Raw genomic sequence first — 139902 nt, forward strand, 5'->3', positions numbered from 1 at the left:
ATTGTATCACTGCTTATAATTTATAACTTTTGTCTATAAATTATTTAAGATATCCAATTTTTTTTAATAAGAGAAGATATCTTAAGTTAGTCACCATTAAATTTAAATTACATATTAAAATTTTATTTATCTTAAGTTTCACTCTACGATTATATATACTTTTGAGAAATAATTAGAGATAAGAGAAATATACTTCTTATATATTACCTTTTTTTTTATTCAATGTGAAGTTTAATTTTAAAAGATAATTATAAAGAATAATATTAAGATAAAAAATTATTATTCTATCTATAACATTTTAATAAATATAAATAGATAAATGTTATTAAAGATGTTAAATATAGTAAAAAAAAATATTAAAAGTAATGCATAATTGACCGCTGTTACTAATATTTGAAACAGCGATGTAAAAATTATACGTTAACCTATATAGGAATTTTATAAGAACAGTGAGTGGGTGTGTGTATAATTGCAAAATATTAAAAGGAAACTATTCCGAGGGCATTCGTAATATAAATAACTGGTTGCTATAGTGGCTGAAATGTACAGAATACCTCAAGGAGAATAAAAAAGGACAATATATATAATAATATTATAAAGTTTTTTTTTTTTTTTGCATTTCCATACTAAAATGAAAAAAAAAATGTATAATACATGCAGTTTAGTATTAGATCCGACTTGTTGGTAAAACTTTTTAACATATTGAAATTAAACTATTAGTATAAATAATCAAAAGCCCACATCCTATCGATGTTAATTAGAAGGTTCCAATTAAGATAAAGAAAATCAATGAAACTCAGTAGTATAGAAATAATCAGGGACAAGGTATGCAATTATAACTTATCATATAGTGGCATTCAATATAAAGAAAAGACAGTAGAGTAATCGACAAACAAACATTCAAAAAGTTACTTGATTGGAAAGGGTACACTGTCACTAGGATACTGGTGGATATGGTCATTTTCCCGCATGAAACTTTGGAAACACTAGAAAAAGTAGAACTTCAATTTTATGGCAACTGAACCAACTAAAGTTATATAGTACTAGATTGTGCACTTGTGCCTAATAATAAAACTACTTGAAGGTCTCATATATAATTTAGTAGGAAGGCCAATAGTTGTCTAGATCCATGCAATGTTCCATGCCCATAAACCTATTGCCATGAGAATTGATGTTGCTCATTTCTGATCCATAACCAGCTGCTACATTCTCAGCACCAAGAGAAGTGGATGTGATCATGCTTGAATTGACATCAAGTGGTTGAGCCATTGTATGAACAGGAGGAGGCGAAAGTGGCAAAATGGGTTGTGTTGTGGCTATGGCTCCTCCAAGATTCAAATTGAGACCTGAAATGGTGAATCCTCCTCCCGCTGCTGATGCTGCTGCTGCTGATAAAGTAGGGTAGCTTAAGTGGGGTTGCATTGGTACGTTGACACTACTTGTTGCTCCACCTCCTCTCAAAACCCTAGCAAGTTCAGCTAACTCTACAGTGGTGCTCATGTGATTATGATTGCGTCCATAAAGGAAATGAGCAGCAGGATCTCCAAGTTGCATCATTTGTGGTGCCATAAAATTATTTGGTCCTATTTCCAAGCTGTAAGGATTCACTGATCTTGCATGGTTGGAAGAAGGGTACTTCTTTGCACCACCACTCTTCTTGAATACCCTGCAAACCACCCATTCATCCTGCTGCATGTATCAAAGTTATGGATGTCATGTTAGTTCATTTTATTTTTATATAAAATGTTGAGTAAGAACTTACTACTCAACTCAAATGGCTACCCAAAATGCTGTTTAATTTATTGAATTTTGGGCACATATTTGATTATAACAAAAAAAAATAAAAATTAACATACACTCACTTTCTTTTTCATCTCAGTTTTATTTTCTATCTCAATTTTATATCATTTATCGGATCTATTATTATTTTTCTCTTTATTTTTTGTTCTTGGTCTCTCTTAACTTTTGACTCATACACCTCAAATTAATTTGGGGTACAAGCTTTACCATTATTATTAACATAAGATGAGGATATATTGTTCTAGGTCCCATTCCCATTTTCTTTCGTCTTTCTTATGAAAAAGTAACACCTCAGCACGAAAAACTATCAATTAGGAGAAAATAATTAAATAATATTATTTCTTAAAGACCTGTTATTTATTTATTTATTTTTAATTTGAGGAACAAGAAGGTAAGAAAAATGAAGTGATTCCAAATCTTCAATCCATTGTCCTAATTAGGCTAGTGTGGAAGAAGCAAAATATGTTAATTATATATGTACCCTGTTAGTTCTATAGGTGGATTTGGAGTGAATCCGATATTCATGCATGACCCAGTTGCTTTTCTCTCCTCTTGGAGCTCTCCCTTTGTAGAAAACTAATGTCTTCTTCATTCCAATTAACTCCGAATTTGCACTGTTCAGAATCTCCTTGTCTTTTCCTGTGGTTTTCCAATACCCCGTGTTCGTTGCTCGATTCGTTCTCACACCCGTCGGGTATTTACGATCTCTCAGACTGAAGAAGTACCATTCTTTTTCTCCCATCTTCGCCTTCCCTATTTCATGAATAAGCCAAAACATATATTGCTGTATTTGGTTAGAAACTGGAGGATATATATATCATATATACATATTCAAATAATAATATAAATATATAGCACATAAATCTTATCCATGTCACAAGAAAGACGAACGTCTACCTTAATATATGGAACAATTAGATAGATTAGTTAGCTTGTTATATATATGTATGAATATAATGGATCCGGAATAAGTGCATCAATCACTTGCCCGTAAAATGGTACCAGTATCGGATGCGTGTATTAGCAACAAACCCTAGATGTGTTTTGAAAATAGCATGAAAAGATACTAAATGAGAAACTGAAAACAATATGAAAAAAACATATAATTACGCGCTTTGTAATATGAGCATGTAACGCATGCATGAAACGAATCTGAAATAAACAGAAGATAATTAATTGGATAAAAAATGTTGATAAGAAAAGAAAGAAAGTAGTACCTGGTAGCTCCCATGGCTCACATTTGTTGAGATCTACATCGGTTATTGCTTTACCTGTAAACCCAGAATCCGATATCTTATTTAGGAGATAGCAGGTGACAAGTTCTTCATCGGTGGGATGAAATCGAAATCCTGGTGGTAGGGTTTCATCATTTCCACGTCCTTCCATTTCTATATCGGTTCCCTCCTTCATAATTGCTCCCTTTTCCTTCTGTACCACACAAAAATTGGTGTCATGATGCACATCTTAGGAAAAAGCTACACAACTTACTGAAGAAAGTTCAGTTTAGCTTTTCGTTTTCTGAATCCACTACTCAAGAAAAGGTAGCATACACTTTGGAAAAAAATCAAGTATTACAAAGACTTTGTTCTTCAAATAGAGGAATTAATAAAAAATACTTGGAAATTAGGAACTGTGAGATGAATAAGTTAAGCAGTTGCTTACTTGCATGGAGAGACAAACTAAACTCTTCTTCGATTAGGTTTTGGTGCTTTATATAAGTTATGTCGTTCACTTAGAAACGAAACAATAACTTGAGGGATACTGCAAAGTATGATATAGGAGATCAACAAGGGGAGAGAGCTTTGTAATGACGACTATAATCAGCATGCATGGAGGGTAGGGAATTAAAGAACAAAGACAAGGAAGAAAAACGGGAAAGAGTGTGTTTATGAAGCTTCCACCAAATGGGGGTCTTCACCTTCAAGTTGCATAGACCAGGAGCTGTAAAATACCAAGAAGGATCGCTATATCGACTTCATTTAGATTTAGAATGGAAATCTTGACCTCATCATTATATATATGTCTTATGGTAAATGAATAATTTTCTTTACTAGCTTCTTTTACAAATTAAGATATATATCTTCATAATGAGCAATACCTAATAGATATAAAGAAAGATAATAAATGTGTCAAGTTATTGAATGATGATGATTTACTCTTCCAAAATCATAATATAATCCTTATTCTATTTAGTTGTTAGTATTTTTTAGAGTAAAATTTTATTTATTTATAAATTTATAATAATATTATAATTATTACATTTTCAATTATATCTTTCTTTTTTGAATATTTTACGTACTTATCATAAATAATAAATAAATAAAATTATCTTATAAAGTATAAAAATATTAATGATTTTTTTAGTATAGATAATATTTTTTTAAAATATTGAAATTTAATAAAATAAAATAAAAATAATAAAGTAAAAGATATAAAAAATCATAAAAATGTTCGTGTTTTTAGATACTTAAATACTCTTTGCATAAATTTTTAAATATTAAATGGGAGCTTAATTGGTTAAATAAGATGACTGAGTTGGTGTGAACTTCTTTAATATTGATTTAGATTCTCACATATAAAATAAAATATATTTTTAAAACATTTTCTCTTATTAATCAAAATTTATTAAAAAAAGAGATTTACTGAATATTATTATTTTTTTTGGCAGACACATTTAAGACAGAAGCCACATTGATTTCAGTGCCAAACCAACAAAAAAGGAAAAGGCAGAGTGCATGGGAGTCAATGATCCACACGTGATGTAGTGGTCCCTTCTTTCAACGGATGATTCATACAGCAGCCAACGGGGATGAGCCACGTGGCACAATGCAGTGAGGACAATCGAAAAGTCAAAATGCACGAGGAATAGGATTAATTTCATATACAAACACAACATGAATTTATGAAGATAGGGTTCCCTAGGTCGCCAACCTCTGCATATTAAAAATTAATATTATTTCATGGAACACCGTTTCTCTTCCCCCTCACCAATTTCCATAAATCAATCCCTATCGTCCTTCAATTCTCCTTTCGTTTTCCACTTTTCTTTTGCTATATCCATCTTCCTCCATTCTCATTATCATTAACTACATTTAAATGATCAATAGTTCAATTTTATGCACACACAGAACAGTACATTTATATGCAATTGACAAAAACCCAATTCAATTAATGATCAGAAGCATAAAGTTCAATTAAGCAAGGTGATCAACCAAAGAAGCTATTGATCGAACAACACGTGTGTGAGTGTGATAGGATGTCAATTGACACACCACACGTACATTTAATTTTATCAACCTAGTTATTTAATATATGATATGACCATAGAGACTATATATACAAAATATATATAGGAGTATATCACATATACATTGGTGTTAAGTTTGCTTGTGCTAAAAGCATGGCAAGCTACACATATAATCTCGCCAGGATACTGGGAATTTTTTTTTTTTGGCTTTATATAGTATGTTGTTCTCGACTCTCCTCAAATTGTGAAACACTTATGCTATTATTGTATAATAATATATAATATATCACTTTATTTTTATAGTTAGGTATTTATTAGCAAACACTAGGTTACAAAATAAAGCAAGATATGATTTCTTGCATATATATCAGTTGATTAAGGTCTCCCCGTCCTGTGCTGCATAATTTATGGTTTAAAATTGTGTTTGTCTTCTCTTTGTGTGGAATTTTGGTGATTGAAGAAGGAATGAGGAATTATGTAGAGCAATTGATCTCGAGGGTAACGCCATGCATGCATGCTGTTGGCATTTGTCCTTATTTAACCGTGAAATGTGCTCCAACTTAACCTATACTCATTACAAAGCAAGAAAATAAGGAATACCCAAATTGCACCATATCCTTATAAATTATAATTTAGCATCTGTGTGTTATTTTGGGTTAGCATGTCACGGTATTCGATTCTTTACTTTAGAAATCAAAACCAATATTCTCTAAGATCAATGATGTGTCAGTTCTGAATGTGTGTTTAATAAGGAAAAACCCCATAGATTGTAATTATAAGAGATGCAGTTAAAAATGCGACAAAACTTGATCCATACGACTTAATTGGTTCACATGCATTCATATTAGTTTGAGTTTTATTATTTGAACAATGAATTTTGAAAATCGTGCTGTATTAATTTGATATTGTATGTGTTTATCGTATATATTTTATTAAATTGGTGTTGGTTCTCCGTTCTCCTTAAAACGAAAACTCATCATATGTAAACATGACTAGATGTTAAACAGATACGTGCCTTGACCGTTTTATCGTTCTTAATGATTTTTATTTCCCCGGTTTCTTTCTGGATCTCCTTAAGGTAGATGTGATTAATTTGACAAATTAGAGGAAGTTAACCAATCGGAAATCGTAGTGTATGATCTGAGATAGACTTGTACGTAAAATATATAAATGTCATACAATACAATGACTACCTTGGTCTTGGTAGGTTTTTTACTGTGGAATACTGATCAAAGAGCCAAGTAAATTCTCCATGTTGCTTTTGAAAGTGACATTATATATTTATATTCACGGTAAGTTGAATCTTCTTTGCTTGTATTGTCTCCATCAGCAGGTAAATAGTGGCAACGGCTTTCTAAAATTTTATAAATAAATTATTAAAATATCTCCAATTATTTCTCATATTATATATATATATAATTAACCACTTGCTCTTTGATTGAAAATAGGATTCTACACTGTATATACGTATGCTGTGTATTATTCTTATTCTGATTAGCTAAGAAATTTATATTAATTGTATTACTCCGTAAATTTCATTAGATTCGTTTTTCTATCTTTTTTAATTGACAAATCTCATTAATGTAAATGTTCTTTGTGACATCACGCATGAAACAAGACTCTGGTTTCAATTCGATCGTGGGAATCATCAAATGATGATCTAGCGAATTCCTTGAGAAATTATTTTATTTTTAGATGGCCGTTCTTAGAACCCAGATGAATATAAATGATGATCTAAAGAAATCTAGTGGCAGTTGCAGTCCAAATTGAAAAAAAAAAAAAAAAAAAAATTGCCTAGCCATGCTAATCCTAGAATCAAATTATATGATGTACATTTGTATATCTGAATCCAGATTTTGGAAAGCAATCCACGTATCTAAAAGGGTGGTCCAAGAGGCCTCTTCTTGCCCATGAGATTGGTTTAGAGCAAATAATTCTCTTCCAATGATGTCGATCTTGAACCAACTATTAATTTGAGTCCACCAAGTTATTATTCCAGTGATGTCGTTCTTGAGCTGATTACTTAGGTAATGTGCTCGGGTTAAGGTAAAGTTACTAAAACTCAATATTTATGTCTAACAATAAAAAAATATTTAATGTTATTAGTTTTTATAAAACTAAAAAGGTCACATGATGGTAAAAAAAAAAAAAATCCAATGTATAACTCTTTTATTTAAAATACAGAAGGTTTCTTTCAAATTTTATTTTAGGCCAATTTTAACAAGATGGATCAATGACTTGAATAAGACACAACCTTAAGAAGTATGTGGAATAATATTTTGTCATTATAAAGTTAGTAGCTAATTGGTTATTAGACCAATTCTGATTAGTGGCCTCAATTAGAAGCCATCTCAATTGACATAAAGGGTATACAAATCCTTCAATCTTAAGTACAAAGTGCAAGAAAAATATAAGATTGATAAACTGAATCGAAAACCAACTTAAAAAAATACATATATAATGTAAAGAATTAAAGAAATAATGAATCAATATTCATAAAGGTCGGTATTTAAAACTATAACGTAAAACAAACATGCTCTACTAAAGGATTTTTGTACTTATATGTTTGATAGATATAAAGAGAGATATCATTTAGGACAAAGTTTAAATACAATAACTGTAATTTTATTGGTGTTTTTCTCCATTAAATTTAAAGGTTTATCACAATGATACTCATTAACAAACACTCTTCATTTAACATATATCACAGAAGTAAAATTTAAACTTATAATTTCATTAAACAGTAGGCTTATAACTAATCTTGTCTTCAAATGAGAAACTTGCATTGCTTGTTTCATACGTAATTTAATTTGTCGGAAGGAATGTGATTTATTTGTAGTCTTTTAATTGTTGATAATTTTTCAAAGGTAGGTAGTTATGATATTGGAAAGATTCACGGCTTTAGCGTTGAATTATGAAGCAATAACTGTGATTCAGGGCTTTACAAATGTTCCCATATCCATCTATCACAACCAACTGTTAACTTACTTATCATTCACTTCAAATAAATTAATTTAACTGTCTCCATCATTTTTACCTGTTCTCAAAACATCATTTAATCTTTTCATTGAAGCTGCAAATTGAACAAATAATTGCAATTCGTGGGTCACAGTGTGTAGTTGGTTTCTATGTGCGGGTGACGTGTGGATTTAACTAAGTAATGACTTGTAATTTTTTGTATGGGGGAATTCTAGAGTGGTAAAATCAGACAATTAGTTATGTTTTTATTTGCAGTAAATTGTTTGTCTTAATATCTAGTCAAGCCTGTTCAAAGCAAGTTTATATGCTACTACATCCAGTGGCGGATCTCGGCCCAAACTTTTCTAAATTTTTTTTTTTGTTTTTATATATATATATTCATATATATATATATATATATATATATATATCTATATATATATATATATTAATATTATATTTATATATTATTATATCATTAATTATAATAAAACTAAAAAATTAAATTAAAAAAAGAGAAATTCTATTATTTTTTTAACTGATAAAAAAATTAATTTATAATTTTATATATATAAATAATCTGGCACCCCTAAAATATTTTTTCATGACTACATCCTTTCTGGAAGTTCATATTTGTGTTATGGGTTAGTACCATCAAAACTCTTGCTTATTATGTCATTCATGTCGGGAATTAACCAATATAATTTTCACCGATATGAACACAAAATAGGTACTATGTGAAGGAGTAAAAGAATTACACTAGAATATTTGTGTGAAAAACTTTTTTGATGCAAATAAGGAAAAATTACAAGATCTAATCTAAACAAAGATTTTTATTATAAAATTAGGATTATAAATAATTTCTCTTTCTTAAAAGAATCACTCAAAAAATATCATTTTTTTCATATGGTTATATATCTCAATTTTTATATAAGTATGGCGAAAACAACTTTCTTTTTTTGCAAAGAGAAATACAATATCTTTTTTTTTTTTCTTTCTCTAAAGTATTCTAAAATGAATTGGAAGGAATTTATGACCCATGGTTTATAAGAGATGAAATGACTTTTCTTTTCCGACTATTCGTTAAGTGCATCACCAATTAAGGAAGGAAATCAAACAATTCAATCCATAAATTAGAAATTAACAAATCTGTGACGAATGTATGCTTTTAAATTTGTATACATGGACATTCGACTAACGGGGTTATTTTCGACCAAAATGATTTCAACTTATGACATCTGCAAAGAAATTTTAGAATTCCAGAAGTTGCAGCACGAAGAGATCCATGCCCTTTTTCTGCTCCTAAAATGTCGCCTTCTTGATTTCTAACGAGACAAGACAAAATTTAGTTAGCAACATCTTACCACGTTCCATCCTTATGATTGAACAAATCGAACAAACATTGCTCTGAGCCTCTCATAATATTTAAAATCTCAAACTAAATAATTTTACTATAAACTTAGCCTGCATCTTCCTCGACAAATTCCATCATGTCATTGGTTCTAGTTTGATGTAAAGTCAGCCCTTCTAGGATCCAAAAAATATCTTGTGAAAAGGGCTTTGAATCATCACCAGATACAAATTCCTGAACCACATTGTTAACCTCAATCAAGCTACATCCCGGGATTTTCTTTATTCTCTTGTTTCTTACGAGTTTCCTAACATTCGATACACCCTCCCACTTGCCAAGTTCAGCATACATGTTAGCTAGCAAAACATAATTCCCAGATTCTTCCGGCTCAAGCTTTAAAAGCTGTTCCATTGCAACCACAGCAATCTCAAGATTGCGATGAATCCTGCAAGAGCTCAATAAAGAGTTCCATATCCTCGAATCCGGTTGCACCGGCATCTTAGATATTGTGTCAAGAGCCTGATCAAGCCGTCCAGAGCGTCCTAGAAGATCAACAAGGCAACCATAGTGCTCAATCTCTGGCTCTAAACGATAATCCACCCTCATAACATCAAAATATCTCAACCCCTCATCCCACAACCCTGCATGAGCACAAGCTGATAAAACACCAACAAACGTTACCCCATTAGGAGCTATTCCTGCTTTCTGCATATCTTCAAAAACTCGAATTGCCGCATACCCTTTTCCATGACTAGCCAGCCCCCCAATCATGGTACTCCAAGAAATCACATCCTTCTCATCCATCTTATCAAACAAGTTCCGAGCCTCTTCAATGCAACCACACTTAGCATACATTTCAACTAGAGCATTACACACACTAGTCTTCTTCAAAAACCCACTTTTCTCCGAGTACTTGTGAATCCACTTCCCAACCTCAAGAGCCCCAAGCTGTGCACATGCTGGTAGAACAGATATAACACTAATCTCATCAGGCTCAATACCCACCACTTGCATCTCACGGAAAATCTCCAAAGCATCAGCATAACATCCTACTCTAGCATACCCATTAATCATAGTCGTCCAAGACACGATTGTCCTACAAGGCATTTCATCAAACACTTCCCTCGCACTCTTCATCTGCCCCAGTCTCGCGTGCCCCGATATTAAACTATTCCAAGAAACCGAATCTCGCTCAGTCATTTCCTCAAACACTTGGTACGCACTACTCAAATCACCACACTTTGTATACATATCAATCAGCGCGTTATCCGTAATTGGATGCGACTTGGTGCCAAATTTGCACACGTGCGCGTGAACCTGCTGCCCGAGACAAAGGCAAAGAAGACCCGCACAAGATTTTATGACAAAGGGGAACGTGAATTTGTCTGGCAATGCTGATTTCGTAGGACATGTCAGCATTTGGTTGAACAGCGTAATTGCCAGAGAATGGTTGTGATTATGGGTGTAGGTTCTGATAATTGCATTGTAAGAGAACACGTTGGGGTTTTCTAGTTGTTGGAACAGCAAGGTGGCGTAGCCAACGTGACCCAAGTTGTCACATAGATCCAACATTTTGGTGGCCAGAAAGTTGCTCTGTGACAGTGACAGCTTCACGATGTGGGCCTGAATCTTCTTCAGTTCCGTTATTTTCGTGCAATTTCTCAATGAGGTGACGAAACGGTTTTCCAATTCTCTTACTCCCATCAATGAATTGAGTAAGATTCTGAACAACTATAATATATATTGCTGTTGGCTTTAGTATGTCATTTTAGATCAAAGAGAACGACTAATTGATCCATATCACTTACAAAAATTAAATTAAAAATCAATATGTTATAATTTTTCAGAAGTAGATTACCTGGAGTACTGTAATCAGTTATTCAAGCATAATCTCTTTAAGGATGTTGTGGTGGATTGAGTACTTTTAGGATTGGTCTATAAGTAAAGATTTAAAATAATATAAACAGAGTCTTAGATTCGATTCGAATTCTATTGTAACTCCTACCAATCAAAAATGTGGTGGATTGAGTAGTAAGTTGTTCACAGATTCAAAAGATAAAAGAGGATCAGAAGACAAAATTCGTAAAACTGAACGTGCTATTAAAGTTGCAGAGATATGCTAGTGCATAAATTTTCTTGTCTGTGGTGTGCAGGATGCTTGATGAGGTTTTTGTGGAAGTCTCTTCCTCTTCACCTAATATTCTTGTTTAGGAAGAAAGATGAAGGCAAAATTTGAGGCAACTTCCGCTGAAAAAGAATTGAGGTAATAATTCACTAATTCATTTATATTTCTCTTACTTGTCCCTGTAAATTTTGGTAGTTAGTTGAAAACCTCCAATGTAGTCCATTTTAATTATCAATAGTGTGCTTTCGATCAGAAACTGGAGGATTTTTTTGTTTAATTCTGTGTCATTTTAGCCTTACACAATTGTAAATACTCCATCTAGATGGCTAAGGTTTTGGGGTTGTTATCGAAAATGTCAGCATCCTAACAATAAATGCAGGAAAGTAAATCAGTACTGATTAGATATCATTGTTTACTCTGCTTTTATGCTCAGTTTTTGTGATAAACATGGTGGCTCTGACCAGGGTTCTCAAAAATGCTTTTTTACCAAAAACCAGTTGAGGTAAACTGTAAAAGTATAGATGTTACTATGTAAAACACTATTTAAGAATAGCGCACATACATGTACATATAAATATTGGTTTCTGATGTATAAATTAAATTTAAGTACTAAATGAACCGAGTCCATAAGCTCATAACTTATATTTTATAAAATAGAAAAGCTAAATCTTATATAATTCACTACTGATTGAAGGAAGCTAGAAAGTTCAGCAACCCATACATTGATCAGATTGCTATTCCAGGTAAACCTTATGTTGATAAAAGTACAAGTTTTGAAGCCCTACTGAGTTGTTCATGATTATTTTTTGAATCAGCTACTACATATCATCTCCAGGTTTCAGGCTACATCCTTTTTTAAAATATTGTAAAAGATTATGGAAATCCTTATTGTATTTGTCATTATTAATTGCTGATGTAAACACTTCTATTGTTTTTTTTACATGTATTATTGTTGCACTATATCTACTTATTAGAAAATTGTAAATAGAAACTTCGGTTCGTATTCTGAATTTTGGGAAATTTACAGTTTCCCATTATTGCAATCAGTCTTGGTTGTTTTAAAAGAAAGAAATATAGTGAAAGCCAACTTGATATTGTTGCTACACCATAATTATGTATTTATTCATTTTAGTGGCAGTGTGAGTTTGTCTGCTAGTTATATGATCTTTTCATGACTGCTACACCATATTTATGTATTTATTCATTTTAATGGCAGTAAGGTGATCATAACATGATATAAACATAGTAATGATGTTGCTGAAGGCAGATTCGGTTAAAAGTGGTTCCTAAGTTCCTTTTCATTTATCATAGGGTGATATACTTGTAGAACTAGGATTTTATTTTCTTGGCTGCGTATTGACTGAATTTCATGTCAATTCCATGCTCTGACAAAACTCAAAATTAAAAGAACAAAAAAATGAATATTATGACAAAATTATTGTACAAAATAATTAATTTATTAGATTGGTGTTGCTTCTTCTTATATAAGGAGAAAACTTGTATGTGAACTTGACTAGATGTTATAAAGATACGTGCCTTGACCGTTTATCGTTCTTAATGATTTTTATTTCCCCGGTTTCGTTCTGGATCTCCTTAAGGTATGCAATTAATTTAACAAATATGAGGAACTTACCCAATTGGAAATCGTAGTGTATGATCTGAGATAGACTTTTACATAAATAAATAAATAAATGTCAAACAATACAATGACCTCGCCCTTGGTAGGTTTTTTTTACTGTGGAATACTGATCCAAGAGCCAAGTAATTGTCCATGCTACCAAATTTTAAAAGTGAGATTAATTAGTAATGCTATCAATTATATATTTATATTCACGGTCCGATTAATCGTTTTTGTTTGGATTGTCTCCATAATAAATAGTGAGATGACTTTTTTATTGACTAATGAAGCTAATAGACATTTTGTATTTTTATATTTTATTTAATAAAAATATTTAAAAAATTATTAATATTTTTTAAATAAATTGATATTACTTTTGATTATCAAATCTCAAAATTTTGAATTGTTAGTATCTTTATATATATTATAGATTATAGATTATAAATTCTTAGATAAAATTACATTTTTATCATCGTTTCACACAACTAAAGTCTATAGTTAAATAGTATATATGTGTGTATAAAAATATAAGGAACAGACGCACTCCAGTACATGGTTTTGTACTTATACAAGTGATAGTTATAAGGAGAGATTTCATTAAACAATAACCTTATAACTAATCTTGTCTTCAAATGAGAAACTTGCATTGCTTGTTTCATACGTAGTTTAATTTGTCGGAAGGATTGTGATTTATTTGTAGTCTTTTGCTTGATGATAATTTTTCAAAGGTAGGTAGTTATGATATTGGAAAGATTCACGGCTTTAGCAATGAATTATGAAGCAATAACTGTGTGTTTCAGGGATCTTACAAATGTTCCAATATCCATATGTCACAATTCACAACCAGCTGCTATTGCTTACTTATCATTCACTTCAAATAATTTAATTTAACTGTCTCCATCATGTTTACCTGTTCTCAAAACATCATCTAATCTTTTCATTGAAGCTTCAGATTAAGTTCAGAAAAATGATTGCAATTCGTGGGTAACAGTAATTGGTTTCCATTTGTCGGTGACGTGGGGATTTAACTATATAATGAATTATAATTAAATTCATGCTGTCACTTAGTATTTATCTTAAGAGTGAATTCAAGTTTCATTACGATGAATGATGTAAATATGATGTTAACTTTCTACAAAAAAATGTTCTTATTTACTATTAATTCTTTTAAGATATAAATATTACACCATCTTTTTTTTATTTATTAAAATGCAAACTGTTTAGCATTAGTAGATATAAATTTTTTTTTTTTTTGAAAGATAGTAAATATAAATATAGTACATCTAATATGTGTTATTGTATATTAAAAAAACTATTTTTAAAAAAAATATTATTTCATAAAACTTATTGTTAAATAAATATAATGAATATATTCAATTGAATATATTTTAAGGAAACTAATAGAACAAAAAAAATATACATATTATTTATATATCCAAATGAATATTCCAATTATATATACAATGATAAATATATAAAGTTTTATCCCTTTATATATGTCTTTATTTATTATTTTCATAAAATATAATTGAAAGTGGTTAAATTAAAAATAAAATAATATATATGCATATAATTGCAAAACATAAGTATACACAAATATTAAGTTAGTATTAAATTAATGTTATTAATATAGTATTTATACGAATATAAAAATGATTTGATATTTTTTCTTATATAGTATTAGTTATTACATTTATCAAATATAATATAATATAATATAATTATTGAATTTAATAAGCTTAATAATAATATATATGTATATTAAATGTGTAAATTTGTAATTGAATATTATGAAAAATAAAATCAATTATTGAAATTTTAAATTTTATATATTTTAATTAAAATATATTTAAGCGACTGTTTAAGAATATTTTTGTAGTGTTAAACAAATGGAGTAACATATATGGAGGTCATAAATCATGTTTTTCTACTTAAATAAATTAACTTACAAAATGTAACATAGATAAATTTAAATCAAAGAATAAAAAAAAATTATATTGTTTTTGCAATACACCCCGCTTAAAAAGGAATGTTAAGTAATGTTTTTAAGAAGAAAAAAAATGATATATAAGTCTAAATTAAACAATATATATATATATATAGTAAAACTTTTTGGTAAACTCTTGAAATATCGACATGTGTAGAACAATTGAACAAAAGTGTAAGACAAGGGATAGTGTTAGATATGAAAATTGTTTGATAAAAACCGTAATTGGTATCATAAAGTAGAGTATATTTGAAGCTTATTTAGCTAAAGCACATATTTTATAGTGTATTTGTCAAAATAGTGATGTGTGTATGTAAGCTTAAGTGAAGCACAAGTAGGCTACCCCCACTTTATCCGTTATATGTATCGTTTTTGTGTTTCAATACTTCTAGAATCTTGAAAGAGTGATTCATATCAATTTAACATCTCTGCTTCTGTCATGATTAATCAATGTTGACGAATGACAACAATATAATAATTAGAAGTAGATCCACAACATAACATTTTTTTTATATACATTATTAGTTAGTTTATTATAAAAAAATTTATAAGAGAGTCTTGCATAAAATGTTGCTATATTTGGATAAGAAATATAATGATGACCATTATACTCGTAAACAAATTAAGTCCAGCATGCAGCACTGGGAAGTAATATGAATCTGAACATGAGCTACCTAATTAATAAAATTTTCAACTCTGATGGAACAAATATGTAATAAGTAATTTTCGATGTATAATTCATATCATAATTAAAATATTATATTTAAAAATATTATTTTTTTTATTTCATGTTTACTTTATACCAGTATTTTATATTTTTCATGTTAATATGTTGATTTATTTCATAGGAGTATGTGCACTTATTTTGTAATATTTCATTCACAATTTAATATTTTATATTAATTGAAAATATGTTGATTTATCTCATATGAGTATGTTCACTTGTGCTGACTTATTTTTTTTATGAAAAAAAATTAAGCGTCAAAATTAACTACATTAATTAATTATACATTGAAAATTATTTATTACAAATTTTAGTTGTCCTAAAAATTATTAAAAAAATACAGATAGTTAACTAAATTAATTAATTAATATTGTATTTAAAAATAATCAGCTAGTTAATTAAAAAAACACAGATAGGGATGGTTGACAAAGTTATTTCATTTGTCAATAAAAAATAAAGTAAATATTGTATGTTTTTTTTGTTGTACATCTAAAAATGAAAAAAAAAATGTTTATGTTATGTATTTATGTAATAAAGAAATATTTTCTTTATGTATTGCGAAGTCACACCCCTTCTATCGATTGTGATATATCATAAATAAATTTTCATTATATTTCATTTAAAATAGATACATGCTTTCATTCATGGTATTTGTATATAAATAAATAAATGAGGTGTGAACTTAACCTATCAAAGTCTTTCGTAATTTGTGATTTTTGTTACCCTCTTTTAAACATGTTTTGTTTAAAAATTCATATAATAAACGGATTGCCTCATTTAGGACATATATATGTTTTTTTTAAGATGATTATCTTTAAAATTTTTAAATAATAAAAAATAATTTTTAAAATTAACTAGTCTTATCATAATGATAAGACTTAAACTTAAAAATTTTAAATTTAAAGACTAAATATAAATAAATTAATCTATCAAACATTAATAATTTTTAAACATTTTTATTAAATAAAATATAGAGATATGGAATATGTCAATTTATATAATATAAAATAATAAAGGTTGTGTTTGGACCGCTTCTATGGGATCTTTTATAATAATTAAACATTTTCTCATTGTGTTTTGTTTGGGCAGTTTTTATTTTATTTTTGGGCTTATTGTTGGCAGGCTCAAACAGGGATACGAACATTTTGGGCCTGGTTGAAGTGTAGGTCTGGTGTAGCGAGCCCACACATTGTTTCCCTCCTTCAATTCAAAGCCCTTCTTCCGTTTCAGTTTCACCTTCATTTCGTTGCTGCTAAAACCGCTACCTGCAGAGGCTCCACCACACTCATAGCGTTCGGATTCACTTTCAAAGAATTGAATACTGTTTTTCCGAAATCTCTCTGTTAGGTAACCTAACTACCTTCTTTTTTTTTTTTTTAACTTTTTTTTAATATGATTTAAATGTTTCTGTGATTGTAATCGACTGTTCTCCGTAGTCAATCGGTCACGGTTCTTATTCTTTGAAGTTTAATACGTAGTAAAGTTGGCGTTTGTTTTTCGAATCACGTGTGTGATAATTCGTTATCTGTAAATGATATGTTAATTGGTATGCACTCGTGGTGCTCGCCATAATTCCTACACCACAACTTGCCAGATTCAATTGTTGATTCCTCAAATTAGTGTCATTTTAGTTCTCAACATTTCGGAGAAAAAAATATATATGTTCTGTTATTTCGGTACTGAATTTAGTACTCTCTCCGATCTCCTTGTATACGAAACAAATAACTACAACTAATTCATCACAATAGAAATACTTAAGTTAACTAATAATGTCAAATTGAATATGAAGACAATGAAAATTGACAATATAACTTGTGTCATACTTTAATGTGTACAGGTTTCTCAGTTTAAAAGCTTGCATGAAACTAGTTTCATAGGGTCTATTTGTATACATGTTCAAACTCCGTTGAACGTCTATCCATCAATCTTCAATCTTGGTATTATTGTCTGATTCAGCATTTTACTGTTGATCTGCAAGATGCCGGATTAAAAATCAACGCATGATAAGTGATGGAACCTTGATATTTAGCCCTATATTTGTGCTGAGTGTTATAAGAAGAAATATACATGTTTCTCTATCGATCACGAGTATATCTTTGTTCTGAAGATTCTGGCTTTTACTATACTGCAGCTTGAATAAATAGACATGTCTGAGACTGAGGTAAATCCAACTATCAGCAAGTCAACTGGATTGCCTCGGAAGCGCTTCTATAGAGCACGAGCACACAGCAATCCACTGAGTGACTCTCACTTCCCTGTGCCAATATCACCCAGCCATGTTGACTATTCCCTCCATTACCCTCAGTTATTTCCCTCGTCTGGTCAAGCTGATAGTTCCAAAAAGATCCAGTTTGCTGATGTTGGTTGTGGTTTTGGAGGGCTGCTCATAAGTCTTTCCACTTTGTTCCCAGAAACATTGATGATTGGAATGGAACTTAGAGACAAAGTGACTGAGTACGTCAAGGAACGAATTTTATCTTTAAGGGTAGCAAATCCAGGTAAATACCAAAATGTTTCTGTGGTGCGAACTAACTCCATGAAATATATTCCCAATTACTTTGAGAAAGGACAGCTCTCAAAGATGTTTTTCTTGTTTCCTGATCCTCATTTTAAAGAGAAGAATCATCGCCGTAGGGTTATCAGTCCATTCTTGCTAGATGAGTATGCTTATGTTCTCGAGGTTGGTGGAATTATATACACGATTACCGATGTAGAAGAGCTTGGAGACTGGATGAAGTCTTGTCTGGAGAATCACCCTATGTTCGAAGCCCTGACTGAGAAAGAACTTGAAGCAGATCCAGTTGTGAAGCTTTTATGTTCTGCGACTGAAGAAGGCCAAAAGGTTGCTAGAAATGGGGGACAAACTTTCCAGGCTGTATTCAGACGCATTGCACCATCTGATCAAACATCCTAGTCTTCTGCTGCCTTATCTAGTGTGCAGCAAATCAAAAGGAAAAAAAAATGCTTGCTACATTCTAAGTTTTTGGATTTATCCGGCTTCTTTAATGGTATAGAGTTGGCTTCACAACGATCACATGGCCTTTGGCATCTTTTATTTACTATGTATGTGTTATTTTCATGTTTCAGTTTAACTGAGCCTATTTATTCTATCTAGGAAATTTGATATTAAAAGCTAAACCATCATGGACACATTTGCCACCAATACGAGTCATCCCTTTATGCGAAATGAAGGTCTTGTTAAATTCTCTAGTTCAAGCAATTAGATTTAATAATGCAAACTCACTAAACTGAAGGACCAAAAGGCAAACCTCAAACTAAATAATTTTACTATGAACTTAGCCCCGCAATTTCTTCGACAAATTCCATCATGTCATTGGTTCTAGTTTGGTGTAAAGTTAGCCCTTATAGGATCCAAAAAAAAATCTTGTGAAAAGGGCTTTGAATCGTCACCTGATGCAAATTCTTGAACTATATTGTTGACCTCAATCAAGCTAGATCCTGGGGTTTTCCTTATCTGATGCTTCGTATGAGTTTCCTAACATTCAATACACCCTCCCACTTGCCAAGTTCTGCATATATGTTAGCAAGCAAGACATAGTTCCCAAACTCTTCAGGCTCAAGTTCTAAAAGATGTTCCATTGCAACAACAGCAATCTCAAGATTGCGATGAATCCTGCAAGAGCTCAATAAAGAGTTCCATATCCTCGAATCTGTTTGCATCGGCATCTTCCATATTGTGTCAAGAGCCTGATCAAGCCGTCTGGAGCGGCGTAGAAGATCAACTAGACAACCATAGTGCTCAATCTCTGGCTCTAAACGATAATCCACCCTCATAATACCAAAATATCTCAACCCCTCATTCCACAACCCTGCATGAGCAGAGCACACGCTAATAAAACACCAATAAATGTTACCCCATTAGGAGCCATTCCCACTTTTCTGCATATCTTCAAAAACTCGAATTGCCGCATACCCTTTTCCATGATTAGTCAGTCCCCCAATCATGGTGCTCCAAGAAATCACATCCTTTTCAACCAACTCATTAAACAAGCGCCGAGCCTCTTCAATGCAACCACACTTGGCATACATATCAATCAGTGCATTACACACACCAGTCTTCTTCAAAAACCCACTTTTCTCCAAGTACTTGTGAATCCACTTCCCAACCTCAAGAGCCCCAAGCTGCGCACACGCGGGTAGAACAGATATAACACTGATCTCGTCAGGCTCAATACCCACCACTTGCATCTCACGGAAAATCTCCAAAGCATTAACATAACATCCTGCTCTAGCATACCCATTAATCATAGTCGTTCAAGACATAACTGACCTACAAGGCATTTCATCAAACTCTTCCCTCGCACTCTTCATCTGTCCTAATCTCGCGTGCCCCGATATTAAACTATTCCAAGAAACCGCATCTAGCTCAGTCATTTCCTCAAACACTTGGTACGCACCACTCATATCGCTACACTTTGTGTACATATCAATCAGAGCGTTATCCGTTATTGCATGCGACTTGGTGCCAAATTTGCACAAGTGCGCGTGAACTTGTTGCCCAAGACGAAGGCAAAGAAGACCCGCGCACGATTTTATCCCAAACGGGAACGTGAACATGTCTGGTAACGTTGATTTTGTTGCATATGTGAGCATTTGGTTGAAAATACCAATTGCTAGGGAATGTTTCTGATTATAGGTGTAAGTTCTGATGATTGCATTGTAAGAGAACACGTTGGGGTTTTGTAGTTGTTGGAACAGCAAGGTGGCGTAAACAACGTGACCCAAGTTGTCACAGAGATCCAACATTTTGGTAGCCACAAAGTTGCTCTGTGACAGTGACAGCTTCACGATGTAGGCGTGAATGTTCTTCAGTTCCGTTATTTTCACGCAGTTTCTCAAGGAGGTGACGAAACGGTTTTCTAATTCTCTTCCACCCATCCATGAATGAGGGTCGACTATTGAGTAAGATTCTGAACAAGTGTTCGAACCGTCGTTTGCTTGATCAAGGAAAGCAGGTACATGGGGTTGTGGAGAAACTAAGACTTGGGCGTGATTTGATTCTGAACAATGATCTTATAGATATGTACGCAAAATGTGGTACCGTGGATTTCGCTTGTAAGGTGTTTGATCGAATGCCTCAAAGAAATGTAGTGTCTTGGACGGCTCTAATGTGTGGGTATCTGCAAAATGGTGATGCCAAAACCTCTTTGGTTTTGTTTGTTAAAATGGGTCGTACAAATGTTACGCCGAACGAGTTCACGCTTTCCACAAGTCTAAAAGCATCTGGGGTTTTGGGGATCCCTAAGAACGGAATGCAGATTCACGGGGTTTGTGCAAAATCTTGTTTTGATTGGGTACCAGTTGTGGGTAATTCCATGATTGACATGTACTCCAAGTGTGGTATGGTTAGTGAGGCAGCAAAAGTGTTCAACACTTTGCCAGTGAGAAATGTTATAAGCTGGAATGCAATGATTGCTGTGTACACCCATGAAGGAAATGGTGAAATGGCTTTGAATCTATTTCGAGAAATGCAACAGAATCGGGACGTTCCTGATGGGTATACATATTCAAGCTCGTTAAAGGCTTGTAGTGGTGCTAGTGCGGTAGGAGAAGGAATGCAAATTCATGCTGCATTGATCAGACATGGATTTCCTTACTTGGCTCAACCAGCTGTTGCAGGTGCTTTGGTTGATCTGTATGTCAAATGCAGGCGCGTGGCTGAAGCTAGGAGGGTGTTCGATCGAATTGAAGAGAAAAGTGTGATGTCTTGGAGCACACTAATTCTTGGTTATGCACACGAAGATGATTTGGCAGAGGCCATGGATTTGTTTAGGGAGTTGAGAGAGAGCAGACAAAGAATGGATGGGTTTGTACTCTCGAGTCTCATAGGTGTCTTTGCTGATTTGGCCCTTGTGGAGCAAGGGAAGCAAATGCATGGTTATACCATCAAAGTCCCGTATGGTTTATTGGAAATGTCTGTGGCTAATTCAGTTTTGGATATGTACATGAAATGTGGACTAACAGATGAGGCAGATGCACTTTTCAGAGAGATGCCAGCAAGAAATGTGGTTTCATGGACTGTTATGATCACTGGTTATGGGAAACATGGTATGGGGAATAAGGCAGTTGAGCTTTTCAACGGAATGCAAGTGAATGGAATTGAGCCTGATAGTGTAACTTATTTGGCTGTGCTCTCAGCTTGCAGCCACTCTGGACTCGTAAAAAAAGGTCAAAAATACTTCTCTAGTTTATGTAGCAATAAGCTGATCAAACCGCAAGTTGAGCATTATGCTTGCATGGTTGATCTTCTTGGACGAGCTGGACGCTTAAAGGAAGCAAAGGATCTCATTGAGAAAATGCCCCTAAAGCCAAATGTGGGCATATGGCAGACATTGCTTAGTGTTTGTAGAATGCATGGAGATGTGGAATTGGGGAAGCAAGTGGGAGAGGTACTTTTGAGATTGGATGGTAATAATCCAGCCAACTATGTCTTGATGTCAAACATTTATGCTGACGCCGGGTATTGGAAAGAGAGTGAAAAAATGAGAGAAATTTCGAAGAGAAAGGGATTGAAGAAAGAGGCAGGACGTAGTTGGGTGGAGATAGCCAAGGAAATTCACATTTTCTACAATGGAGATGGCATGCATCCTCTAATAGGGGAAATTCTCCAAGTGTTGAAAGAAATGGAAAAGAGGGTGAAGGAAGAAATGGGCTACGTTCATAGTGTAAATTTTGCATTGCATGATGTTGAAGAGGAGTCAAAGGTTGAGAGTTTGAGGATTCATAGCGAGAAATTGGCTATTGGGTTGGTTTTGGTTAGAGGTGGGCTTAAAGCAGAAAGGGTGATTAGGATTTTCAAGAACTTGAGGGTTTGTGGGGATTGTCATACATTCATCAAGGGTTTGTCAAAGGTATTGAAGATTGTATTTGTGGTGAGAGATGCAAATAGGTTTCACAGATTTGAGAACGGATTGTGTTCGTGTGGAGATTACTGGTGAGCTGAACCCGAAAATTCTTCAACCTCACTTATGGCCATGCGTGTCTTACTGCCATAGAGTCATATTTTGATTTTTGAGTCAACGTATAGCACTAGCCTTATTGGCATAAATTATATCCAAACGAAGTTCTTGCACATTTTTTCCCTGCCCTAACAGTAAGCACGAGCATTTTATATAGGAAAAATTTATATATATATATATATAATTCTACACAATTTGAAATAAGGATTTAATTGATAAAATATAATCTCTATATATAAATTATAATATATGGAGAAAAAATGGAAAAATAAAATTCTACACTAGCGTTTGTAGTTGCTATATTTTTTAGTAAGAGTTTTTGGAAATTCTTATTAACTTTTTGTCTATTTAAATCTATCACTTTTATCTAAATTAAATGTTATAAATAATTAAAAATATTCAAAAATATAATATCAGTTTTATTAATATTCAAAAAATATCAATAATTAAAAAAATCTTATATCACAATATAAATTACTTATCTATATTAAAAATATAATTTATAAGACAAATATTCATTTTATGAATTTTAATTGTAATATAATTATTTGTTGAAAAATATTTATTTATATCTTAGTTATATATAAAATAAAATATCTTATGCATTGTCGATTTTAGAATATTAGTCAATTAAAATCACAATAAAATAAATATATAACTACATGATTTCTTTCTCTAGTACTACCTTCAATCTTTTATACAAGAAATGAGAACATTGTATAGTCCTAATCATAAGAAACACGGTACCACTTTAAAATGAGTTAATTGTTATTTCATTTTTATATTTTTAATGACTAAATTACACTTTTGAACATTCATCTTATTTTTTATTTTTTATATTTACTTTGATGTGTTATTTATTAAAATATTTATTTTTATTTTTTATTTTTTATTTTTAAATTAATTTAATCATTTTAAAATATTAATTATTTTTAATTTTATAATATAATCTTAAATCAATTTTTTATTAATTTAAAACATGAAACTTATAATATAATTCAAAATTATAAAATATCATTGATATTTGAATTCAAAAAGATTATAAATATAATAAAAATTATTTAAAAAATATATCTTATTAACAAACTTAAAAATAATATAATTTTTTTTATAATTTTTATAATATATTTGATTTGAATCTCAATTGTATTTAATACCCTTCATATATAAGTAAATTTTATGAGATAAATTTTAAATCTTAAATTGGTAAGAAAATAAAAAAATATATATTAAATTTAAAAGATAAAAGACTAAAAAATATTTTGAAAAATAAAGAACCACAGAATCTTAAATTAAAATAAAAGAGAAAAATATAATCCCTACCTCTTAATCGCTAAACCAAGGATGGTCTTAAGGAATTGGCAGCAAATTCAGATGAAAATTAAGCTTAAAAATATATTCATTGTTAAATACGATAGAAGCGGAAAAGACCTTAAAATAAGTTTATGCTGTTTTGTAAAAACTTTCTTCATTTTTATGTTCATTAGCCATGCCTTAGGATTTAGGGTTAACAAAATGGTCGATGAACAAGACGAAGGGAAGAATGAAGACTTTGAGTTAAAATATTATTCAGAAACCAACTCGCGCCAAATTGCCATCCAAGCGAGAAATATTCCACGAATTATTTGGACACAATTATTCCCCTTCTAGTTTCTCCCTCCCTGTCCTTGCTACATTTTACTTTTCATTTGTTATTTTACTTTTTACGTACTTCTTGTGCACCCCTAAACTGTGTTCTGGAGTTCTCCCACAGCCCATCCAAATGTAGAACAAAGGGTTTAAAGTTAAAACATAAGAGAGGTTAAATACTACTTTTGATAAATGAGCAAAAGGAAAACAAAGAATGATAAATTCAAAATATATTTTAAAAAAAGACTGAAACACTGCTATAAATAAAAAATATTAGATACATTAAAAGTTGTAGCCCTATGCAAGTGACAATCTTTAAGATGGGAGTCATTCCTGGCGATCTCAAGTTGGATTCTTAAAAAAGGGATGATCGAGGGCTTCGCGAGCTGTTAGACGTTTGGTCGGATCATATGATAACAAGCCACTTAACAAGTCAGTTAAGGAAGACCTTGAAGAGTCCACATTACATGTTACAATATCCTGCATTCATAATAATTATTGGTCATTACAAGTACAATAAAAATATATATCTAATTGATTGAAGATTCCAGCAATTACTGATAAGGCAGTAAGAAAAAAACAGAAAACCTTAAGATGACCAAGCTTCTTCACAGCATTAATGCTCTCCCTTGAAACAGCTCCTTCAGGCCATTTTAGTCGCGATCCACGCTTGAAATACTTTTCTGCGCCCTTGCTACATATTGAAGAATAAACGAAAAAAATAGATGTTACTACGTAAATTTAGTACACTCATTTACAATTAATCAGCTTTTGGCTTTTCCCAGTCATTGATTCATAACTTGGAAGACTGTCACTCTGGATGTATCTCAAACCAAATTGGATGAGGAAAAATTTAAAGAACGCATATAAATCACTACTTACTTAGCCCTGCGAATCATGTGCTCTGGAATAGGTCCCAAAACTCTCTCCATCATTGCCAGGTGTTCCAAGTTTTCATGAGTCTGAAACAATGCTTCACCCTGACAAAAGTTCCACATTAAGAACACTAATATTAGTTGTTCCAGATTCAAGCCACGCCTAATATATCTTGCTGGATAGAAGACGAACCGAGCAGAGTTCAATGAGAATACATCCAACACTCCACAAATCACATGGATATGACCACCCTAGACCTGCGATTATCATTTAAGAGGCTGGTGAGAGAATGCATCAACAGGTACAAACTATATGCTACAGACCCAACAGTAATTTCATTTAGATTTGGCTCAATCAAGTAAATAACCCACAGTCTCTCAAATGGCATCATTCCATCAACATGACTAGATTTGGCTCTTTTAATTATCTTATGACGCCTCACAACATTAGAAAAAAACCATAACGTGCAATCTCCTTAAATAGAAGGTATAAAATGATACAAGGGAGACAAAAGGGGTACCCAAAAATAGTGCAAGACAAGAAAATAAATAATAAACCATGCAACATGATGAAAACAGTACAGAGGACTCAGAACAGCCAATATAGTGAGCAGCGAAAGTCCCAGGAGAATACAAAGTTACGAGCTAGCATGTGGTCCTGGAAATTTTGACCAGAGATGTGCTGTAAGCTATTGATAATTTTTTAGCAGGTTGAAATACTTCTTTGTTCCCAAGCACCATATATTTTCCATGTTACACACTTGACAGAGCAATAGAAAACAAGTAAACATTCTCAGCAGCCAAAACCATACTTAGTTACCTAGAATAATCTCAGGGGCTCTGTAATGCCTTGTAGAAACAATGGAGCTATGATTCTGATTATCATATGCAGTACTACCAAAATCAATCAGCTTAATAGCACTAGACTTGGGCAAGCACCTGAATTGCGTTTCATCTGAGGAAACCCTCTGTACCAATCCAATCATTTTCCTTAAATATATTACAACTGAGTCTACAAGCATGATTATGTTTGCATCCAAAAATGCTAAATACCTTATAGCTAGGGAGCTTTACATATTCAGAAGAAACAAGAAGTATATTTTCTGGCTTCAGGTCAGTGTGGATTAGGCGAAGTTCATGCATATCTGAATATGATAAAGAACAAGAAACAAGTAAGCAGACACAGCCAAGATACACTACATCCCTGGACAAAGAAAGCAGACCAAGGGAAAAGCCATGGTTTGATTTGTAAGAAAGAGACTTGTGAATGAAACATGAGAAATAAACTGAAGGCCATAAATAATCCACAGACATGCTACAGATTCCAAAAGCTGTCGTGCAAATTCCCGAACAAGATCCACAGGGAATGGGCAGTATTTATTTCTCTTTAGAAAATCAAATAAGCTTGGTCCAAGCTTCTCAAAGACCTGATAACACCATTAAAATGCATTGAAAGGAATGTTTTTGCTTAGTTGTCAAATCCATGAATAAAGCCCACATGGACATATATAAAAAAAAAAAAAAAAAAAACAAACAAACAAACAAAACAAATCCACTATAGCTGAACTCAACAACTCATTCATTTGCAACATGAATGAGGATTAATTACCTATCCTTCCTAAAGAGCAAGAAACAGAACAAAGATACATGCACATAGCAATGGAGAAAAAAATAAACCAAAATTTATTCAAAATTCCAAGCATTTAATCCATTTTCATAACAATGCAGAATTAACCCCTCCCCTCGCCCCCTACCTCCAAAAAGTAATAAAGTGTCACCAACAGTCCAACACAATACCATTTTTCTCAAAATAAACCTCCTGAATACAGTAAGTAAATCAAGGAAAACATATAGTTGAAAGAAATACAATAAGTGTACTTACAATGCATATGTGATTTCGGTAATCAAACCAATTTCGGATCTGCACACATCTGCAAATAACAAGAGAATATGAAAAATTATCAGTCATCCATTGTTACAACAAGGGATAAACAAATTCCAGCATCCATTTTACCCCATAAGATTCATACCGTGAGCTTCCACTATCATTCTTCGCTAGATGTTGAAGCACGTCAACTTCAAGCATAGCTGCATCTCGATATTTCCGAATGCTTCTAACTACCTTGATGGCCACATATTCTCTGGTTTGGCGATCCCAACATTCCAAAACCCGACCAAATGTGCCTACAGCACTAGCAATATGCTGAATGACACAAGCACAGTCACAAAAAAATTAAAATCTTGTATTCAGAGGACACTTGACCGCTAACCTTCACCCATCTTGCTGAGGATTTTATCTGTTAACAAATGAGATGACATTATAATCACCGCTTAAAAAACAAAAATAAAATAAACAACCAACAAGACTTGCATGCATGACTCTCGATTGATGACAGATTTTAAGATTTTCCATTAGACAGCATGCAACATAAAAAAAAACTCTTAAACCTAAATTTAATTTAATTTTCGAAAAGCAACGAAACAAAACAAAAGAATAAAATTACATCTAGGAGTGAGATTTTCGCCGAGATTGAAGACATAATGGCCTTCGCGATCGTCGTCCCTTCTCGGAGGCGAAACGTGTTTTCTTTCGAATCCTTCGTCACCGGGCACCGGAAGAGCCCGTTGCGCCTGCAATAAACGGTGAAAAAGGGGAATAGAGCGACGTAAAGAAGAAACCCTAATATAACCCTAATAGAAATTTTGAAAGTGAAAGCGACCTCGGGTTGTGACGGAGGGGCTACGTCCCAGGCGAGACGAGGGCGTTTCCGTGTTCGTTCTCTTTCCATGCGATTTGTTTGAACAGCTACCATGGACGGATCAGTAACCGCGCATATCTGCGAGCAAACAATGTTAAATCTCTTTCATTCAAACTCTGAAGGACACGAGAGCACAAAAACCGAGGATTCTTGTTTGTTCAACTACGATTTTGCGAAACTATAAAGCATAAGGCGTTAGGGTTCACTATTTCCCTTAAAAACATTCAGGTCGTGTGTGATATCGCGTCGCACAGTTAAACGACACCGTTGGCTGCTGCTTTACCTTTTTTATTCACCATATATAAATTAGACTCGCAATATTTAAATATTGTTAAAATTTTAACATCAATCCCACTTATAAAATAATATAGACTTAAATATGTTTTTAGTCCCTCAAATTTAGAGTAAATTTATTTTTAGTCTCTTAAATTTAAAATTGTTGTTTTTAGTCCCTGTAATTTCAAAAAATCGTATTTTAGTTTTTATATTCAAGTTTTGTTAAAAAATTTATTAAATATTATTACATAAAATCTACTTATTAATGTTTCTATTAGTGAAAATATCACATTTAATCCGGTTGATATTGCATAACTGTCTTAATTAGTCACTTTCAAATATGTTATTAGTGACTTAAGAGACTAAAATAAGATTTTTTAAAATTATAGGGACTAAAAATAACAGTTTTAAATTTGAAGGAGCAAAAACAAATTTATTTTAAATTTGAGGAACTAAAAATATATTTAAACCAATAATATATATATATATACTATAATATTTAATTTTCTTCTTATAGGTGAATTCAACTTCAACTCAGTTTATTTAAAAAAAATGTTTAAGATTTTTTTTTACAAAATATGTTTAGGGTCTTTTTAAAGACAATAATTTTCAATTTTTCAATAAAAAATTAAAAAAAAAATTTACCTTTTGTATTTTAAATATCTTTATATAAAACAATATTATATTATAATATAAATATTTTATCATAAACATAAAATAAAATTACGGTATATATTTTATTTGATACAAATTTTAACTATACTATAATTTATTTATTTAAAAAAATTTATTTATCATAAAACTTAATTATATAAATATATATTTATTTTTGTACAATGCAAAAAAATTTAATTATACAAATATCAACATGACAATAATGCGTAGATTTTTTCATTAACATGATATAACGGATGATGTGTGTTAAACATAAGACATAAGAAATAGATGTTTACTGACATTTAAAAGTGAAAAAAAAAAAAGTAAAAGTGCCCAAAATCATAATATTTATATTAATTAATAAAGGAAATACATTTGATCTCTATTTTTTAATAGACCATTATAACCTTCAAACATAAAAAAAATCTTATATATCATTTCTAAATAATTACACACAATATTTTAATATTCTAGAGACACGAAATATCTTAACCCCTCTAGTATATATAAGAAGAATCAAACAGTATAATTTTTATTAATTATTATATTATTTAATAATTTTAATTATATATACAAAATTTTATATTAATCTAAAATTATTTGGTACATTATTATTATAAAATAAAATTGATGTAATATATTCATTTCAAAATATATTAAAATATAAATATTTTGATAATTTTTAAATTATTGTCTAATTTTAATAAAATAAAAAAAATTCTACATTTAATATAAAGTTATTAAATAATGTAATAGTTAATAAAAGTTATTTTGGTGTTATTTGAACACACGCACACACATATACATATAAAATTTTTAATGCATAAATTAAATTTGTAAATTTGAAAAAATGAAAATTATTTGGTATTTTATTTTCATTAATTCAAATCAAAGTATGAAATGATTTTGTAATTATTTGTCCATCTGAATTAATGAAATTAAGTATCAAATAATTTTTAAATTTTATAAAATTTGTTAACTTAATTTATGCACTAAAAACCATAGTTTTAAAAACCGGACCGGTCATCGAACCGGTTAAGGTATTGGGTCAGTGGGTCAAAGGTTGAACCGGTGGGTCACTGGTTGAACCGCATGACTCGATTTTTATTTATTTTTATTAAAAAATATTCATATTAAATATATTTATACTTATAAATTTTAATAAATTCATATCTTATTTTAAATTTAAATTCTTTTATCTTATTTAAAATTATTTTTATTTTTATTTTGTAAAAAAATATATAAAAAAATTACATGTTAAACGGTATATTAATACAAATTAAAAATATAAATAATATGTACATATATAATATGCTTGCAATTAATATCATAAAATAATATATGTAATATTTACATAGATATTGAATTATTAAATATATAATTTAAAATTAATAATATACTATAAAAGTTATTTAAGTTGTATATATTGCAAACAAATATATTAGAACAAGTAGTCATTGTTATATTTAATAAGACTCCTTACTTTTTCATTAAGAGATTCAATTTTCATTATTATTTTTTGTGATTTATGGTCCCTTAAAAAATTTAAAAAAAAAAAAAAAAAGTGGTTGAACCGGTTTGACCCACCGGTTCACCGGTTGAACCGGAAAATTGACCGGTTCAATCCGGTTTGAAACGGGTCGACTGCATAACCGATCCAACTTCAGATTCGGACCGGCTGGACCACCGGTTCCCGGTCCAACCGGTCCGACCGGCCGGGTCGGTCCGGGTTTTAAAACACTGCTAAAAACTTTAAATTCAACTGTTAGATTGTTAAAATTTATTATAAAATATTAGGTATTAAAGGCTTACTCTTGGAATAAACATATATATATATATATATATATATATATATATATATATATATATATATATATATATATATATTAGTAGAGTGATGAATAAACAAACAAAACATATATATTTAATAATAAGTTAAATTGCACATTATTTATTATTATTGAATAGAGTGTTGTTGGTGCAATTTGATTCAATTTTTATTATTAATATTGTAAATGTAATTGTACATGTATTTATTATTATTGAATAGAGCATTGTTTTTGTAATTTGATTCAATTTTTAGCCTAAAAAATCACTCTTTTTTTTTTTTGGTAAATGAAGGGGCTAAAGCCCAACTACAAAACTACTCAAAATAAAACAGCAGAAGTGTCTGCTTCTAAAAGACGAGAAATGAAATCAGGAGGAGAGTTAAACTGTATATAATCTTCCCTCCTTGACATTATGGACTTTGCTAAACAATTCGCTACAGAATTAGCTTCCCTAAATATATGTGAAAATGATATAGACTTAATTTGTCTTGAAGTTGATAAGATTTGTTGCACCAAACTGCTACAAGGATGCGAAGATGGACATCCACCGATAATTAGTTGTATCGCGCGCCAATGTGGAATCAATTTCCATAAATACTCTGACCTCCAAACCTGTAGATTGATAAAGACGCAAACCGTATAGGATAGCCCATAACTCAGATCGGATGACTGAGCACCTACCTAGCTGCCAAGAGAATCCAGCCACAAAATTACCACCTTCATCCTGAATAACTCCTCCGCAATAGGCAACCCCAGAGGTTGAGGCTGCTCCATCACAATTGATTTTGATCGAACAGGTTGGAGGATATGACCACTTTTGCTCGGATGTCAAATCTGAGGTTAAAATTCGAGAATGAGACCTTACTCTGCATGAAAATGAATAGACAGTGGAAAAGGATGATACTCTATTTTTTATAATCAATACTAGTTGGTCCACAGGTATATTGGCATTCTGGAACAGGAATTGATTCCTTCGGTGCCACAAGGAATCAAGTGCTATTGCAAAACAAGTTCTCCAGCCTTCCCAACCTTGATCAGATTTTAACAAATTGTATAATAACCAATTATGGAGGTCAGCAGAGAAGAAACAGGCATCAGCTTTCAAACCTAGCTACCGATTCCAAACTGAAATTGTAAAGGGGCAGTCTCTCAATATGTGTAATGTATTTTTTGTGCCTGTCACGCAAGTACTACAAGATAATGAGTTGCTTAAACCAAGCTTCACCCTAAGATCATTTGTGAGCAAGCTATTATGAGCTATCCTCCATAGTAGTATGCGAATACGTTATGGGCCTTTAAAACGCCAAATAACCTTAAACACATGTTGATGAGTTGGATTTTGCATGGATCCAATTACCTTATATGCAAACTTTAACGAGAATTGGTCGTCATTTGATAGATTCCAAATCACTCGATCCTTTCCAGCTTGAATTTGTGGTGGAGTTATCCTTAGAACAACCGCAAGTACCTCACTAGGGAGGCTACTTTGTAAATTATTCAGCTCCCATTCACCTTGCGTATTCACATAGTCTCCCACATTCTTTAATAACTCTCCCGTTGGAATGAAGGACCTTGCTGACTAGATTAGAGGTTCTAAACCTGACACCCATCTATCAAACCAGAAGTTCACATTAGATCCATCACCAACTATCCATCTAAATGAGGTTTCACTAGGTGCCAAGCTTCACAAATACCTCGCCAAAGATTAGACATCTTCTATTTTTTCTCCATTCGAGGGATAATGCCTTCTAGACATCCATATTTGGATAAAAAAACCTGAACCCAAAGTTTGTCCCTATCAACGATCAAACTCCAACAATTCTTCATCATGAAAGTCATATTCACATCATGCATCCTCCTAAGCCCGAGTCCACCTTGAGGTTTTGGTTGACAAATCGTTGACCATCCCACTGTATGAATCTTTCGCATTGTAGAATTATCACCCCATAAGAATTATCTGCATATTTTGTCAATCTCATCACAAATGCTACGAGGCAACCTAACCACCTGCATGGTGTACGATGGAAGAACAACAAGAACTGATTTGGTTAAAGTTAACCTACAAGCAAAAGAAAGGTTCTTCACTTTCCAGATACTAAGTCTCTGGTTGACCTTGTTAATGATTCCACGGTAAGTTTTTTGATCACTCTTGAATGGTGCAACGGGATACCTAAGTATTTACCCAGATTGTCGGCTCTTTGAAAACCAAATGATGAGCTAATTTCTTTTCTCACGTTTCCAGCCACATTTTTGGAGAAGAATATCTTTGTTTTATCTTGACTAATCTTTTGGCCCGAGCTATTGTAGAAAAGACTTAGGCAAGATTGTATTATTTCAACTTGATCCATGTTTGCCTCTACAAACAAAACTAAATCGTCTGCAAAGGCAAGGTGGGATAATGCAGGTCCTCCACGAGATAGTCAAATAGGCTTCCATAGTTTCTGAGCCACAGTGATTTCAATAAGATGAAAGAGCCTCTCCATACACAACACAAACAAATATGGGGATATAGAATCACCTTGCCTCACCCCACGAGAAGGAGAAAAGGACTTCAACACCTCTCCATTCCAAAGCATACTTAATTTAGATGAGGATATATAGTTCCATATAAGCTTAATGGTTTTCTGCGGTAACCCAACATCTTCCATAGTTTCCTTGATAAATAGCCAATTTAATCTATCATAAGCCTTTTCAAGGTCTATCTTGATTGCCATCCAACCAACCTTCCCAGTTTTAGACTTCATTGAATGGATGACCTCTTGAGCTATGATAATGTTATCCTTGTTGTTCCGATGGGGAACAAAGCTACATTGATTTGGATGGACCAGCTTGTCCATGAGTCCCCTAATTCGGTGCGCCAATATTTTTGTTATAATTTTGTAGGAGACATTACATAAACTAATAGGACGCATATGTTTAAGTTGGGTTACTTGTTCCATTTTGGGAATTAAGGTGATAAGTGTATCATTGATCTCATAAATCTTCTCTGGATGAGCGACGATATCTCGGATAAAATTGCATAACTCTGGTCCCACATGATTCGATTGAGATTGATAGAAAATGGCCTGAAGGCCATCTGGACCTGGCACTTTAAACTCATTCATACTTTTAACAATGGCTAATATCTCCTCATTGCTTATCTCCTTATCAATCTCCTCAATTTCCATACTCGAGAGAGCATGAAACATATTAGTAATACAAGAGGGGATATGACCCCAGGCTCATGGAAAAGATCTTCATAGAAACTAGTGATCATTGATTCCAACTCCTGCTGGTTGCTGATCCACTGTCCCTCCTCATTTAGTAGTCTTGTTATTCAATTTTTCTTGCGTCTAATCACCGTTGAGCCATGGAAAAATTGAGTATTACGATCCCCCATAGTCAACCACTTACATTGAGACTTTTGAAACCAAATAACCTCTTCACGCTGCAGGATTGTCTCAAACTCCTGCCATAATTAAGAATGTAGATGTTCTAAGAACCTATTAGGTCCATAAAACAAAGTTCGTGAAATACCGTGTAAGCGATGGAGAAGTCTTCTCTTTTGTTTAAAAACACTACCAAATACAGATTTGTTCCATTCTAAGAAAGTTGCCTGAACGTGTTTGATCCTCTCATTCCATCCCTCATTTGACGACCATGACTTCTTAACAACTTCTTGAAAATTATCATGTGTTAGCCATGCAGCCTCAAAACGAAATGGTCTCCTTGTACCACAAACGACGTTGGGGGGCGATAATTTCAGTAAAATAGGAACATGATCCGACTTCAAGGGGTTAAGGTGAGTGACCTCAGCTTTAGGAAAGTCCACCCGCCACTCAAAAGAAGCCAAGACTCTATCCAATCTTTCAAATAGTGAGCCTCTTCGCCAGGTATAAGGAGATCCTTGAAAGCCCATATCAAGAAGGTTGCACTAGTGAACAAAATCGCAAAAGGCATCATCTCCTCGATACCTTCTATTACCAAAATTGTTACTTCTTTCATAATCTCTCAACACATCATTAAAATCCCCCATGAGAGCCCATGGTCGGTCCAAACCATTAGCCAGCCTGCATAAATCCCTCCACAAACCAATACGGAATTGGGGATGTGGGCTTACGTACACGAATGTACAAAACCAATGAGAATCTCCCTTGATAACCTTGACATAAAGATACTGATTGGATTGGGCCACTATTTCTAAGCTCCATTTTAGGGAGTCCCAAAAACACCAAATCCTTTCTGCATGCCTGTGAGCGTCAACAATATGAAACTTATCTAACTTTATCCGACGAGCAACCTGCATAGCTCTTGTACCACTAACGTGAGTTTCAAATAAAAAAAAAATACCCACATCGTATTCCTTTATAACATCATTCATTAATAAGGAAAAACCTTTTGAACCAACACCCCTACAATTCCATGTCATCAAATTCATTGAGCACTATTTGTAGGAATGAGCGTCGACACCCTATAATTACTTTGCTGCATCACCGCAATCGTATCCTTAGAGGAGATCTCAGATTTATTAGGCCGGTAAACTCCATCTGTGAAATGTTTTCTTAACGCCATTGCAAAGGCAAGGGTTTCTTCATCAGGACCAAGCACTTGCGTGGTAACCTGTTGCCAATCCAATGAGGGGTGATTGTGTAAGAGTCTTGAAGAGACTCCTTTTAGCCCTTGTAAAACCTCCTGGGTATTCCTTTGTTGGTTTGTTACTGAGTTACGTTGGTTTTGGTTCAAAGACATCTGAATCAAAGATGAGGGTCCCACCTGTTTGTTTGTAGCATATGTCACCATTTTAGAAGCAATGGTCATCGGTTTCGTCGACGAACCCTTATTACTCCCGTGCAACATATGAGAAGAGGAGTTGCCTCTTTGTCTTTGGGGATTTTTGCCACCCATCTGGTTGCGAATTTTATCTTGATTACGTGTCTTCAAAGTAGGTCCACTAGAATACTTAACATCTGCTTGCCAATTTTCTGTTGAGTGTATGTTTTGAGATAAGTTCAATCCCAAGTTACTTATCTCAGTTTGATTTTGCATGATTTTTGCATTATTCTTAGGAGAGATATTTTTTCCCGATTTCCTTCCCCGTTTCACTATCATCCAAGGGCCATACATAGCCTCCGAATCTGGAGCTGATTCGGTTGTTACCACCTCACCTTTAGTAACTATCGCCGTGCCTTCCATCTTCGGATCCACGGCCACCGCGTCCTCGGTGGGAGTTGTTGTGTGATTCCTATATTTGCTACCTTTCATCTCGTGCATAGGTTCCATCCTCGTGTTAGCTTCTTCCATCGTTGCGGCAGGTGACTCCACTAGTTTCTCCACACATTGGCTCTGTTGGTGACCATATTTCCCACAAGAAAAACATATAGAATGGAGACCTTCATACTCCAAATTCAGAACATGTCCCATCACATCAATCTTTGACACAAGTTTCTTGTGCAGGTTGATTTCCACATAGATTCTTGCAAACCTACCTCTCGTATGGATGGACGTAAGTTCATCAATTTTAAGCATCGTCCCCAATTTAATTCCCACACCCTCCATAAGAATCGATCATGGTATAACTCAATAGGTAAACCAAGAATCCTGATCCACACCGCAATCTTTCTGACTTTGGTAGCCGTAGCAGTGAAAAACGGTCTCCATCGTTGAACAACAATATAGTGATATGCAATTCTCTAGGGGCCCTCATAAAGCGCATGTCGATAGTCTTCCTCCTCCTTAAACTGTACCAAGAAGTACTCATCAAGCATGTCAATAATTCTCATTGCTCCAAGCTTGGCCCAATCACGTTGAATCTTAGATTCTAATGCTTTAAAGGAGACACGTTTACCAGTACGTTAATGACTAACGCATTCCTCCATGGTGCACACCATTCTTCAAACTCCTCTTGGGAAACCTGTATCTTAGGGCATGGATAAAGATCACCTTCCATATCTTTCGTCCTATTATTATCTTCTAAAAACCTATCATCATAATCCTCCATCTCTTTCAGCAAATAATTATAATTAGAGAACATTTCTGCCACCCTCTGTAGTGAGCAAACTATCCGCATAAGATTTTCTTATATCGGATTGTAGAATCTCCACACCATCATCCTTAGTCATCTCCGTGTCACCCACCGTGTCGCCCAACACACCATCCATCTTTGTTTTAACTTTTTAGGTACTTCATTGACAAGAGCTATCGTCATTCTCAAGAACCCTAACAGGCCTAGTTTTCTCCATAGCCTAAAAATCACTTAAAACAAATGAAAAATTAAGTATAATTCGATTATGCTTGATTCAAATGTAATATGAATTTTAAAATAAATCAATTTTTTTTGTCTAATTTGATTCAAATTTTGTGTTTTAAAAATTTATTGATTAAAAATCAACTTAAAATATATAACATTATATCATTTTGTTTAAAACTCAAAAAAAAATGAAATTACAAACTTACAATGTATTTAGGACCATATCTTATTGCTTTTGTGAAATTATTTTTTTAATATAATTTAAGTAATCTCATACTAAATTGTATTAAGTTTCACATTATACATGTGAAAGAAAAAAAACATATTTACATACCAATATAAGTAACGGTTTGATTTGAATCAATTTATATTTTCAAATCGCAAATCAAATTGAAGCATGTGATTTACAGCATATTTGATTTGCCGTTTAAAATCCGTTTAATTTTTTTTTTTTTTTTTTTTTGCTAGGCAAAATTCGTTTAACTTAAAAGTAAGACCTTTCTTGTTTATCAAATTTTGCTTTAAAAAATAGGAAATCATGGTTACGTTTTTTTAAACATGTAACCAAACGTGTGCTTAGTAAAATAGAAAATGAAATCAAATCACGTATTTTTATTTTCTATCGGTTTTCAGTTTATTGTGACAACTTTTTATTTGAGTTATAATTTAATTTTGAACGCTCCTTTTATTAAGTAAAAAAAAATTATTAGTATTTAAAGTTTCATTCATAAATTAACATTATTAGTACCACGAAAAACACAGGCAGTGTCATGTTATTGTATTCGCCTTTTTAGTGGTATAATTAATCTCTTGTGTCCGTATTTTTATTGGTGTAACTCGTCTATTAGGCTAACGTCTATTGAGGTAATGTATTTTTATTGCACTAAAATTTATATTTATAATTAATTTTTTTTATTATTCGTTAAAGTGTATATAAATTTTAGTGTGATACTACAAAAATTAAAATTTTTATTTATACACATTTGTGAAAGAATTATTTTTTCTAATACAAGGAGAATGAGTGATTTTAGAAATTATTTAAACTAAGATGAAAATATACCATTATAAGTGTGTGGTATGAATTTAATTAGAAGTGAAGCTGTCTTAAAAAAAATGTTAACTGAAAATAAAGTATAGCTTTATATAAAGTATTGTAAAATAATATTGACCTATTTCTTTTAAATCTATATATAAGCAAAAGATATTCAATTTTTTTTAACTAAAGTAAATTTTAATCAAGACAATATGATTTAACGTTGTTAAATAAAAAATATCCCTAAAAAATTAAATGGGAACACAATCTATTATACGTGTACTTAATAATATTTAGTAAATATAGTGTATATTTTATGTGAAATTAAAAAAATTAAATATATTTAATTAACTATCTTAATTTATGTGAAATTGGTATATAAGTTTAGAAGGAGTACATGTTAATTTCAGTTTAATATATATTTTTTTTAAAAAAATACACATCTATTTGGATACATTTTGTATTTCTTAAAAAAAAACAATTAAATTTAAATATACTTATTATTTAGTAAAAAAAAAGACTCAAATGCTAGTCCATTTGCACTTTTATCCTCACATTAAAAAATCATATCGGTCTTGTACACCTTTTACTCCTTGTGTGTAAAATCTTATGTATTGGTCTCTCATTTCATGTGGAAGATTTGGCATAATAGATTTTGCTTTTAATCCTAAGATAGTGATGACACAATATGCATTTTTTTAAACTTCATATCGTGTTTCATTTCATGCTTTGTCTTGTTTGTAACACTGTTTTTTTATATATATAAAAAAATCATTTCATGTTAACTCAAATTCTTTAATATTAGAATATATATATATATATATATATATATATATATATATATTATAAGTTCAAGTTCGCCTAATAAAAAAAATTTGAGTAATATATTCAAGATTCTAAATTTAAACTCTAGTATTATCATTATAATTAAAGTGATTCAAAGAAAATTTAAAAATCAATTGACCGATAATCACATTACTCTTTAAAAAACTCATGAAACTTTTTTAATCTTAACCATTAAAATACAATCTAATTACCTATATTTTTATTTATTATTTCTCACATTAACCAAAACTTTCTCATTTTATATGGACCAGAATTAATGATTTTAAGTTAGGTAAAATATGTTTTTAATCCCTCTAAAATAATTGTAATTTGATTTTAATTAGTTCCTCTAATTTTTGTTGTCTTATTTTAGTTCTATAATTCAAAAATACATTACTTTTAATATTTAAAGTACTTCAGATATTACTTAAAAACAATTATAAAAATTATTAAACTACTTGAAAAATAAAAAATAAAATAAAATAATGCATTTCCAAACTAAAGAAACTGAAATAGGACAAAAAATATTTACAGGAATGAAAAATAAAAAATAAAATAAATTTATAGGACTTAAAATCAAAAGTCACTTATGTAACAGAGAATAAAATATATTTAAATCTTAGTTTTTAAAATTATATTATTTTAAATTAGTTAAATATCTTTATAACATTAATTAATATGAATATTAATTCAACATTATATACTTTTTAATAGTATTTATTTGGTTTTTATCACTTAAAAAATATATTTAATATAAAATAATAATCAAAACCATTTTTTAATTAAGATCACGGTGGTTTTATGATAGATTTGTGAATTCGTCCAGTAAATTGCTACACATTTGTGATGAAATGATTCCCTCGATAATTAAAATATTTATTTTTCCTCAAATTCGGACGATTTTGCAAGAGAGATCCCTCGCCATATTTCGTTGTCACTCTTTCATTAATGATATTTCAACAACAACAAAAAATTCCTCGGAGTCAATCGGTGAATGTAATTTTAAAGTTTACCCCATATTATTTGCTGTTAAAATGGTTAAGTAAGTGAATTTATAAACACATTTATTTTTATATTAATAAAGTATTATTTATTTTAAATTTAAATTTTATTATTTTATTTTAGTTATCACTTAAAAAGTTTTTTACTAATTGAGATATATATTGTGCGTGTTTATAAACTCAGTGAATCATTTTGTTTTAATCATGTTCAATTATATTATAATAATCATCCCATCAAATAAAGAATTATATTTTAACATTTCTTATAGTAGTATATTTAATAATAGCCTATAGAATTCAATCTTGTTTGAAATAAACTAATAATGGCCTATAGCAATATAGCCGTCAAATTCTATCATATTCATCTAATTGATAACTTAGTCGAAATCATTATTTTTTATATTACTTGTTGTATATAGGAGATTCATTCACATATATGTCTTTACATGATAAAATATTGTCCATTTTAAGTTTAAGTCCTCAATTCACTCATGATTCTGCTTTTAATTTAATTATCTTCTAAAATGTCACTTACTAATGAGAATTTGTGTATATAAATTAATATTTATTCTCTTGTTTGAATGATGCGTGACTTTAATTATATTTCAACAATTTTTCCCTCAAACAAAAAATATGGTTTTAACCACCTCCCTCCAATCCATAAGTATTCTATTTTTTTTAACAAAATAAAATATTATTTAAGAAAAGGATAAAAGGTACAAGAGATATTCAATCCGAACAACATATATAACAGTACAAAGAATTAAAAGAAAAACATTTATCCTTTTCCCCACACAAATTACTGCAGTCTAAAACAAGCAATATGTAAGTCATGAAACAACATCCCTTTTACTAATATCCCTATTTATAAACACAATAGATAGTTTCTACTATCATGGTTCCATACAAACCATTTTCTAACCACCTTTACCCTGAAAAGCATGTAGATGATAAGCAAACTTCTAGATTGACAACCAATTGATTAAATGAGGGTAGTCGTGCTACAAATACTTGTATCATTGCTCAACCATTATAGTGGAACACGTCTCTTGAGCTATATGTTAACATAAAGACTCTATGCATAGATCAACCATTAAGAGAACTTTTAATATAATGGATCTTATGTTTGAATTCACCGATCAATTTCATTATATTCGTTTAAACTGATTACCTAATAATCATCACAAATTTATATAGCTATATATTTCGCATTCCTGTAGTAAATGACCGACTCATGTTGGTGTTAATATCATAAATGCTATTTCGCATCCATGTTTTGATTGTATAGTATAGTGGAAGGTGGTTTAGTCATTTCTCAGGTCTCACACACATATGAACATGCCTTATATTAGCGAGGAAATGATTTCATTGCTAATTTCTCTCAAAACACACACAAATGAACATGTTTGACTTGTTGTAGTTGGCAAATTGAGATGGGAAAATTATTTAAAAAGAAAAAAGAGGAAGGCCCGTAAAACTTAGACCAACTTAGTTTATTCATTTATTTGTAGCCGTTCTCAATAAAAAATAGAATGAATTTATTTCTTTCTCGTCTTATGCAGTGTGTGTTTTTGACAGCTTGTCTTATGCAACGTTATGCTTTCTTTTAAAATACTGTACTTTGAAAATTAATGGATTAACCAAGTTTCTCGTCATTCAACTACTTCAGAATTCGATTTTGTCTCTATATTAATTTTTTCATTTTTAAGAGGATAAAAATAAGCAACAAAAAGACAAAAAATAGTCTCTTTAAGGAACTAATATTGGTGAATAAAAATAAGTGAGAGACTAAAAATGAGAAAAAATATTAATTTAAACAGTAATAACACTAATGAAGTACAAAAAAGGGAGAGAAAAAAATACACGAGGTCAATTACATGACATTTAGTAAATATCTATAAAAATAAATTATTCTTATCACTGTCATCGTTTTACAAATACTTTAGAAAAAAATATCATCATCACTATTACCCCTTTACAAAATACTTCAAATAAACTGTGTGCATTGCAAAAGGTTGTTTGTTTCACAATTTTGGAGTTGCATGAATGTAATGGGACATTTGTCCGTGCATGTTTACAAGAAATGCAAATAGTCTTACACGTACATCACATGGCACATGGTAGATCCTCTCTGTCCTCATTGATATCATCTTATAGCATTTAACATAGCATCTCATATACAGATAACAATCATATCGTATCTCATATCACAACAATAATTATTCTCTTCATAAAAACACTCCACATCGTCGTGATCCACCCCATACTCTTATGTTTCTGGCTAAATATTGATTAATGTCCACTACATTTTGATTTAGGGGGTGGATTAGGGGTGTATATATAGAAATGAAAAGTAGGTGATGTAGTAAAAAATGGAGAGACATATAGTGAGAAAATGAGGTGAAAGTGGGATGAAATATTTAAATTTTGTATGTTGCTGACGTTTTGTCCGATGGCTAGAGGGAGAGAGAGAGAGAGATGCGTGCAGAAGAGTCTACTGTAGATAGGACGCTGTTTGGTTGCTGCATTAATGATTATGAGAGGAAGGCATTAATAACGGTGACAGAAGGTGAATAAACCCTAATAGTGTACAAGATGTTTGACATAATGGCCAACTAATACTGGCGTAATAAGAAAGAAGGAATCTACGGAAGCATGCAGACAATTGTTGAAAATGGAATAAATGAAAAGAAAAAGCAGCACCCAAGTGGTCAAAACCCTGTAATGGTATCGTGAAACAGTGACTTCATTTCAGAGCGCGTTGGAGACGAGGACAGTTGGGCCATTAAATCACTCAGGCATAGGCAGATGAGCCTCATTTACTCCTTCGAAAGTGGCAGCTGAGTAATTTGAGTGAACCTTCTCACACTGTGGTATCTACTCTTTCAGTGTATATAAAGCACTTGTTCATTGCTCAAAAAACGCACTCAGTTCAGTTACACATTCCTTTTCTTCTTCCTCACAATGAAAGTAGTTTGGAATGGCGTTGTGGTTGTGTTTGGCTTGTGCATTGTACTTGGCACTGTAGTGGGGGAGGTTGAAAAGGTTGAGGATGAGAAGCATTTGATTCATCCACCACATTTGTTGGGGCCAGGGATTAAGCATGGTGGGCTTGGCTTCGGTGGTGGTGGAGGTTTAGGAGGAGGAGGAGGCCTAGGTGGTGGCTTTGGTGGAGGTGCAGGTTTAGGAGGTGGAGGTGGACTAGGTGGTGGTGGAGGTCTAGGAGGCGGTGGTGGATTTGGTGGAGGAACTGGTGGTGGCATTGGAGGTGGTGTGGGTGGAGGCATTGGTCATGGAGGAGGTTTGGGTCATGGAATAGGTGGTGGCATTGGTGGTGGAGCCGGTGGTGGTCTAGGAGGTGGAGGTGGACTTGGTGGTGGTGCCGGTGGTGGTCTAGGAGGTGGAGGTGGACTTGGTGGTGGTGCCGGTGGTGGGCTTGGTCATGGTGTTGGGGGTGGTCTAGGGGGTGGAGGTGGACTAGGTCATGGTGTTGGTGGTGGCATTGGCGGTGGAGCTGGCGGCGGTGGTGGTGTTGGAGGTGGAGGTGGGTTAGGTCATGGTGTTGGTGGTGGTGTTGGAGGTGGAGGTGGGCTAGGTCATGGTGTTGGTGGCGGCATTGGCGGTGGAGCTGGTGGTGGTGTTGGAGGTGGAGGTGGACTAGGTCATGGAATTGGCGGTGGCATTGGTGGGGGTGCAGGTGGTGGTGGTGGGCTTGGCCATGGTGTTGGTGGCGGCATTGGTGGGGGAGCGGGTGGTGGTGGTGGACTTGGCCATGGTGTTGGTGGTGGTGCAGGAGGAGGAGGTGGATTTGGCGGCGGTGGTGGTGTAGGTGGTGGTGGAGGGTTTGGAGCTGGCGGTGGAGTAGGAGGAGGAGGAGGAGTTGGCGGAGGTGGAGGTGGAGGTGGTGGTGGTGGATTTGGTGGTGGTGGTGGTTTTGGAGCTAGTGGTGGATTTGGCGTTGGGGGTGGTGCCGGGTTTGGTGGTGGAGTTGGTGGTGGCAACTAATTAGTAGAATGTATGAGTATGAGTGCACCATAGCCACGAGTCATTCAAATTGTTTTACTTTCCATCTGTTTCTTTTCAAAAAAATTGTTAATTAATGCTTATAAGATAGTGTTTGCCACTCTTGTATCAGGTGCTATGCTATATATATATATAGGTCTTCGATCTTGTGAGTACTATTACTACTTATGCATGCTAATTAATCAAAGCATAATTTGTAACACGTAATGTTTATGCATTCTCACTACTGATTTTTCCTTATTATTTTTATTGCGCTACTGTAAGTTTGGATTAGTAACTTCCAAATGTGAGATGATCACAAATTAAACACCTTAATCAGCATTGACCCCGCTCATTAAATCATAATTTTCACCATGATCGATCTATTTCAACTGAAGCATCTAGCATGACTCGTGACCAGCATTAATTATATTTAGGATTATATGTATACTCATTTTATTACAATTGACTGCTCATGCTGCCTGATGCATTTATCAATCATCAACGAAAAAATGAAGGAAAAAAAACCCTTTATGTTTAGATATAGTAAACCAACCACATTGAATAATTTTAATCTTTTAATACATTTTCTCACTAATCTTTCTAATTGTTTTCTTTCTAAAATAAATAGAGCTTAACAATGATGATATTGATAAATGCGGATTTACATAATTAAAATTACGGTTTATCTCAAACATACCTACCAGGGGAAAATCAATATGTAAATATATATGTATGAAGGTAATTAAAATATGAGCTTGAATGATGAGGATGTATGTCTGTCTATGAGTTACTTGACATTAGACTAGCTGTTAGATAGTAGTAGTATTACAGTAGGAATAGTTTGATTTCCTACGTTTGTAATTTGCTTTGTATAATTTTTCTTCCGCTTCCAAAGAATTGATACTATTTACGTCCTCAATTAACCACTGAAATCAATTAGTTGTTTCAATTTCACCTTTCAAGGAGATATACCAAAAAAAAACTATTTACTTGTGTGTGTGTTTTTTTTATAAAAAAAAGTGGACATGTACGTGTTCTTTATCATAAAATATATATAATCCTTTTATTAAAGGATTATATATACATTTAGTTACCAATTTTTTGCTTTTAATTTCTGATTTTTTCAATTTTTATTTTTAATCTTTATTTTTTTCAGTAAAATTTTGGACCCTGACATTTAAGTTTTTTGTTCATGATTTAAAAAAAAAATTAAAAAAAAAATTTCAGAGTCTTGAAATAAAATTAAGTTGATAAAATTTATGAACTAAGAGTATATTTAATCATTTATCAAAAGAAAGTGTATTTAATTTTATTTTTGAGAAATTTTAAACAGACATTTAACTTGAGAAAACTGTTCAGAGACAAATCCAGAATACTGTACAAAAGGAGTCCGATTTTTAATAAAATATTTAAATAAAAACTAAATTGCAATTATTAAATATATCATATTATTTATCTAATTTATAAATATCATTCTTTTAAATCATAAAATCATTAACAATATAAGATATTAATATATTGTTTTTAACTAAATTTCAAATAATTATATTTTTTTGTATAGGGGAGCCAGAGCCATGCCTGCCCCCATTGAATGAAAAGTTTACTATACGAAAATCACGGAGCCTACCTGTTGTTATTTTATTGGAGAATGATTTTTATTTTCTCTCTCCTTTTATTGCTTCTGCAATTTCTTTTCCTACTGTATATACGACTATTCTTGACTTAAAATAGGTTAAAAACCTATTTTGGTCTCTTATAATAATTATTTATTTTAATTTAGTCTCATTTTTATTTTTTGTCTCAATTTGGTTCCTAATAAATTAATTGGTTGCAATGTAGGACTTCTGTTTAAATTATTTAAACGGAGTTAACTGTTGGCCACGTGGCATGTATGTGGATGCCACGTAGATACATAAGTGGATGTCACAATTTTTTTAAAATTCCTTGAACCAGAACGGCCCGTTCTGAAACCAACCAGAACGGGCCGTTCTGGGTTCACTCTTGGTGTGTTAATTTTGCATCCGGAACGGCCCGTTCCAGGTGCAAAATTAACACACTAAAAGTGCAACCAGAACAGGCCGTTCTGGTTTCAGAACGGGCCATTCTGGTTCCAGACTGTTAAACACAAATTGTTAATGATTATAGTTCACGGTTGTGAATCGTGGAAGGAAAAAGACTCAAAGTACAAAGCATTTCAAACACTGAATTTGATAATATTGTCAATGGAAATTGATAACTTCAATTGCTAAACAGTTGGGCTATACAGTATATCATTAAGGACAATGCAGTGTATCACTAAAGACAATGATAACAGATTTTATTTCATTGTTAGTCAAACTGGAGTAAACCATTTATTACCAAATTGACACTATACAGTACAGGATGAAATGACATGGTATTTTTTCTTGAAGTCATTAACGATGTACCCCAACACAACAACTTGTTCTTGAAGAGGTAGAACCTGAAGTAAAGGAAGAGGATACACAGGACTAACATTTCACCATACAACCACATGCAGGGACGAATCTAAATTAATCATAGTGGGGGCACTTGTCCTCACTAAAATTTTTTTCATTCTTTTTTTTTTATATATAAAATATTAATAATTTTATAAAATATATATTATTAATTATATTTTAATTATCTTGTTATATCTAATATAATAAATACATTAATATTTTTTATATATTTTATTTTATTATTTAATTGTTTTTTATTTTTTGGTAAAATTATCTTCATTTTTAATGAAGAAAAAATTTATTTACTTCAAGATTAAGTCCTGATAGATTTAGTTACTTAATAATTAATGTTCTATATCAAATTTTTAAAAATTTAATTGTTAAATTAAAAAACTTTTCATATATTGATCAAATTTATAAATTTTTTTAAAAAATTAAAAATCATATGATACTTCGTTAAATTAATTCAAAATAACATATAAAATATTTTTGTTTTAAATGAGTGTAAAAATTTAGAGGACACTAAAAGAAAACAAATTAATAATTTCATTATGTTTATCCTATTAATTTTTATCATTTTATTCCTCTAATTTTAAATAAGTTGCAAAAAATTATTAAGTGACACTTAAATATTTCTTCAGACAGAAAGAGAAAAAGGAAAAGTTATCACTCTATTTATAAGACAATTGTATTTTATAAAAATAAGTAATTTTAAAATTTTTATCATAAAAAAATATTTTTCAAAATTATTATAGTTCTGGAACGGGCTGTTCTACATCCAGAACGGCCCGTTCTGAAACCAGAACGGGTCGTTCTGGTTGTACTCATGGGTCTGTTAATTTTGCATTTGGAACGGCCCGTTTCAGATGCAAAATTAACATACCAAGTATGCACCCAGAACGGCCCGTTCTGGTTTCAGAACGGGCCGTTTTAGTTCCAGGTGTTTTCAAAAAATTTGGCATCCATGTGACATCCACGTGGCATCCACCCGTGCATCTACGTGGCATCCACGTGATCAACAGTTAACTCCGTTTAAATAATTTAGACGAAAGTCTCACATTGCAACCAATTATTTTACTAGGGACCAAATTAAGACAAAAAATAAAAGTGGAATTAAATTGAAACAAACAATTCTTATAAGGGACTAAAATAGATTTTTAGCGGTTAAAGATACTATATATTATAGTGTACACTCATGAATTAGGCTCAATGTATTTTTTTTTGTACTATTTAATTTTAATTACTTTTAAATATTAAAATATAATTTGACAAGTCATGGAATAACTGGGTAAATTAAAAAAATAAATGAGAGGAGAAAAAGTACGACTTAGGGAGTGTGGGTGTTGTGGATGCTCGAGACACTAGTTTGAATTATTTAAGTCCCAATAAAGGACACTTGTTGCTGTCAGTGTGGTAATTTGTTGGTTGCTCTTCTTAATATGTGAAGTCATTTCAAAGATGCTGCTCCTCTTCTTAACTTCTCAAGTACCGCTACTAATAGCTTTATGATTTTCCAGTAAGGTCTCACTCTGTTAATCAGACTACTTTCGTTCTTAATTTATCATATTAAATAAATAATTAAATTAGTTAATAACAATAATTTTATTTTAATTATATAGTATATTTTTTAAAAAACTACCTTATATCTTATAACTAATTAAAATATACTTTTCACTATTCTAATAGTGTAATCTCTAATCTCTTTGTATTTAATCTTTTTCTTATTAATGCAATATTATTTGTCAAGATTTTGTAGGTGCTTTTTATTCAAACTAGTAAAATTTCAATTCAAGTATTATTTGTCGTGGATTTTCGTTTATGGGCTCTTTATATTAAAACTAGCATAATTTTCAGTTTAGGTATGTAAAATTAAGTATTTTGAGAACAGAGATAAGAATAATACAAAATTACTAACAGTTGTTTATTACTAGATATTCATCAATAATTACTAAATAACAATTCTCATGTATGTAGACGTTCAAATAAATTGAGTGAATGATATATAAATTGATAACATAAATTATCATTCAATTCACATAATTGCCGGATTATAATGTATAATGATTTTAAGAAAATAACGAACTACGAACTACATAATTTAAACGAAACTAAGCTAATCCTAAAGAAAGAAAGAAAATATGGCCAAGAAGTCATACCCAGCAACAATCCTGCGCGTGGAAGCCATAGCGTAAGGAGTAAGTGTTTGTAAGAGTTATCAAGTATGATTTTCTGACCTCTTTTACAACGAGGTTACTTCTTGTATTTATAGAGTTAATTGGGAGCAGTTACCTCTTTTACAACGAGGTTACTTCTTGTATTTATAGAGTTAATTAGGAGCAGTTAATTGTATGCAAGTTCATCGTGGGGTACATAACTACTGTCCACTACGTGACTTGCGTGATTCTTTCGTAACTTGTGTAACCTCTCGTAACCACTCGCCCCACGTATCTTTATTTCTTCGATTCTCGAATGACTTTTTATGGGAAATTACTATCTAGAATCTCTTTGGCGTCTCAACTGTCGACAAACTTCAAGTCAACTCCCACTCTTTCTAAACTCTCGAGCAAGCCTCGAATATATATGTTTTTTCGAGTAGTCTTACATATATTTGTTCGAGTATAACCCCAACAAGTATGCACAATTATATTTCTAGATATAAAAAGAAATAAATTATCTTGCATGGATCTCCAAACACTCGTCAATGGTTATCACGAAATATGTTTCATGCATGCAAATACTTAAATAGATCGAATGGACAACATAAATATCAACAACACAATCATAATGAATTTACTAGATTTTTGAATTACAAACATTAAGCCCCTAGATAAACATTAATCCTAATCTTATGAAAGAAATTACAATACAGTGAACTAAAGTACCTACTAAAAACATAAAAGAATGGTCAAAAATTTATACCTAGCAATCTCGCACTTGGAAACCATAAGCGTAAGCAATAAGTGCTTGAGAATTTTCAAGTATGATTGTTCCGACCTCTCTAAGTGAGAGTATCTTCTATTTATAGAGCTTTAACGTAGACGGTTAATTTTATCCATACATGACGTTGAGTATTTTAACTACGTGATTTGTGTAACTCCCTTCAACCGCTGTTCCCATGTTCCATCATTTTTTCGAGTAAGGGTCGAAACGGTTACTAGTTGGCTTCTTAGAACTGCTCCCAACCACTTGATATTCTAATTCTTGGTAACCGTCTTTCGATTTTTCGAATTCTTTCGAGGTCTCTTTTACTGTCCTAGCTTCCTAGTTTCGTATTTTTTCCCTGGCTTACATCTTAGGGTCGTCCACTTTAAAGTTTATTTTTTTCGATTCCATCTCGAGAGTTCCACTCCCCTCTTGCTAGGCCTTACCATGTTGTTGGTGTGTAATTCGAGTACTATATCGAGATAGATTTTCTGGAGTAACAAATATCATTTTAGTTTTATATACTTTTCATTTCTCATTCTCAAGCATAAAAATCTGAAATCTAGTTAACTAAAATACGAGAATCAAAACTTCTAAAAGTCTAAACACCCCAGTTAGAACCAAAAATATAATGAAAATATTTATTTATTTATTAATTTCGTAATTAATATCTTGGAGGCATTCAACACCCTAACCTTTATAAAATGGCATTTCGTTTGGTGCAAGTTTATTTTAGGGGACACCAAAACCTTCTGTGACTAGGACCACATAAAGGATGACATGTGTTTATTTTGTCAGAACTTGTATATTTTAATAATCTTTTAATATTTGTTATTTAACTCTCATTAATTATATCTTTTTAAATAATAGTCCCCGGTCTATTTAAATATGGTTTATCTTCTTTATTTCCCTCCCTGCCTTTTCATTTTCATTTTTCAATCTTCTCTCTCGCGATTCTTTTTAATCTTCTTTGTCGCGCATCTCTGTGGCTCCGGTGCTCTCCCTACCAAAAGCTCCATCAAAGACGGTAAGTTTCCCGTGTAACCTCCGTTCCTACCCTTTTCATTTTCATTTTTCCTCTTGTCTCTGTCGCATCTTGTTGCAAGCACCTCTAATTTTTTGTTGTTTTTTGTTTCCGATGATCTCCCATTCTGTGGTCTCCGGTGGTCCAAAACCTACTCTCCCTACCAAAAGGTCCAGCAAAGACGGTATCTTCACCGTGTACCCTCCCTTCCACATACGACATTTCGTTAGTCATTTTCTTTCTATTACTGTGTTTGCTTCATTTTTATCATCTTCATCTTCGAAATTAGATTTGTCCTTCATTTGTATGAGGTTACTCTTCGAAAGGGGATTTATTTTGAAGTTTGTTAGAAAGTATGAAATGCATGTTAATTTTATTAAAAGGTTTTATTTGTTTTGACTGAATAACAAGTACATTTATAATATTGTGTATTTTTTATTTTTTTTATCATTGTTATGCAGATGGATGAGTTTAATTAAAGAAATGTGTAATTTGAATGAAAATGGTTTTATTGATTGTAACCGTAGTGAGGTTGAAAAATTAATTAATATAGATAGTCAAATTGATGAAGAGGTGGTGATAAAGATGTATACAAAAGTTATATTGATCTGACGGCAGATGATATTTTTGGATTGGAGTTTGCAAGTAAAAATGCTGCTTATAAATTTTATTTCACTTATGCTAAGTGTCATGGTTTTGGGATCAGAAAAGATGAGGTAGGTTATGATGATAAGCACAATATTGTGATGCGACAATATTTATGCAACAAAGCTGGATTAAGAGACAAAAAACATTTGATGAGAGATGATAGGAAAAAAGAACATAGACCACTATCTCGTACAGATTGCAAAGCAAAGTTACGTGTGCGTTTGGATCGTCAAACCTCTAAATTTAAGGTTGTTTCATTTGAGGAAGGTCATAATCATAATCTATGTGGTTCTAATTTTGTGCAATTAATCTGTACATACCGTGGTTTGACTTTTGCAGACAAAGTTCATGTTGATTCATTACATGCCCAAGGTGTTAGGACATGCCATATAATGGGTTTTATGTTGGACCAAACAGGTGGGCATATCGGCCTTAACTTTAACAAAAAAGATTTGTTCAATCATATTGAGCGTAGTAAGCGTTTTAAGATCAAAGATGGAGATGTAGTAGCTGCTTTAAGTTATCTTCAAGGCAAGGCAGATAATGATCCATTATTTTTTCAAGGTACATGATATCATCTGAGGGTCAATTGAAACACCTATTTTGGGTTGATGGTACGAGCAAAAGTGATTTTCAATGTTTTGGTGATGTACTTACTTTTGATAGTACGTATAAGAAGAATAAGTATAACAAGCCATTGGTGATTTTTTCTGGTAAAAACCACCATGCTCAAATTGTTATATTTGGTTGTGCTATTGTTTGATGAAAGTATCGAGGCATATAGGTGGGTGTTGGAATCCTTTCTGAATGCAATGTCAAATAAGCAACCAAAAGCTGTAGTAACTGATGGAGATGGTGCAATGAGAGAGGCAATTAAGCAGGTATTTCCAGAAGCAACACACAGGCTTTGTTCATGGCATTTGCAAAAAAATGTCTGTCAGAATGTTAAGAATAATAATTTTTGGAAGGATTTCAAAAGAGTAATGTACAGTAATTATACCCCAGAAAAGTTTGAAAGATTATGGAATGAGTTAGCAGAAAGACATGAACTACAAGACAATAATTGGGTTCAGCAAACTTACCAAAAACGGTTTATGTGGGCTACTGCTTATTTATGTGACAATTTTTTTGCGGGTATAAGGACTACTTCTTTATGTGAAGGAATAAATTCATGCATAAAGTCTTATTTGAAGAGAAAAAATACTATAGTTGAGTTGTTGTACAATTTTGAGCATTCTTTAAGAGATTATAGGTATAATGAGTTGTTTTCTGATTTCAATTCTTTTTATACAGAACCTATTTTATCCACGTCTTTGGTCCTACACAATTACAACAAAAATTGTAATGAGATCATTAAACTTGCTGCTGCAAATTGGAAGAATCTACAGGAAAAAAACAAACGGCTTCAAAACTTTATATGACTGTTGATAAATTATTTTATATTTTATGGATATATTATTCGACAAAGTGATTTGTTATAATTTTTTCTCCTTTTATCTCGAATTTTGTTAACTGTTATTATTCCAAACTTTGTTACTGGTTCATAATTAATAAATATTTTCATGCATAAATGAACATTGCTAAACTTTGATTATATTCATCAAAATATTAAATCCTATTGTTTAATTATAATAATATAATATAAAAAAATTAACCACGGGATATGCTTTTGGGAATACGAAACACCTTATTATACGGGAAGGTACACAGTTGTGGTTTTGATTTTCACAATATACAATCATTAATTGGCCACAACCGCAAGTCTTAACGTTTCAAACAAGAACGTGGGCAGAAACGGGGCAACAATCAGTCACTTTAATTTTCTCCAATTCCAACGAGGCAGAAACTGGGCAATAGACAGATAAAGTGTCATCATTTCATCACTCTCTCAACCCTAAACAAATACAACACAACAAGCCACTTTCATCTTCTCCAAAGAATCATCTTCTTGCCACAATCATCTCAAAAACTTCAAAATTGTTTGTTAGTTAACTTCATCATCTTCATTATCGTTGTTTTTGCAAAAAAATCTTTCTTTTAGGGCTTAATGTTTATCATACTTCACTTAATATAAAAACCAAAACTTTACATGTTAAATTCGTCCATTTGATTGTTCTTCGTCTGTATTCTGTAATACAAAATAAAAAATCACTGTTCTTCATTGCATGTATCCTTAATCATGAATTGCATATATTATTTTTCCATTATCTGTTTTTATGTCTACAGTTTAGGGTTTATATTCGATTGTGGAATTGAACCCTTCAATTTACTTGTCTTTCTTCCTGGTTGAAACATATAATGGACTATTTTAACGACGCTAATTAGGAAAACCCACCAACACACTTCCGATCTGACATGTACCTAAATAAGGTTAACTTATTTTATGTTAAATAAAATTAAATAACAAAATTCCATGTTATTCATAACTTATGTTCTTCCATATTTTTGTTTTGTTTTTGTTTAGGGTCGCATCTATTTAAATGAAAAATTTTACAAGTACTGGATTTGTAAAATAGAACCAGGCGAGTGTCTCATTACAGACCCACAAGGAAACTCCTTCAAGGTTTACCTGAAAATTTTATGTAAAACTGTTGGTATGTTTAACAAAGGGGTAAATGAAATGATAGATTTTTATGGTATAAAAAACAAACATATTGCTGAGTTTTGGTACAAGGGATCAAACAAATTTAACTTGCGTATCTTTATTGCTGCTGAAGAGGAAATATCCTATCCTAAAATTAAAAACAAAATTGGCCAGAGTTCTAAAAGGTACATATAATTGCAAACCTATATTTCATTAACTTTAATTTGTTAATTAATTATTTATTTATTTATTTGTTAATCTGCACTTTTAATTTTTTCAGCAAGGTTAATGTCCCACTTCTCCACCCTGACAATGAGATTGTAGATTTAACGGAGGCTGATTCACCACCACCTGAAGAACAACAACTACAATTGCCTTTTCCAACAGATCATGTGCCAAGACATCTTGTTCCTTGGTTTCACACTATAACAAAATCTGCAGCAACTGGAAGACAACCTTTGGTATAGAATTACATCATTGTTTTTTAATTAACAAAATATTTTATTTCAAAAATTAATATACATAATGATGTAAATAATTGACTTTCATTATTATTTCCAGTATTTTCCGGTTAAATACTTTGATGTTTGGGGCATAGACAAATACAATTTTTGTCTCTTAATCAACGAAGATGGAGAGATGGTTCAAGTTGACATTAAAAAACCATCAACACAGCAAAACAAAAGAGAGTTTTATGTTGGGAAGGAATGGAGGCAGCTTATTAAAGGTTAACGATACAACACAAACATACGACTTAAGATTGAAAAAGTTCAAAACTTGAACTTCCTAATCCTCCATGTTAACAAAGCCTGACTTGGCATTCTGATTTTATGCTTGTTTTATAACTGTTGACTTCATTTAAGTGCTTCTGTATGATGACATTCTTGTTTTTTTATCTGTATCCCAATTAACAATCATGACAATTTCGCGCGACTTATAAAATCTACTTAACTTATTGCGTAATTTAAATCAACTTGATTTTTTTAAAGTATTATTTTTTAATTTATATGATAATTGGTTGCTGATGTTTTTTTTAAAATATGTTTAGGCTTTTATATATAGTAATAATGAGTAAATTGTCAAATGTCACATAAGATATATCATGTTACAATTTTCATGGGCCATTGTGTTAAAAAATCATATTTTTGTAATTATTACTATGCGACATGTACAAATGTACAATAAAATTTAAACTTTTCATTTGTTACAGAAAATTTAAAAAAAAAAAATTATCTACAAATCTACATTACAATTTAAAAACCAAAAAAACATTAAACTATTTATTTTATAAAATGTTTTGTAATTTCACTTATGTTTTTGTTAGCATAAATTTCATTTATAGTTTGCCTAGTTTATACATTTATCAAAAAAATTTACAAAAATATTTTGTTTACATATGACAGACAACTTAGTGGAACAAAAATAATATTATGTAACAAATGCATTCAAATATCTTATTTGTTGTCAAAATTAAATAAATTTAACCCTAAACTTACATAAATTAATAAATAAAAGAAAAAATAAACTTGCAAAAAAATAATAATTCATTAATCAATCACCTTATAAATTAAATTTAACAACATAAAAAATACATCACTTTGGCTACAATAAACACAATGAATGCCAATATCACAAACTTCATTTTCCTATAATCTACAACGTGAGAATCAATAGTATTACACGCTGCCATCAAATCTTCATTAATCATTTCAACCTTACTACTAAGATTACTTAATTTACTATTCATTTCATCAACTATGTCTTTCAAAGACTCTATTTCAGTGTCTCTATTCAATTTATCAACTATCCCCTTCAATTCTTCGATCTCACTCATTTTAGCTGCAGCTACTGAAAGCAAATTTTCATTCTCATAAACTTCATCAACTAGGTTGCACCACAAGAAAAACTTGCAATGCTTGTTATATCCATCATAATTTCCACAACCAAAAAATTTTCTACCAAAGTTCTTAGAAGTGCTTGGCATTTGAATATTACAAGGAACTCCACAAAAACAGTTTCTCATCTTTCTATTTGGTAATAATATAACCCTGCTACTTTCTGAAGATGCACATTCAGCCATGTTCCTAAAAAAATGCAATTCAGCAACTGAAAACTATTAATCAGAAAGTAAAACAACAAAAAATAATTCATAAATTAAGTGATGCATTTCACAAAAACATAACTAAGTTAAACAAATTCAACAAAACTATATCACCAAATTCACCTGAGATTCACAAATAAAAAAACTAAATCACCAAATTCACCTATGAGATTCACAAATAAAAAAACTAAATCACATATAACGATGTAAACAAACAAAACTCCAAATGAAATCTCCTGAGCATGCAAAAACACTAAATACACTTAAACAATAGAATCAACCGGAAAACAACAAACGAATGAACCACATAGGTAACAATGTACATTTTTGTAAACAACTCAAAAAAATACCAGCAAAACGGACATAGATCTATTGCATGCTTCCACGCTCACTAACATTCAAACACCACATTCACAAATAAAACCCTCAACATTAATTCGCAAATAGGATCAATAAACACAACACCAAAATTGACATCCAAAATGACGAACACAGCGATTAACCGTTGAAACACTTTTGTTAATATTTGTAAATTCGTTTAATTCTATCAACGGTCTCAAACACGGCAAGTATACCGGCCGTTCAAGTAGTAAAAATATCGTATCCACAGGGATTAGAAGGTAATATAAACATTTATTGACTATTCGTGACTAAAGAATAATTCCAATTTCATAGTTTGTGCAGTGAATGCAAAGTTGTGACTATTGGAATGAAAGCTGTAAATAAATATTGTTTTGTGAGTGGAAAAGGTAAGGAATGGTATTGTGGTATTGTGAGGTTGTGGGGGTCAGATTTCACCAGACGTAACACTAATGTATCCTTAATCTCTTGTTGAATTCATTGCTTAGTCAACCCATAAGTTTACTCAAACCTAATCCCTTAGAGAAAGAGCCTAGGTGCGGATATTGAATAACAATCCCTTGAGTACCCAATATCTACACCCGCATTACGGGCTAGGGTTTAAGACTACTAATGGGTCAAGCTCTATCCCTAGATACAATCACCACTAGGCATATGTTTCAGAACTAGTTTCAAAGGTTATTTTCCAATACCCATGGAACCTTAAATCATGCAAAGGGTGATCAATCCAAAGCAAGCATTAAGAATAGAAACAAACACAACAAAGAATAAAACAACATGTATATATATCATTAAAACCGTAAAGATTACAATAGAGTACGTTGGTTACATCTAACCCCACAAAAAGGGTGAAACCACTCAACAAAGAGGGCAAATACAAAATAGAGATGGAAGAGGAAGTGAAGAACCGAAGGAAAGATCCGCACACGGACGATCCCAAGCCCTGGGAATCCCTTCCGCAGCTCCTGGAGGCGCCAAATGTGAGAATGGAGAGAAAGAACCCCGAAAATGGCTTCAAATACGAGCCTGGGAGATCAGATTAGGGTTCCGTGCCCGGCGCACAATTCTTCGCGCCCGGCGCAAGTTCTTCCAGAGAAGTCAAGCACTCTCTGTCTCAACACAAGCCCGACGCAATTCCTTTTGCGCCCGGCGCAATATAACTGGCAGAGATGAAATACTCTGTTTTTGTCACGCCCAGCGCAGGTTATATTGAGCCCGGCGCAGAGCCTCTTCTCTGCTCCTTAGTTTCTTAGGTTTCCAATCCTAAGAGTCTTCAACTTTCCACTCTTCCTCAATACCTGCACAAAAAATGAGGTGGATTAAGGTATTGTTAGATGAATTTGGGTTAGTTATATCTGCACACAAAATGAACCAAAAAGAGAACAATTATATTGCAATGGTTCAAAGGATGAGTGGAATTTGTTCAGTAAGTCTCATCCAAAAAGAGGTAAAATTGAGACTTAACAACTCCCCCAAACTTAGAACCTTGCTAGTCCTCAAGCAAAAGGTAATTAATCTAGCAGATAACAAGCAATGCAAGTGAGTCAATTTCTACATCCTAGTTTACTTGTATCTTCTTTTCGCAAGCATGAACCTCAGATGAATTTCCAATCACAATTATTGCAATAGAACATGACAAGGTGCAAACAAAGGTTTCAAAAGAGATCAAAGAGCTGAGAAGAGTAATGACTATCTGTGTATGCATCCTCACTAGGAAAATGTTTCTCTCTATGCACACTAGTGTATCAGGGTGAGTGTTTCTCTCTAGTCTACTACTCACGCCACATAATTCAACTTTGCTCTTCGTTTCCAAATGAAACCAGTGGTAAAACAAATGCAGACACTTATCACAAGGTCTTTATTAGGGCAATCTGGGTCAAGCAGGGTCAAGCGGTAGCAGTTTTATGGTTTTTCAAGGATTGAATGTGCTATAGCTTAAGAGAGCAAATAAGATTTTACATTGATGCCCCTCTCCATACCCCAATACAACATTTTGGCACATGCCCTTTACCTGATCCAAGCCATTAGCCTTTATGAGATGCATATTTTCATTTTTGCATCTTAATATTTTTGTTTTTGTTTTGCTTTGTTTTTCTCTTTTTTTTTTATTATTTTTTATTTTTTATATTTTGTTTTGTAATGGCTGACCACATACTTTCTTCTTCCCAAAATTCCCCATTCTTCAACTCTCCCAAACTTATTTGATGTCATCAGTTTGCTCTCTTAACCAAAGCAAGGGTTATGGTTAATTTTTCATGGTTTGGGACAAGTGGAAGGTGTGGTGTTTAGGCTTAGAAAGGTATGGGTCAAGTGAAGAGTGGAGATGTCTTTTTGGCTTAGATGGTTACAAAATAGAGGAGTATGAATGCCTTGATCATATAAGTGCACAACATAAGCAAACCACCAGGGAAACTCAAGCAAAGTCTATCATGCAACTTAAGCGTAGTTCACTCATAAGTGTTTTAGGCTCAAACCTCACCCGGCTATGCATCCATAAATAATCAAACTCAGCTCAGTTCTATGATCAACATTGAAACCCGTATGCAACTAGTCATGAACTAAAGATCTAATGTGACTTGAAAATGTCTAGGGTACAAACACTATAAACATCAAGCAAACTACAATCCAGAATCAACCACAAGCAAAGCAAGTATCAACAAGATTAAAAACCATGCTAAAGCAGAATATTCACAAAAAGAACCAACAAAGTAATCACCAAAAAGAAATAGATATATAAAATAGAGTTCTGGGACTAGAACAGTTAAACAACTACAACTGAGAAACAGAAAAATTGAATGACAACAAATAATAAAAGTAAAATGGTCCAAGGCCAGCTCCATCTGCATCATCATGGGGCCTGGTCATCATCAGCTCCAAGAGCTGCTCCACCATCATCAACTCCATCAACCTCAGCAGCTCCACTCCCCCAAACTTAGGAGCCTGGTCCCCAGGCCAACCAGTATACGCCTGAAAGTCCTGGTCACCAAGAGTGATTGCAGAGTGTACTCATGAAAGAACATGGTGAGCACAAAAATTATACACAGTGATGACCAAGCAAATATAGCAAAAATGGAGAATATCCTTAGACCAAAATTAAGCACAACATGCATGCACACGGAAATGAACTATAACAATGCAACATAAAGCACACAAACATACAACATACAACGGAACATAAAGAAACATGATTGAAAACAGATAAATATGGGCTGTTAGGAATGTGGTGCGCCGGGCTTAACACAGATGCGCCGGGCTTCATATCAGTAAAAATCAACGAGGTTTCAAAATCTGATATCGCGCCGGGCGTGCGTTAAACGCGCCCGGCGTGATGGTTCCAGAGACCAAAAATTGAGTATTAGGCTGGGCGCAAAAGAGTCACGCCCGGCGCGTAGTCACTTTAAAAGGTCAATTTGCCCAGGTTTTAAATTAGGATCAGGCCTTATTTCCACCTAGACACAGAATTGCCTCATTCCTCACATTCCAAACAAAATGTACCCTATATTTACCCATTCAAACATGATTCTAACAACTAACACATAACACAAACAACATATACCACAAAACATATAACACAAAACACAACACATAATACAAAACAACACTTATAACACAGAACAACATGCAACAAAAATCTAAAACACAGTTCAGATCTCTGGGTTGCCTCCCAGAAAGCGCTTGTTTACTGTCCCGAGCCTGACGGTGACCAACTTGAAGTGCTCTACTCTCCTTCTCCTCCTGTTGCTCTTGTTCCTCCTTGCTTTTTGCTCAATCTCGTGATTGCTCAACAATTGCTCAGAGGGATTGGTCAATCTTGTTCATAGCACCTAGCATACAAGGGAAAGTAGAGGACTAGAGCGCCCAAGTCAGCTTCAACAATTCATTGCTACCATAAAATGAAAATAAAAGTAAAAGAATAAGTCACAAATAGCTATAAATACTAAATCGTCATTCTAATCCCCGGCAACGGCGCCAAAAACTTGTTGAGATTTCCGTTGAAACACTTTTGTTAATATTTGTAAATTCGTTTAATTCTATCAACGGTCTCAAACACGGAAAGTATACCGGCCGTTCAAGTAGTAAAAATATCGTATCCACAGGGATTAGAAGGTAATATAAGCATTTATTGACTATTCGTGACTAAAGAATAATTCCAATTTCATAGTTTGTGCAGTGAATGCAAAGTTGTGACTATTGGAATGAAAGCTGTAAATAAATATTGTTTTGTGAGTGGAAAAGGTAAGGAATGGTATTGTGGTATTGTGAGGTTGTGGGGGTCAGATTTCACCAGACGTAACACTAATGTATCCTTAATCTCTTGTTGAATTCATTGCTTAGTCAACCCATAAGTTTACTCAAACCTAATCCCTTAGAGAAAGAGCCTAGGTGCGGATATTGAATAACAATCCCTTGAGTACCCAATATCTACACCTGCATTACAGGCTAGGGTTTAAGACTACTAATGGGTCAAGTTCTATCCCTAGATACAATCACCACTAGGCATATGTTTCAGAACTAGTTTCAAAGGTTATTTTCCAATACCCATGGAACCTTAAATCATGCAAAGGGTGATCAATCCAAAGCAAGCATTAAGAATAGAAACAAACACAACAAAGAATAAAACAACATGTATATATATCATTAAAACCGTAAAGATTACAATAGAGTACGTTGGTTACATCTAACCCCACAAAAAGGGTGAAACCACTCAACAAAGAGGGCAAATACAAAATAGAGATGGAAGAGGAAGTGAAGAACCGAAGGAAAGATCCGCACACGGACGATCCCAAGCCCTGGGAATCCCTTCCGCAGCTCCTGGAGGCGCCAAATGTGAGAATGGAGAGAAAGAACCCCGAAAATGGCTTCAAATACGAGCCTGGGAGATCAGATTAGGGTTCCGTGCCCGGCGCACAATTCTTCGCGCCCGGCGCAAGTTCTTCCAGAGAAGTCAAGCACTCTCTGTCTCAACACAAGCCCGACGCAATTCCTTTTGCGCCCGGCGCAATATAACTGGCAGAGATGAAATACTCTGTTTTTGTCACGCCCAGCGCAGGTTATATTGAGCCCGGCGCAGAGCCTCTTCTCTGCTCCTTAGTTTCTTAGGTTTCCAATCCTAAGAGTCTTCAACTTTCCACTCTTCCTCAATACCTGCACAAAAAATGAGGTGGATTAAGGTATTGTTAGATGAATTTGGGTTAGTTATATCTGCACACAAAATGAACCAAAAAGAGAACAATTATATTGCAATGGTTCAAAGGATGAGTGGAATTTGTTCAGTAAGTCTCATCCAAAAAGAGGTAAAATTGAGACTTAACAACTCCCCCAAACTTAGAACCTTGCTAGTCCTCAAGCAAAAGGTAATTAATCTAGCAGATAACAAGCAATGCAAGTGAGTCAATTTCTACATCCTAGTTTACTTGTATCTTCTTTTCGCAAGCATGAACCTCAGATGAATTTCCAATCACAATTATTGCAATAGAACATGACAAGGTGCAAACAAAGGTTTCAAAAGAGATCAAAGAGCTGAGAAGAGTAATGACTATCTGTGTATGCATCCTCACTAGGAAAATGTTTCTCTCTATGCACACTAGTGTATCAGGGTGAGTGTTTCTCTCTAGTCTACTACTCACGCCACATAATTCAACTTTGCTCTTCGTTTCCAAATGAAACCAGTGGTAAAACAAATGCAGACACTTATCACAAGGTCTTTATTAGGGCAATCTGGGTCAAGCAGGGTCAAGCGGTAGCAGTTTTATGGTTTTTCAAGGATTGAATGTGCTATAGCTTAAGAGAGCAAATAAGATTTTACATTGATGCCCCTCTCCATACCCCAATACAACATTTTGGCACATGCCCTTTACCTGATCCAAGCCATTAGCCTTTATGAGATGCATATTTTCATTTTTGCATCTTAATATTTTTGTTTTTGTTTTGCTTTGTTTTTCTCTTTTTTTTTTATTATTTTTTATTTTTTATATTTTGTTTTGTAATGGCTGACCACATACTTTCTTCTTCCCAAAATTCCCCATTCTTCAACTCTCCCAAACTTATTTGATGTCATCAGTTTGCTCTCTTAACCAAAGCAAGGGTTATGGTTAATTTTTCATGGTTTGGGACAAGTGGAAGGTGTGGTGTTTAGGCTTAGAAAGGTATGGGTCAAGTGAAGAGTGGAGATGTCTTTTTGGCTTAGATGGTTACAAAATAGAGGAGTATGAATGCCTTGATCATATAAGTGCACAACATAAGCAAACCACCAGGGAAACTCAAGCAAAGTCTATCATGCAACTTAAGCGTAGTTCACTCATAAGTGTTTTAGGCTCAAACCTCACCCGGCTATGCATCCATAAATAATCAAACTCAGCTCAGTTCTATGATCAACATTGAAACCCGTATGCAACTAGTCATGAACTAAAGATCTAATGTGACTTGAAAATGTCTAGGGTACAAACACTATAAACATCAAGCAAACTACAATCCAGAATCAACCACAAGCAAAGCAAGTATCAACAAGATTAAAAACCATGCTAAAGCAGAATATTCACAAAAAGAACCAACAAAGTAATCACCAAAAAGAAATAGATATATAAAATAGAGTTCTGGGACTAGAACAGTTAAACAACTACAACTGAGAAACAGAAAAATTGAATGACAACAAATAATAAAAGTAAAATGGTCCAAGGCCAGCTCCATCTGCATCATCATGGGGCCTGGTCATCATCAGCTCCAAGAGCTGCTCCACCATCATCAACTCCATCAACCTCAGCAGCTCCACTCCCCCAAACTTAGGAGCCTGGTCCCCAGGCCAACCAGTATACGCCTGAAAGTCCTGGTCACCAAGAGTGATTGCAGAGTGTACTCATGAAAGAACATGGTGAGCACAAAAATTATACACAGTGATGACCAAGCAAATATAGCAAAAATGGAGAATATCCTTAGACCAAAATTAAGCACAACATGCATGCACACGGAAATGAACTATAACAATGCAACATAAAGCACACAAACATACAACATACAACGGAACATAAAGAAACATGATTGAAAACAGATAAATATGGGCTGTTAGGAATGTGGTGCGCCGGGCTTAACACAGATGCGCCGGGCTTCATATCAGTAAAAATCAACGAGGTTTCAAAATCTGATATCGCGCCGGGCGTGCGTTAAACGCGCCCGGCGTGATGGTTCCAGAGACCAAAAATTGAGTATTAGGCTGGGCGCAAAAGAGTCACGCCCGGCGCGTAGTCACTTTAAAAGGTCAATTTGCCCAGGTTTTAAATTAGGATCAGGCCTTATTTCCACCTAGACACAGAATTGCCTCATTCCTCACATTCCAAACAAAATGTACCCTATATTTACCCATTCAAACATGATTCTAACAACTAACACATAACACAAACAACATATACCACAAAACATATAACACAAAACACAACACATAATACAAAACAACACTTATAACACAGAACAACATGCAACAAAAATCTAAAACACAGTTCAGATCTCTGGGTTGCCTCCCAGAAAGCGCTTGTTTACTGTCCCGAGCCTGACGGTGACCAACTTGAAGTGCTCTACTCTCCTTCTCCTCCTGTTGCTCTTGTTCCTCCTTGCTTTTTGCTCAATCTCGTGATTGCTCAACAATTGCTCAGAGGGATTGGTCAATCTTGTTCATAGCACCTAGCATACAAGGGAAAGTAGAGGACTAGAGCGCCCAAGTCAGCTTCAACAATTCATTGCTACCATAAAATGAAAATAAAAGTAAAAGAATAAGTCACAAATAGCTATAAATACTAAATCGTCATTCTAATCCCCGGCAACGGCGCCAAAAACTTGTTGAGATTTCCGTTGAAACACTTTTGTTAATATTTGTAAATTCGTTTAATTCTATCAACGGTCTCAAACACGGAAAGTATACCGGCCGTTCAAGTAGTAAAAATATCGTATCCACAGGGATTAGAAGGTAATATAAGCATTTATTGACTATTCGTGACTAAAGAATAATTCCAATTTCATAGTTTGTGCAGTGAATGCAAAGTTGTGACTATTGGAATGAAAGCTGTAAATAAATATTGTTTTGTGAGTGGAAAAGGTAAGGAATGGTATTGTGGTATTGTGAGGTTGTGGGGGTCAGATTTCACCAGACGTAACACTAATGTATCCTTAATCTCTTGTTGAATTCATTGCTTAGTCAACCCATAAGTTTACTCAAACCTAATCCCTTAGAGAAAGAGCCTAGGTGCGGATATTGAATAACAATCCCTTGAGTACCCAATATCTACACCTGCATTACAGGCTAGGGTTTAAGACTACTAATGGGTCAAGTTCTATCCCTAGATACAATCACCACTAGGCATATGTTTCAGAACTAGTTTCAAAGGTTATTTTCCAATACCCATGGAACCTTAAATCATGCAAAGGGTGATCAATCCAAAGCAAGCATTAAGAATAGAAACAAACACAACAAAGAATAAAACAACATGTATATATATCATTAAAACCGTAAAGATTACAATAGAGTACGTTGGTTACATCTAACCCCACAAAAAGGGTGAAACCACTCAACAAAGAGGGCAAATACAAAATAGAGATGGAAGAGGAAGTGAAGAACCGAAGGAAAGATCCGCACACGGACGATCCCAAGCCCTGGGAATCCCTTCCGCAGCTCCTGGAGGCGCCAAATGTGAGAATGGAGAGAAAGAACCCCGAAAATGGCTTCAAATACGAGCCTGGGAGATCAGATTAGGGTTCCGCGCCCGACACACAATTCTTCGCGCCCGGCGCAAGTTCTTCCAGAGAAGTCAAGCACTCTCTGTCTCAACACAAGCCCGGCGCAATTCCTTTTGCGCCCGGCTTAATTCCTTTTGCGCCCGGTGCAATATAACTGGCAGAGATGAAATACTCTGTTTTTGTCACGCCCAGCGCAGGTTATATTGAGCCCGGCGCAGAGCCTCTTCTCTGCTCCTTAGCTTCTTAGGTTTCCAATCCTAAGAGTCTTCAACTTTCCACTCTTCCTCAATACCTGCACAAAAAATGAGGTGGATTAAGATATTGTTAGATGAATTTGGGTTAGTTATATCTGCACACAAAATGAACCAAAAAGAGAACAATTATATTGCAATGGTTCAAAGGATGAGTGGAATTTGTTCAATAAGTCTCATCCAAAAAGAGGTAAAATTGAGACTTAACAATACACAAAACCCCTTTAAATGGGGTTGCAAAACACCAAAACACCGACAACTAAATAACGAAATCCGAACCTCAGTTGAAATCCTAAAACCTTTTACTAAAATAAACATGCATTTCATACTTTCTAACAAACTTCAAAACAAATCCCCTTTCAAAGAGTAACTTCATACAAATAAAGCACAAACCTAATTTGGAAGATGAAGATCATAAGAATGAAGCAAACACAGTAATAAAAACAAAATGACTAACGAAATGTCGTATGTGGAAGGGAGGGTAAATGGTGAAGATACCGTCTTTGATGAACCTTTTGGTAGGGAGAGTAGGTTTTCGATCACCGGAGACCGGACAATGAGAGGACATCAGAAACAAAAAACAACCAAAAATTAGAGGTGCTTGCAAGAAGATGCGACAGAGACAAGAGGAAAAATGAAAATGAAAAGGGTAGGAACGGAGGGTACATGGAAAGTTCCCGTCTTTGATGGAGATTTTCGTAGGGAGAGCACCGGAGCCACAGAGATGCGCGAGAGAGAAGATTGAAAAATGAAAATGAAAAGGCAAGGAGGAAAATAAAGAAGATAAAGCATATTTAAAAAGACCGGGGACTATTATTTAAAAGGATATAATTAATGAGGGTTAAATAACAAATATTAAAACATTGTTAAAAAATACAAGTTCTGACAAAATGACCACATGTCATTCTTTATGTGGTTCTAGTCACAGAGAGTTTTGATGCCCCCTAAAATAAACTTGCACCAAAGGAAATGCCTTATAAAATTATTGGGAAGGAAGTGACCTCCACATGCGACAAGTGCCGTATCAGATCAGCACACCTCTTCATGAGGTTTATCAGCCATTGGCACAATCATCGCAAACACGACATATATGTAAGATTAATTATGTATTGATAAATAAACTAAACATTAGATTTATTATATATGAAAGTGAAAGGTGCATGCACAAGCACACCGTTTTGTTATTGTTACTTGTGGGACTAAAGAAAGAAAAAAAAATATGACCAAGAAGTCATACCCAACAACAATCCCACACACGGAAGCCATAGCGTAGGGAGTAAGTATTTGTAAGAGTTATCAAGTATGATTTTCTAACCTCTTTTACGAGGAGGTTACTTCTTGTATTTATAGAATTAATTGGGAGCAGTTAATTGTATGCAAGTTCATCGTGAGGTACTGTTGTCCACTACGTGACTTGCGTGATTTCTTCGTAACTTGTGTAACCTCTCGTAACCACTGGTCCCACGTATCTTTGTTTCTTCGATTCTCAAATGACTTTTTATGGGAAATTACTATCTAGAACCTCTTTGGCGTCTTAACTGTCGACAAACTTCAAGTCAACTCCCACTTTTTCTAAACTCTCGAGCAAGCCTCGAATATATATGTTTTTTCGAGTAGTCTTACATATATTTGTTCGAGTATATAACCCCCAACAAGTATGCACAATTATATTTCTAGATATAAAAGGAAAGAAATTATCTTGCATGGATCTCCAAACACTCGTCAATGGTTATCACGAAATATGTTTCATGCATGTAGATACTTAAATAGATCGAATGGACAACATAAATATCAACAACAACAACATAATGAATTTACCAGATTTTCGAATTACAAACATTAAGCCCCTAGATAAACATTAATCCTAATCTTATGAAAGAAATTACTACAAACATTAAGCCCCTAGATAAACATTAATCCTAATCTTATGAAAGAAATTACAATACAGTGAATTAAAGTACCTACTAAAAACAAAAGAATAGCCAAAAATTTATACCCAGCAATCTCGCACTTGAAAGCCATAAGTGTAAGCAATAAGTGCTTGAGAATTTTCAAGTATGATTGTTCCGACCTCGAGATCGTATCTTCTATTTATAGAGGTTTAACGTAGACGGTTAATTTTATCCATACATGACGTTGAGTATTTTAACTACGTGGTTTGTGTAACCCCCCTTCAACCGTTCTTAACCTCCGATAACCGCTATTCCCATGTTCCATCATTTTTTTGAGTAAGGGTCGGAACGGTTACTAGTTGGCATCTTAGAACTGCTCCTAACCACTTGATGTTTTGATTCTTGGTAACCGTCTTTCGATTTTTCGAATTGCTTTCGAGGTCTCTTTTACTGTCCCAGCTTCCTAGCTTCGTATTCTTTCCCTGGCTTACATCTTAGGGTCGTCCAATTTAATTTTTTTTTTCGATTCCATCTCGAGAGTTCCACTCCCCTTCTTGCTAGGCCTTACCATGTTGTTGGTGTGTAATTCGAGTACTATCGAGATAGATTTTCTGGAGTAACAAATATCATTTTAGTTTTATATACTTTTCACTTCTCATTCTCAAGCATAAAAATCTGAAATCTAGTTAACTAAAATACGAGAATCAAAACTTCTAAAAGTCTAAACACCCCAGTTAGAACAAAAAATATAATGAAAATATTTATTTATTTATTTATTTATTAATTTCGTAATTAATATCTTGGAGGCATTCAACACCCTAACCTTTATAAAATTATTAGGAAGGAAGTGACTTCCACATGCGACAAGTGCCGTATCAGATCAGCACACCTCTTCATGAGGTTTATAAGCCATTGGCACAATCATCGCAAACACGACATATATATAAGATTAATTACGTATTGATAAATAAACTAAAGATTAGATTTATTGTATATGAAAGTGAAAGGTGCATGCACAAGCAGAAGCACACCGTTTTGTTATTGTTACTTGTGGGACTAAAGATGATGTGAGATTTTCAATGAGATGTGATATTGTAGAAGTGAGTCATATATATCATCTCTAGTGTAGGGAGACAGAGAAAGAAAGAGTTAGAAATTAAAAGAATGCAAAGTCTGCAAGAGAAGGCTTCTGAATGGAGTGGAGTTTCCACAGGGGAGGCTTATGGCATCGACGAGGGCAATTTGTTTGAGAAGCTGGGCCTCCAAACCTTCCTAAACCTCTCTACCAATTTCTACAACAGAGTGTACGAGGACAAGGAAGAGTGGTTTGGTTCGATATTTGCGAATTCAGAGAAAGAAAAGGCAATAGAGAAGCAGTACGAGTTCCTGGTCCAGAGAATGGGAGGTCCCACACTGTATTCTCAAAGAAGAGGGCACCCTGCTCTGATCGCACGACATCGAGCGTTTCCTTTGACGCATGAAGCAGCAGAGAGGTGGTTACATCATATGGGACAAGCGTTGGACACTACCCATGGCATAGATGATGACTCAAAGATCAAACTCATCAACTTTTTCAGGTGTTTTTTTTCTTCCCTTAGTGCACAACAATTACTCATCATACACGATACAACTACACGTTCCTAACAACATTAATTAATTACTTTCTCAGGCACACCGCATATTTCCTTGTGGCTGGAGTTCAGCAGAAGGATCAAAACCTACACTTCGGACCATCTAAGGATGCAACCTTAAAGCAACACCCATGTAAAAACTTCTAGCATTTTCTCTTTCTACTCAAATTCACTCTTCACTTATATTTATGGATGAATTGTTATGTCCTATGTTCACGTCTTCTAAATTTCATCTTGCTTCAAAAATCTGCCCGATCGTGTTTAGTGAAGTATTGGGTTTAAGGTTTATATGGGCCGCTTCAACTATTTAAATTGGGCTCCTTCTATTTGGACTTTTATTTTTTTTTTTTTATTTCAGTACTATACCCCCTGACCCCCATACTTTTTTTGCCTTTATGATATTCCAAAAACACATATCGTCCCTCTCTTCTTCAGTTTAATTTTTTTTTTAATTATTGAAACCCAATTTAAAAATAGAAATAAAGGAGTAGAGATTGAAAGACATATATATGATTAAAAAGATCGGGTATCAACAAGTGGTATCCAATGTGAGTTAATAACTTAGACGTGCATGGTTGAAATGAAAATGAAAAATAAAAGAAAATAATAAACTTATGTGACAATTCTGATTTTGTTATCAATAAGTAAATGCATCCTTATAAATGTTTACTAAAACATGTGCAATAACTATTTTAATCTCTCAAGATTCACAACTTTGTGTGATTTAGCATGAAAGAAGTATTCATGCTTCATATTTCGTCAAATATTTAAAATAATCTAAACATTATAATCAGTTTTTATTTTATTTTCTCTATATTAACTCTTTATTTCAAACAAGTGGTAATGTCAATATAAAAATATTTCACAATTTACTCGCTCTTGTTTTAATGAATTGAATTCCAAAATTATTTAAACATACTTTTTAAATATCTCATCCATTCTAATAAATTACGCTCATGAATAAAAAAATTAATAAAATTGAAATGGGTTTTGAAAAGTTTGTAGGTGTTAAGATGGGCAATTCAAGTTAAAACATTACTACATTTTGTTTCACCTGAAATGTACTGTCAACTTTCGGTGTTCATAAGTCACTAATCAACAATATTTTATAAAAAAAAATCACTAATCAACAAATTAATTATACTGTTTTTTTCTTCTGAAAAGTATATATATAATGATGGTCTAGTTCACGTGCAGTAGCAGTGCCACACAAAGTTTCGAACCTTTCGGCTTTGCTTTGCAGTATTCGGTGGCAGCATCAAACTTTTACCATTTCTCCTTTTCTTCTTTTCTCCTCCTTTAATCACCTGTAAAATCATTAATTAGAAATAATAATCTTATTTTTATCATAAGATTTTTTGTACAAATTTTAATTGTTATAATCTTTAAAATATCAATCTTGTTTTATTTATTTAAAAATTATTTTATAGAATATTGGGAAATTCATAAAAAAAATATAGTGGAAAATAAAATATTATTTAACCGATAGTTATGATTGTCGCTCACACTTTTTAACCGTTTTCTTGTCCGAACTTTCAACCTTTAATAAGAAAAACACATCAATATACTTTTTGGTAAGACCATACAATATAAATAGGGATAAAATATGTATTAGAGCTCTTAATTTTAAGTAGAAATTAATTTTAGTTATTATATTTTAAAAAAGTAAGATTTTAATTATTATATAACTATGATTGATGAATTCATCGTTTATTTTAGTATTTTAATTTTTTTTTAAAAAGAAAAATAATGATTATAAAAATACAAAAAAATCTAAATTATTATTTTAAAAAGATATAAATCAAGACTAATTTTAACTTAAAACACGGGTTATGAACATTAAGAAAATTTAAATTCTTGGTATTTGAATTACTTTGATTTCTTTATCATTTTTAAAATATTTTATTTGGATAAGTCAATTCAAAATTCTCAAATTTTAAATTGTTGGGTTGGATATGATAATTTGATTCTATCATAGTAAAATTAATTTTTAAAAAATATTTATATGTTGAGATTTTTAAATTAAATTTTATAAAAATAAATATTAGCTAAATTTTAAATATTTAATAATTTTAAAAATTAATATTAGATAATATTTAATAATTTTAAAAATATTTTTGAATATTCAATAATTAAAAACATGAAAAGATAAGAGATAAGATAAAATATATAAGTGAAATAAGAAGAAAAAAAAATATGAAGAATTTCAAATTCTTACTTTTTTGGAAGAATTTAAAATTCTACTATTTCAAAGAATTTCACAAATGATTAAATTTTAAATTCTTTATATATTTAAAAGTATTATACTTCTTGATTTTATATATTAAATTCACTGATAATTATTTTTTATATTTATATTTTTTATATATGATGTGATAATTATTTTTTATATTTATACTTTTTATATATGATGTGATTGTAAATTTCATTAATAATTAAGAAAATCAAGGCACGTCTAACATTTTATTTTGATTAAAACAAAATTTGACATGAATTTATTAAGGATGATAAAATGGATACTGACTTGTGAGTTGACTTGTCGACTAGAGGAATTGACTTGTCAACTCACTTAATTTTATTTATTATTAGTATTATTACTATTATCTTATTTTAATGTTAAGTTTAAGTAAGTTACATGAGATTCATAATGTGAGTAATTTATCACTTATTATGGAACAAATATGATATATATCTGATTTATTTCATTATATGTGATTTGAGGTTTTTTGTGCAACAAACTTATAACAAAATTGATATTTATTGTATAATAAATAAAATCAAATATATTATAATTTAAAATTTATTTTATTATTAAATTATTTGAATCCTTTAAATATTAAAAAAAAATATTTTGAAAGAAAGAAGTATCCAAAATAAATGGACAAACTTTTTTTTTAAAAAAATTTTTGATGAGCCAACATTGGGATGAGTTAAAACGTGTAACTCATTTTTTACTTGATTGTTTGACCAAGTCCATTTTTAGCTGGTCAATAGTGAAACAGACCTAAACAAATCCAATTGACCCGTTTTACCATTCTATTATTAATTTTAAAGGGAGTTAAAATTTAAAAATTAATATTAAAATATTATTATATGTTGGTGTAAAAAAATATATCTTTTTATATAAAAAAATCATAACAGCGACACTAGTAACTATATATATTTAATTTAATTTATATTTATCATAATTATTTATAAATTATATTTAAATATTTTAAAATAAATAAAAATAAATAAAAATAATTTTAAACAATAATTTAAATTATTTATCACAAATTTAAAATATAATTTATCTAATTAAATATATTATTTATTTATATATAACTTATATTAAATTTTAGTTATATATAATAAATATTTAACTTTTGAATAAAAATACCATTATAAAGTAATAATAATGAACCTCGGAAGTTCCGTCAGCATCTTGATTTCATTAAAAATTAAAGCACCAAAGTTGAAACATTCAAGCTTTTTGTTTTTATTTTATATATTATGGTACGTTGTGGTTTCCCTTTCATTGCCATAAACGAAGTCAACTATCTACAACAAAACATTATTGAATTGCCATGAAAAATAAACACAGAAACAGAAGTTAACGCTAGAATAAATCTGTTTGAATGAGTTAGAACATTTTTGAGAATTTTTATATTGAAAATAAGAAATATTTTTTAGTAAAGAAGTTTTAAAAACACTTCTTAATTTATATTTAAACATATTTCATGTTGTTAATTATGAGAAACTAAAACGCATAGAATCCTTCACCCAAATTTTTTACTTTCTTAGTTTAAAACGAAAGGAATTAATAGTATGTTTGGATGATAAATTTTACAAATTCAAAGAATTTGAAATTTTTGGTATTTGAATTACTTTGATTTCAATTTCTATCATTTTTAAAATATTTTGTTTGGATAAGTTAATTCAATCTTTTTAATTTTAAATTATTAATTTAGATATGATAATTTGATTCTATCATGGTAAAATTAATTTTAAAAATATATTTATATGTTGATATTTTTAAATAAAATTTTATAAAAATAAATATTAATCAATTTTTAAATATTTAATAATTTTAAAAATTAATATTATATAATATTTAATAATTTTTAAAGTATTTTTGAATATTTAATAATTAAAAATATGAAGAGATAAGATAAAATATATAAGTGAAATAAAGAAAAAAAATATATGAGAAATTTTAAATTCTTACTTTTTTAAGAGAATTTAAAATTTTATTATTTCAAGAAATTTCATAAATGCTTGGATTTCAAATTTTTTAAAAATTTTCTATCCAAACAAAGTATTTCACCTCAAAAGATTTGAAATTCTTCAAACAAATGAATTACTCCAATTAAATTTTCTATCCAAACACACTCTAAGTGTCATGGTGCAATTCAATCTGTTGTTAAAAGTTAACTTGACTTTTAATGCCCTATCAAAGTAAAACTACGCACATATCATTGTTTCTCTAGTAGATATCATACATTGCAAGTTTGCAACATCCTGAATCGATTCAAGTTTTTCTCTGGATCAAACGCCTCAAGAGAATGAGGCGAGAAGATTTAAAGAAGCATTTAGTCATGTGTTAACAAAATTACGCAAATGGACTCTAAAATCAAGAAGAGAATGATTTTTTACATATCTCACCAAGTGGAGTCTAGAAAGATAGATACACATAGCTATGGCATATTTTGTACAATTTTTCTATTAAAATTGGAGTTTCACTATAATAATCTATTCAATGAAAGGTAAAACTTCAATTATAATAGAAGAATTACGCAAAAACACATAATTAACTGTATCGAAGTTTTATTTTTGCATGAGGGTAACTCTCAATCAATCCAATAAATGTTTTGGTGGTAAGATCCTAGATGGATCAGCAAACCGAGCTGAGAAGGAACGAGGGAGATTGTCTGGCTCCATCCATCCCGTACCTTGATCAAAGTTCATTGAGTATGTTTCTTGATCATAAACACCGTCCATTGTATTGGGAGAATCGAAGACTTTCTTCTTATCTGATATTTTCAGTTTTCTCCAAAGCATCTGCCACACTGTTTTTGTGCCATCATAGCTGCTTGGAGAATAGCTCCTATAGTGAGGTTTTGTGTTGCTCCGACCTAACCGAATGTTTTGTGTCCTTTGACTTCTCGAACCGAAGCAGTTCTTCTTCACATCCATTTGCTAAAGTTTTCCTTCACAAATGAAGCGTTAAAGCAAGGTTGGAGTTCTCATAAGGCATCAAGCATGTCACATGCAAAAAGTAATGCAGCTTCTGTGTACAAAGAAAAAAAATTTAGGAGCCAAAGATGGGGTGTTTAGTACCCCTTTTGGTCCTTAATAGGCATTCAATGCCTAAGCCTAACTACTCTGTTATTGAAGCTAATTCCCGTTGTTTCTAATGTGATATTCTTAATCTTATCCCTAATATAATAAATAATATGTGGGGTGAAATTAAGTCAGGTCCGCCGCCAACCATGACATTAAGTAGTTTGGATTCTAGAAGAGGCATGTGAAAACCATTGGATTAAATATAAGGTTCCAGGTGTCAAAATAATACCACCAAAAGTGTCATTGTTTGCTACCCGCCTCCCTCTCCCTCTGTTCTCACTTGGATCCTTTGAAATGTCAGCTTGAAAATATTAATTTTATTAAGAGTGCTAATCACATGCACGCCTCTCAATTTCAGACATGACATGATGACACCTTATTTTGTGTTTATCAGCTTGTCCGTTCTGATTGTACCATCACAAGATGTAATTCCAAAAGATGTTATATGACATTTATTCCTTTCATTAATTTCGGATGGGCTATGCTGAGAGCATCATTTGGGTAATTTAAGTTATTCTATACCATTTTTTGTATGGCGAGAACAAATACAACTACTCAAGTTGAGATTACGTTTCCACTTTTTTTTCACAAGTCAAAGGGTACATGCAGACTTCTCGGACTATTCAATTGTGATTTAGAGATGTCAGTAGCATGACAAGTCACAGCATACGACTAAAGTGAAGATAAAAATCTTTATGAATTTGGACTGAATGAATTGAATAAAATTTCGGGCCACATAAATCACTATTTTATGATGCAACTACCTTAAGGCACATAATACATTAAGCAAAATGTTTACATCACCAAGGATGGTTAGAACTTTAAAAGCTGTGGCAAAATTTTCACACAAGATTGATACATCTGCATGTCAAGCTAAAATATATATGCCTTCTTGTGTGAGGAAAACAGCATACTACACAGGTTCGGAATACATAAACTTCTAAAAAGTGAACAAAAAAGCTACATGTTTCATGCCCCAACACCTTGTGACTGTGTGATTGACTTCAGTTTCTCATAAGCATCAGCACAGGCATGAGCATAGTCGGACAAAGCACGGAAGAGTTCGGGCAAGCGAGTTTTGAAACTCTGTAGAGATTTCTCTCGCACCTGGACACAATGTTTTTGGTGAGATTCAACTTCCTCTTCTAATCTCTTCTTCAAGCTCTCAACAACAAACTGCCTCTCTGAGACAGGATTGTTTGTGTTTACTTCGTCTCCTCTTTCATGTTCAGCTTCTTCAGGTCCCTTTCGCTGTAAATGCTTCTGGTACCATTCCTCAAATGCTTGTTTTTTCTTAAAGTATTCCTTTCTAGTTTCCTCACATCTCTCCTTTAACTTCATCTCTTCCTCCTGCTGAACTATGATTGTCTTTATCACGGCAGCAAAAGAGGAAATAGCAGATTTGGCAAGCTCATCAGGAAGCTTGTCAACATAATCATGCCACGCATGGAGAAGGGCTTGGATTGGTGGATTCTGGGCTTTTGGGGGGGATGAGATTTTCTCTTTTAGGTTGCTTTCAATAGGAATGAGATTTAACTTTAGCCAGCTATTAAGAGCTTTGATGTATTGTTTCTGTTGAGTCACAAGCTTCTCAAATTGTAAATGCCATTCATGGACAACGTTCAAAAGTTGCACAGTGCGTTCGTAATGATGCTTGGTTGTTTCCATAGGAGCCTGAGAAATATCAAGAGATTTGAGGTCTGTAACTATTTTCAGCTGGCTGTCATGATTCATACACATCTTTTCCCACATATTTGCCATCCTGAGGAGAAATCAAGTAGATTACTGATTAGGATCCATTCATGGTGTAAATAGCTTTCTTACACTACTGTTCAATCCATTACACCTCCCCTTTTATCAGAATATAAATCCAAAAAACAGTTGATGTAGTATCAAGATAAAACAATTGCACATGATACATCCAAAACTTCAGATCTAGGAGTAGTCAGTATTAGAGCAATTTGAAAACTAGGAAAGTATACATTTAATAAAATATCATTTATATTCTTATAATAATAAATAGATCTATTTTATAATATTAAAATGTACATCAGTGTACAGCCTCAAAAACAGATAAAACACAATTAGCAGCAAAGATAAAACAAACACAGCACATATTCAAAAATTTGGATCTAGTAGTGGTGTCTGGGAATTGAGAACTAGGAAACTTATTCGTGTAGTGTAATGTGATTCTTATAGTAGTTGATTATTTTCTTTTTATAATATCAAAATGCACTTCAGTATCCAAGGCCAGAATTTAGACTGCGCATAAATTTAAACTATGGCTTAAAATGCTTTTTAAGGTAGAAACATCAATTACTAGAATGCTGGATTTAATTGTGTTCTAAAGTTTGACAACTAAAACTAATTAGGGCCACCAAGCTAGAACAGAACACTGTGGCCGTTAAAGGAAGCTCACAACAATGTGTGGTTTCTTCCACGGACTCTTCACTGAAGCATAGCCAACTAACACACCACAGCTATAATATCAAATGCCATAGAATAATCAACTGAGGCAATACCAATATCATTTCATCTCTTAAATTTTTTATCAGCAATACTTACTCCACGACAAGAGAAACAAGTTTTGGATACAACTGGGCATCTCGAATATGGTTCACTTCGGAAACCGTCGAATCCATAGACTGCATGTCAACAATATATCTTGTATGCAAATGACTAACAGCCGCTTTAGTCTTTTCCAAGGATTCAACACTGGCCCCACGCTTCTTCTGCTTGTTTAGAATTGCCACTTTTCTCTGATACTCAAATTTCATAAGCTCACCTTGCTGTTGACAAGGAGTGAAGTTTATCATGACACAGAAAATCATAGATCAACAAAATATGAATAAGTACAGATAATCTAATAGGGCAACAAGATGAAAGAAATGGAGACCTACCTTGACCTCTTCATAAAGCTTCTTTTCCCAGGCCAACAACTTATCCAAAACAGTGGCATGAGTTTCATACTCCTCAGAATCAAAATCATCCTTTGCAGCATCCCCATTGGACACACCTCTGAAGGACTTATTCCACGTTATGACCCTCATAACCCTAGCAGAATGATCAATGTGCCCTGTTCACATCACATCACATCACAAATTAAACAATCCCAACAATTCAACAAACTCCAACCTCAACAAACAAAAGGAAAAAAAAATCCACATACCCCGATTATCGGCAAAATTGGAATGATAATGCAACCTAGTAGCCTCAAGCAACTTGGAAACTCCCTGAGCACTTTCAGAAGCCTGCAAGAAGTGATCATCAAGGACACTGAGAATCTGCATGAGAGTAACGGAAGGAACCACCTTGATGGCTCTTCTCAACTCAGGTGGAGCAGTTTTGGAATGCTCCATGTGTTTCTTAGCCTCACTCATCTCATTCTCCTCATCATTGTGATGCTGCTGCACCACCTTCTCCGGTGTCTTAGGCTCAGCCTCATCTTCAACCACATTCTCCACTTTACCCTCATCATTATGAATATGCTTATCATCATCATTATTGTCATCATCATTGATGTTATTATCATTACTAAGAATGTCATCTTCAGCACTGAGAGAGGGGCCAGGCATGTTCTCCACCATGAAGAAGTAATCCCAAGCCATGCCCTTGGGCTCCGGCATGGGGGGCGGCGGCGTCTTAATCTCCGCCGGGGAAGCGGCGGTTTTCTTGGGCGGCGCGGGGGTTTGGGGGTCCTCCTCCTCCTCCTCCTCCTCGGCGATGGAGAGGGGGACGGGGCTGCGGTGGTGCATGGAGACGGCGGGCATGGTGGCGGCGCGGGTGAGGGAGGCGGGGGAGAACTCCGGGAGAGGAGGGGGCGGCGGAGGGAGGTGGTCGTCAATGGGCGGCGGCGGCGGCGGCGGGGGGTCGGCGGCGGCGGAGGGAGGGTCGAGGGGGGGGAGGGTGGGGGTGGTGGGTCTCGCCGTGGGCGTAGTCGCTGAGGGCGGCGCCGGTGTTTTTGAGGGCGACGGCGTAGCCGGTGTGGCCGGCGGCGAAGGCGCTGCGGGCGACGACGGCGTCCTTCATGAGGGTTTTGCGGTCCTTACAGCGACACACGGATTCCTCGTTGTCTATTCGGGACTGTGCGCAACCCATTTCGGGAGCAAAACGGCGTCGTGTGGGAATGTGAGATGAGATTGAGATCTCAGAGAAGAAGCAGAGTGTGATGAGTGAGTGAGTGTGTGCAGAGTCACACACACAGAAAGGACAGAGATTCGGTTATTCGCTGCGACTAACAATCTCAATGCTACTCGCTCCCATCACCTGTCCCTATCAACACAATTTTAAAATAACGGTCATATTTCTAAATATCAAACTCTATTAGTCTAAATCTATTTCTAATTAAACTAATTATAAACGTATCCTCTCTTTCATTTTCTTCTTTTTTTTTCTCCTTTTTTTTCCCATACCACTTTCTACGCTAACTTTATGTTTAATCTATTATGGACCAGTTAGTTACAACTAATAATGTGTTTCTTTTTCTAATTTAAATTAGATAATATTTTTTAATCTTAATTTATTTGATTTTTTTTTATAAAAATTATGTCTCTCGTATGCTGTTTTTATATCTTCGAAAAAATTTAAAAAAAATGTGGAGAACGTAGAAATAGAATAGAAAAAAAATAAGATGTGTGATTTAGTTAATATGATATTGTCAAATTAAAAATGAGTCAGTCATGCAATTTTTATTTCATCACATATAAAAAAAAATAGACACAAATTATATATGATAAAAATGTCGTTATTGAGTAACTCTCATAACTAATTGATCACGCATATATTTAAATATATGACAAAAGTCGTGAGCCAACTTTTATTCGTAATCGATTAAGATCGATGTTTAATTAATTATAAACAAATCAAAATGGTGTCATCATAATTGATTGACTAAAGGTATAACATGTAAAAAGAGTTACAAGTAAATTTTTGTTCGTGATCAATTAAGGTGGATATTTAATCGATTATAATCAATTAAAATGTTTTTACACTTTAGTGTCATCAATTAAACATTGATATTTAGATAATTTGCTAATGTGACTATATATATGTTAGAAGGGTAAAATAATAATTTACTTATAATATTATTTCTTTATTATTTTTCACATCTTTTTCTTAAGTCTAGCATGCTAATTTTTTCTATTTTTTATTCATCTATTTTTTATTCTCTATTTTTTAATATTTTAATTCTCATCTATTAATAACCGCATAAGAACTTTCTACTTGTCTCTTAGTCTTCGCATATATATATAACTTGGATGTTCATCACAAAATCCATGTTCATTATTGCATCATTTTGATCAAGCTCTATTGAATAAACTCAAATACTAACCATGTCACATTGTAGCAACAATGTAGACCATTGTAAGCGGTCACATTACTCTTAACACTACACTTAACCATTTAAAATTCATGAATTGACCAACTTGAAGTTTCATTGTGCAAAAATCACATTGTCAACGACAACTACTTTAGAACTACAACAACCTTTAACAAGGTGATGGTGTTGAGGTGGAGACTTGAAAGATCATTCAAGGATGGGTTGTAAAAAGTTGGTGAAGATGACAATCAAATTATATATAATGTTGTATTGTTGTGACATTGACAATATTATTACTAAAAAAATATCATAAAATGAATTGTTGAATTTTCTTTGATGCATTTTTAAGAAATGTGATTAAAAAATATTTAATATTTTTAAATTACATTTCATATATTTTTTGTGCTTGTTTTTATTTTTATTTAAGGCCTATGCTAAACTTATGTTAGTATGTATTATATTATATAATTTTTTAATAAAAATTATTCTGATAAATATTCAATTGAATCAGTTGACATATTTTCATCTTAAGTGCTACCAAATAATGAATATTAGAAAGAATGATGAGAAGATGTTAATGTATCGAGAACTATATATGACAAAATGTTAATTAAAATGATATAAAACCAGAACCAATTGTCTATTGTCTATTAAAAGATTGAAAAAAAAATTGTATTAGTTTTACTATTTTTTTAAGTCTTACTATTTATGTTATATTTTTCATTAATTGTATTGCTTTTTTTTAAATCCATACTATCTTTTGAAATCTCTTAAAATCCTTCAAAATATTATAAATTCAAATTAAAAAATATTTACTATAAAAGTCTTTTAAAAAATCTTGAAATCATTATATACTTACAAAATCTTTTAAGATTCACAAAAGAGTTTTTCATGCAAAAATAATCTTATAAAATCTTATTGTAACACTTCTAAATAAGACATGACGCAAGCTTAACTTTTGAAAATGTATATTGCAACCATTATTTTGAAATTGGACAAGATAATTCTCCTTAAAAGTTAATAAAATTTATCACATCACATGACACTTTTATGTTTCGCTTACTCACCCATCCTTATTTAAGTCAATTCTCACTCAAAATCCCTAATCCTAAATAAGCCCTTCATAACGCATCTTCAACAACTCATTTTATTCAAACTATTAGATCAATGTGATAGTTAGAATAAGATAGGATAGGATAATTATCTTACTTTATAATAATTTTAATGAAACATAAATTCTGTTATTTAAATATAATTATATAATATCTTATTGGAATATATTAAATACAAAACACGTATTATAATGATGTTATCTTGTTTCCTATCATAATTGCATCAAGCATATGATAGAATTAATATTTATCGTTCTCCTATTATATCTTACTTTTATGTTATCTAATTCTCAAATCTTATTTATTCTATTCTACTCTCATCGCCAAATGGTCCTTAACAACTAGAGAAACTCGAGAGAAAAACGAAACTGTTTTCAAAATGCATATAAGGTGAAAATCTACCGTATCTTTCAACATGTTTGGATCATATGATAAATATTACAACTTGATTTTCAGGATAATAGACAACTTAGCTGAAAAAAGAAACATTCCTTATTAAATCAAAAGTACAAATGATATTATAGACATTGCATCATTACCTGTATATTGCTACCCACTAACCATGTAACCGTGCCACAAGTTCATATCATACCACCAATTTAATTGTTGCCACTCGCCACCAACAACAAAATACATCATCATCACTCGAAATAAGATTATCATCCATTGTTGGAAAATTTCATACGAGATCGATATAGCTCTTGGTCTAAGGTTATAAAGGAAATTTGGTCACACACTAATTTGATTGAATAAAAAAAATACTCATATGAGATGGGGAATGAGCTTGGTAGAACACACTGCGAAATTCTTTAATTAAAACTACACCTACTAATTTGACTGAATGTTTCACTGTGTATCCTAGTGTCGGGTTTCAATAACTTAAAACGATTGGAAGGAGTATCAGTATTGCAGTTATTGAGTGAAAAGTATCCAAAAGAAAATGGGTGAGGGTGTGTGGGAGTGATCGAGAAATGTAATTACATCTGTAGCTGTCAAATTGACTCATACCCCTCGAGTCATTAGATTAAATTGACAACCCTAATAAATCAAAGCAATTACGTTGATCGAATATCTAATCCTTCTCAGTCCCAACCGAAATTAACCCAACCTAAACTTAATGGTTCAGCTACCAGGTTCATGATTTCTAAAGCCAATACCCAATATCTTTTTATTCCATTGATTTCTGAACAGTATTTTATTATTCTTTTTTAAATTAAACCTTAGGATCAGTGGACAAGCGTTTATGTCACTAGAGCATCCAAATCGGTGCTTCGGCCTCCTCCAAAGGAAAGGCTTAAAATATTAAATTGTGATGGTGTTTTCTTATCTTTGGAGCAACGGCAAAGACCAGGTTTTATAGGAGTTTGATCAAAGACCACAATGGACCATTTATGGTTGGGCTCACTAGAGCTTTAGAAAATTGCTCAATCCCGTGTCTGGAACATCGGCCATGTATTAAGGTTACAAATTGCTCTATCCAAAGGCTTTGTCAACACATGTTAAAAGCGATTCTCAAGTGATTTGAGTAATACATTCAACACATTATCTAAGGGGTACTCACAAGTCGATTTGGATCATTTCCATGTGAAAATAGAATCCAAACAAATTAATTTTATTTAATTTGGTTCAATTCAAACTTCCTCCTTTTTTTCGCACCAATCTGATCAATAATGATTTGATTCAATTCTGTTCGATCCTAAATTTCAAATAGTAGTCGTTTCCCCGTATCTATCCGTGTCATTCCCATTTATTATATATCCGGGGTTTATAACCCTAAACCAAATATCCTAGAATCATGTGTACAGAAGGATAATTCAATGATGAATACATTCTCTAAGCATGTCATTCAATAGATATTGGAATATGAATTCATCTTGCTTTTCTTTGTATACCTATGCTTGCTAATAGCTCAGAAGCTTTTTACTCCGCCAGTTTTGTTTTCGGTTTGGGGTTTGGACTTAGGCCGTTCAATTAAAAATGAAAAAAAGAAAGAAAGAAAGAAAGAAAAGGAAAAGAATAAGATAGAACCGAACTTCCCACATTGCCCGCCAGCCAAAAGACCAGACAATGTACATGTAGTACATTAAAAACAAAAAATTTGTACTGGGCAACAATGAAACAGCCTGATGGGGAGGGAGTTGCAATGTGGTGAGGAACAAACGTTCATTCCCATAATTCCCATCCCCGAGACAGACAATATTTACAGCTGCTAAACTAAAATTTGCCAGATACACACCCTTGCCTCAGAACAATTCAATCCCTGTTTCTGCGAATTAAAGATTAAAAAAAAAATTAAAGTTCAAAAACCCATTAAAAAATACCTAAGCAAGGTTCTAATCAAAACAGTTCTTAAAATTCAAAAATCACGGGAAAAGAAAACATAAAAACCAAGCTCTCCAAATCTAGATCCAGACATAGACCTTGTCCTTCCATTCCCTGTAGCCTTTAGTGTATTTTTGGATAAATTGAGAGAAAAAAACACTGAAACTGCTTTTTTATGGAGTTCCAAAAAATAATCTAATTATAATAAAACTTCTAAAAGAAAATGCTTCTTACAAAATGCTTAATCGAAAAATACCTAATTCGAAGTAGCCAACTATCAGCTATGTATAATATGCTAAAAAAAAAAAAAACTCACTTTAGTGTATGGACAACATCAAAGAAAGAGCACAAAATTTTAAAAATAAAAAGTAAATCAACGATCTGTGTTGAGAGAAATCGATAAGTTTAACTGTTTAAGTAAACAATAATCGTACAGTCAATAACCATTGTAATATTGAAAAAGACCTAGTTGACCAACTATTAAAGAGTGACAAGTGACAACCAGAACAAAGAACCGAAGAGGAAACAAACAACAAAACGTTTCGGTTGACATGAGAAAGATGAGGCAAGTAAAAATTCATTACTAAAAGCATAAAATTTACAAGTTACAACTTCATTAGCTCCAGAAACCAAAAGTCAAAAGCATAAGCCAAAAACTTTGGTTTCTGCAAAAAGTGACATTGTCCCTTGACCACACAGCAAGAACAGGGAGAGAAGATTATGGAGAACGAAGTCAATCAAAAACATCCCAGCACTGTAAAACTATAGAAACTGAAGATATGAGGAAGGAAAACTTTCTTTGAAGAACTTACCGACAACAAAAAATTATATGGTTGATCAATGGACATCAGTTAAACTTTAGACTTCAGCTTAGCTTTGAGTTTACTCAACTCCTCGCCTTGTCTCTTTAAGAACAAAAACATGATTAAAAATCAATGTGCGATAAATAAAACAGAAGTCAAAATAATTTCTGGCACATTACTCAGATTATATACCTGATACAACTTTCTCCACGATTTGCTTGCTCTTTCTTGTAGTAAGCACCACTCTATGGCCATCTCATATTCTATATTGTTGGGCTGAGAACAATGTGAAGTAGATACAGCATCTTTCTGTACAACCAAAATCATACTGACAAATAAATGAAAACGATCCAACAATTTAACCAACATTTCCAAAATTAGGCCACGAATATGACCAAAAAAGATAGATCCCATACCATCTCTCGTTGCGTTTGCATCATTCGTAGTTGATCAACAACATGATGACCATAAAATATTGGCTTCTTTTCTGGAAAAGAAGGAACGCCAATGCTTCCAACAAGGGGTCTATCATAATATAAGATTAAATGCTTTTAAGTAAAACATTGTTAACGCATATATTTACTCAAACTTTTAAGCTGATAAAATAATTTTACTATTCAATTAATGTCTAATCAACATAGCAAATTAGTGTATATAAAAGCCAAACTTAATTTACTATTAAGGTGTCAGTCTTGCAAGTGCAGTAATTAAGTGTTTCCCTCTTTTCCAATGATGTGAAAACTGAGATCTTACATGGGATGGGATGGGGATTGGCATGAAAGATCGTAACACAATTGTAAGACATCCAAGAAAGTCAAAAAATAAAAGTAAGAAATTCTGTAAATAAGTGAATTAGGAAAAACTAAACAATCATTAATGCTGAATAAAATCTCATTTATCCTTAAACTCTCATATATAAAACATATATGGAGAGAGAGAGAGAGTTGAATTCATGCTATTTGACAATGTAGTTATCGTGCTAAGAGGAGTTAAGAACATACCGCCCATTTGACATTAAGAAACAGCCCTCGTCTAATTTTCTAACAACTGACTCTGCTGCTTCCTTTTTTCTAAATATAACAACAGCTTGACCTATGTCAAAAATAAAATGTTACCCGACTGTCATATACAAGCTCATGAATGGAAAAGGGAGGTTAATAACAAGCATTAATAAAAATAAAAATAAAAATGAATGAAGAGTTTAATTCTAACCAGAATGAGGGCTAGAGTGTGCAGTTTTCTGGATCATCTTTGCAGTGCAACTTTCTTTAAAGCCAGTCCAAATAATATTCTGTTATTTAGAAGTTAGAACAGTGTCAACCAAATTAGTGACAGGCAGCTTATTAAGGTAAACAACAAACTGGATGGGAGCATTAAGACACAAACAATGTAAAATCAAAAGACTTTTATTTTGCTTCCGGTGTGACAGCCACAATACCCCACCCACACTGTAACACATAAGAGACCTTGATTAAAAAAACCCACACATACCTCCATGGCACAGCCATAATTTTTATTCTAACTAAACACAGTTATTCTTCACCCATCCTTCGATTGAATTTGATTTGAGGCTGTAAATGAATTGCATGTGTTAAAAGATGTTTTTATTTCTTGAAAATATGGAAACATGCAATGTATCCATTGCTTGCAATTAGAGATTGAATTAGGGATTCCATTGCTTGAAATTAGAGATTGAATTAGGGATTGATTTTATTCCTTGCATCCTTAATTACTTTTTATCTTGATTATAAATACAGATCCGGTGTGTGGGTATTAGTCAGACATTCAAATAAACATTGTTTACATGATCTCAGTAATCTAGGATCTTTTTTCCAATCCTGATTGCTTCAGCATCAGTGGTCATGATAAACAGTAACTGTGACCATTGAGCCTCAATTCACCACTCCATTGTGCTTCCATTCAACGATGTGCCTCCACATCCGGCAAGGGGACTCTCCGACGACCTGTTCTATCCAAGAACCACCACTCTCCAGGGCATTCTATTCCCGCGTCTAACGTAAATTTACATTTTTTGAGAGGCTGTTTTGTATCCACCTACTAGAGCCCCTTTCCCTGGCTTCCTTGCACTCAGGGGCCCCTACCCACCATATTTTGCCACTTGATTCATGGCCTCCAACAACTTCTCCTCCAATGCTATTGCAACATTTACGTTCACCAACTTCCCACTGATCCTGTGCGAAAAACTACCCAGGTCAGCAAACTTTAGTACCTAGGTTGCTGCTGTCAAGTTGTGGTTTGAAGGCCAAGGTTGTTTCGACCACTTGACCACTCATGCCCAAAAATTTCCACTCAAGGATCGAGCTCGTTGGCAGCAAATTGACGCTTCCTTGTGAAGCTTCATCTAGTTCTCTATTGCTCCCAACCTCCAGACCCAATACTAGGCTTCCCCACATTATGATGTTTGGACCAAGGCCAAGAAAGTTAATGCCAATGACTTTCACCGCTTTTACAGTGTCCTGACGACGTTGAAATACTAAGTTAGAAAATATGGATATGCAAACATAGCTTGGTAAGCTTTATCATTTACTTGTTGATTATGCCACTCACATGCCTTTTACTAGTGATGTAGAAACTAATTACACACAACGCAGCTAGTTGTTCATGCGGTATGCAACCAAATATTGTTCCTACCTATGACATGGTCAATGAATAGTAACATTTTTCCACAACACATGCTTTTGGACACTCATCACCCCTTTCATTGATTCATTTTCTCTTATCTCCTACTCTTCTCATAGTGGGGGGAGAAGTAGGGGTCGTGGTGGGCAAAGGTTACCTCCCCTACTCTATCAACAAATGTTAATATTTCTACTACCAAGTATAATGAATTTCTCCAATATCAAGCAGCCAACCAACCTACCTTGCCTGTTACTGCCATGACTCAGTCTCAATCTGGTAATCCTAAGGCCTTTGTTACCCAATCCCCTTCTCTTGGACCTTAGATACTTGATTCTAATGCCTCTAATCATATGATTGGTAACCAACCACTTTTTTTACATTTATCTTTTTCGGGCTCCTTGCCCTTTGTTACTCTTGCAAATGGCTCTAAGATAAAAGTTTGTGGCATCAAACATACACCCTCACTTCCTAACCTTCTCTTACATTTTATCTTATTTGTTCATGGGTTTTCTTCTAATTCAATTTTCATTAGCAAACTCACTTGTAATCATGATTATGATGTTCTTATTGTTAATAACTTTGTTCTTGTCTACGATAGGCATACTAGACTAACAATTAGAGCAAGACATGAGTCTCGTGGATTATATCAGTTTTCACCATTGGTTGCCTATGTCTTAACTACCACCCATATTCTTGTCCATCAACGTCTTGGACATCCTAGCATGGATGAATTACGTCTCTTGGTCCCTAGCCTTTCAACCCTTACGTTTTCTTAATGTGAGTCTAGTTAATTGGGAAAACATGGTTGTCATACTTATAGTCTTCAAGTCAATAAATGTGTTATCACCTTTTTATTTAGGCCACTCAAATGTTTGGGGTCCGAACAAGTTGGTTCCTCCTTAGGTTATTTTTTATTTTGTCACATTTATTGATGACTTTTCCCGTAGTGCTAGGGTTTCCTTAATGAAAAATCAATCTAATATTTTTTTTCTAATTTTCAAGACTTCTCCATCGAAATTAAAAATCAGTTTGGTTATTCCATTAAAATTGTGTATTGATAATGCTAGAGAGTACTTGTTTCCCAATTTCAATCATTTCTACCCTCACGGTATTGTTCAAAAGTCATGCTCACACACTACAACAAAATGGTGTTGCTAAATAGAAAATTCGTCACTAGGTCGAAACCATTTGTACCCTCCTCACTCACTTATGGGGTGATGCGCTTCTAACAGCATGTTATCTGATCAACCACATGCCCTTGTCTGTCCTCAACAATAAGATTCCATATTCCGTCTTTTATCCACAAAAAGATCTCCACCATGTTCCCCTTCATGTTTATGGTTGCACCAATTTTGTCCTTGATCTCCCTCTAGGTAAAAACAAACTTTTTGCCATATCACTTACATGTGTTTTTTTGGGTTACTCCCACCTCCACAAAGGTTATTGGTGTTTTTGTTCACAACTTCAATAGTATCGTGTGTCTGTTGATGTTACCTTTTTTGAGATTACCATTTTTTCCCCACTTCTATATTCAACAATCTTCCTCTGGATGTTTCGCCTATTGTTCCAACACCAACCATTGCATCTACTTTACCTTCACTCATTCGTAGTCACCCAAATAACCCAATCAGTTCGGATTGGATTTTGTTAGTGTTCGGGTCAGACTCGACCCAACCCGATCAAAACTTAGCAATGCATGAGTCAAGTAATAGGGTTTGCATTTTGGCCAATGACTTGACCTGACCTAGTCATGTATAAAAATAAAAATAATAATAATAATAATAATAATAATAATAATAATACAAAGAAGAGGAAGAAGTTAGTGATTTAATGATCATTTTCTCAAAACAATACTATATCACTCTTGCTTAGTAACATTTTGTGTTTTTATGTTTATAGCATTATAACAATACAACATATTTTAAATTTTATTTTGTATTAATGTTGGTTGTTTGAACGGATGACAATGTAACAAATCAACAAATTAACTTTAGAATTTAGTTTGAATCATTATTTGTTTTATGGGTTATAACATTGCATTTGCAACAAGATATCAAATTATTTATATCTATTATGAAATATTTAAATTTTTACAAAAAATAAATAAAGTTAATTATTCGTGATCGAGTTGATTTGGGTTGGATTTAAAAAAAAATGCACAAATCCTATCTAACCCAACCAGTTGAATTTTGATCAGGTCGGGTAACAAATTTATCCAAATCCGGATAAATCCGGCCCAACTAGACCAACCTACACCCGTAACGGCTAAGGTCTCCACTGGAAGCTCCACCTATTGATCCTCCAACATCATCTCTTGCTCCAATGCCCCTCTGCAAATGTCACTTACACCCGAACTCTTCCCATTGCCATCCACAAAGGTATTAATTTGGACCTTCTTCAAAGATGTTTATCCAAACTGGTAATCTCATTAAGTGTCTCTCCTCTACTTCTTAGCGTGACAAATTGTGGCACCACTCCATCTCACCCACCAGAATACTGGATTGCTTGAAAAAAGAAAATATTCCTAAATCCCCTATCATATGATCCGTGGAGCCATAATCTATCACAATGCCAAGAAGTAGAGGATGTACTACCCAATTCCTACCTTTCCATTGTATTTTGTCTTATGCTTAACCCAATTCCCTAATAATCTTCTCACTATTAGTCAAATAGCATGTTCGTAAAATTGTTTTGTAAACTTTCCTGAATCTTGTGTATTTTAGGATTTGCATACCTAGAGAACTATTGGTACAAGAAGAATGTATAATGGGTTGTCTTTACTGGAGGAAGGAATTTCACACACATACACAACTTCTACAATCTCTAAGTTTCAAATTCATTATCAGTTAGGTCATTCATCCTTTAGGAGTACTTAAGTAATTATGTCCACAACTATATTATGTCTACTTTGTTAGTCTTGTCAATTTGCTAAGTGTTTATTTGTCTTTGTTAAGAATGTTTTCTAGCATGGTGACCAACAAGAGATGCATATGGAGCAACCATCTAGGATTGTTGCTTTAGGGAAGGTGTGCCACTTAAAGAAGGCACTATATGGCTTGGAACAATCGCCTAGATCTTCATTAGGCATATTTAGTGAGGTGGTCCATGCATTTGGATTGAAGTTAGAGTGATGATCATACAATGTTTTATTAAAACACTAGCCTTGCTAACATTTTAATTGTGGTGTATGTTGATGATTTTGTGATTTCAACAAAGTGATAACAAAGGCATTGACGACTTGAAGAGTTATCTTCAAACTAATTTTCAGACTAAAGACTTGGGAGCCTCGAAGTACTTATGGATGTAAAGGTTATGTACTCCAAGAAGGGGATCTTCCTATCAGAAAAGAAGTATGTTTTGGACTTGTTTAATGAGATTGGAATGATGGGAGCCAAACCATGTGAGACCCTTATGGAGCCAGGAGTCAAGCTAACAATAGATGAAGCTCCATTCTCTAGTGCACACAGATATAGACAATTGGTGGGAAAATTGATTATTTATCTGTCACCAAGCCAAATACTACCTTTCCAGTAAGTGTTGTACGCACTGTTAGGTACTAGAAGATTCAGAAAAGGGTATTGTGCATCATGAATCCTAATCATGGACATATGTAGGTGGAGGCTTTCTCTAAGGCAGATAGGATGGCTCTCCCATGGACCGTATATCTACCACAGGCTACTGTGAATTTTTGGGTGATAATTTGATCTCTTAGAAAAGTAATAAGCAAAATGTGGTAGCAAGATCTAGTGAAATACATGGTTATGGCTCAAACAACTTGTGAGTTGATGTGGGTGAGACAAATTTGGGAGGAGATAGGATTTTCCAATAACTATCCTATGAAATTGTGATGTGACAATCAAGTTGCCTTATATATCACATCAAATTTGGTCTTTCATGAAAGAACGAAACATATTGAGATAGATTGTCACTTCATCCAAGAAAAGGTGCTATAGAACCTCATATCTAGCACTTATGTCAAGAAAGGAGGCCAACTAGCAAATGTGTTCACAAAAGCTTTGAACGGGTGCATAGTAATTTTATCAATGGCAAGTTGGGCATGGCATGATTAACCATCTATGCTCTAGCTTGAGGGGGAGTGCTAGAGACGTTTAGAATAAAAGGGTTTTAGTATGTATATGAACTTGGCCCAAGTGCTTGTATATACTTAACCTAATAAGATAAATACAAGGGTAGCTACACATTATAGTTTACTCATATGCCTCTCTTTATCTCTATCTCATTCTATAGATTTAAATCACATATAAACCATTCACAATAGGAATAAACAAATTAACTCTTAATAGTCCTTCTTTCAGATGTTGCATTTGTATTCTAGTTCTCCATGTAATCCATAAATTTGGATTGATTATTACCTGTACATCTGATGAAGATAAAGACGGGTCCAAGTTTTGAAGTAGCACAAGTTTTCCTTGCTCATGTGCAGTTTCCATTTTTTCTTCCCAAGGCTAAAAATGATATAAAATCATTCATAATGTGTCAAGCCTTATTTCACTTGATATCAATCAAAAGCATCATCAAGCAACATAAATAAAGGATACTTGTTCATAAAATCCTACAAGCAAATTCAATTAAAAGGGATAGAAAATGAAGAGATAAAATAACTTACAATTTCCTTAAACCATTTGCTTCTATCCTGTGACAAAATTGAGGGAAAATTGCATAAGAACACCACAGTATCAAGCAACTTGGATTGATGTTAAGAAGCATGTAGCAAGTCAAGTACATAATGAGAACAATTGAAAAAATGCATTACTTACTATAAAGAATTTAAGACAAAAAATTGTTAAATCGATTAATTCCATTTAAAACTTTGAAGTAGGATTACCCTCCAAAAGAGGCCATTGAATAGGAATTATGTAGGATGTATTCAAAAGAGTTTCCTCAATTCCTTTACTTGAGAATTTTAGTTTATTTTTTTATTTCACTAAAAAGACATGGTTAGATTTGACCATGAATTGAATCATTAGAGAGAATTGATCATCGAATCCAAGTAATCGACCTTACCTAGTGTGATAAGACTTTTTTGTTGTATTAATGAGAACTGGGCAATCGGGCATTATCATAGTCGTCAATTGGGCATTATCATAATGGTATTGCATCATGACATCTATAAGACCCTTCGTCAAAGGCATGATGGATAGCCACATTGCGACTTTGTCATGCTTGGAAAACACAAATCACAATTGCTATTGTTGCATCAACAGGTGTAAAACCTATTTTGACCTTAAAAGATATCATTTGAAGGTTTTAGGGGTAAATCATGGGAGCCTTATACATCAAACTCGTATTGGAGACCCTATTAAGATCATTGGTGCAATGAAACCCCTTGTCCATGTCATTTCTAGCCTCCTCCATTGAAACCCTAACTTGTTCAAACCTAATTTATTAAAATTGAACCAATCGTTAAAACGATAAAGGCAGTGGTTCAACAGTGATCTAATCATGGTTGCAACAAACCTAGCCAATAATCAACATGCTCAAGCAATTTTTTAGAAGTTCACATCGTTTTTGTACTCTGCATCTCAAACAAGACAAATGACTAAATGAGATGTCAAGTGAAATGAGGGACAAGAAAACATCACTCTTGAAGGCAAGTTTCTCGATCCAAGTATCCCCCAAAACTTAAAAGGGTAAGTTCAAATAAAGTCTCGTGACGATAGCCTTAAAGTACATGAATTAGTCATTTTTGGCTTGAGTGGGAGACACTCATGAGATTACCAAAATTAAAAAAAGGTTTGGCTTGTCCCATCCCCAAATTGGAAGTTGTTTTAGAGCATTGTCAAATGGATTGAGCACTTAAGCCAACATAAACTATGAGCGCATCAAGATACACAACTTAATTAAATACTTATCTAACATAAGCTTATCTCATGGAAGCTTCTATTAAAAAGACTTAATAAGCTTATCTTCATAAATCTCACCAAGAATCTTAAAGAAATAAGCTACAAGAACATATAGAAGAGTCACTAGTCATTTTCATAGGCTTAACCAAGATCTTATAGTTTTCAACTTGAGTCCTTAAATTTTAAGGGCCCAAATATGCTCCATAAGTATGGGCTTGTTTAATGATAGGAAAATTAGGACATTCTCAATCCCCACAAGAGGCAATCTTGTTCAGGGCAAAAATATCCACAACACAGTGAGGCTAGCACTTCCAACCCCTTATGCTTTTTCCATGCAAAAGGCATGAAACTAACACTTTGCTTAAAGGGAATCTAGTATGTATCACTTGAACCAATCACTCATTGGTAGAAGGAACGTGTTTGCATGAGTTATGAAACCTTATTATAAAAAGGAAATAATACAATAAATAAAACTATTATTATTCACCACTATAAACTAAAGGCTAAATTGTACTTTTAGTTGCCTTGAAAATTTTTCATTTAACGTCGTAAAATTTTCACCTCCGTTATTATTTGGTTAGTAAAATTAACTTGAAAGTAGAGTTGTCATAATGGGCCAACCCGGCTCGTTTGACCCGACCCACCTCAACCCACTTTTTAAGTAGGTTGATACGGCTTGGCCCACCAATTTTTAAGTTAAAAATTTTCTAACCCGGCCCAGTCCACCATGGGTTGGTAGGCTAAACGGGTCGACCCACCAACCCACCTAATTTTTTTAAAAAAATTTCTAATTTAAAATAAATTTCAATCTAAAATAATCTCTAATCTAAAGTAAAAATTGTCAAACTAAGTATCATGCATGCAACATTAAACTTAAATTAAAAAGTGTACAACTTTAAATAATCAAAAAATAAAAATAAAAATCCTTTCATGAGAGTGATTATTCATCAATATTAAATTTCATTTGAGGCTTGAGTAGATAAATTTATAGCAATTTCATGTTGTTTAACATTGACTTTATCTTTATCTACAAAAAATAATGGTATCTTGTTAAAATAATACATATATAATAATAAATGGTTAAGTGGGTTGTTAGTGAGTTGGGTTGATGAGGGTGTAAGTGGGTTAGGTGGGCAGCCCGGCCCACCACGAATTCAGCCCGGGTGGGCCGAATTGAAAGTAGATTGGGTCACATTTTTTGACCCATTAGGAATTTGTTTTCATTTTTTTGGACCGGCCCGACCCATTTTCAAGGTAAGTCGAGTTGACCCACAGGCCAGAACCCACTTTGACGGCTCTACTTGAAAGTATAACATATGATGTCACCCAATTAAAAAATCTAAAAGAATTTAGCACAATACAAAAACTTCTTGTTTTCATAATGTCTCTAGACAGTAGTTTTACCTAGCAATGCATCATTTCTACTAGGAAGCCCCAACTAAGCCCTAAAGAGATAAATGGAATGGGACTTTCAAAGATCAAATAACCCAATTCCTTTGTCTTGCAATGTGAAATTGGCTCAAGGGTGGAAGGGGGTCAAATTTGAACTAAATAATTTGGTCAATCCTAGTTATGATATAATACTAGCCCAAGAGGATTGATGTTTAAGCCAAGTATTAAAAGCACAATAGGGCTAAATGCCAACCATAGAGGTTGACCCTATCATGACAACTCTATCTTGTTCATTTGGCCATGTGGTGACGTAGTAAGGTATAAGTGCGTAGAGAACAAGAACTATGAAGACAAAGATAGAGTACTTGCAATGCAACTTACAACATCTGGTCTTTGAGTAACTTCCATTGGACGAAAATCTAGCTTGTGTTCCACATTTGGTGAAATCATTGAAGATTCTTTGCGCAACTTGTCACTGGTGAGTTTCATTGGCTTCTTGTCAATCTTTAACTTCTTGGAAGGGAGTTCCTCCACATCACCATAATCTCTTTGATGTTTATATTTATCCTTTGATGAAGATGGAGCTATAGTCTTGACATCATCGTCATCATCGTCGTCATAGGAAATAAGCCTTCGATTTTGCCCTTTATTATTCATCTTTGCACTAGAAGCCTTACCAAAACTGCCATGTTTCCCCTTCTTGGAAGCTTCTTCCTCTGTCGATCCCTTGTTAATTTTTCCAACGGGGCCACCAACATCATCACAATCATCCCCTTCTAAATCAACTCTAGACATCACAATCTTCTTCTCAATAGAGACATTTCCACACCCATCATCCATTTTAGTTATTTCCCTCATTTCCAAACCAGCTCTAGAACCATGTGATAGTTTATTAGATGATTTTTGTTTATCCAAAGAAACCTTAAAACTCCCATTTTCTTCAACTTTAGCTTGAGGCATGGTCTTGTTGTTGGAAATAGTGTGCAAAGAATCAGTAGGTTTACTTGCATCCTTTACACCAGTGCTACTAGTAGGTTTTTTTCGCAACAATGACTTAGAATCAGCATTTTCTCTAACTAACGTGTCAAAACACTTGCCATCTGGTTTTTCAATCAAAGGCTGACTCTTTTTTTGACTCGAAAGAGCCACCGCTGCATTACTTGCAATGAAGTTCCCATTAACTTCTTTCTTGTCTAAACCAGGTTTCACAAGACCAACAACCTTTTGACTATCTAAATTGTTAAAAATATTTTTAACTGCAACAATTAGAGAAACAATTTCACAAGATATTCAAAAATTTAAAACTAAGAAGAATTGCACTTATTGCACATGATTTAGGGTCAAAAACATCAATAAAATTTTTAGTACGATACTAAAAAAAAGTCATTTATCAATAAAAACGCTCATAGTAATTTCAAGACTCAATTTAGATATACCAACTAAACACATATACATGTAATAAATTTTGCATTAAACAAGAAAAACAATCATTGTAATTTGGAAAAGGTCCACTTTTCAAGTTTCTCTAATTGATTACGATTAATATTCAAATATTATAAGTTAAGTTTCATTTGTAAAGGAGTAAGAGGCTGTTAAGTGGCAATCTTTTCTTTTCTCTTTTATTGAACATGTATGAATTTGATCTTTCAAAGCATGAGATGAGTGCATCAAAAACAATTTCATGCAGTAGTTTATGAGATTCCCATAAATACCCATTGGAGTAAGCATGCTTGTCAAACTCTCGAGTTAACTAATATTTAGGATCCTAAAATTAACTGTCAAACTATTTTCTAGATAAACTCTTCAACCTTGTGTAAATTATTATAAACTCTTGAGTCAAGTGTTAATATTTTAATATAAATTCATGCAAGTTTGAAATCAAATGTAATTTTTGCCCCCATTAACTCCCCTAGAGTTAGTATTTTATTATGCCTCAAATAAATTGAAGAAATCAACTCCTATTTGAAATATTTTCACTTTCAATTTTTATATAATTTGATCATTTATGTAGTCTAATAATATTATTTAGTAGTTAGTACTAATGTACTATAACACTAATAGAGTTATATTGTCTTGTTAAGAATATTATGATATGCATATATGGAAGCTCCACAAGTTTACATAGACTCTCGAGTTTGACAACCTTGAAAGAAAGTGTAATTCCATCCCATATCTAAGGAACTTTAGAGAAAATTTTCCAAATAAACGGGATGACATACCTTCAATTCCAGCAATATTATCATCTATCTTGTCCACTATTTTACGCTTCCCAACATCAAAGAAACGATAGAATACAAATTCAGCAATTTGAACTTCTTCATCAGATGGATAAGGATTCCTATTGTCCTTCGAAATGCAAACGATATTGCATTTTCCAGCAATTGCTTCCTGGTGCAATATACAAAATGAACAAAAAATAGCTAGTTAGATGTTGCCAGCCAGCTCCAGACCAAGAAAAAATACGTGCAACAATCTCCCCAATACTTTGGCTATGTTTGGACTGACAAAAGAGGATAAAATAGAGTGAAATGGAAGGGTTGGAATTAAGTTGAGTTGTGTTTGGTTCAGCTCGACTTGACTCGATAATATTTGACTCAACTCGAAGTTCGGCTCGAGTTCAACATAAACCTTTTTTACCAACTCAAACTCGACTCGGTACAAACTCACTAACAATTCAGTTCAACTCGTTAGCTCATTAGCTTGAATCACATGAACCAAGAGTCAAATTTTTTTAATCTTATGCATTTCAAAATTTTAATTTATTAATTGATCTTAAGATAAAATGAATGTTTCTTTTTTTTTTACAAGATATGACTCCAAAGAAACATAATTACAACCAAAGTGTGCATAAATAAAAATTATGCTATCTTGCATAAAATAATAGAAGACTCAAGTCATAACCATGAAGTTCTAAGGTGCTCACTTCTTTTATTATTATTAAATTATAACTAAGTTTAGAAGGTTCTTTAAAATTTTAATAAGCTGAAATTAAACAAAAAGTCAATTATATAAATTATATATTTCTATGTAGATTCGATTTATCAAACTCTATTTTTAGTTCAAGTTCAACTCATTTACTTATTGAACTCAATTTTAATTAAGCTTAAGTTTTGCTCATTTGGTTTATGAACCAAGTTCAACAAGTTAATTATCAAATTGAATTTTGAGCTATTTTCGAGTTAGTTTGATTCATTGTCAACCCTATGGAATACAATGAAATGACACTATATTTCCCTTTTTAAGATTTTTAAAATAGAATGAAGCATTTCATTCCATTCTGTTAATACCCCACTCTGTCTTCCAGGGGTATGGAATAGTACTAGACTACTAGTACTTCATTTCCACCTTTTTTCGGTAAACTAAAATATTCTTTAGCTGAAAGCTAAGGACTAATTCTCTGAGATATTGAGATCCATTTAAGAGGTTGGTTTCTCCCAATAAATGTTTTTTATTCACACAGACCAGGGATCGAACTCGTAATTACATGCTTATGGGACAAGATTATCTATCTAAATATATTTTAACAATAAACGCTAACTATTCCATATCATTTCATGTTGCTCCACCACATTTCATTTCACTCCAAACACCATTAAACATCCACACACAAGCCCAAAAGTTCACAACGGAATAGTTTATAGTACACGCTACAAACTGATGCATCATTTAAAGCAATAAACCATAACAACATTATTATAGCCCTAGTAATAGCAACCAAACAGATCAACACCATGCCACTCACCCCGATACTCCAATCAAACAGTTAGCAGAGAAGAAATTAACATTATTAAAGCAGATAAGAAAATCCTATTACCAGAGGATTGACGTTTACAAGCCCTTCCCCTTCACCAGATGCCAAAAACAACTCATTGTGAAGCGTCTCGCTTCCTTCCAAGAAGTTCAGAATCTCACTAGGTCGAAAATACCACAGAATCTTAACTTTCTTGCTCTTATCAGCGGCCTCCCATATTTTAACGATTTTACCAATGAAATGCTCGGGTTCACCTTCCTTGTAGAGAAACACAGAGTCATAGAGGGAGTATTCCACCCCGTCGTAGGAAAACGATTCGTAAAATTGCACATCCTTCTTTTTACCACCAACCCCTCTCCTTTTGCCCCACTTGAATTCAATAACCTCCCCCTCCTCCCCTGCTTCTGCCATAATCTGAAAGTGAAAACCAAAAGGAAAAAAGCATCGGTAAAACTCACCGCGACGAGTTCAATTTTGAAATACAGCATCAATGTCATGTAATCGATGCCAATTTGGAGTTCAATTTCGAAACACGGTACCGTATCGTATCCCTAGAAACTTGGAGTGATTTCCTATTCTAGTGTAGCCGAAACGAGACTGTGTAAGATTTGCAATGCTGAAGGGTTCTCGTGTGTGCCATTTAACTGGAGCCCCTATGTGTCGATGAGCGCCAAGAAACGCGACTAGACAGCAACTCCACAAAACCCTAACACAATGCGAGGACGAACAAAGAAACTGGTATCTCCCGCTTTTATGATAGTTTTTGCTTCGCTACAGTTTCAAGTTATTTACATTGTACTTCCATACTTTCATATTTTTTATTTTTTTATTTTTATAGTTAAAAACATTTTTTTTTATATAATGACAAAAATGAAATAGCACTTTGTTAAAGATGAACTGAAAATCGTGAATTATTTTACCATTTGTCCCTATATATTAATGAGAGATTTGTTAAATGAGAGCATTTTTTAAGTGTTTTCTTTAACAAAAGAGAGTTCGAAGATTCTTATTTAATTAATATTTTAATATATATTTTAAAGATTAAATATTTATTATATATAATTAAATTTTATAATAAATTAAATATACAAATAAATATTATATTTAAATACATCAATTATATTTAAAATTTGTATAAATAGATATTTTTAAATATATAAATAAATTTTTTTTAAAAAAATATAAGTTATATTTATGATTTAAGATAAATAAGTTATATTGTTGTCTAAGATTAATTTTTATTATTGATAATTTATTTTAAATATTAAATTGTAATTCATAAATAAATCTAATTAATAACAAAATTAAATTAGATAAAAAATTAAAGAAACTTTTAGAAATGCTCCCATCGAATGATAGTTTCTAAAATATTATCATGTAAAATAGTTGTTTATGTTTAAAAAATAAGAGTTGATTTATTTTTTAGTTATCATATTATTTTGAATTAAATTATAATATTTTTAAAATAAATTACCTATAATTAAAATAATTTTGTGTTAAAATATAAAATTATTTTTATAAATTTAAAATATAATTATATGTTTAAAAATATAAAATTATATAATTTTTAAATATAATTTATGTATTAAAATTTATATTTATTTGTATATATACTTTTTCGTAAATTTGAGTTATATATGATAAACATTTATTTATGTAATGTACAAACTAAAATATTAGTTAATTTTAAATTGATAAAATTAATTAAAGGATAGTTAACATAATTTTGTCTCTCAATTTCAATACTATAATACATAAATATTAAATTACAAATTACTAAATATCGTTATCTTTCAATCAATATCACTATTAATCCTATACTAACAATACAAAATTATGACAATTTTAAAAATGGCAATACAAATACTATTAAACTTTCAATAATAAAATCATATTACATCACAAAGTCTATCATGTCCATAAAGTAAATATAAACAAAACTGTCATAAAATAATAAAAACACAAATCACTATTCATAATGTATTTCAAGAATATTAGGTGGAGTTTTAGAAAAAGCTTTTCCTTTAATTTCATGAGAATGAAAATCTTTGTGGTTGAGTTGGAAACCATAACCTTCTCACGCATGTCATACATTATAAAATAAAATTAAAAATAATATTTAAAAATTAAATAGATTGACAAGTTAACTTGATTATCCTATTATTTAGTTTGGTGGACTAAATGAAGTTGTTAAAATATCTATCTCGTTTTGTCAATTTTCTGATATATTAGTGAATCAACTTGTTTAACTACAATTATTCATGTCACCTTTATTTGAAATTGAATTGATCTAAATGAAAAATCCACTTAAAAAAAAAAACCAATGAAACTTCTATGTAAAATATCATGAACTATAATAAGTTGAAGTATTGAGAAGTATATTCAAAACTATTTGAAAAATGTAGCTTCTATTTAGTTAGAAGTTGATTTTCGGAACTACTACATACATTGCCTCCGAACTAAGAGATTAGTTTTAAAACTTTATCAAAATTTTCTCAAGTTGATCTGCTTGGTTCAGATTAAAATATATTTTAAAAAAATAAGCAGCAAAACAATAATATAGATATATGGAAAACAAGTGAAGAGATATTGTACGTTTAAAAATTATATCGGTTCACTATGAACTTTGGGTTTCATCTGGTCTCTATCTCGGGTAGGATTTACACTAGAAAAATGCATTAACTTCGAAGATATTCTTTGTCCTTAAGACTTTGTTTGGATTTGAGGATGGAAAAGGAGGAGTGAAAAAGGAGGGATTTGAAGGGAAAGTGAGTGGAAAGTGAGGTTGTTTGGATTAAGGGAAAGTGTAGAGAAAGTTTGTGAAAGTTTGTGAGTGAATTGATTGATGTGATAGATAAAAATAAATTTTTTAATTGATAATTTTGTAAGATTACTATTTTGCCCTTGGATTAAAAAAAAGTTTATAATTATTATAATTAAAAGATAAATATAAAAATTTTAACTAAAAAATAAATATAAAATCTTAATTTAAAAATAATTTAATTTAAATATTTACTTTAAATTTAATAATAGATATAAATTAAAAATTTAATAGATGAATATGTAATTTACACTTTTACTTTTGGATTAAAAATGAGTATAATATTATTTATTGTAAATAATAATAATTAAAATAAAATTATATTAACAAGTTTAATTTATTAAAAAATAATAAATAATGATATTAATATTAATAAATATTAGAAAAATAATAAGAATCATAATAAATAATAATAATACTAATTATAATAAATAATAATAATATTAATAATAATGATAATAATAATATTTACAATAATAAATAATAATAATAAAATATATTATGATAATTATATTTTCTAACATTATTTTATTAATATTTATGAAAGTGTTATTATTTTAATTTTATAAACATGTATTATTTTTTTTTTATATTTCTACTTTTTGATGTGAATATTTAAATAATAAAATATATAATCTTTCCAATATATAATATATTAACCTATAGCTATATAGCTTCATATACTAGCTAGATATATATTTTACACAGATTGCATGTTGACATGGTTATATTCATGTAGAAGCTTATAACAATGGTACCAAAGGAATATATGAAATCCACCAAGTTTTTAACTCGAAGGAGTATTCCAACCAGCGCAAGCCCCAAGTGTTCACAAGATTGCATAATCGATTATGTATGTACATAATCGATTATGCAGCGCATAATCGATTATGCTCGTACATAATCGATTATGCGCTGCATAATCGATTATGCTCATACATAATCGATTATGCACTGGCATAATCGATTATGCCTCAGTATAATCGATTATGCCAGTCCATAATCGATTATGTATGGTGCATAATCGATTATGGTAGTATATTTTTCTTCAATTTTTCATCTATTTTCAGGTTTTGGGCAGGGTATTTTTGGGTTTTCACAAATCTTACGTGGCTTTCTTCTCTTTTCTTCGTTTTTGTGTGAGGATGGCAACGACGCTTCTTCCCCCTTTTCTTCGCCTTTCCATCGTTGCAAATTACCGGAAACAAATACCCATTTTCTTCGCCTTTCCTTCTACGTAAATAGTAAATCAATAGATCCAAACAGGAGCTAAACGGTTAAACCTCCACAGGCTTTCCCACAATATTTCAAACTTTTGTAGCTACACCAATATCTTTCTCAAGTTTTTTTAGGATGCATCATACCAAATATTCTCATCTATTCAAGTCTCACCTCCCAACTATTATTTATCATTTATTGTTAATTTTAAATATTACGTGAACTATGTTTAAGGATGAAAAAAAAAAACCACCCGTTTGAGCTATCTAAAAACCAAAGGCAGATTTCTATAAATCAAAAGTCTTCCTTTGAGCTACAACAACCATGATCAGAGTGCAAAATCTCATGAACCTGTCCTCCACAGAAAACTACAGTGGAACAAGGATATGAAACCCTTTGTAACAATGGCACAAGGTATCTGATGCAGCTTCAACATGACAGAAAGCCCACTTCAAGAAAAAGGCCTTGATTACTTTGAGACATTCGTTGTAAAGCCTACTACTATTCAAATTGTACTTAACATTGCCTTTTCTTGGTTATGTTATTGTTTCCTTCCCTTCCAGAAGCATACTTCAACTCTCTCTTTTTTTTTTTTATAGATATATTGAAGTCATTCTTCATAATAAGAGGTGGCATGAAGCATATCCACTTACCATATATAGCTGACAAACTGATGCCATTAACCCATAATGCATCCAAACTGAGATTTGACCAAATTGAAATGCCAAACAGTAGCATTTGGTCTAAAAAAATAATTGGGGTTGGTTTTAGTCAAGTGAGCTATAGGGTCATTTTGGGCCACCGGCGTCAAGTCATCAAAAGAGAAAAGAAAAAACAAATGGATACACTCTCTTAGCATTTACTTGGGCTTCAACAAATTGCAATTCAATTCAAATAATTATACGCAATTACCTCTTGTACACATCTTATTACTTTTGGAATGAAAGTTTTGAAATACGCATAATAAGTGTAAGATATAATAAGCTGGGTACCGAAAACAATACTCAAATTCTATACCAACCCTGTCTAATCACTTGTTTAGTACATATATCTATATTTTTTTACAAACCCACCCAATCTAATCTAATATCAACTCATTCACCTTATTTAATTACTAACACTCACTTGGTTACTTAATTTAAATCCCAACTAAATATTTTAAAACCCATAAATGTAAAACTAAAAGGGTTTAAATCTTTGATACTAAATTTGATCAATTAGTGTGTGAGAGTAGGTGTAAATCTTTGATACTAAATTTGATTCCTACCGATAAAAGAAACACAAATGTAGATTTTAGTAAGTGCGTAACAATTATTGAACACATAACCTAATTTTTTTTAATTATTTCTCGTAAATTAAAAACTTGACTATATGTCTCATAAAGAATAACTGATAATTTTTTATATCAATTTTAGATTCATCATAGATCTCAGCAATATAAAAAAAAATTTATATTAATCATAAAAATAATTGACATAAAAAATCTTAACTTTTGTATCGGTTATAAAAATAATCAACATAAAAAGTCTTATTATTAGGTTTACAAATGTTTCTATGCAATATTTCTCCCTTTCTCGTTGCATATCTTTGCATTTCGTCGTCGTATCATTCTTTTCTTTTCATTGTTGCATTTCATTGTTGCACTCTTTTTTTCTTGTCGTATCTCTTAACATTTTGTCATCACGCTTTGTCTCTCTCTCAACGCATCACTTCACATTTTGTTGACACGCTCTCTCTCTCTCTCCATCGTACTCTTTCTATTTTGTGTCTTACATCCTATTTTCTAGCCATCACATTTTATGTTTTCACATCGCTATATTTACTTCCAAACTATCACACTATTAATATTTAAACAATAACAATAGGAATCCAAAAATAAAAAACAAAAGAATAAAATAATTTACCTTAATTTGGATGTACACAAAGGAGAGGACGATGAAGAAAATAAGACAAAATCATAAACAAGAGACTCCAATGCAAATTGTATCTATAATTTAAAATTTTAAAATATTTTTTATGTTGGGTATTGTTCCACTCCTCATAGAAAATATTTTCTATATTAGATGTCATTTCATCCGTCATAATAGAAAGGTTTGGGATCAACACTTTTAAGTTAGAGGAACACAAAGCAAATTTATTTTAATTTTGATGAATTAAAAACATATTTAATTTAAACCTTATTTAAATTATTTAATTATTAAATAATTAATTTATATTTTAATATTTATAAAAATTAAAATTTTAATTTGAGTTTTTACATATATATATATATATATATATATATATATTTTATTATTTTTGCCATACAAAACGGGGTGAGACAGGTACAGGGACAGGAAATTCCAAACCCAATTTTTCAAGTCAAAGAAAACTCATACCCGAACCCTTATTCAATCAAAGCTCTCCACCAAAATCGAATTGAGTTAGATAGGTACCTACACGAGTGCGAATTTAGTTGTGATGTTTATGTTTAGTGACTTATGGAATCGGGAGGAAATATAATCACAAATCTAACATAACAATAACATGATTTTTATAACAACTACCTCTCATCTAAATATATAAGAGAACGAGGAAGCCAGTTCAAGCCACAATTACTACGTAAGGTACATCTATATCGATATAGTATACAACCACATATAATGCATCATAGTTTATACATAGGAAGCCATATAATGCATGTAAATAAAAACGGTATAAATGTCTAGATAACTGCATAATACAAATACATGCAGAATGAAACTAGTTATTCAAGCACATAACAAAAGGACTTGCATGCAAATCTACTTGGAAACCCAAACAACATGAACCTCAGGAAGGAAGTGGCAAACAGAAACAGTTCCTGGCTTAACTTTGAGCACCTGAAAGGCCAAATGTTTAGGGTTCCATTGTGACGTGTCAGTGTGGCACACTGCTACAGCTTTAACTCTGATCCCATTTGCACCCTCCAAAGGCACAGAGTAAGCTTTTGTGGTCTCAGTTTTGTGACAGTAGAAAACAGCATAAGGGTAATTCTGCTTGTGACACACAACAGCTTTGTCCCCTGCCAACTTCTTAACTCCCGGTGCTATAGTGTATTTCTGCAACCCCGTTTCTTTGTCCACTTCAGTGGACACAACCTCAACGTTTTTTCCAAGCTTGGAAGTGCTGAAATCAACCATGGACTCAAGTGAGGTGGCGCAATACTTTTCCTCGCCCTTGATGCCACCCTCTTCACATTCACTAATAGTGTTCTTCATGATCTGAGCCTCCTTCGAGTCGGGTTTGACGTTAAACCTGTTGAGTATATCGTCCACTTTGTCGGATGAAAAGGGTGTGGAATCAGCAACTTGGCGTGGCAAGAACGTGGCTTGGTTTGAAGTCTTGGTGAAGTGCAAGTTGAGTTTTGTTCCGGGGTGCAAGTCCTTTTCCAAGAAGAAAAGTGCCACGTTGGGGTCATCGTGTAATTGGGTTTCAGTGGCAGCATATATGTAATTAAATGGAGATTTTGGACCAACGGAAACGTACACGGGTTTTCCCTTCTTGTGGCCTGTACTCACTGAAACTCCACCACCTTTTCCACCAACGTTCACATTGGTGCCACCTCCTTTTCCTGCATGCACGTTTACGCCTGATCCCTTTCCAACGCTCACTGACGTGCTTTTCTCTTCCACAAAATCTGCAGTGTTATAAATTAATTAACTTATTGTTAGTTCATCACTGGCCAAACTAGATTCTATCTGCAACTATACTCCCAAGTATTATATATATTTAGTGCTATGGAATCTAGCGTTATGAAGAAGAAAAAAATGAATGTTTTTGTTTCTTTTTAACAAACATTGTTGTATGAGAATCTTAATTGATTCTTGTTATACGTGTAAGAACGTATATTTCTCTGAATATTTTCATTTTATTCCATATTAATTAATTTCATGTACCAAACAAGGACATCACATGGAAGTTTATTCCATTCGGACAGGTACAAAATTATGGACCTTAATGGCCATTAATTAAATTTCAACTCAATGTTCCGTTTCGTTTATATTTTATTCGAATTCTATGAAACTGGTAGTATTTAATTTACCAAATATAGCATGAATAAAGAAAGGCGACATAAATAAGCGTGGGAGGTATCATCCGTGCATACTACAGGTAAGATAATTATTGTTTTCTTAATGTAAAAATAAACTTGAAATACATTAAAAAAAATAGTCACGATTGTAATTTAAATTAAATTACAGTTTTAGGCAGTTTGATTATTTCATTTTTACTCTTATAAAGCATGACTATCCTTTCTCTAAATCGTCTTGTTTGAATAGGATAAAATTATTATAAGAGTAAAATTCATATTAATCATATAATTGATCGTTCCTTATTTATAATATAATTGGAATTTTTGTATACATATAATTTATAATAAAAAATTAGATTTCATGTCTTTTTTGTTATTTCTTTTCACTTAATTTTTCCTTTAACCAAACATTAAAAAATACAATTTATATATTTTTAAATATCATCACTCAATTTTCTGCCCTACTACTACTAAAGAGGTCATGTGTGACTGCACCTTTCTTTTTCTTTGACAATTCTATATAACTACACACTTGAAAAGGAAAGCATGTGGTGACTACCAATTCGTGTGAAGTTGTGTTATGCATACAAGTCTTACCGGTAGGACAGGCTATTAAAGTTGGGAGGACTACAGGAGTTGAAAAAACACATATTTTAAATATTTTTAAACGTGCTGTCAAAAAGCAATACTTTAAGCATATTTTTGTCATTAATTAAAATAAACGTGAAGCGTTTATTGTTGTTATTATATTGTAACAAAACTTATATAGAAGGCTTTTTTTTTATCAATGTTATTTCACTTTGGGACAATATTAATAACAGAGCTATCAAAAATGGTTGAACCAACTTCTTGTTTAACTGTACTGGATGGGATACTTAAATTTGAGGTTCAAAAAGAATTGACAAAATTTGGCTTGATCACATCAATCAAATAAAAAGCACATAAAATACAGCGCCAACAAAAGATAAATTTATCTTTTAAACACTACACCAAAATTAATTTTTTTTGACAATTAATTTATTATTTAGCAGTCATATAAATAGTCATTATTTTTTTTACCAGCATTTAAATAATGGTTGGTGTGTCCAAGGTCGCTAATTGTATTAGTGGCATTTATATAAATGTTAGTAAAGATCTACTAAATTATTGTAAAAACTTATTTTTTTAATGGCAATTCTAGTAGCCATTTTAAAGGCTATTAAAAGTTATTTTTTTTTTTAATTTTTTCCTTTAATTTAAATAATTTATTCTTATAATTTCTTTTTTTAAATTCATAACTTATATTTTTTTTTTTATCTCTACCCGATGTGAGATTTATAAAGTGAAAGTTACCCTCTAATTATTTTATAGCACTATTGAACTTGGTAATAATGGGTGATTTGATACCAATTTAGAATAGTGAATTAGGAGTCTAATTCAACCCTATAAAATGAACCTATAAGGTGATAGTTATTATTCACTTATATACTATTTAATTATCTTATCTCTAATCAATGTGGGACTTAAGTTTTTTCCAATAAATAATTATTGCTAATAGTAAACTTTAGTGTAGTATAAATACATTTTTAGTGGCTATTATATATTAGCCATTAATATTTTTATATATAGCGATAATTAAATTATTATCATTAAATAATTGTCGTTAATAACAAATTTTGTTGTAGTGAAAATATTAAACATGTTTTTATATAAAAGTAAAATTTATAAATTTATTTAAAGATAAGTTTATGTCCTATTTCTAGATATCTTATTTAAAAATAAGATACCATCATAGATTTCATATTAGACTTAAAAATATACCTATCATATAAATAAGTTAGATTCATTTTTTATAAAATCTAAACTATTTTTTTTTTATATTGGTGTAAATTATTACAACATAAGTTCTTAAACAAACTTGTCCTTTCAACAAGACCTATAACAAATAAACAAACTAGGTTCAAGTCATATTTTCCAACAAGCTCAAGCTTAGGTGACAATTCTAAATTAGCCTAACCTATTTCTACCTCTAATATAAGGAAATGTAAATTGAGAAAAATCAATATGAGTTTAAAGTGAGGGTAAAAAAACTAATCTATTTAGGTTAATTTTAACTATGAAATATATCATTAAAATAAATAAATAATTTAAATTAAATTAATCTTTTATATACCATAATTATTTCAGTAATATATCATGGTTGAAAATAACTTCACAAATTTTTTTCCCTCTCATCTTAGTTATGAGATAATAAATTTCTCGTTGCAATACGTAAATGTAGTCATGCATTCTATGCATGGGGATTTTATATACGTGTAACTAGTATTTCAGTTTTTATATATATCATAAAGGATAAATACTTATTTTTATGTGATTAAATTTATAATAGTTAAATATTTTTAAAATAATTTTATATTACAATTAAAAAATTTCATGATATTTTAAATTTATAATATAGAACTTAAACTGTAATATATATAGTGTCTGTTTGATTAAAAAAAATCTTATAAAATTGTTTTTTTAAATAAAGTAAATATTTTTTATTTTTTGATGTCTTTATTTTAAAATAAGTAATTTCCTTTTTTTTTTTATAAGCAACTCCTATCTGCTTTTTAAATAATTTTTTTAAAAGCACTTGTTTGAAAATACTTTTTAAGTTTAAACAAATAAATCCATATAAAATCATTTCTAATATTATTAATAATTATTAAAATTAATTTATAAATATTTTTTAATTCATAATATTATAAATACAAAATATTTATCATCAGTTTTATCAATAATAAATCCCTATTAAAGAACTCAGTTAACCATCTTTAATAATTCTTCCGTTTTTTTTTATTCAAGCATGACTCAAGCTTAAATCTTCAATCAAGAGATCTATGTTGAGTTTTACTCATACATCTAACTATGCATAGGAGTGAGTTAGTATATATGTGTGCTAACCGGGGTAAAGAATATCAGTGATGGCTTTTGGCATTGGCGTAGTAGGAAGCACCGACTTCCAGTAAACTTCAGGAGGTAAGGCAGCATGAGTTGCCACCAGTGCAAGCTGCAATTAAGTTAAGTCCAAAATACACAAATAACACGTTAATTACCATCAATTCTCATAGTTAAACATTGAATATGGCACACAGATATGTAATACCCTTATATTGTTTTCATCATAATAATATGCAGAATAATAAATTAAAGTGTCAAATATAAAATATAAATCCCACAACTCTATGAAGAAAATAGAAACCACAACTTGAAGTTAAGTAACGAGAATATATATGCATGGTTTAGTTGCAATTGGATGTTGAAGCTCACGTTGAGGAAAGCAAAAATAGGAAGCAGACGATACTCCATATGTTGAGAAACAAATAAAGTTTGTAGAACCAGGAAGGGAAAAAGGAGGGACAGAGATGAAAGAATGATATTCTGGTAGAGGTTGCCTCACATCATATTTATACGCGGAATATACAGTTAGACTATTAATTGGGAAGGCAAAATTTAACTACAATTACTTAAGTGTAGTACATATTATTCTTCGATCAAAATTAAAGATATATTTCTGTAATATATGTTTATATTTAATATATATTATTAATATATATTTATACATATTATTGAAATAAATTTTAAATTTTGATTAAAAAAATAATACTAATTATATTTAAGAAATTGTATGAGATATAGAATAGGTTCTAGAAAAAACTCCTTAAACATTAACTTACCAGTCGCCACCAATATTATCATACATTTTAAAAATCTCAACTGTCCCGGTTCAGTGATGTGGATTGTGACGGTGTCTTTAAATAAGTAGGTAGAGAGATAAAGAAATAAATAAAGATGAGTGTGTATCTCATCTCACGATGGGTAGGCGGCGTGGGCTATATATATTGAGTTAATCACGTTATATCGTTAGTGTAAAGTTTTTTTATACTATTAATTAATTAGAATCGTTAATAATATTTTTTTATCTGTTCATTTAATTAAATTAAAATAAAAAAGACACTATTAATAATTTTAATTAATTATTAATGTAAAAAACTTTACACCGTGATTAATTCATGTATATTTATAAACGTTTCTTATTAAGTGCGTTGATTATGCTAGAGTTTGAGCATAATTAGGACACAAGTTAATAACTTAGAAATAAAACACGGAGTATATTAAATCAGAAAGTTAATACTTGACATTTTCAGGAATTATATTTATTATTTATTACTGGTAATTTAATTTTAAATAATGTAAATAAACATACGTAGATTTAGTACTTTATTTTTTAAAATATTTAAATGGATGTTAAATTTTAACTATATATATAATTTACTCAATAATAACCTTTTTCCCACCCGATTCACATAAATGCCATTCCTAATATATTCTATAATGTATTCAGTTTGTTGAGCAGTGTATATTATTATAAATTTCATAGTACTGAATTTTATTTTTATACATAAAAAAAAAACTGTCATCCCTGAGAATACAATAATACATAATAAAACATATGTCATGAAATTAAATTATTCAATAAGATATGCAAACAGATATTTTTATAGTAATTTATGGAAAATCGAACATAAATATCAAAGAAAATTATAATACTCGTGTACATTATTTAACCAATTGAGTTATATCTCCTTTTATGAAAATAGATCATTTGCTTTAAGGTGCTATTTTTTTAAAATAAAAAGTATAAAACATTATCTTTAATTATTTAAGGTTTTACTTGTTTCAAGTTATATAAAACACAGCAAACTAGTCATTAAATACAAAGTTAGTTTCATAAATGTCATTTGATATTCATTTGGCTTGGTAGAATAATTGTACGCCGTCGACCATTAATTAGAGCCAAAATCATTAATTATTTAATGATGTACTTGTTTGAAGATATATAAAAAAAATACCAATTTCATATGGGTTATAAAAGATAATAAATATATGTATAATTTCAATGATTTCACATAAAATCTACACTACATTTCCTGAAACATTTTTAATCAATAACTACATTTAGTATAAATAATGCTCTCATTTATTATCTTTAGAGTATTTTTTGTAACATTAGGAGTTAAATATCATTTTGAGGTGTTACTATAGTGGGAAAAATCCAAATTAACATTCTAAGTTTTCCACTTCTTTGCTTAGGTCCACAAAATATGTAGAAGGGGTCCTTGCTCTTGGAAGCTCTTTCAAGTGTTCTTAAGACTTTGGAAGCTCAAGTAAGTGATGTGGTGTTGGACTTGTTTGAGTGCAGAGCTTTGAAGCTCAAATTCTCCTTTCTTCCCCTTCTTCCTCTTCTTCGATTTAGGAAGTTGGGAATCAATATAAGGGAAGTTAGAACTTGTTGCAAGTAGATTTTCGATGTTGCATGCATTAGGATTCTTGTTGAATGCTTGTCGATATGAATAAATTGGATTGGGTGTTGAAATTTTTTAAGAACTTATGGTTTTTGGTGTTCTTAGTGAATGATGGAGAAAATCTATGATATGTTTGCAATAGGGTGATTGCATCTAGCTTTTTGAGTTACTTTTGAATCATAGGATGATAAAAGATGTTAACATATAAGTTGCATGTTTGAGAAATTGGTAGTAGATGAGACAATTCACAATTGTATTTAGTTCTTGAAGTTGTTGTATTCGTTCATGAATATGCAAGTTTTTGGGCTTATTTGCTTAGAGCACCAATCTCGGTCGCTCTAAGTAAGCGAGTGTGCCCAAGTCATGGATGATCACTAACTTAGCTTGCTTGGGAGCGAATTGTGATCGCTCAAAGCAAGTTTCAATGACTTAGAGCGAAAACTCACTTGCTCAAAGTGAATGGAGGTGGAAGTTTAGGGTTTGTCTCTGACTTTGCTCACTTAACGTGAATTAAGGGATGCTTTAAGTGAATTCGATCGCTTAAAGTGAGGGTGGTGTCACTTAAAGGACCAAAGTGAGACTAAGAGGGGTGTTCTATGTTTGGACTCGCTCCAAGCAAATTTCTTGGCACTTAAACCGAAATTGTGTCGCTTAAAGTGAGGATCTTGGACACTTGAAGCCTCAATCCCCTTTTTATTGTATGAGTTGGATGTTTGTATGAAGTAGAATGAAGGTTTAGTCTAATGCTTTATGTGTTGATCATACATTGGTATGAGATAATATGTGATGATGATTTAATTGTTGGTGATTAAATAATGTATGGTGAACATATGATTGGTATAATTTGATCTCTACATGCATTGATTTGCGGTAATTTATACAAAGGATGTATCTTGAGGTATTGATATTAAGAACGTTACAAGCATTTAAGCATGTTGATTGACTTATTATTAAAAAATATATTATTTAAAAAGTCAAAGTTCCCAAATATGAAATTTTTTTTAACACTTTAGAAAATCAATGGTTAAAAATCATTTTTGAGTAGGTTTAAAATTTTTAAAATGAATTTTGATAAGTCTTTAACTATCAATTAAACTAACTAATTTTCTTTATCTTGATAAATTAAGTAAATAAGTATTATAAAAAGAATCAATGTGTAAAAAAAACTAATTAATAGTCAATATACTTAATTTAAAGTCTTGACAAATTTATTATGCTAACTAGAATGAAGTGTGAGAACATTTTTTAAGCATGTTGGAAATTCATTAATTTATATATATATATATATATGTGAAAAATGTAAGAAAAAATAAAACTCACTTTAATTATATTGATATCTTAAAAAATATTATTTAAATATAAATTGAGAGATATCCTTAGTTTGAAAAAGTTAAAACCAAAAAAACAAAAATAAAAGTTGTCAAAGTCTTGTTGCCCAAACTAGATGTTCTCATACAGTGTTGTTTTTTCAACAAACAAAAACAAATGACAAAGAAATTAAAAAAAAAATATATATATATATATATATATATATATATATATATATATATATATATATATATATATATATGAATCAAAATGATAGATTACAGAAAAATGAAGAAAAATTAACTTGAGAAAGAGGTTGATTGCAGAGAATCAAGTCTCTAGTCCATTTTTAAATAGATAGAATTGTAGTAATATGGGGCAAAACTTTTTGCCTAGTTACATAGATGATAGAGGATGGGATCGAATATGTCTTTTTGTCAATCAATTTGGATTTTCCCCCCTTAAATTATCACTTTCCTTTCTAATTCTATTTAAAGTGTTATTTGTGTGTTTGAAAAAAAAAGTTATTGCAAAATTTTAATTTTAATTTAAATGTCTAATAATACACAGTAATATTAATTATAAATTATAACTATGCAAAATAAACATTTATTTTATATATTATACACGTTAAAATATTATTATAATAATCATTACTAATAAAATGACTTATATTTATAGATATTTTATTCTTGCAAATATGATAATTGCAGGTAAAATGAAAAATTACTTCTTATGAAAAACTTAATTTATTTAAATTTCAAATATGTGTACTTTTAATAGTTTGTTATAGGTAAATTCTATAAAAAAAAAATTATTACTATATAACTCACACAATGAACGAATAAGTTATATGTAAATGAATATAAAATAAATATTTATTTTCAAATTTTTTATTTTTAAAATTTTCTTACCAACCACTAAAATTTATTTTTAATAAATTATTTTGAAAAAAAATATTTTTAAAAATTAATTTTTAACAATAATGTTTCTAGAAATTTTATGAACCTTTCCTTTGTTGCAATTTTTTATATCTGTTTTTAAAATTAACAATAATTAAAATACATATTGTATTATAAAAAATTATTTATTATAATTTAAATATAAAAAATGTATTTATTACAAATTATAATTATAATATGATTTAAGTATTTTAAATATTATTTATTGTAAATTATAATTATAATATATATATATAATTAAATATTACACTTTTTTTTAATTTGATGGCAATAGCAATTATTAAAACATGATTTAGTTGTGTTGACTGTTACAAGATGGATCACATAACAGACAACTACTATAATTTATTAGAGAAGCAGCGTGTCATTGACCTCATGGTTTTCGACCGCACCCTCACTTTCTTCTTTGCACCATATTTTATTTTTGGAAAATGTTAACTAGTGTCTTTTTTTTTTTTTTTGTACTGTCGATAGCAATGACTAATCTCCTTGTTACGTATAGTTGGCTCCAAGTTCCTGACCTTACTTAAACGTGAATCAATTCCTACCACTAAATCATACATTTGAGTTAACTAATGTCTTTTAATATATTGATTAAGAAATTTAAAGTAAAAAATTATTAAAAAAAATGTATTTACGTTTTTTTTTCGTATATCTTTATTTTAGTTTTTAATAAAAAAACTTTTTACTGGTTCATTCTTTAATTAATGATCCTTTATTTTTTAACAAGACCCTGTGTCTTTTAAGGTCGAATAATTTATTATATTTATCGGCTAAAATAATTTGTCGGACTATCTTTAGCAGGATTTTTTTTAAGATTATATCTTTTATACATAAAATTTAAATTCAAAATTTTACTTAAAAATACATTATAATACCACTTAAATTAATAACTTGTTAATTTTAAATAAAGTTGATTAATGCATGCGTGTCATTCAAATAAAACACAAAGTTCATAAACATCCGCATTTTCTTCAACAAAATTAACAGATTTAATAACGCACAACACAGTATTTATTTTTTTTATGCATTATACTTGTATTTTTCTTTATTATTTTGTGTTAACGTGCTATTATTCATTTTATTATCTTTATCTTATATTTTATTTTTACTACTAATTTGTTATATTTGCTTTGTGCATTATAAAAGTTTGTCTTCTAATTTTTTTGTTAGCCACTTTTACATTTGTTATAGGTTTAATTTTTTTAAACATTATATTTATTTGTTTATCAAAGCATTTGTAGCATTTGAAGATAGTGGTAAGTAAATGATTAGTTGAGTTGAGTTTGTATCAGTCGCGACTCGATTTGAATATTTGATTGAACTATTTTTTTTTTTTTTTTTAAATTGAACCTAACATGATTAAGATTCAAAATATAAGGAATAAGATCGGCCAACTCCCATATTTTAATACAATATATAATTATTTTTACAGTACAATATATTGATTTAATATTATGCATATAAATTGTAGAATAAAATAGGTACACAAAATTAAATTAAGGAAGAAAATCGAACATATGTCTAATTTTAAAACTTGAATTTGTCTAAATTTGATCGGTGAGAGGAGTTGATCTTGCTCACCTCTATTTGAAAGTTTGATTTTTTATAAATTTGACTTCAACAAATGTTTAGTCTCTATAAATAAGAGTATTTTTTCATCTTTATTTTCTTAAGTTTTTGTAGTTTAAAGCAACTAAATATATTATTTGCCAGATAAATTAAAAAGTTAAATATTTTTAAAAAGAAAAAAATGTTTTGTTTATTTTTAAATTAAATCCATGTAATGCATGTATAATCAAATTGTGGAAAAAATAAAATTATTAGGATTTAAATAATGTTAATAAAAAATTTATTATTTTGTTAAAATAGTAGAGTAATATCAAAACTTTAATAGCTCGAGTGGAGAGTCAAGAGCAAAAGCACATAGTATTGTTATATTGGTTCGTCTCAAAACCATCAACCATCGAGGCTGTATTCGATTCATGATCAACTCGATCGAGTTTTATTATCATTGCAAAGATACAGATATTCTTTCATAAGCAACTTCTGATTCAACCTAAATATTCCTTGACTTTAATCTTCAAGTAACTATCCAAATATATTTTGAACAATGAAGGCTCTCTAAGCTTCAACAACTAAGTATTATTTAAGCAACGAAGTCTCTTTAAACTTCAACAACCAAATATTCTTTACAACAAAACATCTTTATGCTTCAAGCTACAAAAGAGTTAAAGTTAAAAAATTATTATTATTTTGTCTTACTTACAAGATGTGATACAACCAATTTAAGTATAAGTTTTACATTAAAAAAATCAAATGAATTTTTACAATTATTGTTCTCTATGTTTTCTAAGTCTTCAAACTTCTTTATATAGATGTTTCATGAAAATGATTGTTGCAAATCCATGAGTTTCTCTCATAGGCTTGCTTCATTTTTTTTTACTTCCTTCTTTGTAAAGTGAAGTTTCCGTTGATACATTAAATACATTTTTTTTTATCAAATTGTCATTTCTTATTAGAATAAGGAGACTACTCATCATCTTTATGATACAAAATAGAGAAAAAATTGTACGTATGTCAGTCAAAAATGACTTTAGTTGAGACTTTGCATGCACACTTCAAGATACCTGCTTGTCATTTCTCTAAGGATAAATAAATCTCTATTTCTTTTCTAAGTTTAAGTGGCAGAAAAGTTTTTATTCCTTCAATTTGTTAAGAAATAACATAGACAAAAATAATATTGTTATTTGACATCATATATAATATATTTAATGCATTCACCTTTAACAGATGAAATAGTTTGTCAAAAATACTATATGTCATAGTAACCAATTGTCTTTCTAGATTCGCCTTTCTATATATATGATTTGAAAAATATTTATTAAAACTTATATCTTGAAAGATTTATAAAGATTGTTCTTTAATCTAACATAAATAAAACAAAAAAAAAATCTAAAGTTGGATGCAAAAAAAAGTAGTTAATGAGATAGGTCTTATTAAAAGTAGTCGATCAATAAAGATTAACCATTATCAAATTCAATAGATATTTCGCACCAATGCTGTAATGACAAACAAATAAATAAGTAATTCTTTAACCATATATATTATTAGTATAAAGTATATATCAATTTTATCGATAATTAATTTTTGTTGTAAAACATGTTTAACTATCTATAATGAAGTTTTCCTTCCTAATTATGTTTTTTTCTATATACAATACTATAACATTTTTAAATGGATCAAAGACTTGTCGGCAGAGAAAAAATTCAACAATCTTAGAAATTTAAGTTTCAAGAAAATTAAATTTCCAGACAATTTAGGTATAAATAGTTGACTAATATCCACTTTAACAAGTGATTTATGGTGTACCATTATTAGTTACTGTTAGATTTTTCTTTTGTACACTACCTTGACATACATCCTCCTTAGACAATCTTTTTATTTCTTTCTTTCGTCGTCTCGTCTAAATGGTTTTATTGTAGTATCTAACAACGAAAAAAAAATAGTTATATTGTAAATACTTTTTATGTTGAGTTTTGAACTATAGCTAAAGAGAAAAATATGTGGAAAACTAAAGAGGTGTAGGTAACGTGCACTCTGGCCTTATCCTGCAATTAAGGTGAAGTTTCCATGGACATGGACTGAAGGACGTGGCAACTAAAAAAACCAATTGCTTGATACGTTCATATATTTGATAATGGCTAATCAACCACCTGTTAATTAATATTGGTATACATGTGTTACTTGTTGATATGAACAAAACATTAATTTTCTCCTTCTTTTACCATGTTCTGTAAATGGCACAGTATGTGACTATAGTGTACCTTTAGTCAATTCGTTTGTGTCGGTTGAAGAAATATATACTATGATGGCAAGTATAATTTTGGGGGCAACATTTTTGTAATACTAAATTTGAAGTGTTCAAGCAAACTTCAACTACATGATTTGATACCAACTATTACTGCTATCAAGTATTTCTTCTCCTCTTTTTTTTTTTTTCTAGCTTAGTTTAGCACTTTATGTACTCGTGGTTGACTTAGGGGAACTAGTTTATTCATTTTTTTTTATTAGCTAATAAAAGATGGTCCACCTTGAATTGGCTTGACTTACAATATTCAGAATATATGTCATTGCCTAATAATGCCTATTATGCTACGCACATTTTGACATTAAAATTTTGGAGATGATTGGTTTCCACACATAATCGTAGGTTAATTACTTGCAAAAATCGTTATTAACAATTTAATTTTTTGATAAATCCATCCTTCAAATGTACGTGTGCAAATACATATAAAAATATATCCTTCAAAGTGATTATATTTTATCATTTGAATATTTTTTTAAAAACTTATCATCAAATATATACTTATTTCAATATTGGTTCAATTAAAATTTAATTATTTCAAAATCTAAACTAAACTTAACGGACCTTTTACCCAAAAAATATTTGCATTGAAATAATTTTGGGCCTGAACCAAATGGGTAACCCATTAATATGGACCAGTCACCGAAAAGGATATCTATTCGGCTCATGATATATATACCCTTTTTTTTTATAAGTACACCTCCTTTATTTAAAAAAAAAAGTTATTAAATATTATAAACATTTTAAAAAAATTTCAATTTTACACCTCCAGCTTTTAATTTGTTACTTTTTTCTTCTTTTTTACATACTTTTTCTTTCTTTTAATTTTCACATGTTACCAAAATAGGTGTAGTGAAAGAAAGGTAAGGGGTGCATGTAAAAATTAAAAAAAGGAGAAAAGATATGTGAAAAAGAAGTACTAAATTAAATATTGTGAATGTAAAATTAAAAATAAAAAATTTAAAATATTTTAAAAATTTAATTATTTTTTTTTTTTAAAAAGGAGGTGTACTTATAGAAAAAAGGAGGTGCATATATCATGAACCTTTCTATTCACAGGAAAAAACATATAAACTGGGCCGTTTTCTGGGCCTTTTGTTGGTTAGTTAGATTGACTTGTGGCCCCAAAAAAAGATATAAAAAAATGCAACGATATGGCAAGGGTGGATTATGGAGAAATCAAAAGTTGATTTGGATTATTCCCAATTGGTTGAAAAAGGTAATTATATTGAGTTTGGTGGATGATAGTGCTACCCTTGTTTAAGCCAAACATGTTCTAGATAACTTATGGTTTACCTCAAATAAAACTCAAACCACATGGTTAAGCAATGAGTTAGGCAATTTTACTTTCTTTTTTTTTACCTTCTTTTTGTAAAAGAGAAATATAATTCTTTTTACTGGCTCGACCTATTTTATAAAAAAAAATAGTACTTTTAATTATGAATACATAGTTTAGCAATTTTTTATTTTTTACTTTAGTCAAAATGCTCCTTATCCTATTCTAATGCACAATAGCTAACAGCCTAGGAAGTTCCTCCCACTCCCTTTGATCAATAGCTATCTATGAATCTCTCTTTACTCACAAAGGTCACACAGCTAATAAGTAATCATCTACTCTAGTGTAGCTAAAAATAACACTTTAGTCCACTAATGTGTCTTTTTGTTAGGCTTTAATAAAACCCTTTATTTTAATCGATTATCTTTGGTGGAGAAAAGTGGTATCCACTAATTGAAGCTAATTTAGTTCATGAAAGCAAGTCAATTGCTATGGTTTTGTTGACATTTGGCAGACCAACAATGGTGGGACGGTTTGGTTATGAATAGTTTCTCCTTCATTGGCCATTGTTGGCGATGACGCTGAATTTGGCTTCAAATCCCTATAAATTCAGCCATTATAATTTGAAAATCTTAATTAAATTGTCATGATTTTAAAGTTTCACAATTCACTAAAAGTTAAAATCATTGAACTTTTGTCAAATATTGTTGTTATGTGACACTTTTTATAATTTAATGTGTTAGAATTTAAAGTACGTCACGATGATAAATTCCAATAACTCATGATTAAGATTAAGTTAGACTTCTAAGATTTATTTAAAATTAATTTGTCTTTTTTTATTTATCATGATATTGATAAGACTATTTGTTAGTTTTGTCATAAATTAGTTTTATTCAGAATTATTGGAATCTTCTTTTATCAAGCTCAAATTCGTTTTCTGCATTATTTTTTTTATTAAATTTAAGATTCGAATTTAATACATTGAGATTTTTAAGACGAACCAATTAAAATGAATTTGTTTAACTCAACATGATTGATTATTTTAATTTTCTTTTTAATTAAGCTGATCAATCAATGCACAAAATATATTTAATTTTATTTATTTTTTATTAAGTTGAACAATCAAATGTGCAGCTCGAAATTCTTTTGAACCTACTCTTCCCACGTGGGCACGAGTTGTGTTGAACAACTCAATTTAACAACTCTAATATATTATACACATTTTTTATGTTTTGTTTATTTCGCCAAGTGTTCCATTTCATGTATGACTTGTTCCTAAATTGGTCCATCAAATGAGTAATTCTTTTCATATTCTTACAAAACTTATTTTCTTGATAGTTATTGGCCTTAATTTTAAGGCTTTCTCTATTTATGTAAAAAAAAAAGTATATTAATAATATTTAATAGAACTATACGAACTGTTAAAAGTAAACCAACTTATTTTATAGAGAAAAATAAACATTCTTAGTTGTCGATAAAAATATACAATATTTAATTTTCTAAGATATATGAAGAAATTTAGAGGAATTAAATTCTAAAATTATAAAGACTTGCATATTATTTTAAATAATAAGTAAAATTTGATTTGAGTTGATACTTTTGAAATTTTTATTTTTTATTATGTTATAGTAAATTATTCACTAATTTTATTGATGAGTAATATATGTCGAACTAACATTTTTTTTTTGAGTAAACAATTATATTTTAATTTTTTTTAGAAATGTTAAATTGTTTGAAAAAAGAATTTACCCAGTTCCATCACATTTTGTGTTTTTTCTTGACACCCCACTTTCACACATTTTTATGCCATCTCAAATTAAATTTGGGAGATTACTATTGATTGCAAAAAGGTTAGTATAATATACCCCTTTTTTATTGGGACAATATACGTAGTTGGTTTAAAAAATACTAACCACGTGTTAAAAATGTTTTTTTATAAATAAATATTTTTAAAAATATATATTAATAATTTAGAAAAATTATTTTTTTTATTACAAGATAAGTGCAACTAAACACACTGAATATAAATAAAGGGAAGAGCTTTAAAAATAAAAATAAAGGAAAGACACAGGTTCAGTCCTCTGTTTTTTTTTTCCTCGCCTTTTGTTTTATTCGTGTTGTAATAAATAATTGATAACTTTATCACTTTCTTACATTTTAGCTTTTGTTATGAAAATGAGATTATATCCCAGTTGCTTGTTATTATATTATCAACCATCAATTTATTAAAGAAAATGGGGGAAAAAATTGTTTTAAGTTTCCATAACAAAAAAAAATGTTAGTCACTTTTTTTTTCTCTATAAAAATGGTGGTCACTTTTAATAACTATATTTGATACATGTGTGTATATGGACTATTTTAATAATTTTATTAATATGATATATTTTAATGTGCTTTAACGATTGAATTTGATTTTTATTAATTATAATTGCAAACGAATAAATTAATAAAAATTATCTTCGTTGAAATTTGAACAAAATATTAATATTTGAAGGGGTTAATGATAGTATATATATATATATATATATTATTTATTTATTTTTAAATCAATTTAACTATTTAATATGACTTTTTCTTCAAGAACATATAAAATTAGTTTTGATTTTTTGAATTTAGTTGAAATATTTTTTGAAAAAATAGTTTTCTTTTATATAAAATATATTTTTCCAATTTTTTCCCTTTTATTAACGTTAATTAATACCGTTTTAATGTTATCTATGTTAATCAAATAACAATAAAATAAGAAAAAAAATGTGGATGACACAGAAATATAAGAAAAAATGTGTATCCTATTTTTTCATGTATAAATAATACGATAGTTGCTTAAACTGAATAAATGGTCAAATAACTATAAAAAAACTGTGTAAAAAATTCCTCGTAAGACAAAAGAAAAATAAAAAGATTAATTGAATTTTAATTGAGGGTAAAACCTATAATTGATTAAATATTTCCGAAATATGATTAAAATTTTATATATATATATATATTATTCAAATTTTCTTTTATTTAAAAAAATTAATTTAATGATTTAAGAAATAAAAATAATTAGTGTACGTTTAAAAAAAAAAATTAGTCAATCGATAATGAGAATATGATTTATTATAATAATGCTTGAGAATAAATAATACTATAAATGCTTTTGATTATATTTTTTTATAAAACAGATTATTTGAGTTTATAAATAAAAATATTTAATTTTCTTTTATTAATGTTAATCAATACAGTTTAAATTTTATCAATGTTAATCAAGATTCAAGTAATTTTTTTTTCCAATTTTCCTAAAATTCAATAATAATTAGTAATTGTTAAAATATTTTTTTTCTAGTTTTTTATTTTGATATATTTGTTTTAATATATTTATTTATATATAATCATCTTCAGTAACAATTTATTTTATAATATTATTTATATAGAAATATTTAGGATAAAATTATTCGAGGAATCGATATAATTATGTTTATGTAAAATCTAATATTTTTATTTTTAATATATTAGTTGTTAATCTTTTACATGAAATATATTTTTTATCCAATTCTTTATTTTATTTTTCGGAATTAATTTTGATATTTTAATTTTTTAATTTAGTTGAAATATTCAAAAATAATTTTTGTTTACATAAAATTAAATATAAATTGAGAGAAATTTAAATATAAGAAAAAATTATTAAAGTTAAATGTAATTAAAATGGACTAACTTGTCTTGTGATTATTAATCCATAAAATAAAACTAGGGCATTTTTATATAGGAGCATAAAGGTAATTTTATCTTTCTTCATTTAGTTCCTAATATTTATTTTTTGAGTATTTAGCTCATTAATTCTTGTTATAAATAAACATTCCGTTCTGATTAAAATAATATAATAAATGCAATCTAAAAGTGTCATTTAAATTAAAAATAACATTATTTATACTTAGGATCAACTCTGAATTTTTTGTGTGTCTTAACTCTTAGGTGAAGTGAAAAAATAATGCTCTAATAAATATTTGAATATTACTTATGATCCAAATTTTAAATCTAAAAGTGTAAACATACAAATAATTAAGTACATAATTGCAAAACATGTGATACATTTATATGAGATTATGAGTTATTGTTATAGACCATTATGCAACAAAAAAAATGGATCAATAATATTGACACATCACAAAGAAGTTCACGGCACAGAGATGAAGATTCATAATTTAATTTTGAATTTTCATCAAAATAAGATAGATCATGATTTTAAAAAAAATTATAGATAAAGAAAATATGAGAAAAAAGACAACTTATTTGTGATTTTATGTAGGGGTGGGTAGATGGACGCAGGACCGCAGATCGGTCCGTAAGTCCGCAGACTTCAGATAACAGACCCATTTTATTCAAATCCGTATGATTATGTTTAATTTTTTAGTCCAGTCCGTGAAGTACGTGGACTTGACGGATTTAATTTGGGAGCTCGCGAGCTAGTCCACGGATTTCACTAATTAATACTTTTATATATAAATACTTTAATATTAAGTTATATATTTAATTTTTAATTATTATGACATTAAAACTATGTTTAGTAAATATGTATTTGTTATTTGGATTATTTTTATGACATTTTGATACTTTTATTATTGAAAGTTTGATACTATTATATAAGTATTTGTAATTAGTTTTATTTTAACATTTTAATATTTAGTGTTTCAAACCATTTTAATTGTTGATAAACTTTAGTGTGATGAAATTTAGCTTATAAATAAAAAAGATATATTTAGTATTTCAAACCATTTTAAATTATTTATTTTTTATTTTAAAAAAATATTTTTTTTGAGCCATTATTTAGACGCGCAAGCTAGTTCATTAATCCGTAGATTTTGGCTGGCCGAATACGGGATTGAAAAATAAGTCCATTTATTTTACGAGTCTGATTTATTCAATCTGTATAAATTGTAGATTTTATGGGTCGAACCTTAAGCAGGTCAGACTGATCCATATACCCACCCCTTTTTATGTTAACACTTATGAAAATCCACTATAAGGAAAAAAATAGTAATAAGTTTACAAAATATCATACTTTCATTTGTACATCTAATATTATGAATTTATTTTCTTAAATTATTAGTAGATTTTTATCAACTAATGAAAAAAATTGATTATTGATTAACTGTTTATAATTATTTTATTTTCTTTAATATTTTTTTTGTATTTTTTTATATTATCTACGCTAAATAATATTTTTTTTGGTACATTTTCCACAATGAGGCCTTGGAGGCTTGGACAGTTGCCCCACTCATACTCAAAGTCGTCATTGTTTATACTATAACATTATTGAATTTGGACTTAAGAAAATAGACCCATTTATCGTGTAATTAATCACCTTTAATTCTTTAAGATAATTTTTTTACCATGTTTTCAAAATATATACCTGAACAGTTTTTGACAGAAAAATCTATTTCACCTATATATGTATATGTAATGTGGCTAGAAAAATCTATTTCACCTCATTTTGTGAAGAATTGGAGGATTTACCTATAATTTAAAAAAATAATAATAATAATTCAAATGTAGACTCATAAAAATATTATCTAACATCTAAAACATAATTAAGATATGGTTACAGAAATTATAAATTATTATGAACATAAGAATTATTAATTAATTTTTTTCTAAGAAAAGGAAAACAGGTTGATGCGCCTCTCCCCACCCAAAAAAAGAATCAATCAAGTCAATCCACCCCAATTTGTTTCGAAAGAAAAAATGTTAAGTGGGTTATTCAATAAACTTATTTCTTTTTAACATCCTGATTGAAATGGGCAGATTTTTTTTAGACCACAAATACCTTTCTTAACAGATGATCTTATTTGATTAGGAAAAAACTACTATGGATAATAATTATTTTTAAAAATATTCAATACAATTATATATTTGAAAGATTGAAATTTTAATGACGAAGTAGTAATAATTTCACACTATCTAATTCACACGTACAATTATATATAGTTCAAACTTTAATACAATTATTAGATTGTAATAATTTTTATAGAATTAATATATTTCTCAAATATTAAAAATCCTTAGAATTATTATGTTCTTAATCAATGATTAATGTTTGGTCTTCAATTTAAACATGAAATCGTTATTTATCTCTATAAAACCAATCTAATAAAAAGAAATTATGTCTTCCTATTAAAAATAAATAAATAAATAAATAAATATATATATATATATATATATATATATATATATATATTTATCAAATTTAAGTCTCAGACTTAGTTGATGTGAATTATTCTCTTATAACCCATTTGAGAAAGAAAAAAAAAACTATATTTAAAAACTTCTTTCGTCACAAGACGTCTTAAATAATCTTACAGACTTACTTTTATATAAATAATAAATGGGCCTGAAACAAAAAATAATAATAAAAGAGCCCAAACCCATTTAAAAGTTAGTGGGACTCAAGTCTTTAAATAGACCAATGAGCATTTAATTTAAAAATATCATAATAATAATAATAATAATGAAACTGTTATTATGCTATTCACAATATTTTACACAGGGCTTAAGAGTCTGTTTAATTCAAATGAGGAGAGAAACGATATTTTAATGATGGGTTGTATTGTATTTGTTAATAAAAAACTTTATTATTTTCTTAATACCTTTAAGATATTTGTTAGAAAGATTTTCTTTCTTATTAATCAAATAAATAAAGGCAAAACCTCCTTACTCGTGTAATTATTAATCGTGGAGAATGAGTAAATTAAAAGTGCATGGCAACTGATTTAGCTTTCGATTTTCTCTAGTATTTAGATTATACGAAATAAGTAATATTATGTTTAGACACCAATTTTTTTCTTCACTATCTATCTATTAGCATAAATATCCCCATAAATACTTATAACAAAATAAAATAAAATAAAAATAAAATGAATTTATTTTTTTTCATACTCCACATCAACTTTTGACTTTTAACAAACCCTTTCATCAAACTTCTAAAGAAAACATAATTATATAAGTTAATTTTAATTTATGACATAAATTTTTTTATCTCACTATTATAAGCAGTGACGGATCCAAAAATTTTAGATAGTGGGAGCAATACTTATATATATATATATATATAGTATTAAAAATTTTATGTATAACTTTGAAAGGCATAAATATATCATAATAATTTTTTACAAGCTTTTATATCTATGATTACAATTAAAGATGAAAATAAATTAGGTCAGACTAGATTTTATTATAATTTAGTATGTTTGAACCTAATTTTCTTTAAAAATATATATCCTAAGTATAACTTATTTATCTATCATAGACATCTTTTAAATGTTTGGGTAGAATTACAATCCTAAAAACCTACTTTATAATAATTTAATATTATTAAAAATATAAAAATAAATATGTTAAATTTTATAAAAATCAAGTTTAATTTATTTATGATATAAACATATTTTTAATATCTAACATATATTTTTAGGTGATAATTTATTTTAAAATATATTTTATAATAACAATTTTAAATAAAACATAAATCTTTCAAATTTTCTTATTTTGATATTTTTAATCAACGTATACAATAAATAAAAAACACAAAAGATAAATATGCATATTGTAAATTTTATTTTACCAAAAATTGATTTTTTAATATATTACATTAAATATGTGAGTATTAAAAAATATATATATATATATATCACAATTAATTTTAAAAAAAATTGATTCGTTATTAAGAAATATTCTTTGAATTAATCTCCTTTAAAAGTTTGACAGACATCAAATAAATAAATATTTTCTCTGAATCTATATTTTATACATATGATAATTTAAATTATTTATTTATTTTATTAGAATATAATTTTTATTTTTTAAATAAAAAATTAATTATGTCTCAAATAGTAGTGGAGGCAAGTGCCCCCACCCTCCCAAACGTGTATCCGTCACTGATTATAAGTACTTATAAATAAATTTATTCAAACAAAGCCTACATCTTATAAAATTATATGGTAGACATATATATTCTTATAAGTGTAGTGAAGAGCTCCTTTTCCTTTTCAAATTGGTTAATTTAATTAAAGCTCCTTTAGCATGCTTTTGTACCAAGCTCTTTTCTAGACTGATTTGTTGCCTTGTTTTTTTTATCTAGTTAGCAGGTTCTCAACATATTCTTAAATTATTCTTTATACATGGGTTGAAATATTCTTTATACTTTATCAATAGATTTTTGGCTTGTATAAAAAAGATAGAGCATAAATTTCTAAGCTTGTATTCTAGACCCATACAGAATAGGAATTAGGAAACTAGATGTGACGACAAAGCTAAATTACCTGTATACATGTAATGCTCCCATTGCATTAAGTTGGGATTCAACTTTTTTGGACGTACTTTTTATATTATATTTTGTATGGTTGAGGACTTAGGTTAAGGGGAACTCAAACCCGAACCAGATACTAAAAGATATAAACTGTTTGGATTCCAATTCCAAACTATTGTTGGGAAGACATTTCTTTCTAGTGATCTTCTGGTTGCCTTACTTAGTAAGAATGAATATTGGCACCATGAAACCAAGTTTGTGAACAAATTAAATATTTATTTTCCTATATCATCACATGCATCTTTTACAACAAGCAGTCACTACAAAAAATATTACATACAGTGACAGACAAAAAATATCATTATAGATACAATATATTAAGTATATGTCTATTTGATATATAGTTTACACACAATTATAGTTTTGATTTTGAATGAAATTTAATAAATATGTGTCACTATAGCCTATATCTACACTTTTTAATATAATATATACCAACATATATTATAATTATTGTATAGGTAAAAGTAATTTTTAGTGACATGTATAATATCACTGTAGGGCATGTGTCACTATATGACAAATTTATTGTAGTGAGTTATTTTCTAGTATTGTAACATTACTATAAATGATAGTACTGTAGAATTGAATGTAAGTGTATATTCAAAAATTTTGAACTTCAAACTATTCGTTAAATTGAAATAATTATATTTTAATTGATTCATGCACTTGATTATCGACAAAATAAATAAATTTAATATATTATTTGATTCTTAAAATTTTTGTAATTTTTTATTTAGGTCTATAAGTATCAAAAGTTTGTAATTAAGTCCTATTTTCTATATATTATTTTTGTATTTGAGTCCCCATAATTAATTTGTGTTGGTTTTAAACTATTACAAAATAACAATTTGTCACAATTTTATTAATTATAGTGGTCTTATTACAGAATTTATAAAAGATTAAGAATTTAATTGTAATTTTTTAGTTTAGAGACCTAACTATTTAAAATCAAATGATATATTAAGTCAATTAAATATCCAGTAGATTATATATAGAGAGAAATGAGAGATTCATTTAGTAAGTTTTGATTGACTTATATTACTTAACTCATGATATAAATTAAATTTTAATAATATAATTATCAAATTAAAAGATTTTAATGCATAGATCAATTCTACACATGTAAAAATATAATAAAAGTTAATTAATACTTTGCTTCATTAATTTAAATTGAAGAATAATCATAAAAATATTTTATACATTAATTTGAATTTATATAACATAGTATAATATAATTTTTGAATATTTTAAAATTTTGTAGACTTGATTTATATGTTAAGAATTTTTAATCTAACAATTGAACCGTTAAAATTTAATATAGAACACATGTTATTAAGTGGAGTTCTAAATCAAAGTTCAACGATACAATCATTTAATTAAAATTTTTTAGTATATAAATCAAATCTACAAATTTTTAAAAAAATTATTTGATATTTTGTTTCATTAATTCAAATTAACGTATAATCATAAAAATATTTTATACTTTGATTTAAATCTATATAACAAAGTATTATATGATTTTCAAATATTTTATAAATTTATAAACTTGGTTTATACATTAAGAATTTTTAATTTAATAGTTAAATTGGTAAAATTTGATATATAATGAATTATTGAATGTAATAACTCTATCAAAACTTACTCTTTGAGTAAGTGAATCGTTACTATGAAAATGGTAATAGGGCAGGATGGGTGTGAATTTCACTATCCCATCCCTGTTCTCGATCGTACTCTATTCCCATCTTCATCTTTATATCTGACGGATATGAGATTTGTGTTCTCATCCCTATTCTCGTTGGGTATCATGAATATTCATACTCGTCCAAAAATTAAATATTTTTTTGTAATATAATGTTAAAAAATATATTTCAATATAGAGTAACAATTATAAAACTACACAAGTTAAGTTTCATTTGACATAAAATAAAAATAGAATAAAAATTACATAAATTTTAAAAAAAAATTTAAAAAAAAAATTAAGTTTCTAAAAATTGAAAATGAGTACGATATAGGTATGGATACAAGATAGGTAAGTGTATACCCATTTCATTTCCGTATCAAATTTAATAAATTGAGTATTATCTATACCCATATTTTAGTTAAATAAGATGTTTTTTTTTTTTGATTAAAATTGCACAGATTTAAGTATCACTCACAAATACAAATTCACATATCATCTGTGAACCTTTCTTTTATATATATATATTTAATGAAATCCTTTATTTCTCGTATTCTTAATTGGAGAAATGTGCTTTAGATCATGGGAAAGTTGCTTCCCCAAGCCTGTCTAATCAAACCTTTGAGAGATTATAGTGTAGTAGTAATGATTAAAGTTGCTGATATTTAAAGGCATGAGAAGAAGTGGAGAATATGGCCATGCTGATTCTATGTCTAATATAAATATATATATGTAAGTTGCTCCATATAAAAAGAGTGGAAGCAATGATTTTTCTTGTAAAGTTTCGTCCTTTACTTCCTATAATTAAACCATGAGTTCATGATTCCTCAACCTTAAGCTTTTTAAGGGATTATTTTCTTTTCCTCGATTTTAAACCTTTTCGATATATTCTCTCTCTCTCTCTCATAACAAAATATAAGTGTTTATCTCTCTTTTTTTTTGTTATAACAAAATATAAAAGTGTTTATTCATTTTTTTTCTTCTTCTTTTGTTATAACGAAATATAAAGTGTTAATCAACAAACATCGATCAATTCAAATAATATAAAAGTATTAATTAACAAACATACGAATAATTCAAATAATATAAAAGTGTTTATCCATAAAAATACGATCAATTCAAATAATATTGTATCAACTTGATAAATAATATCAAATTTAAATTCTAAAAATGTAATCATGTTAAATATTTAGAGAATAATTTTATCACTTCCAGTACAGTCTTGTTAACTCAAATAATAATAATTTTAGTAGAAGATAATTGTGACTTAAACAAAAAAAAAATAAATATTAACAATATATCACATTATTTGCTAGTTTGTTATATCATATTATTTTAATATTATTTTAATGTATAATATGATATTTCAAAATATATGTAAAAATATTTATTGTTAGATAATATATTTAAAAAAATATAAGAGTCTATTTCAATACAAACTTAAAAGTATTTTTAAGAATTTTTTATTAAAAAATACTTTTATTTTTAGCAATTTTTTTTAAAAATACTTCTAATTTGTATCTAACTAGTCTCTAAATCATGTGAAATTTAGTATATATAATTATAAGAACAATATCACATAATTCAATGTGTATATTTCATTAGGTTAAAATGTTTAATCTATTTTATAATAAAAATGTTTAATCTACTAAATTAGATTGTGATTGAGTTGAAATTTTTACTCACTTTTTTTCTTCTGAATTTTCGAATATTGTAAAAATTGATAAGAAAAAAATGTGAATTTGAATGCACCTTCCTTAACTGAATTTAAAATTGTGTCCATTGTTTTTGCCTTTTCGAGTGTGGAAAGGAAAAAGAGGAGCAATGCATAATATGAAAGGAGACACCATTCTACACTTAGATGCCAACAATTAAGTTCATCTCATCAAAAGAATTTTAAAAAAAGTGGAAAAGGAGGGAGAAATAGAAAAGCATGGAAAAGGAAGAAGACATCTTATTTCTTTGTGACTTAAACTACACACACAAAGGCACGAGTTTAAAAAAGCGACATATTATACCTTTCATGTTTCTTAACTCAATCAAATATCAAAATCAAATGTTCCATCTACTTTGGCTGAAAAAGCATATTCTAAAACCTTTACGAAACAACTCATACTATAATAATGATGAACAACAAAAATATTACTAGTGCTAGAAAGTGCTCTGCATCCTTAATTCTTTTGAGAAACTTCAGAGTGAAGTTATTACTTTCGTCGCGTATCTTTGGACTTTCTATGGCTGCTTGTTACACTGGACGCCACATCCTGTGTCTTAATTAATTATCATGATTTTAAATATTTTTTATTCTTGTTTATTATTTTTACTTTCTTTTCATTTTGGTTCATGAAAAAGATTTACAAATGTTGAGGAGGTAAATATAAGAGAAACCAGGAGAAAATATCTCATCTAATTTTAACTCACTAACTTCTAATATTAGAGAGATTTGAAGGAAAGATGAAACATTTTAAAATATTTTTAATATAATGTTTAAGATATTCTTACTTATATTTTTAATTCAAAATTACAAAATTACTAGAATATATAAGGATAAATAGTTTCTTAAAATTTATCTTATCTTCATGTGAATCAAACAAGAAAAGAATTACCTTTTTCATTTCATTAAAATTTCTTCTTTACCTTCTTTAGACAAACAAAATTTCTAACCATTTAATTTCCTCTTTCTCCCTTCCATTAAAATATCTCACATCTCATCTCCTTCTTTAAACTACACCGACCATTACAATTAAGTAATAATGTAAATATGTAATTAACAAAATAATAGTTATAATGCTTCTTAAATAGTAGAAACTAAAATGAAAATACTTCAATACAAAATAAACATATATCAAAAGTTTATAACTTCATGACTAGATCAATAAGGTAAATTATTAAAATGAGAAAAACAAATAATAAGACTATTTTTTCTCTTACATTGAATAAAAGTGTTTACTTATTTATTTTTTATAATTTATTTTCATAAAATGATATTAAAAATTTTCTTTCAATAAAAATACAAGTAGGTTTGTATAAGATACTATAATACACATCTTTAAAGTTACATTAAAAAAATATATGCCTAAACTTATGTTCCCATTGATAATAAAAAATATATACACATCTTTAAATTTTATTTTATTTCCTTGTGAACATAATAAGAAAATAATTACCCTTCTTGCTTCATTAAAAATTTCTTCCTTCTTTTCTTTTAATTAAATAAAACTTCCAAATCTTTCATTCTCATTTCTCTCTCCTCCATTAAAATATCTCATATCTCATCTCCTTCTTTGAAATAAATTGACCCTTAAATTTAAGTAATAATGTAATTAACCCTTCTTTGCAAGGTCTGCTTTGGGCACAAATGGTCGACCTAGTACTTCCAAATTTGATTTTTGTTTGTGTTAGAACAATGTTTGTTAACAAAAGTCACGTCTTGCAAGTACAAATTAGTCTTTAATTTTTAATTTTAAAACACTGATCATGAAAAGAAACATAATATCAAAATTTTATAATTTCATGACTAAAACAATAAGTTAAATTAATAAAATGAGAAAACATGCAATAAGATTGTTTTTTGTCTCTTAAATTTTAATACAAGTATTTACTTAAAAAAAATTGTAGCTTATTTTAATAATAGGATATTAAAAATTTACTATCAATAAAAATACAAATAGGTTTGTATAAGATACTGTAATATGTGTAACACTTATGTTTAGTAGAGAATGGGGACTTGTGTGAGGGACCTCTTTTCCTTCTTCCTCTTTCCTTCCCTTGGGTTGAGACTTTTTTTTTTCTTCTTCTTCTTCCCTTTCTTTTGTGTAGTTGGTGAGTAGTAATGAGAGTTTCTTCCTCAAGCTGTGTTGTAGAGCCAAGCTCAAATTCATGTGAAGCTTCTTCTTCCCTCATTTCCTTTTATTGATTTTATTTCTCTTAAGAGGTAAGGGAAGCTTGCATTGTTTAAATGAGATGTATACTAATTGTTGGGTATAGAGATCCTTCAATTTCGTGTTACATTGTTGATTTACTTGGAGTTAAGATGTGGGGTAGGTTTGGTCTTTGAAGTTGTCCATAAGGGGATTTTTGATGAATGTTGCAAATTTATGGTTGCATGTACTATTTTTGAGTTGACTTCAAGTTGATTGTGATGTGAATGCGTTAGTTTTGTGTTGCATGTGGTTGAAGTTTTTGAGTTTTAGGTGTATTAGGAAAATTCGGGTTTTGTCATGTGTTAGAATTGATGTCGTGTTGGGAAAGCCTTCACTGTGTTAGGGACAATTCAAACAAAAGTGTAACATCCCAAAATTTATACAATGATTAATTATTATTATATTTATGAAAATTATTTTCCTATAGTTATTAATTAATAAAAATGGGTCTTTTATGTAGAATATTTTAGAGATTTTAATACTTGATTATTATGTATTTTAAATATTTATGGGGATTATTAAAGGAATTTTTATAATTAAAAATAATACAATATATTATTCTGGTATTTTGAAGGCTCGGAACGGGCCGTTCCCAAAAGTGGAACGGGCCGTTCCAAATTTTCAAAGAGAGTTGTGTTTGTTGGCCCGGAACGGGTCGTTTCAAAAATGGAACGGGCCATTCCAAATTAGTAAAGAGGCATACTTTTCCTATCTCAGAACGGGTCGTTCTCAAAGTGAAACGGGCCGTTCTAAGATTCTAAAAATGCCTAAAAATCCAAGTTAGAAACGGGCCGTTCCAATGATGGCCAATGAGTGTAAAAATAAACTCTAGAACGGGCCGTTCTGATTTTAGAACGGGTCGTTCTGCTTTTTGAAAACGGGTCGTTCTGATTTTAGAACGGGTCGTTCCAGTGAAAATTTTGCATATATTCGAAGGATCCAAAACGGGCCGTTCCGAATTCAGTACGGGTTGTTCCAGGTACCCCTGAATGCCTATAAATAGGAGGCATGGGCTGTGAAAAAAATATAACATCCAGAGGTGAAAACCTAGAGAGGGAAAGAGAAAGAGAGAGGGAGAAAGAAAGAGAGAAAGAGAGGAAAAATGAGTAGGAAAATGATCTTGAAGTTTTTACGCAGATAAGTCGATATTCTAAGGTAAGGGGAAGGAGAACATTATCTCTTTAAAATTTTATCTACTACTATGTTTATTTATTTATGTTATTTTTTATGTGTATTTATCTAGTGAGGTGTCCCTAACCTCATTTATTTGCTTAACCTATGATTATTTTTCATCCATAACAATTATTAAGGTGTTCATATTTTATATTGTTTAATTATTTTATAATGATTGTCATTTTTATTTACATCATTGGTACTCTTAATATATATTTTTTTTACGTAAATATATTTATAATCAACTATGATATAGTTGTGATATCTTGGACTCGTCTTGTTGTTATTTCTTCACGTATTTATAAAGATAAATATTGTTCTATGGCCATAGAAGATAAAGTTTGAATTATTTGTAGTTGAAGGTTTGACCTTGGAGATTTAAATGAGTAAGGAATAAATGTGAAATATCCTCTTGTTGGTTAAGGTGAAATATCCTTTTGTTGGTTGGTATTATTATGATGCTCATTTATCCTGACTAGTCACTACAAGTATAATTCAAATTTTATTGTATTATGAAAATCTAATATATGATATATATATATATGTTTAATATTGATTATAAATAATTCTGTATATTCTTTTGAATTATTGTCTTTATTGGATATTGTTCTCACTCATCTCTTTTCTTTGTTTTTAAAATTAAATATATTATAAAATAGATGGGTCTACTTGGGATTCCATATCATTTTGCAGTTGTTATTACTGCTGTCCTACTTGGAAGAAATTGGAATATGGAGGCTATTTGATGGATCTGTTATAATTTTATTTGTCAACCATATTATTTCAATTGTAATTTTCTTTTCACTATCAATAAAATATTATAATAGAAGTGGAAGAAATAAATAATGTGTAAAATAGTACATTATTGTAACTATTTTAGAACGATATGTCATGTAATAAATTCAGAAAATATTCTTTTTCTTTATCTTTATCTTCATTAAAAAAAAATATTATATAAGAAAATATATAATTAGTATTATATAAATCGGGCGTTACAAAATGGTCTTCCCTTCTCCACGTCAAGTGCATGATTGGTGGCGTTGATCGTGGTAAGAGGGAGTGACCTCGAGCTGGACTAGCGTTGGGGTGATTGGAAAGGTGTCGGGCGCAAGGAGAGAGACTCGTCTCTGTTTGGGTTCACGTTGTGCGTTAATGGGTGTGGCATTGGGTGTGAGTCAAGCAGAAAGCTCTTTGTCTGATTGAGGTTGAACGTGGGTTTTGCCATGTTAGGAACGAGAGTGTGGGGCACTCTCTACCTTAATCACGTTGGGCATGAGTAAGGCGATGTTGGGCATGGGCGAGACAGGAAGTTCCCTGCCTCGATGGTGCCAGACGCCATTGAGTAGCATTGGGCGATATCTACATGTTGTATGTTGGTTGTTTTATGATGAACTATAGTTGATCATTGATGATTAATTTGATGTGTGCTGATATATGATGAATACCTATGTAGTAAGTTGATAGATGGATTAATGATGATATGTTGTATGTTGAAAGTTGTAAAGTTGTGTGCTGTATAAAGTGGTAAAGTTATGGGCAAGTGGTTGAGATACATGTCTAAGTTGAGATACATAGATGCTAGAGACGAATTAAGTTGTTTTAAAAGTTGTTTTAAAAGTTGTTTCCCTTTAGGGTTCATGTGGTTTTGGTGTGGAATTAGTCGAACCATATCCTAGTTGAATGACTAACCGAGTAAAGTATGAAGTCGAGGGTTAAAATGCCTAACCTAGTATCAAAGGGTTGTGGTATTTGGAGGGTAATTGACGAGCTAATCCCATAGGTGACTTAGTTAAACTAACTAATGTCGTGGTAAACCTATATCCAAATTGTTCTACCTTAACATAGTATCATACTTCCTTGTTTAAGTAGAAAAATCTAAGAAATAAAATTAAATTGTTTATACTTGACTTCGTTATGAGGCCTAACACTGTACTATACCTGACCTGGTTGAGATAGGTATAATGTTGTGATTCGGTAGGGACAAATCACTTAAATTGTTCACCTTAATTGTAGTAGATCTCTTTAGTTGACATGCGTGACGATATATTAGTTGCTAATATATGTATGTTGAAATGTTGATTGTAATAAAGTTGATAAATGTTGAGTATGCTATAAGTTATGAGTTGTACTATTGCTGATCCATTTTTTTTGTTGTATTGTTGTTGGTTGTTTTCTTTCAAAAGCTTATCCTTTTTTTTCTTCTTGTGGTTAGGATTGCGATGACCATACTTAGTATGTGAGCAGGACAAAATTAGGCGGTTAGCTAGCGATATGATAGTTGTTTTGTATGACTTTTCTAGTGGAGTCATATTTTGGAGTCCTTGATCGATGATATAGAGGATATTTGTAGTTTAACCTTTCATGTATATAGTATATGTATTAGATTTTACATGTTGTATATATTTCCCTACATTTTACTCCATGCATGTTTTAGCTTCTACTTAATATTGATTTTTTAGTAGAAAGTACGATGACTTGTCAAGTTGTTATAATACACATCTTTATAACCACATTAAAAAAAATATATATGTAGACATATATTTACTGATTGACCTAGTTTATTTAAACTCACCTTGCTGTCAACTTGCCAAAAATGAATTGCGTCGAACTAATCCCCCAAGTAAAAATGGATTGGATGCCTAGGCCTACTTACCTAAGGGTGGGTCGACAAGTTAGCAGACCAATTTGCAAGAAAAAAGAAAAAAATACATATTTATTTTGGGTACATCTTCTAACATAATTTTATTCTCAATATCTAAAGAACTCATATACATTAGCGTACTTAAATAATAAAATAAATCTCAAATTATATTAGGTTTGGTTTGATTTACTGCACAACAAATTTCAAATTTACTATATAATAAAAAAAATGTAATAATAATAATAATGATAGTTCTTCTAGCATATTTGCGGCATAAAAACTCAAATTATATAGATTTAACATTAAAAGAATAAAATATAAAATTAAAATTAATAATAAAAGGTTGTCTTGTTTCAGTATTTGACTCGACGAGCTCACAAGTTAAGTGAAATGGATTAGGTGAGTAAGCCAACCATTCAAGCTAAAATCCATTTTATGATTCTTAATATTTACATCTATAATAACTTTAAAATTCATTCCCTTATTCATTACCTACAATTTGATTAATTATGAAAAATAAGGAATAAATATACGACTAAACATACAATTGTAATTCGATTAAAATATTATTTAGATGTGTTTTATAAAATATTACAATATAATTATAAAATATTACAAATATTACAATTTTTTTATTTTTTTTAAGAAATATTTTTTTTTCTCTCTTATGTAAAATTATTCCGTCATTAATTTCAATTAAATAAGTTGTCTCTTGATATAATAATTATCATCAAATTTAATTCATACTTTTTTTAATTCATCAAATCAAAAGTCATATCCAATGTGTATTTTTCACTTCATTATTGACACATACTTAATATTTTTATTTACAGCAGTGATAAGCATTTTTGTCTTATTTTCTTTACTAAAAAAATCAAAAGTCTATTGTGTAAGTGTTAAACTTAAAAATCTCTATAAACACTCTAATATGATTTTTTATTAGTAAGCTTGAAATGATCTGTCGCTTAAGTACAAATGACTTGTTCAAGTGAATCTTGCAAATTTAAATGAGTTATTCTCTATTACTTCTTAATTTAAGAAAATCTTCAAAACTTATCTGAATTTTTTTTATTGTCTTTCGTTTAAACAACTAAATTATTTGTTTAAGTAAATCATCAATACTTAATTGAGGTTGTTCTTAATTACATCTTGCTTAAATAATCAAATGATTCGCTTAAGTAACTAAATGACTCATATACAAGAATCTTTAAGATTTAATAAAATTATTTTATTTAACCTTTTATTTAAATATTTTAATGACTCGATTAAATTATATTTTTTATATGTGTTATTTCTAATTAAATATTCACTACTAATTCTTAGGATTTTTTAGTTGATGTATCACAAAGCACACATTAAAAAGTCCTAATAAACATAAAAAATAAAAATTAACAACTATTTATTGTAAATTAACAACTATTTAAAATAAAAATGATTCTAAAATACATAAGATTCCTTAACAATAACTTCTATGTTTCTAAATATCATGTATGACGGTTATCATATCATAATTGATGTGTAGTATTTAATTTTGACTCCGTACGAAAAATTAAACTTGCTAAAGCAAATGAAAATATTATAATTTAAATATCTATAAATGAAAGCAATATTAGTTTACCTGATTTGTTAAATATTGAAGTGCTTAGACCCGTTTTGAAGTACTTTCTGCGGCCACCAACTTTACTTTTTAACCTTTTGCACGCGTCCCCACTAAATTCTACAATGATTAGAGGAATTTGTTACGATGTTTCACTATTAAGATATAAATACTACCTTATGCTTTCGGTTTATTAATGCATAAGCAAAGTGAAATGCACAAGTTGAACTCAACACCAATATAAAATTTACTTAAACCCCATTAAAGTACACTTGTGCATCACATGATTAGCATTTTTTCGGTTTTACCAGTGCTATATACAACATACTTGTTTATTTTATATAATTCAATTTTATAATAATAAATATATTTAATATATAAATTATATTATAATTATGATTTTTAATATATAAAATTATTTTAAATTTATCATCAAAAATTTATATTATGATATTAAATTGTTTTTAATTATTATAATTTTAAAACATTAAAATATAATTAAAAAAACACTTTTAACCTCTGAAAACATGCATTGATAAATAATAATAAAAAATATCCTTACATTTACATAATAAAACTTAGATATCAAACTTGTATTTTTAATATGTGCATTTTACATAATAAAATATTTATTATATACAATTATAATTCATAATAAATTATATATACAAATAAATATTATATTAAAATTTTGTGTAAATAAAATATTTTTAAATATATAAATTATAAGTTTAATATAAATAATTTATATAACGGTATAAATATTAAATTTAATTCATAAATAAAAAATAATAAATAAATTTTAAAAATGCTTTGATACAAAATAATTATTAATTTATAGTATATAAGAGTTAATTAAATTAATATTTTTATTAATTAATTATTTCAAATGTTTATTCATCTTAATTTCTTTATCCAATTATCAAACATTTATTCAACTTAACACAAAATTAGATATTCAAAACTCATCAATAAAATTCAAGTGTTTTAATATTTTATTTTATTTTTAACTGTCAATAAGTAATGTCATTTATTAATTAAATTGATTTACTCTTAAATGTTTTTTTTATATATATATTTTACAAGCACTTCAAGATATTCATGAAATACACAAAAACTTTATAGTTAATATTAAAAATCGAATGTTGTTGATCAGCATCCAAAGCACTTCCTAACATGGATTAGGAAATACTTTTATAAAACTGCTTGTTTACTATATATCATAATTATAATGTTAATTTGAAATTTAAGAAGATAAACGTATACTATTTTAACCTAACGGCCAGATTTATTGTAGTGGTTCTTTATAACATTGTTTAAGAAAATAAAAATAAAACAGTCATTATTTTAAAAATTAAAAACATTTAATATTACCCTATACAGTTCGTGAGTATATACAGTTCGTGAGTTGATGCTTTAAAAATACATTTAACATTAAATGTACTTATCGCAATTGTAGCGTGATTTACAATGTCAAATCCAAATTAAGGATCAAATAGTGATTACCAAAATCATTTTAGTGGTTTTCAATATGTACGGGGATGATCATGGGTAGGATTTGGGACTTGTGTTTAAAAGTAATATTCGTACTTAGTTCTATACTTACATGCATAATAATTTTATTTTTTTTTCGTATTCGTTGAGTACATATGTATCCATATCCATAACTTTGTTAAAGTTGAAACAAAAATTTTTCTAAAATAAAGCAAAACATTTTTTTTATCAGGAGATCAAATAAAGTATATGTGAGAATAGTTCATAACTTTTAAATTTAACAATTAGCAGTTTCAATGTAGTGTTATATAAAGTTACAACTAAGGAGTCTTCCATATTTATCTCCATATAAGCGAGTATATTTATCCATCCCGCATATGTGTATTTTTGTGCATGTCCATGGGATTAAAAACCATTTTGTCATATCTAAATATGCATAATATTTTTATTTTACTGAAAATCTTAAATTATGAGTTTTATTTTTTTATGCCTAGTTTTATGAAAATCATTCTCATGGGGGTTGAGAATTTCGTAATTGAACTTTTTTAAATTAGGGGAAAAATATTATGTATATAAAAAGACTATAATATTCGTTTTCAAAATAAAAAATCTATAGTTGTGATTCATCTTCTCCCACACTTCATTGTTCATTTTTTAAAATTTGAAAAGAGATAACAGTATTGTTTACTTTCTCACAAACTCCATATAAATCATTTTTTTCTCTCTCTCATGTTCTTGTGTCTTTACGTGATGAGATTATTTTTAATGTTTTAAAATTTATTATTATTTTTTCTCTTTTTTTACTTCATGGAAATAGTTCATGTGATGTCTAAAATTTCACAACTAAGAACTAATATGAGCTTGCGAGATGTGACTTCTACTCATCATCTCCTATTTGATTGATTTTGTGTCAATACATATTTAATTAAATTATTAAATTGTGTAATTTTATGATTCTATCAAACACAATTTCAATATGTATTACCTAATTAATATTTTTTTATTCATTATCACTCGAACAACAAACACAAAAATATAAAAATACATTAATTTTTTTAACTAATTAATATATAAATCAAATTAAACAATTTATTAGACATATTATTGTTTGTTCTTTTATTCTTTTTACAAATTTAGTTATATTGTTTTTAAGAAAAAAAATGAAATCAGTGTAACATTCAATGTATAAATTTTTAA

The 139902-nt window shown here is 30.6% G+C and overlaps 10 protein-coding genes and 1 pseudogene across 14 annotated transcripts; 3 read left to right on the plus strand and 8 right to left on the minus strand.

The window, feature by feature from the left end:
* Positions 1 to 828: 828 nt before the first annotated feature.
* NAC038 (NAC domain containing protein 38) lies at positions 829 to 3860 on the minus strand. 3 transcript variants are annotated; one of them, XM_029270895.2, is made up of 5 exons: positions 3719 to 3860; positions 3463 to 3561; positions 3018 to 3228; positions 2282 to 2553; positions 829 to 1689 (listed from the first exon to the last, which is right to left on the minus strand). In XM_029270895.2, the coding sequence occupies exons 2-5, from the start codon at positions 3466 to 3468 to the stop codon at positions 1099 to 1101; spliced, it is 1080 nt and encodes a 359-aa protein (XP_029126728.1). In that variant the 5' UTR covers positions 3469 to 3561; positions 3719 to 3860; the 3' UTR covers positions 829 to 1098. The 3 variants fall into 3 exon arrangements, with proteins under 3 accessions (XP_029126728.1, XP_020211566.2, XP_029126727.1); XM_020355977.3 differs by having other exon boundaries at positions 829 to 1686; positions 3463 to 3794; XM_029270894.2 differs by having other exon boundaries at positions 3463 to 3793.
* Positions 3861 to 9114: 5254 nt separating this feature from the next.
* Positions 9115 to 11710, minus strand: LOC109797549 (pentatricopeptide repeat-containing protein At2g20540). The gene has a single exon (XM_020357613.3). It carries the CDS (start codon positions 11058 to 11060, stop codon positions 9465 to 9467), a length of 1596 nt encoding a protein of 531 aa, XP_020213202.1. The 5' UTR covers positions 11061 to 11710; the 3' UTR covers positions 9115 to 9464.
* A 5304-nt stretch (positions 11711 to 17014) lies between these two features.
* LOC109797240 (tRNA (guanine-N-7) methyltransferase) lies at positions 17015 to 18841 on the plus strand. 2 transcript variants are annotated; one of them, XM_020357212.3, is made up of 3 exons: positions 17015 to 17157; positions 17942 to 18308; positions 18426 to 18841. In XM_020357212.3, the coding sequence occupies exons 2-3, from the start codon at positions 17957 to 17959 to the stop codon at positions 18722 to 18724; spliced, it is 651 nt and encodes a 216-aa protein (XP_020212801.1). In that variant the 5' UTR covers positions 17015 to 17157; positions 17942 to 17956; the 3' UTR covers positions 18725 to 18841. The 2 variants fall into 2 exon arrangements, with proteins under 2 accessions (XP_020212801.1, XP_082933724.1); XM_083077598.1 differs by lacking the exon at positions 17015 to 17157 and having other exon boundaries at positions 17957 to 18841.
* Positions 18842 to 19075: 234 nt separating this feature from the next.
* On the minus strand, positions 19076 to 20709 carry LOC109796291 (pentatricopeptide repeat-containing protein At2g20540 pseudogene; annotated as a pseudogene).
* A 2-nt stretch (positions 20710 to 20711) lies between these two features.
* Positions 20712 to 22903, plus strand: LOC109797242 (Tetratricopeptide repeat (TPR)-like superfamily protein). The gene has a single exon (XM_020357213.3). The coding sequence runs from the start codon at positions 20712 to 20714 to the stop codon at positions 22767 to 22769; it is 2058 nt and encodes a 685-aa protein (XP_020212802.2). The 3' UTR covers positions 22770 to 22903.
* Positions 22904 to 24587: 1684 nt separating this feature from the next.
* Positions 24588 to 28274, minus strand: AME3 (Protein kinase superfamily protein). Of its 2 annotated transcripts, XM_020356838.3 has the most exons (12): positions 28015 to 28274; positions 27799 to 27925; positions 27565 to 27591; positions 27325 to 27478; positions 27177 to 27225; positions 26607 to 26721; positions 26348 to 26439; positions 26115 to 26262; positions 25488 to 25552; positions 25302 to 25399; positions 25008 to 25113; positions 24588 to 24899 (listed from the first exon to the last, which is right to left on the minus strand). In XM_020356838.3, exons 1-12 carry the CDS (start codon positions 28105 to 28107, stop codon positions 24762 to 24764), a joined length of 1212 nt encoding a protein of 403 aa, XP_020212427.1. In that variant the 5' UTR covers positions 28108 to 28274; the 3' UTR covers positions 24588 to 24761. The 2 variants fall into 2 exon arrangements, with proteins under 2 accessions (XP_020212427.1, XP_082933723.1); XM_083077597.1 differs by lacking the exons at positions 26607 to 26721; positions 28015 to 28274 and having other exon boundaries at positions 27325 to 27591; positions 27799 to 27921.
* Positions 28275 to 34131: 5857 nt separating this feature from the next.
* Positions 34132 to 34713, minus strand: LOC145958755 (uncharacterized). Its single transcript, XM_083076290.1, has 2 exons — positions 34384 to 34713; positions 34132 to 34263 (listed from the first exon to the last, which is right to left on the minus strand). Exons 1-2 carry the CDS (start codon positions 34711 to 34713, stop codon positions 34132 to 34134), a joined length of 462 nt encoding a protein of 153 aa, XP_082932416.1.
* A 33221-nt stretch (positions 34714 to 67934) lies between these two features.
* Positions 67935 to 68850, plus strand: LOC109801449 (group 2 truncated hemoglobin 3-1). The gene is made up of 2 exons (XM_020362523.3): positions 67935 to 68444; positions 68537 to 68850. Exons 1-2 carry the CDS (start codon positions 68032 to 68034, stop codon positions 68643 to 68645), a joined length of 522 nt encoding a protein of 173 aa, XP_020218112.1. The 5' UTR covers positions 67935 to 68031; the 3' UTR covers positions 68646 to 68850.
* Positions 68851 to 74538: 5688 nt separating this feature from the next.
* LOC109800015 (protein ALTERED PHOSPHATE STARVATION RESPONSE 1) lies at positions 74539 to 78105 on the minus strand. Its single transcript, XM_083077599.1, is given in 5 exon segments — positions 74539 to 75585; positions 76389 to 76612; positions 76724 to 76899; positions 76993 to 77735; positions 77737 to 78105. Coding segments are annotated over 5 exon segments (2121 nt in total). The 5' UTR covers positions 77922 to 78105; the 3' UTR covers positions 74539 to 74792.
* A 4149-nt stretch (positions 78106 to 82254) lies between these two features.
* Positions 82255 to 97789, minus strand: LOC109801131 (bromo-adjacent homology (BAH) domain-containing protein). The gene is made up of 12 exons (XM_020362130.2): positions 97567 to 97789; positions 97091 to 97441; positions 95496 to 95664; positions 93658 to 94532; positions 90648 to 90674; positions 90394 to 90486; positions 84593 to 84671; positions 84382 to 84472; positions 83797 to 83905; positions 83573 to 83689; positions 83390 to 83482; positions 82255 to 82521 (listed from the first exon to the last, which is right to left on the minus strand). Exons 2-11 carry the CDS (start codon positions 97436 to 97438, stop codon positions 83429 to 83431), a joined length of 1962 nt encoding a protein of 653 aa, XP_020217719.1. The 5' UTR covers positions 97439 to 97441; positions 97567 to 97789; the 3' UTR covers positions 82255 to 82521; positions 83390 to 83428.
* Positions 97790 to 103577: 5788 nt separating this feature from the next.
* LOC109799779 (BURP domain protein RD22) lies at positions 103578 to 108568 on the minus strand. The gene is made up of 3 exons (XM_020360400.3): positions 108409 to 108568; positions 108043 to 108148; positions 103578 to 104724 (listed from the first exon to the last, which is right to left on the minus strand). The coding sequence occupies exons 1-3, from the start codon at positions 108445 to 108447 to the stop codon at positions 103850 to 103852; spliced, it is 1020 nt and encodes a 339-aa protein (XP_020215989.2). The 5' UTR covers positions 108448 to 108568; the 3' UTR covers positions 103578 to 103849.
* Between the last annotated feature and the right edge of the window lie 31334 nt (positions 108569 to 139902).

This window comes from Cajanus cajan, chromosome 6 (genome assembly GCF_000230855.2).
Source record: "Cajanus cajan strain Asha chromosome 6, NIPB_CcT2T_4, whole genome shotgun sequence".
Classification (NCBI taxonomy): domain Eukaryota; kingdom Viridiplantae; phylum Streptophyta; class Magnoliopsida; order Fabales; family Fabaceae; genus Cajanus; species Cajanus cajan.

What these genes read in the sequence shown, in the direction of transcription:
- LOC109797549 (XM_020357613.3), bottom strand. Translation starts at nt 11,060, where the DNA reads ATGGGAGTAAGAGAATTGGAAAACCGTTTCGTCACCTCATTGAGAAAT.
- LOC109799779 (XM_020360400.3), bottom strand. Translation starts at nt 108,447, where the DNA reads ATGGAGTATCGTCTGCTTCCTATTTTTGCTTTCCTCAAC. An exon ending in CTATTTTTGCTTTCCTCAAC is followed by an intron (nt 108,149 to 108,408) that starts GTGAGCTTCAAC and finishes ACTTAATTGCAG; the next exon opens with CTTGCACTGGTGGCAACTCA. An exon ending in CACTGATATTCTTTACCCCG is followed by an intron (nt 104,725 to 108,042) that starts GTTAGCACACAT and finishes ATAACACTGCAG; the next exon opens with ATTTTGTGGAAGAGAAAAGC.
- AME3 (XM_020356838.3), bottom strand. Translation starts at nt 28,107, where the DNA reads ATGGTAGCTGTTCAAACAAATCGCATGGAAAGAGAACGAACACGGAAA. An exon ending in CCCCTCCGTCACAACCCGAG is followed by an intron (nt 27,926 to 28,014) that starts GTCGCTTTCACT and finishes CGTTTATTGCAG; the next exon opens with GCGCAACGGGCTCTTCCGGT. An exon ending in CCTCAGCAAGATGGGTGAAG is followed by an intron (nt 27,479 to 27,564) that starts GTTAGCGGTCAA and finishes CTAGTGCTGTAG; the next exon opens with GCACATTTGGTCGGGTTTTG.
- LOC109801449 (XM_020362523.3), top strand. Translation starts at nt 68,032, where the DNA reads ATGCAAAGTCTGCAAGAGAAGGCTTCTGAATGGAGTGGAGTTTCCACA. An exon ending in AAACTCATCAACTTTTTCAG is followed by an intron (nt 68,445 to 68,536) that starts GTGTTTTTTTTC and finishes TTACTTTCTCAG; the next exon opens with GCACACCGCATATTTCCTTG.
- LOC109797242 (XM_020357213.3), top strand. Translation starts at nt 20,712, where the DNA reads ATGAATGAGGGTCGACTATTGAGTAAGATTCTGAACAAGTGTTCGAAC.
- LOC109797240 (XM_083077598.1), top strand. Translation starts at nt 17,957, where the DNA reads ATGTCTGAGACTGAGGTAAATCCAACTATCAGCAAGTCAACTGGATTG.
- LOC145958755 (XM_083076290.1), bottom strand. Translation starts at nt 34,713, where the DNA reads ATGGGCTTTCAAGGATCTCCTTATACCTGGCGAAGAGGCTCACTATTT. An exon ending in TCTTAGAATGGAACAAATCT is followed by an intron (nt 34,264 to 34,383) that starts GTATTTGGTAGT and finishes TAATTATGGCAG; the next exon opens with GAGTTTGAGACAATCCTGCA.
- LOC109801131 (XM_020362130.2), bottom strand. Translation starts at nt 97,438, where the DNA reads ATGGCAGAAGCAGGGGAGGAGGGGGAGGTTATTGAATTCAAGTGGGGC. An exon ending in TTACTCAAAGACCAGATGTT is followed by an intron (nt 90,675 to 93,657) that starts GTAAGTTGCATT and finishes ATTTTGTCACAG; the next exon opens with GATAGAAGCAAATGGTTTAA. An exon ending in ACACTCTAGCCCTCATTCTG is followed by an intron (nt 84,473 to 84,592) that starts GTTAGAATTAAA and finishes TTTTTGACATAG; the next exon opens with GTCAAGCTGTTGTTATATTT.
- NAC038 (XM_029270895.2), bottom strand. An exon ending in TGAGCCATGGGAGCTACCAG is followed by an intron (nt 2,554 to 3,017) that starts GTACTACTTTCT and finishes TTCATGAAATAG; the next exon opens with GGAAGGCGAAGATGGGAGAA. An exon ending in CCACCTATAGAACTAACAGG is followed by an intron (nt 1,690 to 2,281) that starts GTACATATATAA and finishes TGATACATGCAG; the next exon opens with CAGGATGAATGGGTGGTTTG.